This window comes from Misgurnus anguillicaudatus, chromosome 2 (genome assembly GCF_027580225.2).
Source record: "Misgurnus anguillicaudatus chromosome 2, ASM2758022v2, whole genome shotgun sequence".
Taxonomy (NCBI): domain Eukaryota; kingdom Metazoa; phylum Chordata; class Actinopteri; order Cypriniformes; family Cobitidae; genus Misgurnus; species Misgurnus anguillicaudatus.
In genome coordinates, this window is record NC_073338.2 from 47,829,423 (window position 1) to 47,973,601 (window position 144,179).

Genomic DNA, 144,179 nt, shown 5'->3' on the forward strand with positions numbered 1-144,179 from the left:
TGATTCTGCATATAAACATTTTATTTGGATGACATTAACTGTAGTGCACATTATGCAATAGCAAGCTCTGGGTCAGTTACAATTTTTTTTAGGCTTGACGCCCCATTCAGACAGCCAGCAGTTGCATAGCGACACAATCTCATTTATTTCAATGGAAAACGGGCGACTTCTGGCGGCACGAGTGAAAGTGACCGTTGGCGACCATATGGGCATGTCCAGCGATGCGAGAAAGTTAAGAAAAGTTTAACTTTATGCAAATGTCGAGGGAATTTCGAGAGCGACTACCAATGAGAACGAAGCAGTGGAGTTCACGTCATCATTCTCTCATCAGTTACTGATGTGGATTTGTTTATGACAAGCAGATTTAGAAATGCCTCATTGAAAGAGATGGGCGACACACAGCGATAACATCGCTGGCTGTCTGAATGCGGCTTGACTGATAACTTTTAATTTGATAAATGCTGATATACCTAAACATAAATGTTTACGAATTTAGTGACTAGCCTAATAAAAAAATTGATTAAGAAATATCTTAACTGTAGGTGAAACCAGTGTTCAAATTATGTCAAAGATAATAGGGGTCCCCTAGCTAAGCCCCCCTTCAGAAAATAGCATGAGGTGCACTTGAGAGTTACATTTATTTCAGACAGAAATCTTTTGGATTAGATTATTGCGAAATTGCGACAAATAATGGACAGTGTCGCTTTGTGGCAAAGCAGCACGAACATTTTAAATTCATGTAGTATTTTCATTTTAATAAAAACCAGGGGACCCCCTAATTTATATTTTTGTGCTTTATCCACACTATTCCTACGCCCCATGACGCTTTGCGCAAATTATGGGTGCGACTTCCAGCGCGTACTGTCACTGAACCAGAGCCGGCGATTTCACAGATATATTCAATCGTTTCATGTTGTTCCTCGGGGGTCTTCAATGTGCAAATATAAAAGCACAGAGACATGCCGTATCTGTACAGTGAGACAGTCAGTCGAGTGTTTAATACATGGAATATACTGAGACTTCTTGTTTTTAACCTTTTCAGGTGATGGTTATGTCACAACTGTCCCTGGTGTGAGTTTTTTTTAAACGGCAATTTTTAATCGACTTATCGAGTTTTATGGCTACACATCAAGCTTCACGCGATCCGACAGCAGCAGTAACTTATGCTTCTCATTTAACACAATGTAAGTTATTTAAGCAAACCATAATAAACATATTAAACTCCTATACATGTTTTCAGTATTGTTTTCACAGTAAATAAGACATGAGCTTATGAAATTATTTGCTTAAAAAAATCATTTAAAACATAACAAAAGTAACAGTATGCGTAAACACATCACAAACTATTATAAACATTAACTAATAAGCAGTTTATGTCGTAGGCTATATATTATGTAATGTCATTTTTGTAATAATATATAGACCCCTTCAAGGTTTGTAAACATTGAATGATTATCGGGTGCGCGCGCAGCACGGGGTCGAACTGTTCATACCATTTAGGCTTTATAATTTAATCTAACAGTGCTGAAAAATGATGACTTACCTCAAATGAAGTGAGCACTACAAACACAAGCCTCTTTGATCTTTGCATTGTCCCAGTCTGCACGTTAATTGCTTGCAGACGCAGATGTTGTATTTTTTTGTTTTTGAGATTCTGCATGAATCGCGAAAACTTAACGGAAGACCTCGTGCGATTTTCACAGCCCACGACGTAAGTAGGCATTTTTGACGATACCGAATAATACGCAACTCAATCAGCTGTAATGACTTTTCTGACCCCGACATGCGCAGTGGGAACAGCCTGTGACGTGAACCGTGAAGGGGTCTATAGTAGCAGAATAAATAAATCAGCATATTTTATCAGCATAATATGTTGTTTTTGAATAATTGTATTTATTGTTCACTGTCAGTTTCTATGAAAGGTTTTACTGGATGGATGTGTGGATACAGTTAATAGATGCACGTGTGCCACAAACACATTCAGTTCTTGTGTGTGTATTATAGTTAAAACAACCGTTTTGTAGAGATTTACTGCTTTTGTATCATCTATTATGGCAACCCCTAACTGCACAAATTATGCCGGTCTTCCTGGATTTCATAATAAGCATTAAAATGCCAGTCAAAACGGCAGACTCGTATCCCTCACAATAGGACTACTATTAGCTGTAGCGGCTCACCGGAAGTTTTACCCACCTGAGCTCAAGATGGCGTCGCCCGCATTTACGTCAGGAATAGTGTGGATAGGGGGTCTGGGACCACCCCAGCCCCTCCTCAATTCAAACACTGGGTGAAACATTGCTTTCAGTTTTTCTACTGTATAAAGCAATTTAAAAAAAGTAAAATCATCTCTGTCATTGCCTTTGACTTTGTAAATGTTTTGTGTCAATCTGCAGTCTCTTTGCCATCTAGACACTGCATATTATGGTGCAATAATTAAGATTTTTCAACACATTACTGTGATTTTATTTGATATTCTTTTAAAACTTTCTTTTACCTCTTGAGACAAGATTAATTACATTAATGACCTGGTGTCTTATTCAACAAAAATGTAATGAGGAGTATTCACTTCTGTGTGAATTGAATCAGAAACAACCTTGATGTTCTAGTGCAGTGGTTCTCAAACTGGGGTCCGGGGCCCACAGGGGGGCCGCGAGATGGTGCCAGGGGGGGCCCAGTTTTATGACATTTTATAAAATACATTCATTTATCATGAATTCTGTGTAATTAAACCCCCCAAAAAAATAAGGCTACTAACCAACAGCACTACTTTGTATAACTTAATATGTTTTGTTTAATTAAAATGTTACATTTTAGAACAGTTTTTGTCATAAATTTTCTTTAGGGGGGCCGTGAAGGAATGCACCGTACACAACGGGGGCCACACGAGGAAAAAGTTTGAGAACCACTGTTCTAGTAAATAATTGAATTAACTTAAAACATGACTTTAATTGGTAACACCTAAAAAATAAACACTCACTTTAAAGGACAAGTTCGGTGTTTTGCACTTGAGGCCCTGTTTTCAGATTGTTTATGGTGAAATAGAACGGTTTTGGCTGAATTTTCGACATGTGCGGCTGCCCTGAGAGTTTTCGCTTGTTTGCGTTTCGCCTCACAGCTCTACAATGGGTTTAATGGTGCACTGGAACAATCCCTCCCAAAATGCACCAAACCCTCATCCACAAAGACGCGAAACTCAGCGAGTGGTCGGGGGTGTTCGCTGGTGTGCTCACACAGAAATCGCTGCAGAAGATGCTTTCCAACAGCTGTTTTAGCATTCGTTGTTAACTTGTGGACCTATTTTTCCAAACGCCTCACACCCGTATATTCTTCCGCTGAGAGCTTGAATAACAGACACTCCAGCCCAGGTGGTGGCGCTAATCCACCTTTGCCAATTGCAAGAATAGAAACAAAGTTCCCGGCGCGGAGTAATACCGTACCTCACAGCACATCTAATACAAGTCAATGGAGTTGGCAAAAACTATGATAAAACCTGTTGGAAAGCATCTTTTGCAGCGATTTTTGTGTGAGCATATCAGTGAACACCCCTGACCACTCGCTGAGTTTCACGTCTTTGTAAACGAAAGTTTAATGCATTTTAGGAAGGATTGTTCCAGTGCACCATTAAACCCATTGTAAAGGTGGGAGGTGAAACAACAAGCACCCGAAAATTCTCGGGGCAGCCACATATGTCGAAATCTCAGTCAAAACCGTTCTATTTCATCATAAACAATCTGAAAACATGGCTAAGTATAAAATACTGAACTTGTCCTTTAAGGGAAAAATGTAAGTTGAAAAAGCTTATATTTTTTAAGGGTTACCAATTGAAGTAATAGATCCGTTTACTTTTTACAGTTTGGTAGTGCATGTCAGTAGTAATGCGGAGATCATTGGTTCAATTCCTATAAAGCACATGTTCATAACAAAATTTGTACTGTAATGCACTGTATTTACAGGGAAAAAAAAACATTTGCCAAATAAACAAAATTTTTATAATACAGTTCATAAAATGTTTGATGATCAACTTTCACTGAATGTTAGGAATAAAAAAAACATTTAAACAACCATCAAACATATCCCTTAATCAAAATGAATATACAAGTATTTACATGGAAATCTACAAACTTGAGTCGTATTGTATCATAAAATATTAATTTTGGTCTGTGTTCCCAGCACCAACCGAAGGACCCTACAGTTGAGCTGATCTGTAATATTTACTGAATTTAAACTCACAGTTATGAAAAAGCAGATATCACACCATTAGCACGAGGGTCGTAGTGTTCTTGTAAGAAGCGCAAAATGGTTATCAGTTTAATCCCCAGGGGAAAACACATATATATCTTGTAACGAACTGTAAGTTGCTTTGAATGAAAGCCAAATGTGTAAATGTGATGGATTTTAAGATGATCTCGGTTCTTCTTTTAAGGTACTTTTTGTGGCTGAGGAATTATCATGGTGCTGCAATCTGTGGTTGACCAATAGTTTATTAAACTAAGACAACTAGTAAACATAATGTTAATGTGCCTTTCTCATTTGTTTGCACGTTCTGATCCAGTGAGAGAAAAGACGGTGATATTAAAGGAACAGTATGTAAGAAATTTATATCAATTAATCGTAAAATGGCCCTGATATGTCACTAGACATTAAGAAATCATTTTCATTTCAAATACTTATATCACTGACAAGAGTGGTTCGGCCAGGATATTGTCATTTAAAAAGTGGAGTTGCAGCCCTCAACTGATGTTTATGTTGTCATTTTGTCTATTGGCCACCAGTTGTGTGATTGCAGTACCAGTTTTGGCCACAATCCTACATACTGTTCCTTTAAATCATGTCAGAACAACAACATGGCTAGCATTTACACTGTTAATATGATCATGCTTTATATAGCAATCCATCTTGGTCTATATTGATACTTTTAGTGTAATTCTTCACCTGTCTGCCTACATATGCAAAGAGAAGCGAGTGAATCGATGAGTATTTAATGAATATCCAATGCAAAAAACAGTGAATGACTCAATGTAAACGGAAATGTAAAGAGTAACAACCAAACTGATCTAGTTCCTTAAAACCAGTTTGTATATTTTTTATTGGGTGGAAAGAAATGGTATTTTATTTTACAATCCAGTATTATAATGTTTACAATGATCCCAATGTGTTTGATTTTGTTCAAATCTACAGTGCACACAAACCCAGTCACAGTTCCTCCTTTTTAAAAACAGTTATGGTGTCCCCCTATATAGCGGATACGGTTTTGTAATATTTATTTTCTGTTTATTAACAGTGTACATAAATGTGTAGTGTTTGCATGCACGCACAGGTTCATCATTGTCATCTTCAATTGTGGTCAACCTATATGTTTTTTAATGGCCGAGATTAAGAAAGCAGTGTGGCCGATTATATGAGACTGATATAATACAAATGTAATTCAAGTAAATTAGAGAAAATTGTAAAACTAAATAAACGTGTTATGCATAATATTTATAAATATACCCTTTTAAAGTACATAATTAATGTGGATCTGAAATTTTTCAGTACTGTTGAACAACACTTTGCTGCACACTAGAGTGTTGTAGTGTGTAACGCAACATATAACATCGTGTTAAAAAGTGAATAATAATTGGTCCAACTTCACTAGCCTTTAGTATCCGCAGATTTATAGACTGTGAAGAACAATACAGCTAGTTCTAATTAGTTTTTTTTTTTAAATGACCCAATCACTGTAGCACATTTAACACAAGATAATAATTCAATTAATTAAATTGCTACCACGCAAATGATTTTTTACATAGTACTGAAGACATTTCAAATGCAAAGTATTGTAAAATGTTAGACAGCTTGCGCATCATATTTATCGGCTGCTCCACCCACTACAAAGATGGACCGCTGCTCAGGGGTGCGTTTCCCAAAAGCATCTTTAGCTAACTATGGTCGTTCTTACCATTGATCTCTATTGGTAACAACAGATCTTGCGACCATAGTTGCTTTGGAAAATGCACCCCAGATCGGGTCCCATTTCTTTAAAAAAACATTTGGGGGTTGGGACCGGGTGTGCCTCATACATCCTGAAAAGTGAACCGCTGGCTCTTTGATCGCCCCCTGGTGGCTGGCTGCAGTACAAGTCATAAACCCCGCCCACTTCAATGGGACTCTGCTCTAAATAAAAAAAATATTTCCATTAAAATTTTCCGAAAGATGGTTTTTGTTATCACGCTAATGTACAATTGTTCATTTTTGTGATAAGTTTCATTTTAGCTAGTAGCTAATTTGATGCTATAGATACAAAGTGTGTCAGTATGATTGGCATGGTTGAATTGGGCATGCAAGCGTTTGGGAAGAAGTTTGATACCTCGGCTCTGCCTCCACGGACGATTGCTTCTGCGCACGCCCTGGCTCCAAACTGACGTTTTTATGTAACATGGCAGCGCCGCCCATGGTCGGACATTTTTGGCTTCAATTCATTACAATGAAAAAACTAATCTTTTTTTAGTCTATGGTTGAACCAGGGTAGGTTGGTGTGTTACTGATAAAATGCCTGGCTAATCAGCATTCCCAAACTGAAAGGAGAACAAGCCTGAAAGGAGCAGTTTGAACATTTTTAACTCATGGTAATTCAGACGTCTCCAGCTATTGCAGATGAAAGCATTTGCTCTACCCACACACAAACACACTCTCTGTCTTTCACAAATCCCTCTTTTCACTATGCTCCAATTTCAGGAGGAGAATTCCCACTTCCTGAAAAAGCACGTGTGTGTGTGTGTGTGTGTGTGTGTGTGTGTGTGTGTGTGTGTGTGTGTGTGTGTGTGTGTGTGTGTGTGTGTGTGTGTGTGTGTGCCTGCACATCTGTGTCTGGGAGACTCTGTTTGAAGTGTTTTGGTTGAGCATGAGCATCTAAAGCAATTGCATTTGATTAAATGGAGCATGATTGACATTCATTCAGGCGTCAATCAGGCAGTTAACTGTAATGACATGTTTGTGTGTATGTGGCACTGTTTCTCTTCATTGCTGTTCCATTTTTCTGTTGTTGCAAATCTACTGTAGGGCACTTCAAATTATTCAAACTAAATCTAATTATTACCTTGCTGTGTTTATATAAAAACACTTCCGGTCAATCACTGAAATATATTACATATCTGCATATGATGATACAGTAGATATTTCTACCAATCTATTCTGTTTTATGTACCCTGTCACTACTGCTGTAATCACACATTCCATATTTTCTAGACTAGCATGCATTCACGAGATTGTTCTAGAGATTCAGGTTTTAAAGATATTTTGGAGCATCAAAACTCAATCAGTTCTCAACAATATAAAACACAACACGCAAGTACGATTACAGTCACAGTATTTATTGCATGAATTGACCAACAAAACAACAACATTTTAAACGTGTTACAAGCAATTTGTTTTGCAAACCGTGCCAACTGAAGCCATACAATCACTTTATATGAAGAAATCCATGAAAGCAACGCGCACACAGTCAGATCTCATTTAAACGTAAACCGTATCATTAGCATGACACAGTTGTTTACGACAGCCAATAGCACTTCACAATCTTAGCTGGCGTAATGATGCAATTGTTCATGAGACAAAACAATGCTATTTTACAAAGATGAAGTATCATCACTTCTTCTGGCAGCAGTTTTTGAACCAGTGTATCTCTGTATCAGTCATTCATCTGTCATCATTGTATAACTAAAACAAACACTGATCACCATAATGGTGACTTTAAATGGAACGGCCAACATCTAAACCTAAGTTAAGAAAATATCTCTATATTAAAGTAAATTTAAAATGCAATTTTATGTTTCAAACAGAGATGGTGACAAAGGATAAAGTTACAGATTGCAGCTTTTAACTCTGCTTCAGGGTTACTTTTTTAATTCTCTGTATGACTGGGACAATATATACACCCAGCAGTGTTCATTTAACTCTGGGGATTTTGTTGTGTATTTTTGTTGGCTAACCTGGAAGTTAGCAGGATGGTGGTTCCATCCCTATAAAACCCATTCATTTTCCCCCCGTTTAGGATTATCGCAAAAAATAAGGTTTGTGTTTAAAAAGAAATTATGACACTTAAACTTTTGCCCAACAAGTTACTCTACACAGATGAACACAACTTTTATGATTTTTCAAAATTCGGCTTTTTATATTATTAGTAAACACATTTACATTTCATTAGTTGGAGAACGCGTGTAAGTGTCTGTTACTTACAGAGCTTTTTCCCATCAATTTTGGGAAAAATGAATGGGCTTTTTTCAAAGGACCCAATATCCCGCCAACTTCCGTGGTTGGCCTACAAAAATACATCATCCCTGTTGCACTCTATTAATCCTGATGGTTTAAATTGAAAATCCCAATAGCAAAATTATACCCCAATACATAACTTCACACCCCAATATGTTAAGGCACTAATTTAGTAAAAGCATCTGTTGGTTTTATTTGGGGGAATGGACAAACGACCAAAACAATCGTATGGGTTGAAGAATAGGTAACTACCAACTACTTCATCAACACCGACCTATCCATGGGTAAATCCATCTTTGATTGGACTTTTGGATTCATGCAAAAAATAAGCTTTGTTTAAAGTTTATAACATGTTTTGTCCAACAAGTTAATCTTCAGATGAAAACAACTTTTATGATTTTAAGAAGTGTAAATGTGTTTACTATAAAAGACAATGTTTAACTTCAAAATTTATAAAAGTTGTGTTCATCTGTTAAGATTATTTGGGAATACTTTACTCGAAGGAGTGTTCATAAGGCTGACATGAAACCTTATAATCATGACATGACATCTGTCATGAACATAAAGGAGATTTTATGCACATTTATGACAACTGTCATTAAGTAACATTTGTTCAATTATGTCATTGTTAATGCAAAGATGACATTGTTTGAACAACTTGACATAAACCAATACATCATAACTTGTCATAAATCGGTCATAAACATGACATAGCAGAATAATTATCAAACTTAAGAAACTACATAGCTTTATGGGTTAACATTACATTAAAATTTCATTTAAATGACATTTAGGGTTAATACTATGTCAAATAATCTTAAATATTTAAACAATATGTATCAGACACGTCAAATGATTATACTTAACTTTATGTATGTGCACACAATACATAAAAAAACGGTCAACTAACAGAACTTGTTCTTCCTCACACAGATGGTTCTAAAATGTTCTGACTTACAAACAACTAAACATTTAATCAATTTAATTTAATGTTATTAACTTATGGACCCAACGCTGCATGGCTTAACCCATTATTATACTGTTTTCGTTTATGCAATAAAATATAATTTTATGAATTTTAGTTATTAATAATAATATTATTATTATTATTATTGAATGATTGATTTTATTTGTTAAACACATGAAGGAAACTTAAAAAGCATTATTAACTGAAAAATATTGATGATGCTATTATAAAACTATTTGACAGAGTATTAACACTTAATGACATTTTAATGACAAATTGTTTTTGAATCACTGTAGTTGAGGTCAAGAAAAATATTTATGACGCCGTTATAAAACTATGTGACAACATGTTAACACTTAATGACATTTTAAAGGGATAGTTCACCCAAAAATAAAAAATTCTGTCATCATTTACTCACCCTCGTGTTGTTACAAACCTGTTTACATTTCTTTGTTCTAATAAACACAAAGGAAGATATCTTAAGAAATGTTTGTAACAAAATCGTTTGTGGACCCCATTCACTTCCATAGTAGGAAAAAAGAATACTATGGAAGTAAATGGGGTCCATGAATGGTTTGGTTACAAACATTTCTCAAAATATCTTCCTTTGTGTTCATCAAAACAACAAATTTTATACAGGTTTATTACAACATTAGAGTGAGTAAATGATGACAGAATTTTCATTTTTGGGTGAACTATCCCTTTAATGACAAATTGAATTTGTATCACTGGTAAAAAGTGGTCAGTTATGTTGTCTTTGTAATGTCACATTGCCATTACAAGTTATAATGTATTGGTTAATGTCATAACTGTCAGAAATCTCAAACAATGTCATCTTTGCATTAAAAATTACATAATTGAACTAATGACAGTCATAAACGTGCATAAATCTCCTTCATGTTCATATCTCGTGTCATGTCATGATTATGAATGTGTTATGTCAGTTTTATGAACACCCATTGAAAGAAAGTGTTACCTATTATTTTGTTGGACAAAAGTTTTGTTAAACACAGGGATAATTGTTTGTGATAATCTAAAGTGTATGGGAAAAATGAATGGGCTTTTTAGCAAAGGTAAACTTCCGGAATTGGCCTACAAAAATACATCATCCCTGCGGCACTCTATTCCATTCGCAACACTTGATTTTCTCTTTGGGGTGTAATTGAAATGAAAAATATTAATATAATTATAGTTTAGCCAACTGAATGCCACAGAACTTAATTAAATTATTCATTTTTTTCATTTTCATAGAGGTAATTCATCTTCCCTGTTAAATAAAAAAATGAAAATAAAAACAAAATTGCAGTCATATTAGTGTCACCAGTGATGACATGTTTCATTATGAAATCAGAATGTGTTATTCAGAGGGTGATGTTTTAGAAAATGTAATTTCTAGTCTTCAGTATGTATGTATGTCTTCATCACTCTTTCATTTTCTCATCAACTGGTGTGTGTGAATATAGTTTGTGAGTGAACTACATCACTCATGCATACACAGTAAACCACAGTTCAGCAGGATTGTGACACAAAACATGACCTGAATATCAGGACGGTGATATGTAGGTCATGGCATACGGTAAGCTCATGACTATGCAGTGAATCATTATGAATGCAGATCACATAATGTAGAGGCAACTCTCATCAGATATACTCACAATGGCATTGCCTGCTGCTGGTAGGGGCGCTAATTCAGTAAACCCTACGGGTCGTGTTAAGGGAACGACCGATAGTGTCGTATGAGGCGGAGGAGAGGTTCCATAAACCAGTCTGTGTTGTCATGACAACATATTCCTGCTGCTGTGATGGATCACATGAAATTTCCACCTCCACGTCTGGCAAAAACAATATGCGCTTTTATTTTATGGATGCCAAACAAGAAAGGTTGAAGGTTGAACAGTGTTTTTAAATCTATTAGAAAGACTTTAGCATTTGAATGTGCGTAGTGCTTTAACCTCGCACCACTTGCAAATGTGTGAATGATACCGTAACCTTTCAACGCAACGTTTCAAACATGAAGAGGTACTTTAATCTGTCATTAAAACCTGCAGAGAGAAGCTTTAAAGTGTTTAAAGTGTCGCAAATCTACTTATAAAAGCTACGGCAGTGCTTTCAGCTGAAATCCCACAGGATTAACTCCTGTCATCCACTGCATAAAGGTTTGATACTACAGGCCATGACTGTGAGAAGGTGTAACAGGTAAGGACAAGAACAAACTATTATACGCTGTTTACAAGCCCTCAACAGTTTGTTATGTAAGGCTTGTGAAAGGGGGCATTGCATGAAATCACGGTCGGTTGGGTCTTTGAAATGAAGATGCCATTTAACTATTTTAAACAAGGGCGCTCAATGCGAAGTTCGTCACAACATGTATGTAGCCCGTCATGTGTGTGTTTCCTTTTTTTCAAAATATGTGTTCTGCGTGTCTTGTCAAAATAAGTGCCTGCTGCAGACGCTTCTGAAGGGTTTATGATAAAAGAGACGCTCGCGTTTGCCAGATACTCGCATAAACTCATGCGTAATCAAAGTTTAGTGTTAAGGGAGTGTCTTGCGTGTATTTTGTGAACGTGAGCATCTGTTTTATCCAACCCATCCTCACCCCATGTCGTCAATATTTGACGACACTTGACCATTCGTCAATATGTGACGGGGAGGGTATACCTTTCGCGTCATTTTTTGACTTCAATACTATTACGTCCGTTGCATTCTCTTTCCTATTTTCTCACCATTTTCGCGTCAGTTTAGGGTTAGATTTACATAATGACATCCCTACCCAAACCTAACTCTAACCCCAAGGCCAGGTGACAACTGTCGTACCTAACTCTAACCCCAACGCCAGGTGACAACTGTTTAATTTCGCGTACACTGTTTAATTTTGCGTAATCTAACCCTAAACCGACGCGAAAATGGTTTGTTTTGTTTTATTGTTTTATTAGGATCCCCATTAGCGGCCCATTTAATGGCAGCTAATCTTCCTGGGGTCCTCTTTAAAATTATTCACAACATAAAATTACACAAAGCAATAACAACACAAATTACAATCAAAATAGTTCAAACATTGCAATAACGTTCAGGGGAAAAAAAGAAAAAAAGAAAGCATTTGAAAGAACATGACAATTTCCAGCTGGCCCTAGATCATTTGCAGCAATTCCTTGGTTACTGTCCTCTTAAATTTGTATTTGTTATGAATTCTGCGTGATGAGACAGAAAGTCGATTCCAAATAGATATTGCTCGATAAAGTGATGTGCGTTTCAGAAAGTTTGTCCTAGGAAGCGGAAGTTTTATATCACCACCTAGGGCCTGCCTGGTGGCATATAGATGTCCACTTCCTACAAAAACAAGCTGCTCAGAGAGAAACTGTGGCTGTTTCATAAATATAGCATTCCACAATATTAAAATTAATCGTAATTTAATTTTGTTGTCAACTGTGAGCCAAGAAAGGCGTTTATGCATCAGGGCCACGTTAGTCTTAAAAGAGCACTGTAGGACAGTCCTCGCCGCCCTATTTTGTGCCACTTGAAGCTTCCGAAGATTTTTTTGTGATGTAGACGACCATATAATTGGACAGTTTTCTAAATGGCACAAAACAAGGGACTGGACCACCTGTCTTGCAATGGACATAGGAATATATGACATACACTTTCTGGACATTGCAATACCCTTTCCCATTTTAGCTATCATTCCATCAATATGAGCTGACCAAGACAAGTAAGAATCCAAGGTGACACCCAGTAACTTGGCTTGCGTCACTTGTCTTAGCTGCAGCGCATTGACTGACAAGTTCAGAGAGGGCTGGGGAGTTAGTTTTAATCTTTTCCAGAAAAGCAAAGATGTTGATTTGTCTACATTTAAAACTAATTTGTTTTCTTTTACCCACTTGCTTATATTCTGTAAATCATGATTTAATAGATTTGAAACATCATGAGGATTTTTTGCAGAACAGTACAATGTGGAATCATCTGCATACATAACAACAGTTGAATGTTCCATAATAAAAGGTAAATCATTTGTAAAGATCAAGTATAGCAAAGGCCCAAGGCAGCTACCCTGGGGCACACCACAATGTATTGTCTTAGTAGAAGAATATTGACCATTAAAGAACACCCGCTGCTTTCTATTGAATAGGTAACTCCCCATCCATGACAGAGACGAAGGTGTAAAACCATAACATTCTAATTTTTGAAGCAGTATTTTGTGATCTATCAGGTCGAATGCTGCACTGAAGTCTAACATCACTGCTCCTACTAATCTGTTTGCATCAATTTCTTCTAACCAATTGTTGGTCATATGAGTTAAAGCAGTACATGTGGAGTGACCCTCCCGATATGCATGCTGGTACTTAGTGATCAGCCTATTCGAAAAAAAATATTTATAAACTTGTTCAAAAGCAATCTTTTCCATGACTTTGCTGAGTAAAGGTAATATACTGATAGGTCGGCTATTCTGTCCTGTAAATGTAGCTCTTTTATTTTTAGGCAGTGGTATGATTTTAGCCTCCTTCCATTTCTCGGGAAATATGCCCTCCAACAAACTTAAATTGACCAAATGAGCAATAGGAAAGGAGAGAACTTCAGCTGCCACCCTGATAAGCCTGGAGTCCAAGTGGTCCATGCCTGATGCCTTTCCATCAGGAAGAGCTGCAAGAATTTTTCCAACAGAACCTCTGTCAACTTGACTGAATGAGAAAGTGACAGAATGATTCTTCTCACTCATTATCTTACTTAATATTGCATCATAAGATGCTGAGATATTTGGACTCATACCAGATCTAAATTTCTCTACCTTACTAATAAAGTAATTGTTAAAATAATTGGCAATTCCCTCTGGATCTGTAATGAACACTCCATCATTTTCAACATATGAAGCAGTTGAGTGCTTACTCCTGCCCATTATTTGATTTAAAGTGTTCCATAGTTTTTTACCATCATTTTTTGCTTCATTAATCTTTTCTTGAAAGTACTCCTTTTTCTTCTTTCTGTTCATTTTGACTACTTTATTTCTGAGAGTTCTATATTGTTTTTGATCAGCTAGTTCGCAAGAAATATTAGCTTTTATTTTAGCGTTATCTCTAGACCGCATTACATTTTTAAGATTTGTGTCCAACCAAGGGGCACACTTATTTCTTACAGCTCTTTTCCTGAGAGGAGCATGCTTGTCAACTATCTTCATTAGTATGTCCATAAACTTATTAAGGGCTGAGTCAGGGTCACGATCTTCACACACTTCTGACCAGTCCACACCTTGAATTTCACCCACATACTGCTCTTGGTTGAAATATCTGTAGGTTCTTTTATGAATTATTTTACAGCCTCCTTTAGACAATTTAGTTTTCCTTGTGACTCCTATGATATTATGGTCACTACAACCAGTGGGCACAGAGACTGCTTTGGAGCAATGTTCAGAAGCATTTGTAAATATATGATCTATACATGTTGCAGATGACACCAATGTACTGGTAAAAACCCTAGTGGGTTGAGTTTTGAATTAGCGCCCGTCGGATGAGCAGTCATGAGCCGCCACTGGTTGAAAGTGTCAGGTTGTTTATACATTGACCCGCGCATCACTGAAACAGATTACTCCTCTTTTAAACAATTTTTTTTTAATTTACTCACCCCCATGTCATCCAAGATGTTTGTCTTTCTTTGATCAAAAGAAGAAATTAAGTTTTTACAGGAAAACATTCCAGGATTTTCTCCATATTGTGGACTTCAAAGGCTCTGTTGTGGACCTCAACAGTTTACAGTTCAATGCAGCTTCAAAGGCTCTAAATGATCCCAACTGAGGCATAAGGGTCTTATCTAGTGAACAATCATCAATTTTGCCAAAAAAGACTTTTAAACCACAACTTCTCCCAGTGTGATTTGCCAACGTGACATTATGTATTATGTAATCACGTCAAAAGCCCATACATGACTACCGCTCCAGTGTTGACAAGTGTGGAGAAAGAGAAGTGTTCAGACGTTGTTCCCAATATTGGAAATGTTTGCTATGGTTACTGTAGTCAGCTAGATGTTATAGAAAACAGGTAAGGTTTCTTGAAAGTGTTAGCACAGCTTAGATATGGTTATGGTGCTTCAACCGTGGTACTGCCCATGACTTGTGTGCAGACAACCCTGATAGCCATTTGGTTTCTATGGTTACCATAAATCAGTTGGTTTAACATTGACCAAAAGAGATTATTGCTCATATAGGCATGTGCGTATTTGGAGAAAATTACTTCCATGTGAAAAATTTTTACATGGCAATTTAAACATGCTATAATAAATTATTTATATGGTGTTTTGAGCTAAAACTTCACATATGTGCTCTGGGGACACCAAAGATTTATTTGACATCTTAAAAAAGTCTTGTGCCATGGCCCCTTTAAGTGATACAAAATTGTTACTTAAAGGAACAGTATGTAGGATTGTGATCAAAACTGGTACTGCAATCACAAAACTTGTGGCTAAAACTGGTACTGCAATCACACAACTGGTGGCCAATACACAACATGATAACATAAAGATCAGTTGAGGTCTGCAACTCCACTTTTTAAATGACAATTTCCTGTCCGGACCACTGTTGTCAGTGATATAAGTATTTGAAATGAAAATGATTTCTTAATGTCTAGTGACATATCAGGGCCATTTTATGATTCATTGATATACATTTCTTACATACTGTTCCTTTAAGCTACACAATTGTTCCTTATGCTATAATATTGTACCCCAAAAGTTTAAGTTTCAAGTTTATTGATTTATAGAGCACGTTTATATACAAGTGCTGTACCGGAATGCATGAGATAAGAAACATAATAATCGTAATAATAATATTAATAAAATTAAAAGATAAAAGAAACATAAACAAAAAGCCAGAGAGAAAAGGTAGGAATTATAGGTTTTAAAAGCAGTTTAGCATGGAGCTATTTTAATGTGGACCGGCAAGCTGTTCAATAATTTAGGGCCTGCAATGGCAAAGGCTTTGTTCCCTCTGTTTATTAGCTGCGATCTTGGAACCAGAAGAAGATTTTGATCTCCAGATCTCAATGTATGTGATGGGCTATGCGGGTGAAGAAGTTTAGACAAACAAAGAGGTGCTTAGTTATTTGGATTTATATACAAAAAGGAGAATTTTAAAGTTGATGCGGAAATGAACAGGAAGCTAGTGCATGTCATGGGGGGTGACATGATCAAATTTGCACTGTCCTTTGAGGAATTTAGCAGCGGTATTTTGGATTAATTGAAGACGTGCAACTAATTTATTTGAAATGCCACAGTAGAGAGAATTACAGTAATCTAAGCGAGATCCAATAAAAGCATGGATGGCGATCTCCAATGTTTTCTCAGATAGAAATGGCTTGATCTTAGCTAGGAGACGTAGAAGCTAGCGCTTACCTCAACATTGATCAGTTTTCAATTTTTAAGTTACTATCAAGAAACATACCCAAATAATATTGTACCCCAAAAGGTACATTTCAATGTGTTGTATAAATGTACAAATAAATAAATAAATAAATAAAAAATATATATATATATATATATATATATATATATATATATATATATATATATATATGTATATATATTCTGTGTGTGTACTGGGGGTACTGTAACTTATTGTAACAGCTTTTTGGCTGACACGTTTGTGTTTCTTTCCTCAATCCAAAGAATCACATTTTCATACACACTTGACACATTGTTCCATTCTGACATAATTCTTCTGACACACGTCCCCTTGGACATGCCAATGTAGAGGAAAATTGTAAACTGTGACACACTACTGTACCAAGTCTGCCATTTTCAATGTGACCTCTCCATAGACATGTGTTGCGGCTCTGTTGCTGTGACTGGAGAAATGACGTGGAGCATATGTCTGTACTTTCTCTAGGCTCAATACTGTCCTCAATGTAGACTACTATCCATCTAAACTGAGATATACATAAAGAATTGAGGGGATGACTTCAGATGTGTGGTCATCAGAGACGTATATCTCATCCAGTGTGACCCAGCAGCTTTGACATATAAGTGATGTGATCTGGAATAGATGCACACACTTGGTTCCAAATAGTTTAAAGGTCAATTAAAACATGCTGTTTTCTGCTAATCTCATGTTAATCTTGAGTTCCTATAGTACCATTGCATTCTTCGTATCTCCGATGAGTCTTTAGTTTTAGCAGATTTATAAAAGACAGATCAGCTGTAACGCTACTTTCCAAAAAAGTCAAGCTAATGGAGGTGTACCGCGGGCAGAGAGAATCACGAGCAAGTACACAAACATTGATTGATTCACTACAAAACATGTTTGTGTCATTTACATTATATGCATGCACGGACCGATTGCAAGTTTTACTTATACCGCCTGCGACTCATGACCCAATTGGGACCACTCCATTTTCACAAAATCCAGCTTAAAACACACTTGCAAACTATATCCACATCTACCCCTAAAAAAAACTAACTGCATCCACTGTTCCCCTAAAACTGGGTTCTTTGGAAGCTGAACAAGCTTTAAATTTCCCTCACAACAACACACTTCTTTGAAGGCGTTGATTTCATGTCAGCTCTTGGTTGGTGTGTGCATACGTTATTCCAGGTAAAGTTCAAAAACTTGTACAAACCCAGACAAAGTGCATTTGGCACAAAAATATGTCCAAATTGTTATTTGAATCTTTTCCCAGTTTAGCATTAGGAATCCAACTTTTAATGTGTTAATAAATCAGAATCATAGATGGACATAGGTTTCTAAATAGGGCTGGGCAAAAAAAAAATCGATTTTTTGATTAATCGTTTTTTAAAACGTGGTCGATTAAAAATCGATTCTCAAAGAGCAGAATCGATTTTTTTTTCATATTTATTTCCGAAAACATTGAACGGAGAAATGGAAGCATTTTAGATTTCGCAAGCAAGACGTGTTGTGGCTTTTAATTTCTTTTTATTAATTACCCACTTGTAAACTGCTGTTCACTGTTCCTTTTTATTAATATAGTATTTGTATTAAATCTATATCCATTGAGTTGAATCGAGAATCGAGTATAAAAACCTACATGAGAACCGGAATCGAAAATTTAATGGAGAATCGGAATCGAATCGTTTTGATAACTTGTGAATCGAAATTGAATCGATCTGGAATATCTGAATCGATACCCAGCCCTATTTCTAAAGATCGTTTTTGAAGCTTAATGTAGGCGGTGCCTGCTGTCGCCATCTTGGTCGGGCCTCACCGTGCATCACTTACGGATAGGGCTGTGCAAAAAATCGTCTGCGATTCTCATGCGTGTTTCATCAGTAAGGCCGGTTTCGTGATTAGAAGTAAATCGCCATCAGCTGCTTTTAGATGGAGCGGCATTTACTATACAGAGACGTAGTTCACAGAGAAGTTAGGCAAAATCGGTTTCAAAATCGAGGAAAATCGACTAAATATGCGATTTTGCCTGTGAACTACGGGTCTGTGTAGTAAATGCCGCTTCATCTGAAAGCAGCTGATGGCAATTTAATACTAATCACCGAACCAGCTTTACTGATGAAACACGCATGAGAATCGCAGGCGATTTTTTGCACAGCCCTACTTACGGATATATGAAAATGGGTAAAGAGGCAGGAAAACAACTGAAACCACGCCCCCCTAGCTTGACTCGTCACTCCAGTGACCACGCCCTTAATTATGCAGAACTTTAAGGTTAATATAATTTTTTTTAAATCCCCCCCCCCCCTCACAGTAGTCATAAAGGGCAAAATTAAGATGGGGGTCTATGGGAATTGACTTATTTGGAGCCAGCCTCTAGTGGCCTGTAGATGAATGGCAGTTTAAGTCACTTCCGTATTGGCTTCATTAGAGAGATAGGAAGTTTGCCCCTTGGGCAGAATGCATGAACACCCATTGCTATGCAATGAACAATACCATAATGCTTTTCAATGTAGTGCATAAATATATTTAAAATGTTTTTTATGTCCCTTCTTTTGTGACACAATGCATAACCATGATAACATCTTAAGTTTGTGGTTGCAATGCCCTGATGTGAATTGGGGCTTAAGGAGTGATTCTGGCAACAATAGAGAAACAGCATTTTCAAGAAACTCAAGTCAAGGGTCAGTTCCTTTCCATCAGTGACAATTTCACAGTGCAGATGAGGCTGAATAGGCTCTGATCAATCAGATGTGCGACAAAAGAGCCAAAAAGAGGAAATTGCTTTTTTCTTTGTCATTTAGATGCAATTATTACTCAAGTTGACTGAAATGGTCCACGTGGGTCTCAATGAACTTCTCCGGATCTCGTTGGCAAGCGTAGGATTTTATTAAGCTCTCATTAATCATTTGAATTTGCCATCCTTTTAATATCTACACTGGATTTTGTTACTATTCACAATCAAATTGTAATTTAGCTTGTTTTTTTTTGCCAGTTGCTGTCAGGCCTGTAGTGGAGATCTGTTTAATTAAAGTGTTTTGTCGGATAGCTGTACATGTATAGAATAAGACTTCTTAAACTAAATATGGTTTATTATCATTTCAAAAATTATGTTAAAACAGGCACAAATATCTTACATTTTAGACAAAAAATTTTCATATTCACAAAATTAATGACATTAATTACAGGACTAACTATTAAAGAAAAAGTTTGTCTAAAAGAATATTTTTAATAGAAATATATTTTTATATAGAAATTGCTGTCATCATGGTTCATGACGGGAATAAAACAAACATGTAACTTTAAATGAAATAATGATTTAAATATACAAAAAACTAGCAAACATACTCAACTTATTTTGGGAAATGGAGTCTTGAGGGCGATGGCTGGGAAAAACATGAAGAAACAGGCAAGAACAACCTGGTAATGTTACAATATATTTTTTTAAATTAACTATTATTAGCTATTTCTATCAGAATTTTGAGACAACAAGACAAAAAGTATCTCTACCGTCTGGATTATTGCACAATAACCACGTCAGTCATAAAAAAGTAAAATGTGTGAGTGGGTAAAGGGGTGGTGGGTACATTTTAAAATCACATGATGAAAGTAAGAATACCATTGTTATTTATTGTTGTAACTTTTCAATATTTTTGCTAAATTTACTACTACTCCAATTTACTACTACAAGTTATCGTAGCTATAAATGTACCGTAATGGTTGAGACGTACATTCATCCAGCAATTCAATTTCAGAGACGGCTGACTAATCATTGTGCTCTTATTGACCCCACTGATCCCTTTTATTTAAATAACATGCACGATGCCATTAACAAACCATCTAAATGGTTCTTTAAAGCACCTTTAACATATAAGTAACATATAAAAAAAAGGTTCTTCAGATTATAAAAATGTATAAAAGAAATGTATTATTTCAGTAAACAAGACTTAAAATGTTAAGCCACTTTGCATCAAAAATCTATCTCCATTTTAGAGTTCTTAGATATTTATACTTGTTTTAAGTTTATGTTTTGTCTAAAAACTAGACTTATTTTCTTAGATCATTTAGCGAATGAAGAAAATACATCTTGATTTAAGAATTTTAAGACATTTCTACTGAAAACAAGGCAAAATACTAAGTAAGAAATTAATTTTTTGCATTGCTGATTTGAATGTGATCCACTTGATTGCACGGCAAAAAAAACCTTTGTATTTTTGTCTTGTTTTCCAGTAAAAAATCTGTGAGTAAGCTATTTTCTTGACTTTTTCCTGAATTAAGTGTTGTTTTAAGCACAAATGTATTTAAATTGTTCGTTTGTTTGTCTGTCTAAAAACTAGACTTATTTTCTTAGGTAGTTTTGCTCATCAAGAAAATGCTTCTTATTTTAAGAATGTTTAGATATTTGTACTAAAACAAGACAAAAATACTTAGACATTATTTTTTTTATTATTATTTTGCAGTGCAATCAAGTGGATCATATTCAAATCCACAATGCAAAAAATGACTTTCCTACTTAGTATTTTGCCTTGTTTTCAGTACAAATGTCTAAAAATTCTTAAATCAATATGTATTTTCTTAATTCGCTAAATGATCTAAGAAAATAAGTCTAGTTTTTAGACAAAACATATACTTAAAACAAGCAAAAATCTAGGGGTAATCAAATTTTCTTGACTTTTTGCTGAATTAAGTGTTGTTTTAAGCACAAATGTATTTAAATTGTTTGTTTGTTTGTTTAAAAACTAGACTTATTATTATTATTATTATTTTCTTAGGTAGTTTTGCTCATCAAGAAAATGCTTCTTAATTTAAGAATGTTTAGATATTTGTAAAACAAAATAAAAATACTAAGAAAGTCTTTTTTGCAGTGTGCTATTTGTTCAATACAATAACATAATAGCCTATAGTACATAATAATGTGTGTGTTCACAAGTTCACAAGTTAATTATGTGTTCATTTGTTTGCTTACGAGAAAGACAAATTAATAAAAAAGTGGAAAATATAGGAAAAAAAGCAATTGGCCATAAAATCATATTTTTACAACTTCGTCACTAAAAGGTTCACAAATTTGATATTAATAACAGAAAGATATCCATGTCAAATTATATAGACCATTTCAAACAACACGGTCCAGAAGCACTTCCTGTTTCCGTTTTTTAACACTAGATAAACGTTGGGATAAAATAAACCAACAGAACATATAAACCTGAATTAACTGAAGTTAAACAAACATCTTAAAGATAATAATAGGCCTATATGTGAAATAAAAAAATAACTGTCACAAACTGTAACAGGAAGTGTTTCTGGACCAGTACTGTTTACATCATTTGAACTGGTCTATATTGGGTCTTTACTGAGTGGGCATATGATGTATGTAAGAGTGGGCATCTGATTCCCCTTTATTTCACTTAATCCCCTCCCATCCCCCTTCAGTCATCTCCGCATTATCCTCTGTGCATTTGAATCATTTTGTCACGGGGGTCTCTCTCTCTCTCCTCCCGCCCCTCGCCTCAGATTATTCGCCCTGAAAAGAAACATTTCATTTCTGTTTATCGTCTGCTGGTGTCGAGTGTTTGTGGACTCGTGTTGATGCACAGAGGTTGAAACTGAGCAACTTTCACACGCTGACACTTCAGTCTGCAATTCACCTTCACGTGTACTGACTGAGGGGAAATTATGGATTTACCTCTGAATTTGACCATGAACGCCACCGGGACATCGATCATGCTTGGGATAACATTACACTGGAAGTAATATCGATGTATGGCCGTTAACAAGGTGAGTTGCTATGCAACGTGATGTTTGCCGTTACAGGTGCGCGCGATATTAAATATAAAATTCAACCGTTTCTCAGATGACTCATGATTTTACCTCAGATATTGAGTAAGTACATCTGATTTGATTCATTTGTCAGTTACGTTAAAACGAATCATGAGTCATTTGGCCTGGATAATTTTAATCGGATTTCACGGAAAACTCTCGATTTCAACGGTGATTTAATTAAACATAACTGTCACGTTGGGCATCCGATGTGTTGTGAGTTCACTGCCCTCATAGTCTCCAATTTGTATTTCGTTTTCTTTAACATGTTCCACACCACATCGTATTTTAGGAGGAATTAAATGACTTTGCGTTTTTAGTAAGGTTAAGTTGATTAAGATATGTGTAGTTTTAATTTATTCAAAAATTGGAAACGTTATTTTATAGTAAGTAGTGAAACATATGCTGAAGGGTTACCAGCGTTCTGTAGCCTATACGTTTTTTGTTATACGCTTAAACAAATGCGTTGTGTAGATATTCGTATAGAAAACGTTGTAGGAACGTTGTAAATTTCAATCAATAAGACAAAATAAGAAGCGTAGGAGGCCGGTGCTTGCTGGCACCCATATATTTTCATTCATCATATAACCGTGCACTGTATATAATAATTATTCCTGGCGAAAAAAAAACTCAGATGATCATCTGGGATGGCTATAATCTGCATGTCTGGCTATATATGTATTCAACATTCAGCTGGACCCTGGGTTGGGGGTTGGGATGTGGATATCTTGGCTACTATCAGACCCACCTCATGAAAATAAATGAGCTACATCTGAAATTGCATTTTAGAGCATCGGTTCAGCTGAGGCTTATTTAATTAGACCACAATATGCCCATGTGATGCTTTATGCTCATATAACATTAAATAATAAATACAAGTAATAAATTAACTACACTAATTGCAATAACATTTTACATTGCTTATCAAATCAGTTTATAACCATTTAAACATTCAACATCAGGCATTCCTGTATTGCTCAGTGCTAGAGTATTGCACGGACAACACAAAAGGTCATGGGTTTGATCCCAGGGACCACACATGCCACTATAAGTTGCTTTGAACCAATGCAAGTCAAATTAAATAATTTTTATGACAAATTTTATTTAATGATCTAACTCAAAATTGTTTATATAATTGGCTACCCAAGCCCTCATAATGTGCTAACTGTGATGAATGAAAAGATGCAACTGTTTCATTGATTCATTATTATTAAACACTAACTGATTCTGATTAAGTGTTTTAATTATATAGTTGTACTACTGACTGAACTGGGTGTTCAAATCAGGCCATGCAAGTGCATATTAGAATTTATTAAAAGTTATTGAGTGCGTTTACATGCACAGAATAAGCGGATAACTATCAAAAATCAGCTTATTGTAGAAAACTATATGCGTTTATATCCAAATCAATAAACTATGCAGAAAACTGCGTTTACATGGGACTTGGAGATTTCTCAGGTTTCTCGAAGGTAGTGATGTCACTGCCTATACTATAGTAGTCGTTCAAAAAGCCGATGGCATCTGTCTTAACCCTTGTGTGGTGTTCGGGTCTGTGGGACCCGTTTTTAATGTTTACTGAAATAAAAATTATGCAATTAGTTGTTGTTTCAACCTCAGATTCCTTGGCCTTGGCTCATTTTCTATAAAGAACATAAAAATAATCAAATTTGTAATTACTGTACACTGTGTACCCCCCCCTACACATTTATATTACATTTGTGGTGTTCGGGTCCACTGGACCCGGGGTTAAAAAGAGTGTAAAAAATGAATGTGCTATGTATCTTCACTCTGTTTTTCTCCTATATGGGACTCATGTGAGTGCATGAGTGTGTTTGTATATATGTCCTTACATATGTGATGCATGCATGTCAGAGTTTTGTCCTTCTACTCTTGCTGTAATGGCGCAAGAATACAACATGTTATATATCATGCATGAACATTTGTCTGTACCTACTGTCCCAAACACTTTACCTTCTCTCCAACAGGAACCATTCTACATTTTACCATTATCTCCCTTACAAAAAAATCCATAGTTTTATTGTAGTTAAAGTGTAGTAATCATGGTTATTTGGTATATTGGTTACCATTTGTAAAACCATGGGTGTGTACCTGGTATTTATCACGTTGTGGGGATCAAATGTCCCACAAAGATGTGTGTGTGCATGAGTGTGTGAGAGAGAGTGAAAAATAGAGAAAGTAAAATATTATCCATGTATTTTCATCATTCTAAATTGTGGCCAATAGCAACACATTATACTGCAATGTGTGTGGACATAAGATGGACACAATATATGTGTATAAAATGCAAGAAACGCATACGCAACACAACTACGCAGTAAAAATATGCTTCTTATGTGTTGTGTTGGCTGGCACGAACAGGTTATGTGTTCAGTGTGGATAATGTCCTATGATACGGCACCTGTTCAGTTGGGGCCTGTGCTGTGTAGATGGACACAATGTGTACAATCTCATAAAGTTTAAATAATTAAACATCAACAGTGATGAAAAACTTTGTTTCATTTATACTTATTTAAGATAAACATGTTTTTCCCCCTAATATCTGGATCAGAATAGAATTGTCTTCTTTTGTTTCATATTACCACAAAAACGAATGGCACTTTAGTTTATTAATAGTCCTCTTCCAGTGGTAAATGACAAATATTAACCATAAATTCTGTCTATGTTACTTGCAATCAGGCTAAAGTAAACATCTAAAAACAATATTACATAAATTTGTATGACTGCATTGGTTTAAGAGACTAATAATGCTCTGGGTCCAGCAGACCCACAAACATCGTCTAAGTAACAAAAATATGAACACCACACAAGGGTTAAGCTACTATACTGTTGTATCTCTTTTCACAGTCTGCAGAACCTGTAAATATAACATCAGCTTTTATTTTTGCAGTTTCTCTGCCAACTGCTTTAGTAGAGCGGAGACTCGTGCTTTGCGCTTACGGCGCATTCACACGGGGCGTCCGCGTTAAAGCTTCCCATTCACTTTTAATGGGTGACGTCATGTGTTGCCGAACTGAATTGTGGATCCGTCGGCTCTGCGTCAGTGCCGTTGCTCACGGCAGAAGTTAAACATTTCTCAACTTTTCAAGCGGCAACGCGTGCGTCAGCCAATCAGATCGCCTTATGCAAATTACCTAGACAGAGCCAGCCAATTACGTTTATGGAAGAACGGAGCATGTGTAGCGGCCACTGTGATTGGCTGTTGGCCACGCTTCAGACAAGCCTTCCGTTAAGCGTTAACGCTCACGCCCCGTGTGAATACGCCGTTACTTCCATGTGTAGTTTATCTTCACACGCGAAGAAATGTGCGCACATGAAGAAAACTGCGAGAAAGCAGGTTAAGGTGTTTACATGCCACGCGAAATCGAGGGAATGAACAAAAGACTACCTGTGCCGATCGGTTTTTGCTGCCGTTTATGGGCTTTCCTCAATAAAAGAAAACCGTTTTACGCATTTACATGACTCCACATGTTACCAGTTTATTAAGTATAATCGGCAAAAGACTGTGCATGTAAACATACTCAATGTCTTGACAAAGCTAATAAGATTTTGGGTAAGTGATCCATGAATTCAAGGGATAGTTCACCCAGTTCGTGGACCCCATTTACTTCCATAGTATTTTTCCTACTATGGAAGGGTCCATTAACAGTAACAACATGAGAGTTTGTAAATGATGACAGAATTTTCATTTTTGGGTGAACTCTCCCTTTAAGTAAATCCTGAGGAAAGAGTTTGATGTCCTGTTTCCAAGTGTTTATTTGCAATGAAAATGAGTTAGAATGTTGCAGTAAAAGTTTAAATTGGAGGTAAAGTTGGAGTCCAAGTCAGGTCCCATGGAGTTTGAGGAAAAAAGATTAAACAACTTCTCCCATGTAAGATCATGCTGGTTGTACAGAAAGTCTCCTTTCCATCAGGTGAAACTAGTCCCGAGAGCATGTGTAATATATTGTGTTTTATCTGTGTAGGAAGGTTTGGGTTTTGCAGTCAGGTTCAAGTTCAACCCAAAGCAATCAAAATATTGTTTTCCTAGAACTTTTGGATATACTTGTCTAACCTTTTCTTAAACTTGACTATCAGAATGCTTTGTAACAATATCAGTCAAGAAAAGGGAAACATTAAGCTTTTGGGTCATCGTTCTTTTGGTCATGAAATGATTATGTCTCAGAACCTACACTGTAAGACTGTGATGTACATTTACAATGAAATCTGTGTGGCACTACTAGATGCACAGATCGACCAGTCAAAGACCCAAATTGGCCGATTTTATGTGGTTACCGGCCGGTGAGTTTAACGACATTTTGATTCAGAGCAGTATTTGTATTAAATCTATATTCATTGAGTTGAATCGAGAACAGAGTATAAAAAGTAACCAGAGAACCGGAATCGAAAATTGAATCGAGAATCGAAATCAAATCGATTTGATAGCTTGTGAATCGAAATCGAATCGATCTTGAACATCTGAATCGATACCCAGCTCTAATGAGTGAACTTGTGACGCCGCTGTATATTTTGCATCTGACTGACTGTATTTTCGTAAATCATTGCATCCTTTTAAACCATAGTGTCTCAGTGATGTGAGGTGTGTTTACTTGCACAAATCACAGCCAGCATGTATCATGAGTTGACATTTTTAAACATATGGTGACTTGAATTCTAGTGTTTCTTTTGTATGCTAATGCTCTTCCCCCGGGGTGAATTATGAACTTGGCCAGCAACATCTGGCATATATGTGAGGATTTGAGTCAGGATTGGCCTGTTTTCTTCTCTTTCTATCAGTCATTCATTGTCTGTGATGTAAGAACTCAAGAGAGGCTATGCATACCAATGAATTGTTGACCGGCAGGCATTAATGCAGAACTGACTGACTTAAAGTCTTAAAAGAATTGACTGACTTACAATATACTCTGTGGTAGTAAAAAAGTGTCATGCTGAAAATGCAGCACGAACCAAACAAGCTATATAACAATCTAAATGAACAGGAAGTGATAACAATATGCAACCCCCAAATATCACACAGTAAGTTAACATAGGAAGAGTGTTTATTATATTTTCATTTGCGCATCTAACAGAGGAACTCCTGGCACTGCTTTGACCTGGTTAAACATTAAGCTCTTTGCAATTTTTCTGCAGATAAAATTTCATGATATGTGACCCTGGACCACAAAACCAGTCATAAGTCGCATGGGTATATTTGTGTAAAAAGCAAAAAATACATTTCATGGGTCAAAGTTATCGATTTTCTTTTAGGCCAAAAATCATTAGTATATTAGGTAAATATCATGTTCCATGAAGATATTTTAAGTACATTTCCTACCGTAAATATATATATAAAAAAATTGTGAGTGGATACAGCAAAATCGCGATCAAGATTGGCCAGTAACTTGCCTACAAACTTGGGGGATTTCCCCATTCAAGTTTGGTTGATGGAAAGTGTACAATTTTCCCATTAAGTCAACAATGTCATTAGCGAGTAGAGAGCACTAAAACAAATCTTTTTATTAATATGCGTTGCTTTATATGGAATTCATCGGACTGCAATTTTTTCAATATTTCAATATTTTTGCACTCTCTCAAGTTTCAGATATTCAAATCGTTGTATCTTGGCCAAATATTGCCTTATCCTGACAAACCATACATTAATGGAAAGCTTTTCACACAGCATTGTTTTGGATGTTCTGCAAAATACACATCCTAAAAGCTGACCAATCAGGTTGTGACCTTCTCCCTTTATGTTTAGTTCGCTGTTAAAAAAGCCATGTGAACACTTAGCGAAGCAGGAACACTTTTTTATTTTTTTATTTTTTGGTCTGGACCAAGCGTGCCGCACAAGCCCTGAAAAGTGAAGCCAAAGCGTCTCGATCACCCCTCCAGTGAATGGTCCAAGGATAGGTCATAAACTCCGCCTCCCCATGTTATTCAATGGGACTTGAGACCAACTAAACAATTTAATTACACTTCAAATATCTTTTTTCCGAAGCTGGTTTCTGTCTTTTACTGTAGTTTTTATCACGCTGATGTAAATTCAAGTGTTTGTTCTTAAAATAAGTTTGTGTTTAGTTAGTTATTTAATGCTATAAAAATGGTGGTGTCACGTCATGATTGACAGCTGTGATATGCGCATTCTGCGATGGCGGGGCCTTGCTTTCGCGGCTTTACTTCCTTGCCCACTACTGCGCAGGAGTCAGGACTGGTCCCAAAATCGCTACTGCGCAGACTCAAGACCTAAGTTGTCAGTGCCGTATCGGGACACTGACGGCTTCACTTTTCACCAATGGAAGAGAGCGAACGGGCGTCGTCAATCTTTTTTTACAGTCTATGGTCTGGACCAAAAAACCAAGAGATCTGCGCTACAAATGTGTATACTATCAAATGATAAATGACCTTTTGCCCTGATGAAGGCCTAGATGTAGGCCGAAACATGTTGGTTGTATTTTTAAGTTCCATTATGAACTAGCACCTTTATTAAAGCGGTTTTATAATTTAGAAGAGTGCCTTGGTTTCCTTTTGTTATTTTTGAAATTTAGCTTATTTGCCAAAGAGCACCTTCGATTTACATATATTTTTTGACATCTTGTACACTGTTTTGAACGCCGTAGCCCTCCAGCCCCTTCTTTGTGGGTGATTGTTTTTGTGATTCATTTGCAGTTTTACCCTTTAGAAAACTATGGAGTAAGACCAGAATTAAATGAATGTTTGACAGATAAACCAGAGCAACCTGGTTAACTGTATTTTACAAATGATCCAGCTGTGTTCATAGATATGCATCACTAACCACATGACATCTGGTAATAAGGGTTACTTTACTGAAGCCGTGGTCACACTAGACTTTTCGTCCCATTGACTTCCATTCATACGTAAGCGAATGCGTCAGACCGGAAACGCAAGCTTGTGCAATGATATTTTGCAGGTCGCTGCGTAGCAAAGGTCAAGTCTGTTGACCTCTGACCTGCGAAATATCACGTGGAGCATTGTCACAGTACAAAACCGGTATGTCACCCCGTGACTTTTCTCTCTACTGAAAGGCACAAATGGACGAAGCAAAAGATCATTTGATGATCATATTGACTCCCGCAGCAACGTCAGACAAAGTCTAGTGGGTCCGCAGCTTTAGGCTGTTAATAATGACAAAATGCCATTTAATCCTCATGAAAGGTACATCATGTTGTGAATAATGGCTAAAATTGGCTCTCAGTGACTTTAAAATATTATATTAATATTCAATATTCATTATTGAAAGAACATAAATTGCACCAACAAAAGTAATTCTTACAATTATGTTAGTCTACTTATTTAAATGACCCTATGAGTGATTCAGCATCTGAACCGCTATTCCCTCAAGGTTTTTTAATGTGAGTCCTCTGAACCATATAATGTGTTTTTATCGCTCTGCTAGCTATCTTGATACATTAAAGTGGAAAAATACAAGGGAAAATAAGTCACAACAAGATAAGAAATAGTCTGTGTCACTACACTAAATTAGGCTTTATGTGCACTTCGTCACATATATTACATATTTGGTGTTAAGTAAGTATGCTGGCTCAAAGAACTGGGAGATTAGCAGTAGTTGTGGCTATAGCAGCATGACAAGCTGCTAATGGGCGGTTATATTCATTATCAGCTGCCTGTGAAAGAGGAACATATTGAGATATTTCACACTTGCTGTGATTCCAGGATTTAATCACATTATAGCCTCATTATTTTCATGTGGGTCATATTGCATGGTGGAAACATGAATGATCTCTAAAACATTTAGATGCATAGTATGAATAAAAAAAAAAAATTCTAACAGATTTATACTTGAGGACCATAATTACATAATTACAGAGACAACTCATTAATATGAGGTTTCAGTTTTTAAATTATTATTTTTTATTTGGTGCATTGACATGGACAGGAACAAATGGCGCTGTCTGGTTTGCCACACTCAGAAACCCGAAACCCGGCTGCAACATGCGTTTGCAGCATCACTTGCATAGTGCATGCACATATTGAACATCACCAAACTTCTATTACACATTTAGCGAGAAAAATTATATTACATTAATTATTGTTATAGTTTTATTCCCCAGCCCTATGTTGTTACACCAACATAAGCACTTTTTAACATTTACGTTGCCACTTTTTTACAATGTACCAACTGATGCATGGTCACACGGTTATTGTTTTAATCCTGAAGAACCCAAGAACCCTTTTCTTCTTTGGAAAATTATGAATTGTGCATTAAATTACTGCTATAAGTTCACTGAACACTAACATATCCACTTTTTCAATTTTAACCCTTTATTCCCTAATTTAGGATTAGGGCCAAATTTGACGCATTGGGCTTTAAGTGTATCATGTCAAAGAATCACAATAACAAACACTGTCAATGCAAACTATTTAAAATTTAGGAATATAACCAGTCAACCACACATCTACATTTAACAATGTTTTTGCTTTATTTGTTGCATGTTAGAACTGGATTTCAAATGTACAAACACTTTGGACAATGGAAACAAGACTGTCACTGTCTTGGGAAGAAAATTCACCACCATCACTTTCATGCGGTTGAAACAATTCATCAGATCTCTATCGCTGTCCAGTTCAGGGCCAAAGTCACTATAATCAGCTTCAAGTTGCTCCAATATTTGTCTTACAGTGATCTTTCTCGGTTGCTTTCTCTATCCTGAAAAGGGAGCAGCCATAGTCCCTGGAAGATTATTTATTTATTTATTTATGCAAGGACAATGCATATTAACATAACAGCTTAGCTGTAAAATATGCCAGAGAGATATACTATTTTATAAGTCTCTGACCCTGTACTGCTAAGGTAACTTAGTAAAATATATTATACAAATTAATTTATTTCAAGGCTTTAGCCAAATACAGTACTGTCACCATTCTCCATCAAAGTCACTCAAAGAACCAAAGGGTAATTTTTGACCCGACATTTTTTGACCCATACACCCAGAGGGTCATTTTTGGCCCTCAGAGTCGCTAATTTACCTAAAAATAAAATATAAAACATACTTTTAGGCATTTTGCAAGCTAATACTAAATAAATGAACAAAAAATACACGAGTTTACCAACCGCTGGTTTGCTGAGAAGACGGTTTTGTTTGGGTAGGTTTGCAGCTCAACAAAATTCAATATTCAATATTCATCCACTAGTTGTCTCTATGCAGTGGTCAGTAGTGGCACTCTGGGCTTTTCTTCAGCATCACGCTGTTTCCCTACAGGATCTGCTGTTCTTGGGTTCTTCAGGATTAAAACAATAACCGTGTGACCATGCATCAGTTGGTACATTGTAAAAAAGTGGCAACGTAAATGTTAAACTCTTAGAAAGTGCTTATGTTGGTGTAACAACATAGGGCTGGGGAATAAAACTATAGCAATAATTAATGTAATATAATTTGACAATTTTTAATTTTGGGTAGCAGCAATTAACGGTGGCCAAATTTGATCCAAGCAAGTGGTCATGTCATTGGTACTACTGACACTGATAAAAAATTTGTTACAAGATAGAATTACCATACCATTGTATATCAAAAAACATGAAAATTATAGTGTTACTGTTTGTAACAAGTTATTATTGCTCGATTGGTAGATACACTAATTCTGCGTTCCAGACAACTCGGATGTTGGATTTTATCAACCTTAAACTTGGATCAACCCCGAGAGAAGTAATTTGACGTAACAAACAAGTTGGCAGTTACCACTTTACAGCCTTACGTGACCCACAAACAAACTTTAAACTATGTTTACAGCATAATGTTTATGAACATGAATATTAAAATATCCAGTTACTGTTGCTGACATAACTGGCACAAGAGCACGAAGTTCTCACAGCGTCTCATCATGTGGTAAACATATAAATGTTACACGTGATTGACTGGAAGCATTGTCGGATATTTCACGACATAATTTCCTAAATCCGAGTTGTTTGGACGCAGCATAAGGATAAGGGTTCTGTTTCCAGTGCACATGCTCCTCTGATCCTCTTTGTTGTGTTGTTTACCATCTATGGCTGTAAAAAAGGTGTTTTGTGCTTTCTCAAGATACTTATTTCAGTGATATATGTTAGGTAATAGAAATATTTTATGTGCAGTGTTCCAAAACAAAAATGCTAATAGCCGCTTTAAATCATTTTAATTAGATGTGGACAGCAGCGACTTTCAAGTCTGAAACTAACAAGCTCGTTACAAATGAAGAGAATCAGTGTAAACCGAGGCATTATCATATACATATTATGATGACCTATTTCTTCAGGCACTTGCATACATTATGAGTCTGTTATATATTTTTCTGATTTCATGTGAGCTGAAAGGTTTCCTTGTGATCTAAAAATAGATTGATTTATTTCCCATAGATCTTGCACAGAAGAGCACAGACAGATAGGATGTGTAGTGAACAGCAGATCCTGTAGGGAAACAGCGTGATGCTGAAGAAACTGTAAAGCTTGATCTCATTAGTACTGAAGCGCACAGCATTGACTTTGATCCAGAATCTCTTTGCCTGTCTGATACAACATGGAGGAAGGAGCTTTGCATTTAGATGAACTTTTATTTAGAAAATACCAGTAATAATTTTTAGGGATGCACCGATAGGATTTGTTTGGGCCGATACCGATGCCGATTTAAACAGACAATTTCTGGCCGATACCGATGCCGATATTAAACGCTTGTATACAATACAATACAGTTGGCCAATAGCTAGTTTATTTTTGCATCAAATTATTTTTACTGAACATGGATAAGATCTATTTAACATTCAACTGACCAACATAATAAGAGAGGCACAAATTAAGCTAAAACAAATATAATAAGACAGCATGACAACCTTCAAAGGTGGTTTTTGCTATTCAGCATTTATTTGATAAACAACATCAAAGGGACACAAGGCAAGTCTGAGTATTATTTCTCTACTAGCTCCCCCTAGTGTCTGGGAGTAAATGCTTTCTATATCTGAGACCTTACGAGACTGAATGACACCGGGTCGGATACAGCGAACTTGCAAGTGGGGTATTCTTCCTACAGACGGTAGGGGCGGGCGAGAGGGTCTTCATTCGTCATGTAATGAGTCATTTAACCATATACCGACTTACGAAGATGATTTATTAAAGGAACACGCCCACATTTTGGGAATTTAGCTTATTCACCGTATCCCCCAGAGTTAGATAAGTCCATACATACCTCTCTCATCTCCGTGCGTGCTGTAACTCTGTCTGACGCAGCCCCCGCTAGCTTAGCTTAGCACAAAGACTGGAAGTGGGTGGCTTTAGCTAGCATACTGCTCCCAATAAGTGAGAAAATAACGCGATCATTTTCCTATTTATGTGTTGTGATTTGTATAGTCAAACCGTGTACAAATAACAAGGTGATATGAGACACAGCGATCTTTTAACAGTATACATACTGAGAACTATATTCTCTGAAGACGAAGCACTGCCGCATGGGCGGAGTGATTCGCACAATTCTGACCGAACTCTCTGCTCCTCACCAGGGGCTTCTCGTGTGCTGCGAGCAGATCACTCCGCCCATGCGGCAGTGCCTCGCCCCCAGAGAACACAGTTCCCAGCATGTACACTGCCAAAAGATCGCTGTGTCCCACATCACCTTGTTATTTGTACACGGTTTGACTATACAAATCACAACACATAAATAGGAAAATGATCGCGTTATTTTCTCACTTATTGGGAGCAGTATGCTAGCTAAAGCCACCCACCTCCAGCCTCCGTGCCAAGCCAAGCCAGCGGGGGCCGCGCCAGACAGAGTCACAGCACGCACGGAGATGAGAGAGGTATGTATGGACTTATCTAACTCTGGGGGATACGGTGAATAAGCTAAATTCCCAAAATGTGGGCGTGTTCCTTTAACATAAAAATGCTGCCTTGTGTCCCTTTAACTCATTTTTTACATATAATGAATTTCTTTATGCAGTTAATTAATAAACAATCGGTATCGGCCTTTCTTGTGCTATTGCCGATATGCTGATGGTTTCAAATTCATAAAAAATCTGCCGATAAATATCGGTGGCCGATACATCGGTGCATCACTAATAATTTTGCATGACCTAGAATATTAAATTTAGTAAACCCAAGTCAAAAAGAAACACTATGGTCACACGTTGCTTTCTTATGGGAGGTCTTGATTCTCCAGGTTACATTTCTGAATTCTTCCACAGGATTTTTATCAAGACCTCTGTGGATGCGTATGGTGATATTCTTTGATTAAATATTTAGATGTATACAAATATGTGAATTCTATACAGGCTTTCTGGGCTGTTTTATTTATTTTTTAGTAGAAGAGATAAAGCGATGTAACTTTGATGTTATTGACAATGGTGCCATATTTTATTTAACAGCTGCATAATGATTTGTATATGTGAGCTGAGGTGAGAATAAGTAATATATTCTGGTCCTTTACAAGGCTATCATATGATATATTATGCACATATTTTATAAGTCATGTGGGCAACTTCCATGATGTACAGATTTGAAGTAACATAAGGGAGAGTAAATCATTTGTTTGATTTTTATTTTTGGGTGTAATATATGAAGAGTTTGGTTCTAAACCACAATAAATCCATTTTGACTAATTTTGGTAAAAACATTTTTTCTATACCAAGAAAGTGACAAGATAAAAATCACTATTTTCTGTTACAAACTTTCACATAGCATCTTTAGGTTATAATAACATCCATGATTTTCAAAGGTTTATTATTAAAAACGGTTTATTTTATCGCAAAATGCAATAAAACCATAACAAGTTTTTTTCAAAATGCTATAAATCTATTGAATCAATATATACATGTGCATTCATCTTTGCCATGTTATATTCTTTTAGTTGATTAGTGGTATTCACTTATTAAAAAATAAACATTAATGGCATTTATCAAAACACTTTGTTATATTAAGAACACTGTCCTTGCTGCTGTCATCCTTTGGATGTCGTCGCTGAACTTTTTTGACAGCGATCAGCTGTAAAATGTTTTGGTTCTGCTCGATTTTTGTTGACTTTGAGTAAAATATGGAAAGTTTTTCATAAGATCCCCTGGGGTCAATGTGTTAGCATGACAGCAGCTTGATGCTGTCGTGTGAGAACAAGCAACATAGGCTACGCATTGCTCCGTCGCCAGAGTGCCCAAGTGGCTTTCGTTTCTTCTCCGCCACAGAAAACCACCACATGTTTTATCAATGCAATCTAAAGTATTATTTTGTTTTTGTTTGTTTGTTGATCACGAATTACAAAGTAGATGAGGAAAATTAGGATTTTGTGTGTATTCATAGCGCCGCCATTGTTTGTTTACATTGCGTGGAATGGTGCGCTGTGATTTGTTGAGCAGATTTATTGGATTCTGCAGAAAAGGAGGAGTGGCGTTTATCGCGTTTTGGACAAAAGAGAGAAAAGATGACAGGATAACACGGCGGATATCGGATTTTGCGTAAAATTGAGAATTTACTTTTTAATACTGACCTGATACACTGTTAACCCAGATATTGTCTTTACTTAAACAATCAAGTAAACATCACCTAATATTTTCTGTTTTAAAGCCAAAGCTTAAAAAGTTTAGTTGATTTAACCTTTAAGCTTACAAAATCCATTAAACTAAAACATTCAAGTAAAATGAATGAATTTAAAATTATTAATTCATGTTGTGAGGAATACCCATAATCCTTTGCGCCTGAATATTTTAATTATTTTCTGCTTTTTCACAGAATAAAAACTGATAAGAACTTTCACTACTAAAATAGTTGTTAATAAAATGTCATATAGGTTCAAGCTCATATATTATTGATGTTGTTTTGTTGTAAATTACAATTTTGTGAAGTTACCGTTTAGGTGATCAGTGTTTCCATACATGAACCCTGTTCAGAAAATTTTATTATATTTCTCTCCACAGTACTGACAACGTATGTCAAAAACACTGTGTTGTGTGTGTTTCTGTGGAGAATCACGTTTATTCAATGATTGACTTAAAGGCGGAGTCCACGATGTTTGAAATAGTGATGCAAAGTCCGATTCATTTTCGCGAACCGGCTCTTTTCGGACAGTTCGGCTCATTGAACCGGTTTAAAAAGCAGATTCACCGGTTCCTGACGTCATCATGAAATGACATTACTATACGCATTTATTGTATCAATGAAACATTCAAATAAAGTCGTTTGTGTCAACACATTAAAACATTTAGATAAAAAGTTGTTTTTGTGAAGGCATAGCTGATTTATTGCCTTGCATTCACAAGTTAGTAATGTTTGTGGTCACAGTTTAAGTCGCGGATCATAAATAATTAATAAATCGTAAAAAAATTTTGACAAACCTACAACTTGAATAAGATTCCTAAAAGACACTGATGCATAATTACGGATATGTGTAAGTATAAATAATAAATAAACTTGTGTGTTAAACTCATTGGTCTTCCTTAAACAACTACAATATGATTTGCATGCAAAATAAATCATATCATAACTAAAGCTTTCTAATAAAACAAGCATATCAAGAAACTAATAAAACAAAAAACTTCGCACATCAGGCTCGTTCAAATCCTCTGTGATTCACACGCAGTGTCAGCAACTCATCCGTCAGAGTCGTCGGCAATCCTCGCCTCGGCAATCATCGACAAACTTCGTTTGGTTCTTTATGAGTCCGACGTGCAATTTCGGCTGTGCGTCCTGCGTCATCAACCCGGAACCTATGCCCAAAACTAAAGTTCGATTCAGTTCGATTTGCGAACCGGCTCGACCGGTTACTTCCTGAGAACCGGCTCAAAAGAACGATTTGTTCAAGAACCTAACATCACTAGTTTGAAAGCCAATGTTGACAATGACATTTGAAATCACCTTAATAAACACGCCCCTACCCCAATAGAATCTGCAACCCGGCAAGGATGTCGGTTAGTAGACACGCTCCTTACTGCTGATTGGCTGATTACTGCTGATTACTGCTGATTTGCAAAGAGTCGGCCCGTCTCCTTTTCCAAAGCGTTTTTCAAACATCGTGGACTCCGCCTTTAAAGTCAGTCATTAATTTTGTGTTGCTATACCATTTATAACATCAAAAGTAAAACAAAGTGAAAAAATTTAAGTTATATGCAACAGGTTTCCTCACAAATTTCTAGTAATGTCAACTAATCTGGGTTAAGAGTAGCCTGGTGCAACCAGATTCTCGTACATTCATTTAATTTGTACAGACCCACACAGCAAAATGTCCGGAACGGACCCGCGAAACGGACCCATGTCGGCGTCCACTTGCGCGCAGTGACGGATCCGCAATGAAGGCGGATCGCGGACCCGCCGTGGCCTCGCGCTGCATCCGCTCCGCATCCATGGCGCAAATTGATTCATATATTCGCCGCGGACCCGCAACTGACTGATTAAAAGTCTGACTCAAGCTCCGGGACGGATCCGCAAAGGATGCAGACCGGAGCTACTGACTTTGGAGTGGTTCCGTTACGGATCCGCCCCGGAGCTTATTGCTATCAGGACCGGGTCCGTTTTGGACCCGTTTATCTCACTTTCAAATTCAAAATCCATTCTGTTCTTACTGTAGGATAAAATAGGATAAACTAAAATAAAGGATAAAACCAAAACTATCACTAGGCCTGGCTACTGCAGCAATATAGAACCTTAAATCTGCATTGCCTTGTATTTTTAACCTAACAAAATTGTAGGTAGGCCTAACAGAAAAGTTTCACTAAAAGATATCAATGTAATGTACAAAAGTAATTACTACTCAATGGAAATATAAAATTGCCATTTACATTTATGGACAGTTATAGCATATTCTGTTTTTTGTTAAAAAATATTCTTTTTGTGGTCAAAACCTAATTTAGTGATGTATAGGCCCAGGTCAATGCAAACATAAAATACTTGATCTATTAGGCTACAACGTCAATGAAATGCTGCACTATGCACAGCTAAAACATCTGACAATGAATAACTGGAGAAAGACAAGTTGTTCAACAAAAATGTTTTTTTATTATTTAATCAATTCTCCCATTACACGTCTCCTCGCTGCCCGATCTGTTGCCAGGTTGAACACAGCACCTATAATCAAACAGACAGATGTTTATGGTATGTAGCATCCAAAGTCAAGTATGCTTATCATAGTAACGCCACCGAATGAAGTAAAAGTACAGTTTTTTCACTAGAAATGTACTTCAGTAAATGTATCCTTAAAAATCACTTTAAAAGTACTAGTTACCCAAAACTGTAAATGGAATTCGTTACACACCTCTGGTTAAATCACCCTGTTAACAGAGATTATCTTTACCAACCACACAGTCACTCTGACTGACACCTGCATTCATTTAGTCACTGATTAGGTCACATGGCATCTTGCAGTGTGACCGTGAGTCTGAACCGAGTCAAACAATGATTAAATTGCCAAAGATTAATTTTCAGGATCCGCTGTTTGACAGTAGAATTTACGGCGCTGCCGGAGGCTGAGCTGATCCTCTGTGCGGCTCCAAAATGAAATGTGACAGTCACGCGGGTTTGGCGACTTGAACGCGGATCCGCATAGGAGTCTCCTGCTGTGTGGGGAGAGTCTGGCCATGCTCCATTGCAAAGCGTTACTTCCGTTAAGTAGTTTAAAACTATTGGATCTGCCCAGAGTCACTCTAAATCTGCCATAACCAATCGCTGACGTTTGGTCGTGATGTATGTCACTCAGTCTGGCGCACGACCTCAACGTCTGCGTTCTTAGCCACTCCCCGCTGTTCGCTGATTGGACCTGCAGATTTTTGCCGGAGAAAACGAAACTCTACAGAGCAGTCCCAGACGTTGTTCTGAAGCGAAATGAAAATTAAGCGGAAGAACGTAGGAGGGCGGAGCCAGGCTAGGTTAAGAGTGCAGGAATATTGGAAGAAATTAAAGCATTAAGTCTATTCAACTTAAAATTGTTGTTAGAACAACTTATATGTTTAAGTAAACTTTACTTAAAGTTTTTAAGTAATCATTACTTAAATTTTTTTAAGGCAACGGGTTATTTTCATTTTTTTAAGTAAACTCAACTTATCCGGGCTTACAGTGTACAATACTTATTTTGGTAGTAACTCACTTTTTTCAAAATGGCATTTATCGCGTTTTGGAACCAAACTTTTCATATAATCACAACTATAAATACTACAAAAGAACTATAAAAGCCAGCTTGTCTTTTTTTTTGTGGCACTGGTTTCCTGAGACCCAATGTGAACAGTTGTTATCCAATAATAGTGAAAAATTTAAACAGAAATAATATTGCTCTTGGCATAAAGCACAAAAACATAGACCGTAAATATTGTGGTGTAGAGCAGTAATGACTTTCAGTTTTTGCCAAGGATATTTCCAAGTGTAAACAGTGCTTAAATCAGTAGGGATGCACTGAAAGGAAAATTCTTGGCTGAAGCCAAATAAAATGTTAAACTCTGAACCAAATACCGAACAATTTTGGCAATTTTCTCACCATTGCACAAGTTACATTTTCAGAATGTCCTTTTTAGAGAGAAGGCCACGCATGTCAAAGTCTACGTGTAAGCAAGTTTTCAGATATATCTTCTTTTCTGTACTTTAGACTGACAGTTTAGAAAGCAGCACAACAAAGGCTGGTGATATTTTTTAGCTCTGACCCAGATGAGAGGAGATCTTCAGCTCTTTAAACAGAGAGCAGCTTGAGCGGCGTGGTGACCTACTTACCATCGGTTTGAAGAGCAACCATTCATCACGTTAAACCGTTCCTGTGTCTAACACAATGACGTACGGCTGGCACTGTGATAATCACAATCACGTTACTTGACAACACAAACGTTTTCTGTTATGACACATAAATGATGGACATGGAGAATCTGATCAGTCTGAATGTCAGATGATGGGATACAGATGAGGTTTGTCTTTAACTGTCTACAACTTCAGTAATCATCATGAATCATTTGCAAATTAAAGGTTGTTTATTAATGATGTATGACTGCAGGGCATTGGAAGATATAAATGTTCTTCATCTTAGTTTTCAAAGTTGTAGGATGATGTTGTTTAATATAATCTAACGTTGCTCATGCGTGATGGTCAAACCACACTTAATATAATAATAAACCACTTGATGCAAATAATGTTTGTACACTGTCAAAAATAAAGGTACAAAGCTGTCACTGGGGCACTACCCTTTAAAAGAGGTCATAACATGTACCATTTAAGTACAAATATGTATCTTTGAACTACCAATATGTACCTTTGAAGTACTAATATGCACTCTTTGGGTACAAAGGTGTACCTTTTTGAAAGGGTAACTACTTTTGTACCTTTATTTATGAGAGTATATGTTTATAACCAGGGTTTGAAACTTACCAGACACTTACCAGACATTTTTAAGTTACTGGTCATTCAGAATTTCTACTAGCCAAATAAGAAAGAAAATAACCAGATTAATGTCACATCTTTATTTTGTCAACATTTATTAAACATTTTATTATTATTTATTATAAAATCGAACAAAATTTAAACAATTCTGTCATCCTGCCATCTTCTCCCCCTTCGTGTTTCATCCTTGTCTGAGAGATGTTGTTTCTGCGCAATGCTTATAAATACAGTATCAAGCACATTACTGGAGAAGAAGTCATAAAGCTACTTGCAAATTGGCCAGGGATTTAAAGAGCACCAATGGTCCGATTCCTGATTTTACATTTCCTTTGTTGTTACGTTTATTTTTTTAAACATAACACGTAACACCAATTTACGTTTATTTTTTAAATAAATTAAAAGTTTAAATGGCTTGGCTACTAATATGTGTGCATGTATGTAATGTATATGTATTGTTCTTTATTGGTAAATCAATTATTTTTACAGTATGAATCGCTGAAGTACTTATAAGAGCAATACTATCATGTAACTGTGACGTCACCTCACAAAAGGTCTATAGACAAGGCCGAAATTATTATAATTTCTCCCACTTCGGACTTACAGCCTGTAAGTTAACTCCTGTTACAGTAGCATTGCATTGTGAGCGAATCTTTTAAACATGGTAAGGAGCATCACATTTCCTTCTGATGTCAGAGGTATTCAGGCCAATCACAACGTACAGATTAGCTAGCCAATCAGGGACACAGAGCTTTTCAAATCCGTGCATTTCAGAAAGAGAGTAAAATCTAGAGCTACAAAAATGTACGGTATGTGGAAAATAATGTGCTTTTAACCATCAACCACGCGAACCAAAATACCAAAACCACAAAGTAGCGTTGTTTTTAGCAATGAAATGGGTGCTCCTTAACAACGTTAACCGCCACAGCTGATTTTTACCAGCATTTGACGGGTGTTAATTTCAAACCCTGTATCTAACACAATAATAAGTAAAAGTAATCCAATATCTATTAAACCAAGTTACTTAAAGGAATAGTCTACTCATTTTCAATATTAAAATATGTTATTACCTTAACTAAGAATTGTTGATACATCCCTCTATCATCTGTGTGCGTGCACGTAAGCGCTGGAGCGCGCTGCGACGCTTCGATAGCATTTAGCTTAGCCCCATTCATTCAATGGTACCATTTAGAGATAAAGTTAGAAGTGACCGAACACATCAACGTTTTTCCTATTTAAGATGAGTAGTTATACGAGCAAGTTTGGTGGTACAAAATAAAACGTAGCGCTTTTCTGAGTGGATTTAAAAGAGGAGCTACATGTTATGGCGTAATAGCACTTTTGGGAGTACTTCAACTCGGCGCAGTAACACCCTCCCTCTCCCATTATGAGAGTGAGAAGGGGAGCGGACTTTTCAGGCAAGTCGAAGTACTCCAAAAAGTGCTATTACGCCATAAAATATAGTTCCTCTTTTAAATCCGCTAATATAATGTCAATATGATATTAATAAATACCACTTACCATTTATAAGTTAAATGGACTTCGTCGACGACGATGCCTAGCAGGTTGGTCCTATAAAACTCCGTGGCTATCATGCCTTGACATATCCAAACATCCTTCTTGGATATGAAATTGTTTAACGCCAAAAGTTGCTCTTTTTTTAAAATAAACTTGCGTTCAAACTATTTAGAACACTATCTAAGGCTGCGTTGAAAAGTAACTTTGCGTCTGTTGCCGTGTTATAACAAATAACAAAACTGCTTAGGTGCGTTGCATAGACTTCGTCATCGTCTTGCTGCCCCCTCCCCGTTCTGTGATTGGTTCCCTATTTATGGGGCAAAAAAGGGCCATAGTTTCCATGCTAGACTTGCAGCGTGAATAAATTTGCACGCTAGGCAGCATGGGGAAACTCAGGCTTGTATATAACAGCAACATTTGTAAAATCTCTATTAAACATCTTTGCTATTTCTGTCTCTCTTCACAGTGTCACAGCCAAATGGTTTGGATGCAGATTATAAATAACGTGATAATGTGAATGTCATTGGATCAGTTGCGAGAAGTTTCAGAGATCAGCACAAATACAGACAATCCCACCGGCTGGAGCACTTCCTTCTGTTTGTATGCTGGACATAAAGCTCAGATGACTAAAACAATCTGGCATCGTGTTAAATTATCCTCAGAAGATCAGAGGACTTCTCTATGTTAACCATCTCCATGCTATTGAGAAGATTACAGACAGAGGAGAATGTCAACAGAGACAGAACTTCAAACAGATGTCAAACTCAATGTCAAAAAGGAGTCCAAGAGAAGAGGTTAGTCTTTTTCTAAATATGTTAAAATACAGTGGCAGAAAATGTATCCTTGCTTGAAGAAACGTGATTTTTCTTCAGGGTACAGATTTTTAATTGCACGTCACACAGCAAGCGAATCTCTTAAATTTACACTGAAAGTCTGTGCAAAAAATGCAACCAAATGCCACCAGCTACTTTGTCAGTTAAAGGAAACACTGTATATTTGCAAAAATTATGATACTGCCCTTTTTTCCTCAATTTAAGTTATATCACTACATGATCTCACAAATTTCCGTGAAATAGTCACGAAATATTTTGCTAATTTTTGCGTGTCATTGTCACGCATTTCCACCACTTTACGGGCCCGTGCCACATTTTCTTTTTCGTGTCAGTTTCACGTATTGGTTACTCAACTGTTTTTTAAACCATTGTTGCTTCGGTTTGGGGTTAGATTTGTTGTTTCTGTTAGGATGTCACTTTAAGGGCCCTATTTTAACGATCTAAGCGCATTGTCTAAAGCGCCCAGTGTAACGTCTAAATGGGCGTGTCCGAATCCACTTTTGCTAATTTAACGACGAGAAAAATGGTTTTTGCGCCAAGCGCATGGTCGAAAAGGGTTGGTTCCTGTTTTTTTAATTATTAATGGGAGTATTTTGGGCGTAACATGCAATAAACCAATGAGAGTCTCAGCTCTCATTCCCTTTAAAAGCCAGTTGCACTGGCGCTATGTCTAATCCCTATTTAAATGACGGACTTTGTAAACTGAAAAACTAAGTATTGAAATTGTTATTTTTTCATTAAAACCTTTAAAACCCGTTTTCTTTTAATCATGGAAGTAAAAAGCAGGCTTTTAATTGCTTTAAATGTATGGCTATCCAATATCATCAAAAAATAATTTACAAGTATGTAAGAAAAGGTTTGTACTGTAAAAATACTTTATTTGTAACAAACAGGAGATAACGAATTTACAAACGGCTCTCTGCACGTTTTAGCACTTGGACAGCGTCAGTTTTTTTTAAGCATTAATTAAAAATGTTTCTCATCTCACCATATCCACAGGTACAGAGTCATCATATACAATAAATCCATTAGGTAGCATTAAAAAAAAAAAAACATTTAAAAACAGATGCATTTGTTTAAAGCAAAGCATTTATTTACTTACCAGGCTACAGGTGAAGCAGCTCTTTGTGCCTTCTAACGTCTCATAATCGGTCCTCATTTATGTCCAAGAGACTCAATAATAATCTTTTACATTCAATCCTTTAATTTTTAATATTTAAAAGTGTTTTTGTGCTGCTGCGCATTCATGTGTGTGATAAGCAAACCCGCGTTGTCGTCCCGTTTAGGCGCATATTAATAATGCGCTCTTTAAATTACAAAAACATATTGCGCCATTGACTTTAGACTTTAGACCAGGTTTTTGTTGGTCAATGGCGTAGTCTATTTTAGTTGCCTCAAAATAGCAACGCGCCAACAATGCGCCTGAACACACCTCGTTTTCACACCAGAAAGCCCATGGGCGCAAAAGGGGGCGCAAATGCATTTGCTATTTAAACAACGTGGCGCTAAACGTGAAAATTATAATTGCGCAGGGTGGAAACTAGCAAAAGACACTTGTGTCGCGAATTGCGCTGCATTGCGCCGGGTGTAAGATAGAGCCCTAAGTATTAAATACTATTTTTTTGTATGCTTTTTAAACCATTGTCACCTGACGTTAGGGTTAGAGTTGGGTTTGGGTAAGGATGTCATTTCATGTAACAGAAAGTCGTTCTAACCTCAAACCTAAGCGTCAATGGTAAGAAAATAGGAAAAACAGCTGAGTAACCAATACGTGAAACTGACACGAAAAAGAAAGTCGTGGCACGGGCACGTAAAATGGTGGAAATACGTGACAATGACACACAAAAATGGGCAAAATATTGCATGACTATTTCACAGACTTTGTGATATCTGGTTGAATATCACTAAACTAACTAGTTTTTCTTAACACTCTAAAAACCCAAAAAGGGACAAAACTAACTGTTGGGTTAAATTATTCAAGAAAATGTTTATATTTGACCCAGCAATGGGTTAAAACAACCCAGCATAGGTTACTTACAACCACATGGCCAGGTTTGTCAATTTTTTAACCCAAGGCTAGGTTAAATAACCCAGAATTTTTAGATGGGTCGAGCCCAGCTGTAGGTTAAATTAACCCAGAATTTTTTATATTTGACACAGCAGTGGGTTAAAACAACCCAGCATTTTGGGTTGAAACAACCCAGCCTTGGTTAAATTACAACCCAATAGCTGGGTTTGTTCCTTTTGACCCCAATGCTGGGTTTAAAGTCCCGTGAACCTGAAGTCGCGATTAACTTTTTGTGCTTATATGTGAGTGACGAAGCAGAATATTATGCGAGGAAAATTGTGGGCGTGGCTTTTGTTTTTCACTCTGCTTTGATTGGCTATAGAAAAGTTGGTGTTTTATTCAGAAATAAAACTGGCAGCAGACTGACAGTTGAAGGGGGTGGAGTTAACGGATGCTTCCGCCTAGCCTAACTGACGTCATCAGAAGATGATTGCCACAAGTGGGCGAAAGTACATTTTCAGATTTTGATTAAAATTTATGAGGGCACATGAATAAAAAAAATGACTATAATAAGATAATAATGAATAATGACATGGATAAATAATATTACAGAAAAAATAAGAATTGTCAATTTAGATTTTATTGGGACTTTAATAGGGCTGGACCAGAATATTTGATTATGTGAGTATTCGTTCGGTGGGTTGACATTAGATCTTTTATTTTGAGAATCTATTTTTTTAAATTTTTACTGTACATTCACACACAGCGTTAACGCTTCTGATTTACTTTTAATGTGTGATGTCATGCATTGCCGAACTGAATTGTGGATCATTCAACGTTGCGTCACTGCCGTTGCTCGAGGCAGACCTAGAACATTTCTCAACTTTTTCGCCAACACGTGTATCAGCCAATCAGATCACCTTATGCAAATAACCCAGTGCGAGCCAGCTAATTACATTTATGCAAGAGCGGAGCATGTGCTGCGACCACTGTGATTCGCTGTTGGCCACACTTCAGACAAGCCTTTTTTTGTTAGAGAGAAGAATATTTTCAGCCCCTTCCCTCAGAAACTTTGAATATTCAGTGTTGATTACTTAATTGTGCTAGTCCTGTTGTTTCTGTTAATAGTAATTGTAAGATCAGTAATTACAGTAAGACACATCTTTAAACCAGAAAGCTGTGTTCAGTTGTGTTTCAATGAGTTGTGTTTTTATGAAAGATCTGTATACCTAACTTGATGGGTATATTGTTCACTGTCCATGAATGATAAATGAAATCGCCTTATTTTTCCATCACCATAGCAACGACCTCTAACTGATAATAATCCTTGTGAAAACTGAACTGAACACACAGCTGTCACCAAAATACAAAAACACATACACTAATATAAACAAATCTGTTTATACAGTTTATAACTTTGTGAGGGGGCCCTGTTCATAAAAACCTATATTCATTGTTAAATGAAGCTATAAACAAAATGTTAAATAAAAGCATGTTGCATTATCTTTTACTGTAGCTGTATGTTTTTGCCATGTGGACATTACTTTGACACTCATGAGAATACTACTAATTATAATATTGACACGTTTACTGAAAAGCCCTTAATCGGTTACATTTGTATTTAGAAAACAAGGTCTACTGCCAAATATATTCTATAAGAGCTGTAGCACATCAAGGAAACAAATTGAAAATTATAAATAAAATGTAACCAAAATAGCTGTCAGAAAATCTATAACAAACAACTATAACAATCGGCCAGTCGATGAACTGCAGATTAAAGGCGCTCTAAGTGAATCTGTGTGACGTCACTTTTTGTTAATGTTTAAACTGTTTTCAAACAAACGGAGCGTAGCTAACTCCTCCCTTCCGTGCTTTCATGAACGCGCCCAACCCCCACCCCCAAATCCTTCTTGGCGTTTATTGGCTGAAACACTTTGTTTTGTTTCGTGTTTGTAGGTTTGGCCACTGTGTTTTTATTGCAGTTTATGGAGCCTATAGGCTGTCTACAGAGATCACGTTTTTTTACAGTTTGATCAGCGGACAGGCAGCAAGCAGATAGTGAGGAGATGTTTGCTGTATGTAACAAAAAATGTTTTATGGTCTAAAACACGTGAATTCGCTTAGAGCACCTTTAAGTCACTTCCGTATTGGCTTCATCAGAGAGATCGGAAGGTTGTCCCCCGATCAAGAGGCATGTCGATAGGCGTCAACTGCATAGGGCGCTGTACACACTGACTAACTAATAAAATTAAAGTATTGTGAGATCGGAGTGCTTGTTACAATTTGAAATGTCTCTTGCGGCACAGTGATGAAGTATCTTTTTTTTTATGTATTGTCCACATTTAATCCATTTTAACAGCTATAAGTAATTTTGCAACTACTACTCATCTACTAGTTATTAAAGTATTACTGTCTACTTTATATTTATTAACACTTTATTATGATGATCCCTCAACAGACATTTAACTATATAAGTATATATATATATATAAGTAACTACATGTCAACCTATTCTTCTAACTCTAACCTCTTCACTAACCCTACACCTAACAGTCTACTAATACCGGTAGTCTAATAAGAGTTTGTAGTTGCAATGTTACTTATAATTATTTAGTAGAATGTCTAAAGTTCACTATTAAAATAAAGTGTAACCAAACCGGTGGAAAAAAACAGTCTACTAAACAAAACAATTCATAATTAAAATATTTCTGCATTGAATAATGTATTATTTCTGGTTAGTCATCTGTTGGGGGTTCAGAGGTCGGTCAGTTCCTTTATTGAGCCTCAAACAAGTAAACAGCCTTCTGACAGACTGAGGCATCTGGAGAGTCTTTCTCCTCTCCATGTGCGTCCATCTGTCCGGCTCTCACAGGACTGTTTAACGTCTGAAGTTGGCTAACACACATAAAGAGACAGCAGGCTTCTCCAGGAGGTCTTTTCCAGTGCTCTTTTCTTCAAAAAGATCGTTGGTTTTCGTAAGAGAACAGAAATTGTGCAAAGAGTGACAGAGAGAAAAAGAGAGAGCAGAAAAGAGTAGTGTAGTTCAAATCATAGCATGGTCATTTTAAAGCCTTTATACTGGTTTATCAAAAACCCAGACAATTGGAGAATGTGGCTATGACTGAATGATGAATGTAAGGCTACATATGCATTAAAAGATATTTTGATAAAGATGTCTAAAAATGTACATTTCATAGCCTAAACAGACAGTATTGTAAGCTACTGTATTTATTTGAAGCTTAAAAATAGATGTTTAATATGCTTTAGATGTTGCAGGCTTCAGTGGTTTAATGAACTGTACAAAAGTTGGCACTTGCATCATCCTGTGTGTGATTTGAATCTTTGCCATCTTCATTTTTAATGCCAAAAATATGCTAGACTCTTCTGCAGCTGTCCCAAAGTTTAAAGAGACCGATCACTCAAATATCTTTTTACAGGAACAATGTGTTCGTCTTGTTTTACATTAACTTTTTTCCTCCAACACCTTGCATTCACCTTTAACTGCATTGTGAAATGTGATATAAGTTTACAGTGACATACTGTACAGTGTCGTACTGTAATTTGCAATGAAATATGTGCGGTAATAAACCTGTTTTAGTGCACCCGAGTGCACCAAACATGACATCTAAATCCTTATTTACTTGCGTATGTGTGTCAGTATCTGTGTCAGTATCTCCAGACGCGAGTGCTTTCTTTGTTCTTCTGTCAAACATTTCACGCGAGGGGAACGCACATACACTAAAACACGAGTCAGGAAACTCAACGCGCTTTTTGGTATTCTTATAAAATACGCGATTGCAATCCTTTTTTAGTTATTTCCGCATATCTCCGCACAGCAAGTTTATTAAACACAGGATCACTCGCGTGTGCACACATACTGCTTTCATGATCAACACGTGAATTGCGGTGACGGCGGATGTAAACAAACATTGATAAGTTTTTACACGCTTGTCCCTTGTTGTGTTTCTACTTTAATGATTACAAAAACACAAATAAGAGTCCAGACAACGATAGGCAGTTCTTCTTCTGAGCTTTTTTACTGCACAAAAGTAAACCTCTCGCTGGCCAACCAAACAAAAACCCTGTGTTCATTTTTACGATGGCCAAAACAGGACATGGTTGCTATGGTTTTTAAATAAAAAATATTTCTATATATACACACATTATATACAGTATATAAGTTTTTTGTTATAAATTCCCAAGTAAACCTTATTATGGTTTTACTACAGAGAAAGTTACATTTCTATTCCTACAAGGCTCATTATGTGGCTCATTATTCAACTCTTTTGTTCTCCAGCTGTCAATCACTCATTATTCAGGAGCTTTCCCGCCTCTACGCATACGGCCTTTCCCAAGCAAATGTGTCTTAGAAATTGTAAATCAATATATTGGTTTATGTGAATGAGCAGACCGCATAATTTTCAAATCATTTTGAAGAAAAAACTCTAGACTACTAGATCCTGTTTTGAAAAGTCTTGGGAAAACATGTTTAGAATGAGTTTTGTGGACTTGTATCAGTGACTTAAACATTTAGCTTTTTCAAAAACCACGCATAAACATTTTTCTCTCAAAAATACAAACATGTACATACATGTTGATCAGATAATATTGTAGCCCAGTTTGTGCTGAACGCAGTGTTATGAGAATTTTGCCATTTATATGTTTTTAAAGGAGCATTTCACCCGTAGAAACATTAATCTTTATTAAAAGTGTGTCATATTTGTAGTCGAAATGTAACATACATTTAGAATTTGGTGCCTATTTGACAGAGAAAAGGGATGTTTGTAGTCTCACTCTCTCAACAAAGATATTGCACTTCCTTCTTTCAATGATGCAAAATGATGATTTTTACATCATTGAAAGAAGGAAGTGCAACACTGAAGTCTGCATTTCTCCAGTCTCGGCGACAACTGAGAAAATGATGCATGATCATTCAAAAACATGACTGGGGTTCTAACTATAGAAAGCTTAATGCAAATGGGTGAAGTGTCCCTTTAAGCAACTGTCAAAACTTCCCCAGGGCACTAAAAACCCCTTAGACTCCAGAGGGTTAAAATAAAACCTAAACCTGTTTATTTTTATATAAATAAAACCTTTATTAACAGGAATTTACTGTAAACCTTACATGCACTTTACATTTTACTGTAAATTTAGAGTATAAAACCCCATTTTCAAGCTTATGTGCTTTGAGGACAACATTGGCTGGGTTGCAAGCATTGTTCATTTTTCTATAAAGGCCCTGTGCCATTTGCCCACATGACTTTAAATCAGGATTATACTGGACAGTATGCATAAGATCCATTTTTACAGCAAACACTGCTTGGTGTCTACTGTATATGAGTCCATATGATAGAGTGTAAATAGTGACATTGAAGCAGTGTTGCAGTAAATTATCAAGTGATTAATTTACTGATGATTTAGCCTTTTGTTATTGTTTTACTGAAATGTTCATTTAAAGTCATCATTATGGTGATCAGTGTTTACTTGGGCATTCCACACTTAACTTGCATTACTTTAATTATTTTTCATCAATAACAGCAGTGTTTTAGTAGGAACAATTCTGTGTTGAGAAACAAAAAATAGGAATGCTCCGATCAATCGGCCGCAGATCGTATCGGCTGATCACAAAGACAACAAATCAGTACTCGGCATTGGCTGCCAAAATCCTGAACGGAGCATCCCTAACAAAAAGATTTGTTTAGAAAATGGTGTCATTCAGCTTAATGCAACAATGCAAAAATTGTGTTTAAAGTGTGTTTGTAAATATGATTTACAATAGCACTCCTAAAATACTTTACATGGCTAGGAACTCAGTTATCAGTGTTTATTCTGTAAATTATTCAAAATGTATACAGTGAGAAGTCTAACAGTGTGACCTCACATGTAAGCAACAAGAGATCAAACTAAACTATTGCAGTTTTGTTTGTTTTTGCAGTATTGTTTTTGGGATTTAAATTTACATTGATGTATCTGGCAGTCACTTTATTCAAAACCATTTTTTAGAGCATTTAAAATAAACGATTTTATATACATCATGAATTACTTGGGAATTGGACCCATGATCTTGCATTGCTAGCAGTGACCAAGGATATATAAAATCTTATTTTAAAACTGTAGAAATATAATATGACCCTTACACTGAATGGATGTGACTGAGGTAAATTATTTCAATAATTACGCAGAAAAGCAATAAATTATGTCGAACATAACAAGCTTGACATTTTCAAAGCCACATTAAGACAACGTTAAACCACTATAGTTAAACAAGAAAGCATTTAGTCTACACGAGTGCTTTGAATACCAACCACAGAATATTACAAGAGTCTTCTTTAAGTGCTTCACTCTTGGAATTAGGTCATTGTGTAAGCAGTGTTCTGTGTGTCTAATTAATTTATACATAATTATATAATTCCCCTGATGCATTTCCAGTTAAATTGTCCTTTTAAAATGCTATATACAGTCAATATGAATACTTCTGTTATTGTTAGGATTGATATCTTTTATTTGATTTACTTACATGACTTGCATCAGATAAACCATAACTTACGTTTTGGTTGTATCAAATCATCAAGTAGTTTATTACAGATATTTTACAATTTTATGTACAATAAGGATATTAAAGGGATAATTTGGCCAAAAATCTAATTACCCCATGATTTACTCACCTGAGTTGAATATTGATATGGGTTTTCAAGCCCATCCATCCCTCACAAAAGTAATCCACACAGCTCCATTGGGATTAATAAAGGTCTTCTGAGGGTAATCAATGCGACAAATATCCATATTTAAAACTTTGCAAATGAAAATACATAGCTTCTGGCAACGGCGCCATCTAATGCTGCGTTTACACCAACCGCGTTTGTACCGCGCCTAGTTTCCCGCTTGAACAGTTTGAATGCATTCGCACATCTAGAGCAAGCATTTGATGCACGTCAGAGTGACTCAAGTGACTCAAAAGTGAAATGTGTATTACAACTTACCAGGTTGCCCAATGTCCTCACTGACACTCTTCCAAGCGAGGTCATTTTTATTCCTGTCTCTATAGAAATAAGAACGGGTGACTGCTTACAGACAAATATCAAACGTTCCTTCAGGTTGAATGAGTGACTCCGGGCGGGGCTGCCGCCACACCAGCAAGCAGGCTCCTGATTGGCCAACGCGGCGCGAAATTCCGCCAAAGCTCAAACTTTTCAACTCGGGCGTCAGCTGCAAATTCGTGTCAAACGCAAAATGCACAAAAAGCATCATTCGCGCGTACCGCGCCAGGAAATTCAATTCGTGCGAACTAGACATGTGAATAAGGCGGAATCGCGTCTTCCGCGCCGCACCAAACGCATCATTCGTGCCGCATGACCTCCAGACGTGCGTCAACGCGTCTTCACATTTACTTCACATTAAAATCATTCACGCTTCACACCTCTACCGCGGCTGGTGTAAACATAGCTTTAGACTCCTCTGCATTCAGGAAAGAGTATCAGCGTAATGTACGCACCTTTCTTAGTGACGTACACTGTAAAAAAATTCAGTAGAAATTGCAGCTAGGTTGCCGGTAACTTACCGTAGATTTAAATTTATGTTTTTTACTGGCAACATTTTGTTCAAAGTGAAATGAACATTAAACATTTACAAGTCTTTATCTTTACAGAGTAAAACAAACAAAAAAACAGCATCAAGCAAAACATTCTGGGACACAAAATCTGAAGCAAAAAACAGAAAAAGGTTCATGATGATTTCTGATTCCCAGAATGTTTTGCATGAGGCTGTTATTGTATAGTTTTATTCTGTAAAGATCAAGACTTGTTAATATTTAAAATTTATTCAACTTTGAACAAACTCTTGCCAGTAAATAACATAAATTTAAATCTACGGTAAATTACAGGCAACCCAGCTGCAATAACATTGTAATTTCTACTGAATTTTTTTACAGTGTATGAAAAAGTGCGTACACTAAGTGGTGTTGGCTCATGTTTTTAAACACCATCCTCTTTTATCCTTCACTAGCGGTTACACTTTAACTGTTCACATTCTGCTGCTTAACAACTGAAACCGCATCTAAATCCTAAAGTTGTTGTATTTTTACACTGATATTTGCTAAGCTTTAATATGTGTTAATATTTGGGCTACAAAGGATCAGGCAGCATATGGATGTGTGCTTATATAGACGCTGATGATAATGGATAGTGTTTTACTCCTGCCGTTTGATTGGCCGGGTGGTCTCCCTTAATGACCCATCTGTTCAACTTTCTGTTAAATCTGTGATTTATGTTGCTGTTGTGTTAGGGTTGCTGTACGTGGCTTGTTGTTGTTTTGTCTCTTTGTTGTGTTCTTCATCTATGCTAGCAGGGCACCAGAATGCCATCAAATGGTGGCATTTTGCAACCAAAATTTGGGAGTGTGCCACTGAATTTTACATCCAGTCGCACATGTGTGACCAGTAAATTTGACCTTTTTTGTGATGTGACACTGAATTTGAAACAACACATTGTACTTTCTGCATCTATCATCAAAGTATTTATTACTAATACATACAAATACATTTTTGGTTGTGCCCCTAAAATTTTCAGTAAAAAAAGTAAGTCTGAACCCCTGGCTAGGTTGCTGTTGTTTACTTCATGTTCTGGCTGTTTCTTGCCTTTGTTATGTTTATTTTGCCACATACAGTAAATCTGTGAAATACTTTACATTGATTGGTCAGTTTGGAGCACAGACGTTTAGTTTTTCTTTTAAAAAGTATTTTGTGTAAATTGTCATAATGGGAATCCATCCAATATTTAAGTACTGTATAATGAAATAATTTCCTAAACATGCCCCTCGTATGCCATTGGTTGGAACAACAGATGATACCACCCCAAACTCATATTGTCGGCTAAGCCAATGTTGTTATTTCAGCAAGGATTTGACATTGCAGTACATTATGTGTTTACACTTATTTGGGGACACCATGGCTTACTTACAGTTTTAAAAATGTTGCTTCAGATAAAATCATTATAAATGAATGATCGTAATGAAACCCAGTTTGGGGTCTCTACATCTACCCGTATAGGCAGTTTTGCAAATTTTGGAAAAAAGGTTTTATCTTCAAACCTCTAAACCCATAAAAATTGATTCATAGAGCAAGACATAAGATGACCAGGCGGACCGTACATAAATGAAAAAGAGCCTCTGCTAGACTAATATAATTGTCCTCAAAAGTGTCCTTCACTTGGTCCTCATCACAAAAAGCTCTTTCATTATCTGAACATGTTGATGGGGTTTGTCCTCCATTCAAATTCTCTAGATGGATCATCATTTTTAGTTTCAGTTTAATTGTTCAGTGTATCTCATTATTTGAAATGGGAACTCTTTTATTTTTCTCTATATGCATCACATTAAAAATGATTCATTCATGAAATGCTTTCATCCAAAACATGACTGCAGATAGAGCGTATGTACAAAGCAAACAACTGTATGGTGTATTTTCAAATTCATTATTGTCTTTATTGACGGGGAGATTTCGGCAACTGAAATATTACTTATAATTATTAGTTATTATTTATATATTAATATCTTATTTCAATTTAAACCTTAAAAAACTATTTAATTTAAAAAACTATATTGTTAATTGTTTGTTCATAAATGTTTACTAATACAACCTTATTGTATAGTGTTACCGATTTATTATTTCAACGTATGTCGCATTTTAACAACAGTGTTTTATTTAGTAATGCATTTTAAATTCCTAGATAATAAAAACTAGATGTTTAAAAGAGTGGAACAAAATTCCTTTGAAAAAATTACTTTTATACTTCGAAACTGTTTTTGGATTTTAAAGGTGTGTAGATTTTTAGTGGCATCTAGTGGTGAGGCGATGAATTGCAACCAACAGCTCAGTCTACAGCTCACCCATCACTTTCGAAAAGCTACGGTATCCGGCACAGGACAAACATGTCATCATCTGAGCAATGCTATCTCACGAGAATTCGTACATATTTTACAAGTTGGATAATTTGCATTAATTTATATGACCACATTCATAAATGTTTGTATGATTTGCCTTGACCCTTGTGAAGTTGGTTAGGGGTTAGGTTTTGTTGTTTTTCATGAGAATCGTACAATTTTGCATGATTAACTTCGAATTAAGACAAATTAGCCAACTTGTAAAATATGTACATTTCCTCATGAGATCAGGCTGGTCTGAGACAACGTTGTGACAAAACGTGCTCAGATCAGTTTGTCCATTTAGGGCTACTGTAAAAACATGATGACGACTTCCATGTTAAGGGACTCGTGGTGTATGAAGATAAAAAGTTCATTCTGGTTATAAAACAATACAGTTGATTATGTAAAGCCTTTTGTACACCACTGATAATATAGTTATGTACATTATATAGTATTTCTGTTAAGAGATCCTCCTATGGGTTCACTGTAAAATATTTGCTGTAATTATGCAGCTGGTTGCCAGTAACTTACTGTAGAAGATAAAGACTGAAAATGTTTCATGTTCATTTAACTTTGAACGAACTGTTGCCAGTAAATAACATAAATGTAAAATCTACAGTAAGTTACTGGCAGCTAGTTGCCAGTAATACCAAGTAATGCCGTAATTTCTACAGAAATTTTTTACAGTGTTGCATTACAGTCAGATTTATTAAAATTCAAGGTTCTCGACAATAAAAATTATCGGCTTTATCAAAATAAATCGTTACTGAAATAATTTCAATAATTTTATTATACAAATGAAATTGCTCTGACGTGGTTCCCAGTAACAGATTCAAATAACTTGCACATAACCTCTGAACACATAAGCAACAGCACACCATCTTATGAGCTTCATCACTGCATGATCATGTCTTAATGAATCATAGTCAGCCTTCATCTATCTGTGTTCCTTTCACAGGTCAGGACCGCAGCGAGCAGGCACTGATTCAACGCTTCAGGGGAGATGGCATCAGTTACAAGGCCAAGCTGATTGGCATTGATGATGTGACAGCCGCACGTGGAGACAAACTGTGCCAGGACTCCATGATCAAACTGAAGGTAAAACCTCTTACAGCAAGTAGTAGTAGTAGTAACAGTAACAAATGATCGGATTTGCTCACCTCTAAAATCTGAGAGGGATGATAAACCCTTGATAAAATCACAAGGTCGCATAGGCATATTTCTCTGCAGTGTTACATGTTTGCATCTCCACCTGGTGTGTGGATTTCACTACAGGAGGGCTAAAATAACAATAATCATAAAATTGCAGTTTTGCTTTATGACTCTGTTGACCCTCTTAGAGCTCCATGCTGTGTGTCCTTGATAAAACAACCTTTAAACACCAAAGCCTTGTGTGATGCTGAAATACTGTAGGACATAGTACGACATTCATTCTGTGTCCAAATCTGGTCAGCAACGTTTAGCGCCACGTTGTTTAAATGGCAAATGCATTTGCGCCCACTTTTGCGCCCATGGGCGTTCTGGTCTGAAAACGAGGTGTGTTCAGGCGCATTGTTGGCGCGTTGCTATTTTGAGGCAACTAAATATATGACGCAATATGTTTTTTGTTATTTAAAGAATGCAGTAAATTCTGCGCCTATAAACGGGACGACAACACGGGTTTGCTTATCACATACATGAATGCACAGCAGCACAAAAACGCTTTTAACTCTTTCACCGCCAGCATTTTTTAAAAAAGTTGCCAGCCAGCGCCAGCGTTTTTCATGATTTTTTTTTTCAAGTTGAATGCCTTCCAGAAAATGTTCTTCTTCAAATATATAAACATACAATATACCAAATGAAAGAACAGACCCTCTGCTTTCAAACAAAAAAAAACGTTTCATCCTACCTTTAGTAGTTCTTTTGTAATCAGCTTTTGAATATGGGTAGGTTTCTGCAAAAACACCACATTTTGAGCAAAAAGCAGAGATAACTCCATTTTTGTGACAGACTTTTCATAGAGATCCCATTCAGAGTGATCTTTAAAACAGACACGGACATGCAGCAGCTTGCCATAGGGCAATACTTCCAGTTTTAAAAAGTTGCCACCTAGTGGATAATAGCAGTATTGCGGAAAGACGGAAATACTCGTCATTGGCGGGGAAGCGTTTTCTCTTGATTGACGAGATATCTCGTCAATGGCGGGGAAAGAGTTAAATATAAAAAAATTAAAGGATTGAATGTAAAAGATTATTATTGAGTCTCTTGGACATAAGGACCGATTATGAGACGTTACAAGGCGTAAAGAGCTGCTTCACCCGTAGCCTTGCAAGTAAATAAATGCTTTGCTTTAAAGGGGCAATCAGTGGGATCTACCCCCATCTAGTGGTGGAATTGTATTTTGCATTCAAACGAACAGTACTTACTATAGCTCTCTGCTATTATAGTTTATCAGTACGGCGGAACGACATAGAAGCCTCCTTGGACTTACACGTTCAATGTAAGTAAAGGGAAGAAATTCTAAGCTTACAAAGAAAAGTCAGATCACTGGCAGAGGTCATTTGACACCAACGAGGACATATTTATGTTTAAAGACATTGATTTTGATTAATAAAACACTTAAAATCCTACTTACTGCCCCTTTAAACAAATGCATCGGTTTTTTAATGTTTTTAAATGCTACCTTACGGATTTATTGAATATGATGACTCTGTGTTTGTAATTTCTTTATCTATTGTTTGTATTTTTAGAGTACAAACCTTTTCTTGCATATTTGCAAATTATTTTATGAGATTACAATGATTATGTAGGATATCAGTACATTTACAGCAATTAAAAGTCTGCCATTACTTCTCTGAGTGAAAGAAAACGTCTTTTAAAGGTTTTAATCCAAAAAAATGAAAACAACACTTTTTTTACATTATTCTTTTTCTTCCTCCGCTTAGTTTTTCAGTTTACAAAGTCCGTCATCTAAATTTGGATTAGACATAGCGTCAGCGCAACTGGCTTCTAAAGGGGATGAGAGATAAGACTCTCATTGGTTTATTGCACGTTACGCCTAAAACACACCCATTACTCATTAGGAAAATATGAACAAGCCTTTTTGACCGTGCGCTCGGCGCACAAAACATTTTTACCGTCGTTAAATTAGCAAAAGTGGTATCGGACACGGCCATTTAGACCGTGCATCGTGCTCTTTGGACAATGTGCTTAGATCGTTAAAATAGGGCCCATAATGTGTTATGTCTTAAGTGAAGGTTTGGTAACTATTAGGGAAAAATATATGATGTGTAACATTATATAAAATCCTTGCTTTACAGTAGATCTTAAAGCTGTTTGTCTTATTTTCAAACAATAAAAGAAAGAAAAAAGATTTTCTAAAATTCCTGTGTGTGCTGAATCTATTATTTTTACCTGTGATTTTAAGGTATTGATGCAGTGATTTTACTTTTGAATCTTCAAAAACCTTTAACTAGATTTTTCTCAAAATTGACTTTGCTGACTCAATAAAACTTTAAACAGGTGTAGCTCTGTCATTTTTTGTCAGATTCCAACAAATCATCGTTTTGATAAGTTTTTTTTTCAATAGAGGATGTCAATATATATATAACTCATTTTTGAAAATGTGCTCATGCCGACTCAATTTGCCAGCACTGGTCACAAATAGAGAGCTTAGGGATGATGTATTTTTGTAGACCAACCCAGATGTTAGCTATACATGGGTTTCCTTGACAAAAAGTAAACAGAGGTTCTAGTCTGATGGCTGCAGGTTGTGACTGAGGTGCCCTTGAGAAAGGCATTTTACCCCGGTTGCTCCGCGGGCGCTGCAGTGATAGCAGCCCACTGCTCCGGGTGTGCATGTATTCACTACTCACTGGGATGGGTTAAATGCAGAGGTCACATTTCAAGTATGGTTTACCATACATTGGCCTTCATGTCTCTTTCACTTAATCGCAAAGAATAAACTCTGCAACCAAGGTTGTAATACTTACACATTTTGTCTATTGAGATAATCTTTACATTTACATGCCCAGGGTTTTTTTTCTCCTAGGGTTTTTTTTAACCTGGGGAGGCAGCCATCTGGGGCTTAACTTAGCTTCCTCTTCCAGACGTTACATTAGGAATACGCTCGCTTATAATTTTAAGTCATAGATGCAGCAAATTTAACTGCTTATGCTATCGTGTATTATGTTGTGCTATCTGTCGTTTCTCTATGCTTTTCACTGCTTCTGTTAATGTAAAGCTGCTTTGAAACGATTAACTATTGTGAAAAGCGCTATATAAATAAAATTGAATTGAATTGAATTAAATGTCTTAAAGACCACCTATTGTCCGATTCACGATTTTACATTTCCCTTGGTGTGTAAGTGTGTGTATTAGCTAGTGCTGTGTTCAAAATATCGATTCAACGATACATCGTCATGGACGCCTGACGATGCGCGCATCGATACCGCATCTTCCGTATCGATTCGGATGCACTTTTTAAAGTAACGTGACCAATCGCTGCTGATGCGTGATCTATATGGAAAGGACGCATGTGTCCCGTGGAGTACGTAGAGTTAAAGGTAGCGGGGTATACTTTCACTTTACGTGTCTGTCTCGCTGGCGCACGTTCTCTCTCTCTCTCTCTCTCCCTCTCTCTCTCTCTCACACGTATTTAAAATCAATGAGTTCACTATGAAAGCGCAGATATCTTAGCCTATACTTATTAGTCGCTCTCTTATAAAACAGTACTAACGCATTAGAGAAGAAACACGACAAAGATTTGCATGTGAAAAGTGTACAACTAGAGAAGAGATACAGAGCTACTTCAAACTATAGCTGTCACATTATAATCTGATTTCTATTAAATAGTATTAAGTCTGACTGCATGTTTACACACACAACATACAGATAATGTGTGTTTTCAGTGTTTCCCACAGGATTTTGAGGAGACTGTGGTGGTGATGACATCACCCGCTAATTAGCATATATGTGATGTCATCATGTTGTGTTTGCATTTGATCTAGTGTTGGCACCTGAAATATGTTTCACTTCTACTCTTTGATCTGCATCTGTATTTGATCTGTATTATATATCAAATTATATGTTAAGCCGAATTAAGCTGTTTTAAATAGTGAAATATAAATGTAAATGGGAATCATGAAAATTCTATTTGTGGGGGCCAGTGTTGATTCTGTGGTGGGCCACCACAAATAAATCAATGTATGGGAAACACTGGTTTTTAACCATAAACCACGCAAACACATTGTATTATACCAAATACACAAAAAAAATTGTTTTTTAGCAATGAAATAGGTGCTTTTTAACATATAGATGGTTTCAGCAGTAACAACATAAACAAGCGGTTTTCGTGGTCAACACGTAACTTCCGGTAAACCCCGCTAAGAATAAATAACCACAAAATCCTTTTAAATAAATTAATTATAAAACAAGCAAAATAAACAACACATAGATTACCTAGGAAATCAAAACATTTGTTATTTTCGACGAGGTTTTTGTTTAAAAGTACAGTTTAGCAACTATACAGACCATTATACAAACAGATACTGGAAGTAAAGTTTCGACCAGAAGCGCAATCACGTCACCGCACGCACGAAACGGTCTATACACTAAACACCATGTTCATGAATGTGGTAGTCATACTAGAAATTTAAAGAACTAACATTAAAAGTTAGTAAAGCGAACCACACTTTACTCTCACCAACATCATCAACATCAAGTTTTTTAACAACTCTTTCAAACATTATCAAATTTTGTTTTAATATTTTAAAACATGTTCCCTGATAAGGAAATGTGGATGAAGCTTTTTGGGGATTTGTACCGTCATTGTTTTTTAGATTTTCATTCGTGACAAAGTCCCCAACAATGTCCGTTGTCCCATGTAGCAACTTTGAAAGACACATAAAAAGTCCTGGCAAGCTGACAAGCTAGGCAATATCGCATTCATAATCGCAGGTGAACTACGGCTTTGTGTAGTAACCCTTACGAAAATTAACCATGTTTTTTTTTTTGGTGTATTGATTACTATAAGCAAAACCATCTGTTTACTACACTAACCATGGTTTAACTATGGTTTGGAATTTTTTTATTTTAGTAATGCTGCTCCACCTGAAAGCAGGTGATGCCGATTTACCAGTAATCAAGGAAACGCCTTTACTGACGAGACGCGGTACAACGGTATCTTGGAGCCCTACCATTGACTTTGAGGCCACATTTACACATAGCCGGGTATTTAGAGAAATGAATATTTCCCCGCCTCTGTTTTAAATAATAACATCGTGCACACGTATAGTTTTCAAAAAAGTTGTCATTTTCATCAACCCTCATGAATACCTCGTTAACTGTTTCACCGCCAGTGTTTTTTAGAAAAGTTGCCAGCCAGCGCCAGCGTTTTTCATGATTTTCACCAAAGTGTAATGCCTTCCAGAAAATGTTCTTCTTTAAATATATAAACATGCAATATACCAAATGAAAGAACAGACCCTCTGCTTTTAAACAAAAAAAAACGTTTCATCCTACCTTCAGTGGTTCTTAATAAGCTGTAATAAGCTTTTGAATATGGGTAGGTTTCTGCAAAAACACCACATTTTGAGCAAAAAGCAGAGATAATTCCATTTTTGTGACGGACTTTTCATAGAGATCCCATTCGGTGCGATCTTTAAAACAGACACGGACATGCAGCTGCTTGCCATAGGGCAATACTTCCGGTTTTAAAAAGTTGCGGAAGGGTGGATAATAGCGGTATTGCGGAAAGACGGAAAATCTCGTCATTGGCGGGGAAGCGTTTTCTCTTAATTGACGAGATATCTCGTCAATGGCGGTGAAAGAGTTAAGTGCCATAATAACTATGCCAAACCTAGGCAGTGTAGGGAGAGGAATAAAGCCATGCAAGCCAATCAAAATGCTCAGAATCGACACCAACGAATAACACGAGCGACTTCCTGTTTCTTTCATAGGGCGCTCACATGACTTTAAGCATTTTGTGGCGCATAATGTGCAGTTTCTCCCAGTTGACACAGCAACACATAACCGGGTTATCAGAAATCTCCACTTTGGCCGGAGGTTTTAGAAAATATCGGTTTCTGTGATAAAAACAGGCTTTTCGTGTAAATGAAAGGCCAAACCGCAGGGAAATATCTGTGTTTTTCCTTTGTGTAAACGGGGCATGCGACCACAGAACTAAATGTGCTAAAATGCTAGCGCAATTATGGGTTTGCATACAAAAATACATCATCCCTTCAGCTCTCTATATTGGTTCAGTAATATGCTTTTAAAAGAATGGCTCTTTGTGTGAAATCTTGGATAGACTTTGCACTTAGCTTGCCGTGATGGATACTGTGATTGCTTCATACCTTCTATGGGCATTGCCATTTATTGCATTATACTGTGATTGTCTTGATAAAGCCATTTGGATCTCATTTTTCCAGACATTTTTCCAGTTTCTACAGCATCATATTATCTGGGTTAGATCAAAGAGCAATAGATTTCCAATAACATTCCCAGAAAGCCATAGATTACTAATCTGCTGAATGAGCTGGCAGCTAACCGATCCACCACCATCTCTATTTGTTCTTGGGTCAGTCTTGAAACATTTGACAGCTCATTAACGGACAATGTGTAGTTTTTTAAGTATTTTATTAGTCAAAATCAATGTCTTTATTCATAAATATGTCCTCATTGGTGTCAAACGACCTCTGCCAATAATTTGACTTTTCTTTGTAAGCTTACAATTTCTTCTCTTTATTTACATTGAACGGGTAAGTCCAAGAAGGCTTCCATGTCGTTCCGCCATATTGAAAAAGTATAATAGCAGAGAGGGACAAAAAGCACTAGCTTACCACAACGCGTTTTCGTTCAGAACACGTGAACCAGCTGAAACGGACAAGGAGGTCAGTGAGAACATGAGAACATAACGGCTGTCGTAGTTGCAACACGCATTTGGAAAAGCGAGGCGCTAGAGAGCACTATTCGTTTGAATGTAAAATACAATTTCACCACTAGATGGGGGAAAATCCTACTTACTGTCCCTTTAAGGGAAAGCATAGTCCACAGGCATCCATAGCTTTGAAAGTGTGCATTATAGTTAAGCTGTTAAGCGTTGAATCAAGATACTGTAGACATCAAGTGATCAAACCTGCTCGAAGTGACCACGTGTAAGAATTGCTTTTTAACTACACAAGACCAAGAAAATAAGGAAGCCAACTTTAAAAGCTTCAGTCAGCACAATTTTTGTCTTTCTACACACACACAGAAGTCTCAGATCAGTAGCATTCAGGGATTTGGACACATCTCCATTGACTCTTTTATAGTGCTGACCACAAAGGAACAAAAGCAACCTTAGAAAATGATGACAGATGACAGTCGGACAGATGAGGTGTCATTTATGTGACCTTCCATGCAGCTATTCAAAGTGTGCTGATCATCATATCTTGTTCAAGGAGGTGGGAATAAACCTTCACTGCAGATATATTCACTACTATCCTCTTTCTCATTTTATTGCTACAGGGAATCGCTGCCTCGGCACGGTCAAAAGGGAACCATAAACAGAGAATTTTCTTGACTGTGTCCTTCGGTGGAATCAAGATTTATGATGAGAGATCAGGGGTGAGTGGAGCAACCAATTCGTCCAATTGCTTTACACATGTACTTTGAATGTACTTTTATAACATTTAACTGTATTTTTTGTTATTGAAGTCCGATTATAGTGCTTATAGTCATGATTTCGCACACATTTGTCATCATCTCTTCAACCCTATACAATAAAATTGCTACCATACCTTTAAGACGTCTATATGTAAATGTCTTTGTTATGAGTCCATTCTACATACTGTAGTTTATAGTACCATTGCATGAAAATAGCATTAGCAATGACTATGTTTAGAGGTGAGTTGGAACTAGAGGTCTTCTCAGGTCCAAAGAAATGTACCCGACACGAAATGACCCGAATCACTTTTTACCTAAACCCGACATGCAAAAGTTTTACTTTATTTGAAAAAAGACCCAACCTGAGACAAACCCAAGAAAATGAAACTCAAATTCGACCCAAACCAGTGGAATTTTTTTATCCTGACAGTACCCGGATTTAAACTTCACCACACACCAGTGCCCACTGCTCCATTTATTTTCATTGTTCATCGTTTGTTCCTTTGGTGTCATTTGCCAATGACACCAACGTAACCGCTTAAATGTGCATTTAAAATTGATTGACATATCTGTCTCAATGAAAATTAACCTACCGCCAGCCATAAAATGTCACAAGCGCTCTTTGCAAACAGAAGGGGGGTTGGAAAAGGACTCGATGCACGCACGAGAGATAGTTTGTGTCGTCTCGGGTCCGTTTGGCAAAAACAAATTCGTTTAAATAACTCCATGCCGCTAATATTATACTAGACTTGTGTCTGAGGTGAAACTGAGCAGGGCTCAGGTCGAACATCAGGTTTTTGGATCTAGAGGACCTTTATTTGGAAACTTGACTCAATAATGCTTTTAAGTTTGTTACCAAGATAAATTTACCTTAAAATAGTGCCTTTGCGTCCCATGAAGCTCAGTAAAACAAAATCAAATATAGGCACAACATTTGGCACCTATTATGCAGAATCCACTTTTAAAAGGTGTTTGGACATAAATGTGTGTTTGCAGTGTGTGAACTCAACAACCCATGATAAAAAATTCACCCTCTGCTACTATTTTAATCTCTATTAAACTAAAGCAGTCTCATTGGACATGCTGTTTTGATTCTCTTGTTATTGTGATGTGACAATGATAAAACCCCGCCCACAACCACTGACTGACTGGTTAATTTTACCCAAAAGTTTTCTAAATGTGTTTATTATCACATTGTAGCACTAATGCGGCTAAATTTACTATTGTCCCAGACTGTATTCACAGGAATCAGACCTATTTTAACCAAAAGCGCTCACTGTCTGTTGATGTAGTAAGGAGCTGTAGCTCATTTGCATTTAAAGGTACATGCACAAAAATAGTGCATTTTGGACATCCTATAAAAATTATTTAGTTATATCATATATAGTTATTTTGAGTTAAACTTCACAGACACATTCTAGGCACACATGAGACTTAATATTACATCTTGTAAAAATGAGCATAATATGCGCCCTTTAAAACAAACTGGTTATTTGAATATTGACCTAGACAACAGGCCACATTCACCCTATGCGATGAAGTTATAACACTATCAATCTACAGGTCTTACAACACCACCACACTGTCCACGAGATCTCCTACATTGCCAAAGACACAAGAGACCATCGCGCCTTTGGCTATGTGTGCGGAAAGAAGGGCAACCACAAGTTTGTGGCAGTCAAGACGAGCCATTCGGTTAGTGCTTTTTGTTTGTTTACTAACATTATAGTCTTAAGGGTTAAAAGCTGTTATACTCATTTGCCTTTTTATTGTAGGCAGAGCCAGTTATATTAGACCTGCGTGACCTGTTCACCCTGGTCTATGACATCAAACAAAGGGAGGAGTCACAAAAGAAATCTCAGAAAGATCAGAAACACTGTGAGCATGCCATCTATCAGGTAGGACCTAATAACAAAATCTAATGTCAACACAGACACTTGTCACTTCAAAGCATAAAATGAGTTAAATTGCAGTACAATTGTAGTGCACAATACATCTGCGCCAAAGCCTGTTAAACTCAGTAATGTAATTTGCATTTTATTCATCCTTAAATTGTTAAATATAGTTTATTTATTTCAGCATGTCAAAATCATTTCATTATCTTTATACACGCATGCTGTAACCACTAACTTTACGTAGGGCTGTCACAATGAATAATAATCGTCTCACACCACAATGATTGCACATCTCTTTTAAAAACACAAGGGGGAGCTGCAGCGCCTGTATAAACGAGACAGTATAAGATAGCGCTCCTTAACTGACAGTGTAACGCAATTGGTATGGTATAACGCATTTTAATGGTTTTGCCTCATAACCCAGCAAGCAATTTTGGGTTTAAAAGACGTCTAATAGTTATCCAAACACATATCCGTCCAAATGGATGTTTGTGAAAATCTAACTGTACGTTCACACCGCTGCTGGTGAGAGCGTCAAAAAATGCTCTGGCTGCCCTTCCAAACGACGCTATCCACCTTTTTCTCCAACGCAGAAGTAAGTGATGTGACGTATTTCCTTTCCAGTCCAAGACTTCCGGTTCAATAGCCAGCCGGTAGAAAACAGTGTAGTGGGAGCATGTATAAAACATAATTTACACAGTTAATATTTACTACATCTGCCATGTATGAACCACTGTGAGGATGAAATTAAGAAGTGGCTTGATATATGAAGATATATTCAATTAGTTTGTGTTGTTGATCAGAGATGACAGGTCTTCAATGCACAAATATAAAAGCACAAAGACATACCAGTATCTTTACAATAAGAAAGTCAGATGAGTAGTTTGTACATGGAATATACAGAGACTTTTTGTTTTTAACCTTTTCACCGGATGGTTTAAAATGTCACAACTGTCCCTCTGGTGTGAGTTTTTTTAAACAGTCATTTTTAATGGACTTGTTTATGGCAACACGTCGAGCTTCACGCGGTCCGACACAGTCAGCAGTTTCATTCAACACATTGATCAAACCATAATAAACATATTAAACTACTCCATGTATTGAGTATTGTTTTTATTTATGAAAATATTATTACATCGCTTCTTACGCACTAGTTGGAGACATGAGCTTATGTAATGATTTGCTTACTTTATAAAGTATTTGCTTTTTCATTTAAAAATAACAGGTAACACTTTACAATAAGGTTCATTAGTTAACAACATTAATTATTAACTAATAATGAACTGCACTTATACAGCATTTATTAATCTTTGTTGATGTTAATTTCAACAATTACTAATACTTTAATAAAACCTTGTTAACATTAGTTAATGCACTGTGAACTAACTTGAACAATCAATTAAACCTTTCTTTCTATTAACTAACATTAACAAAGATGAATAAATACTGTAACAAATGCATTGCTCATGGTTTGTTCATGTTAGTTAATACATTAACTTATGTTAACTAATGAACCTTATTGTAAAGTGTTACCAAATAACAAAAGTATTTTGTATTGTAAAAGGCAAACACATTACAAACTATTATAAACATTACCTAAGCAGATTATGTTGTATAGATTCTGTGCTGTAATCGTATTTTTGTAATAATATTTAGTAGCAGAATAAATAAATCGGCTAAATTAGCATATTTTTATAAGCTTAAAGGTGCTCTAAGCAAATCTGTGTGACATTACTTTTTGTTGATGTTTGAACTGTTTTCAAACAAACGGCGCGTAGCTAACTCCTTCCCCTCCCTTCCGTGCTTTCATGAACATGCCTAACCCCCACCCCCAAATCCTTCGTGTCGTTTATTGGCTGTAACACTTTGTTATCGTTTCTGATGGTAGGTTTGGCCACTTTGTTGTTTGTGCAGTTTGTGGAGCCTATAGGCTGCCTACAGAGATCGCGTTTTTTACAGTTTTATCAGCGGACAGGCAGCAAGCAGATAGTGAGGAGATGTTTGCTGTATGTAACAAAAAAATTTTATGGTCTAAAACGCATGAATTCGCTTAGAGCACCTTAAATATTAATTGTTTTTAAACAATTATTGTATTTATTGCAGTTTCTATGAAAGGTTTTTCTGGATGGATTTATCATGATGGCATGGACGCCACATTCACATTCAGTTCTTGTGCATGGATTATTGTTAAAACAAATGTTTTGTAGAGACTTTCTGTGTTTGTTTTAGCAATTATGGAAACCACTCAATGCACAAATTATGTCGGTCTTCCTGGATTTCATAATAAACATTAAACAGCCAGTCAAAACGGCACACTTTAGTGGCTCACCGGAAGTCATAAACTGGAAAGCTCACAGATAGCGCCGCCCACATTTACGTCAAGAAACAGGTGGATAGAAAAGGAGTAGCAGCCAGACACTCTAACGCTCGAATGCATTCTCTGGAATCCTCTTAAGTGGAGGTTTCTGCGTTCCGACTGGTTGCCGCCGAACCGCGTCATAGCTTATTACCATAAAGTTGAGCTGATTTCAACTCTCCTCGACACTCACACCGTCCAAGACACGTCACACCGCTGCCAGCCGGGGCTCACCGCCGGCTCTCATTAAAAATGAATGAATTCCGGCCACTTTGACGCTCTCACCGGTGTTGAACAATAAACAAATATTATTGTTTTTTTAAGAACCCTCCCTCCTCCATTTGTTTAGTATTATTGCTTTTAGTTTTTGCCTTTTAATTCACAGAATTTCCACAAAGTAAGTTGTTTCCAAAAACTTGGGTGCTTTTTTTTCCCATCCATAACATATATGTATCCCTCATCTAAAATAGAAAACATGAGTATAGACTGATATTATTCTGATGTCTTGACTCTTATTCTCCAGAGTTTAAGAAACAGATGGTTCAATATATTAGTAATAAATGTATTCTTTGAGAAATTATATTACCAGTTTTGACTGCAAATGTCACGTTCATAACCCTGGAATTGCTCTTCTGATATTTCAAATTTCTTTACCACCATACTGTATATTTTTGCTTGTTTATCTCCATGGCTGACACAGACCATTCTGGAAGATGAGATTGATGATCCTGTTTATCAGGTGAGAGAGATTCACACTTTAAAAGCATCAGCAGTTACTCTGTACTCTGTATGTTGCTTTTATAAAGAATAGACATATTCTGCTTGATATGATTATCATTTAACCCCTTCATTTCAGTGTTTTTGATATTGTCATTGCTAGTGTATTGATATGCAGTCATGTTGTGTTGTTTTGTGTGTGTTTTAATCATACGCAGTCACAATGGATGTACTCTGATCTTTAAAACCCTGTGCTCACACTGAAAACAGACAAACATAACTGTTTTTTTTACTTTCATACCTCTCACCAGCCCGCTAAAGATAGAAACTCAGTTTAGTTTAGCTGTAAAGCTTTTGCATCAATTTGCAATAGAAATCCAGTGTTTTTATCTATTTTGTACTATGTACCTATTACAATTTATTTATTTGATAAACGGGAAAATGAAATAATATATTGCATTTCGTCGCTGCCCGATGAAACTCACGTATGTCCAAAACGGTTACTTTTCAGGAAGTGAAAAAACAGCGTATTTCAAAAGCAGTTGAATGTAGCGTTGTCATACTTGGTACGGTATGTTTACATGTAACCATATTCTTGCAAGTGTAATGATATAATCCACATTTGACCAAATTGAGTTTAAATGGACATACGTGCATATTTTATAGTAACGGTGGTCGATACGCGTTCTTCGAATCATTAATTAGAATGGCCAAGTCGCATTTCATATTGACAGATGAATACACTCGTTTATTAAATAGCCTACGTCTTAGTTTATTAAATATGCTTAGTTTATTTAATATTAATTATACATTTATTAAATGTCTCTTGTAAACTATGAAGGGACAATGAATCAATACACTGACATGGTAATGCTACACAGATACTTTGTTTGCACAGTCCTACCGTAATTTTGTCACTCCTAGACGTACGTCTGGCGTCAGGGGGGAAATGTTTACCTCGATGAAGGAAAATCATTGTCTCACCAGGCTATATTTATTCGGCTATCCAGTGCTGAGCTTCGATGAAACTTCACGAGACCGGCGAGATGCTTCCACAGGACGGGAGATACACGCGGCGTGATTGACAGCTTTGACACCAAATGGATATACGTGAAAATCAGATGACATGAACTTTTCATTGGCCATTTAGATATGTGAAGCATATTGTATACGGAAATGAACCTGGACATTCAATCTGTCGAAAAATCTCAAAATCGGCAAAATGGACATACGTGGTTTTCAGCGGACAGCGACGATTTGATCAATCTGTTCAACATTTTTTGAATCCTAAATGAAATAAAGATGGATTCACTTAATTTTTATATTTATTTATATTTATTTAGGTAGTGCTGAATGTTGTTGTCTATGTTTGATTGGTTCCCTATGGGGCCTCTCTCATTTTCTTTCTTAACTCCTCATAGTACATTGTGTTTGAAGCCGGACACGAACCCCTCCGTGGCCACCAATCAGAAGAGAGCGTTTACCAGGTACTTTGTTACACCCCTCTCTTCTCTACTGATATAAAAAAAGATTTCGAGATTGTTTCCTCTAAATTTGAAGAAAAAAAATCATTCTATAACATTATTTCCTCGATGAAAGAACATGAACTGTGGATTAGTCGGTCAGATAAAAAGTGTTTTATTAAATCCCTACAAAAGACAAGATACAAATCGCATACAGTAACAGTATACAACCCAAAAAAATTTTATATTTGTTAATGATATTGTCATAAACTGTGTACTTATTATAATAAAATTAAATAATCTAATTATCATCAATATGTGACCCATGCATGCAAAATGAGTCGGACTGCACACCATTTAATTTTGAGCTACAGGCAAAAGTAAGTAAAAATGTCGATTTTGATCAAATTTGAAGTTTTTGTCAAAATTAGCACATTAAGTCTATAGATTCCAAAGCTTTAAATTGTCATTAAACATATAAAATAATCTTTGTACACTCTAAAAAATGCTGGGTTGTTTTTAACTCTGGGCTGGGTCACTATTGGACACTGCTGGTTTAAAATGACCCAACAGCTGGGTTGTTATAACCCAACTGCTGGGTTGTTTCAACATGGTTGATTAACAATAACCCAACAGTTGGGTTAAAACAAACCAGCAGTTGGGTCATTTTAACCCAGCAGTGTGTTCTGTCCAATAGTGACCCAGCCCTGGGTTAAAAAACTACCCAGCATTTTTTTGAGTGTATGTTTTCTGAGAGGTGTACAGTCCTAAATGCTAAATCTAATACAAACAGGGTTCCCACGGGTTCTTAAAATCCTTGTTAGTTTGTGAATTCCGGGGGGGGGGGGGGGATTCAAGGCCCTGGGAAGCTTTTGATAATATACATACATAGATATAGGTCATTGAAAGTGCTTGAATCAATTTTATTAAGTTATTATTATTTATTATTTAAGTTATAATTATTTAAGTTTTTTTTTTTCTGGAAAAATCCATTCCCTGTGTAGTTTAGGATAATATCATAAAAATTCAAATTTGTGTGCTAAACTGTTCGCTTTAAATGCTTATATCTTCTGTATGCGAATGTTGAGTCATACCAAAATGCTTTTTTGCGTAGTTGTGTTTGACACATGAAAACGTCTCGGGTTACGTATGTAACTGTTGTTCCCTGAGAAGGGAACGAGACGCTGCGTCTCCCTTGCCATACTTCTTGCGTCTCTGTAACGCCGTCTTTGGCAATATTTCAGATAGTGATATACTTCCTGGCTCACCCTGTCTTTGTCGTTAAGCCTCATCATTGTTTGAATTTGATATAAACATTCAGACGCACTTACCCCTGGAAGCGTCCCCAAAGTGTCACTTGCCCTTGAAAGGTAACTGTAACAATGTATCTTAAAAGGTAACACGATGTAACCTTGCTCTCACTTGAAATGTGTCCTCACATTTAGTCCTTGAATTTGAGGGTATTGGACCTGGAAAGTCCTTTAAAGGTCCTTAAATCTGAAGTTAAATAAGGTGTGGGAACCCTGTACAAAGATGCGTGTCCATCTACATGCGTGTGACATTTTGTTTTCGGTTTAAAAACATGCAGGAATTAGAAAATAAAGTGCAGGACTTGCTCAATGTTAAAAGAGTTATTAAGAGAGATAAGACATGAAAACGATCTTCCTCGCGCTGACTGACAGATACGAAGCATGCACAGACGTGCGGGCGCGTAACCCTGATATATAGTCTACACAGAAATACAGTTTTAAAAATATCTGTTTTAACAGTTTATAATCTGTTATGTCTTAAGTGAATTTTGCTTATGAACCCTCAAAAATGTTTAACTAGATTTTTCTCAAAACTGATGTTGCTGACTTTGACAACTTTAAACTGTTTAGCGTCGCCGTCCCGAATACGGGACACCTAAGTTTGCAATAATATTCTTGATGTAAATTTTAATCTATCACTACAAACTATATATCGTTGGAAAGGTCTAAGCCTCCAGAATAGACATTTCAGCAGTGTTTTATAAAATAAATTATGTAGGGAGAGTAATTGATTCATTTATGAAGAGAGTGTGCCTCAAAACATTTATTTTCTGCTAAATGTCACTGTCCCACCAGCAGGACGACTACATTTACTTCAGTGTTTGCATATGAATTCTTACCTAATCATGACAAACTGTATATTGTTTGAAAGGTCCAAGAGTGTAGATTTAACTCAATAGGGTGGGGTGACGCTTAAAAGGTTAAACAGGTGTAGCTCTGTCATTTTTTTTTCAGATTTCAACAAATCATACATCATTTTGAAGTTGTTTTAATAGTAAAAATGTAAAAATATAAATAACACATTTCTGACTCATTATGCCAACATTGGACACACATAGTAATTAAAGGGGCCATGGCACAATACTTTTTTAAGATGTCAAATAAATCTTTTGTGTCTCCAGAGCACATATGTGAAGTTTTAGCTCAAAATACCATATAAATAATTTATTATAGCATGTTAAAATTGCCACATTGTAGGTGTGCGCAAAAATATGCCTATTTTGGGTGTGTCCTTTAAAATGCAAATGAGCTGATGAAATTCAAACAATGATCACAATGATGGTGGTTTGTCAATTGTGCTTTTCTCTGCACTAAATGGCAGTGCTGTGATTGGATAGTGCAGATTAAGGGTGGTATTATTGTAATAAGAGCTCCTTATGACATCATAAGGAGAGCCAAATTTCAACGACCTATTTTTTCATGTGCTTGTAGAGAATGGTTTACCAAAATTAAGTTACTGGGTTGTTTTATTTTTCAAATTTTCTGGGTTGATAGAAGCACTGGGGACCGAATCATAGCACTTAAACATGGAAAAAGTCAGATTTTCATGCCATGGCCCCTTTAAAATTAAAATTAGTAAAGGTAATTCAATAATTTATTAGTTTATTTTGAGCTTAGATTTTAAATACATTGTATATGTAAATATTTGTGTAGCGCAGTAAGTTTTTTTATGTTTTTATAATTTATTATAATTTTTAGGTCCCCACAAGTCAACAGAAAGAAGGGATCTATGACGTTCCGAAACGCCATTTTAAGACTGTAGGTGTTCCTGAACATTCACCCAACCTTCCCCTCCTCATTCCTCCCTTAAACAAACCTCTCAGTCTTCTTCTCCTTCCGTATTTAAAAACTTTCCTGAATCCCATAAGAAGAAAAGTTATTAATTCGCAAATTGTCCTCGGTTCAAATCTCATAGCACAAACTTTATGAAAGAGAAATGGGTGAGGGGATAACAAACAGTGGCGCTTGTGAGAGGTTTGTTTATGGGCTTCATCTCTTATGTACGGCATTTTTGAACAAAGAGATTTTTTTAATGAAAGCTGTAAGAAATCAAATTCATGATTGGTGGTTACAAAAGTACTTTCATGATTGCATGGAAAGTCATCATAAAGAGGAAACTCATGTCATTTTCACCATCAGTGTAAAGTTTATTTTTTGTATAACCATTAAGCTTTAAAGGGAAATAAAGAAGCAGGCATTTATTGTAAAATCCCAACCAGAGATTTGCTTTCAGTAAAACGAATCCATGATGAACTGTTGCTATCAGTCCATTTCACAAAGTGTTATTGCTTGTCTGTTCATTCAGTTGGAGCCTATCGAGTGCCCGGAGACGTCTTTACATAAATCTCCAGCGCTCAATGTTTGCTCACAAATGCCAAACATTGATCCTTCTTGATGTATGAGCACTCAAGCCATCTGCTGTGATGTGAAAAAGTCTGCATTAGGTTTTTTTTTCTGACCATGACCGTTGTGTTAATTTATTTTTTGCACGTGTATTGGGTTCTGACTGCATGAACACTAATATTAGTTCTTATCCATCTGATCATTCACACTGTTTGTGTTTAAATGTGTCACCTGATTGCCATTGTGGTGTATCTAAAGCTGCTTGTAATGTTGAATGGCCACACACCTCAATGTAAAGCAGTGCCCACGGGTTAAACTAATCTTCAAGTCCATCTCTGACTGTGTTTCAGAATATAAACCAGTTCGATCTCTTCGGTGACATGGCCACTCCTCCAGATATTCTTTCAGTAAGTAAACCTCAGGAGATCCATTCACAGTCATTTGTTCAGTCTTAAAATAAGACAAGAGATATGTGTCTTTAATTTTCTGAATAATGAAAATTTGCTGTTAAAGGTGCACTGTGTAAATTTTAGCGACATCTAGTGGGGGATGTTCCTCCCTTTCCTTGCACATAGAGAAGCTACGGTAGCCACCACTGGACAAACATTCTGTCATCTCGGATGACATTTGCTGCATCCCAAATCATCTAATTACATACTATATAGTAGGCGAAAAGCAATAGGCAAGGCGAATATTATGTTTGAATTCATAGTATTCGAAAAACAGTAGGCGAAAAGACGACCTTCTACTTGCGGCAAAATCCTGACATTTTCATCCCGGGAGAGGAGTTGCCCAACGAAGAAGAAGATGGAGATGCGTTGTTTTATTCAAAAATGTCCGAAAATGGTAACGCGGCTCTATTCAAATGCAAATATATATATTATGTTGCAAACTGTAACTGCTCACTGGATGACACAAATAGCTAGTTGTCCGCACAGTGAAAACAAAACTAAATCCACTTTATCCATTAGTGGCTAATGACTCAATGAACTAAGCTAGGTTATGTAAGCAAATGACATCACATATTGCCTAAAAATAATCCAAAACAGTCACTCAACAATTGACAGATATAGCAAATAATCTAAGAGGCTGTTTACACTTTGCATTAAAGGAATATTCCATTTTCTTAAAAGAAAAATCCAGATAATTTACTCACCACCATGTCATCCAAAATTGATGTCTTTCTTTGTTCAGTCGAGAAGAAATTATGTTTTTTGAGAAAAACATTGCAGGATTTTTCTCATTTTAATGGACTTTAATAGAGCCCAACATTTAATACTTAACTCAACACTTAACAGTTTTTTTCAACGAAGTTTCAAAGGACTATAAACGATCCCAAACAAGGCATAAGGGTCTTATCTAGCAAAACGATTGTCATTTTTGATAAGAAAAATAAAAAATATCCACTTTTAAACTTCTCGTCTAGATCCGGTCGTGATGCGCCAGCGTGACCCCACGCAATACATCATGACGTCAAGAGGTCACAGAAGACGAATGTGAAACTCCGCCCCAGTGTTTACAAATGTGTTGAAAGAGGACCGTTCTGACGTTGTTGTATGTAAAATTATACTAATTAATGTCTTTGTGTCAGTTTATTGTTTACAATGGTCCGCAAATGTGCGTTTTATATATATAACACGTGACCTCCCTACGTCACCACGCATTTACGTTAGGTCGCGCTGGACCGGACCTAGACGAAAAGTTGTGGTTTAAAAGACCATATTTTTAATTTTTTTTGTCAAAAATGACAATCGTTCCGCTAGATAAGACCCTTATGCCTCGTTTGGGATTGTTTATAGTCCTTTGAAACTCCGTTGAAAAAAACTGTTAAGTGTTGAATTAAGTTTTAAATGTTGGGCTCTATTAAAGTCCATTAAAATGAGAAACATCCTGCAATGTTTTCCTCAAAAAACATAATTTCTTCTTGCTGAACAAAGAAAGACATCAACATTTTGGATGACATGGTGGTGAGTAAATTATCTGGATTTTTCTTTTAAGAAAATGGAATATTCCTTTAACATGCGTTTTCGTCGATCGGATCACAAGTGGACGACGTTAATGCCAGGTGTAAAAGGCATTCAAAACGTTTTGAGCTCGTCCACTTTTGACCACTTTCAACCACATTCAGAGGTAGTTGAAAACCCTTTCGATCGGATTGAATGTGTTCGAACAGCCACACGCGACTGCCTTCTCTCCGCCCATTTATCTAATATGAGGTACTGAACACAATGTTTTGCATCTTTCTTGACTTCTGGCACGAACACACTGTGTACATCTGTTTTTAGTCTTTCATTGATAAAACTAAAGCGGCTGATCTCCACATAGTTTCATAGTTTCAAGTGTGTGAAAGTTGCGTGATCTTATTTCATCAATTACGCTAAAATATCAGAGAAAGCTTTAACATATACATGTACAAAACACTGTGCAGCATGTTTACTTGCAACAAAAGCAGTGGACTCCGACATAATATTAGTTCACGTCCATATGATCTTATCATTACTCCCGCTAGCCCATTGTCTCGACAAACCACCTCCTCACAGTATTCAGGACGGAAGCTGTCAAAAGTGGACAAAAGAGACGGATTTAAATACCAGGTGTAAACGTGACGTGTCTCTCTCGTCCACTTGTGATCCGATCGATGAAAAGACATCTTAATACCAAGTGTAAACAGCCCCTTAGTCACCTTATTCCGTCCCTCACACTTTAAATTTTTCGCTCTTCTGCATTTTGTCATCCAACTTTGACACAGCATATCCGTGTAGTTAGGAGATTGTTTATAGTTCACTATAACTTTAGCGAAGTGACAAATAACGGTAATGCTGTAAATGTTTTAAATTAAGAGCTCGGAGAAAACTTCATACCATGCTTGGATGGTCTCATATTGTCCCATCCATCATCATTGTTAACGTAGGTAGACCATATGAAGAAGTGGCCACGGACGCTAACCTCTTGGGACCATGTGTATACTGCATGATGTTACAACCAGATATCAAAAGTAAATGTATTATTATAATTATCCTCTGATCTGATTGTTGTCACAGATGCCCGCATCACCTGCTAACACTCTGGATCCCGGAAGAAGACGACGCCGTCATCCTCCAGAATTCTTCACCCATTTTAGTCCACCAGCGGTGCCCTCAGGTACAGTACTGTTGCTATAGCAACTGCCATCTCCTGTTTCCTAAGTTACACAGATATTTTGAAAAACATATCATTCATTAAAGGTCGGTCACCTTTAAAGGGAACCTATTATGTAAAATCCACTTTTACAAGGACATAAATGTGAGTTGGCAGTGTGTGAACACAACTAGCCTACAGTGAAATAAAATTGTTTTTAATCCTCATTAAACCAAAGCAGTCTCATAAGACATGCTGTTTTGATTCTCGTGTTAATGTGATGTCACACAAAGTCCTGCCCACAGCCAATTTAATTTTACTGAAAAGCTTTCCTGAATCTGTTTATTAGCACATTGTAGCGCTAATGCAGCTGAATATGCTATTATCTCAGACTGTATTTACAAGGATAAGATCTTTTTTTACATAAAGCACTCACTGTCTGTTGGTAAGGAATGAGGAGCTGTAGCTCATTTGCATCTAAAGGTACACACATGAAAACAGCACGTTAAAATAGTGGCATTTTGGATATGATATAATAAATGATCCGTGGGGTGTTTATGAGCTGATACTTCACAGATTCATTCTGGGCACACCTGACACTTATAAAACATCTTTAAAATAAATGCAATTCTTCTGGATTGTATCACAGGGTATATGACCATGGGTGCTATCCAGGCAGCCCATTGGGCTCAACAGTCCTTTGCTGCTCAGGCTGCACCGATGGCCTTCGGGGTCCAGGCGCCGTTGCAGATGGCTCAGATGATTCCAGGAGGTCAGCCGGTGATCTGGGGTCAGGCCAATCTCTTTCACTCCCCAGCCACTGGCCAGCAGCAGTGGGCCTTCGTGCCAGCTCAGACGGTGGGTATGGGGCCTCATCAGATTCCCGCCGCTGTGCTTCAGGGCCTGGTGCCCATAGCTGCCATGCGGCCGCACTCCTGTGAACCCCCCGACACGTCGTCAGCCGTTACGAGCCCTCAGCACTTTGTGGACTCTGCTCTGCGGCACGGCAGATCTAAAGACACCCTACACGAAGATCCTCAGGAAGAGGCCATAACGGGTCACGTTAATGCAGAAACAATTTTAGGTTCTGCACAGGCTGCTGGGAAACAGGACGTGGATGAGCTGGATCTTACACAGATGAGTTTGACTTCAGTATCATCTATGTCACCGTCCACGAATGCTTCTTGTGAGTTATAAACATTACTTTACCTTAGGGATGCACCGAATCCAGATTTTTTAGGTTCGACCAAATCCCGAATCCACCGTTTAAGATTCGGCCGAATCCGAAACCGAATACCGAATCCTACTCGCATCCTTATTCCATTAACACAGTAAAACACATTAATGAATTATACAACGTCCACCGCAGTGTATTTTTCATTTTATTTAAATTTAACTGTACATTATGCCAGGATGACAAGTTGGAAAACTATTTTGACAATTGCCATAAGCCTATGCATAATGAAAGCGATGCGTTGCGACACGCTCGTTTTTCCAATAGGCAAGCAGCTCCGCGCTGAAAACTATATTTAACTTTGAGTGAGAAGCTCCGCTCGTCAATGTCAGTTTTCACAAGGCCGTCTAATTACAGTGGAGGAGGGGCGGGATATTACCACAGCAACCAACCGGCTCACAGCTGAAGCGTCACAGCTACCAAGCGCTCGGCTAAAAAACAGCTGGCATTTGGCGTCCTCAAGGCGTTTTCAGCCGTGTTTAAAAGTTTTGGTGTGTCTAGCCCCTAAGGCTCACCGAAAGAAAAAGCTCATCTCCACGTCAGCACCCGATGTGTGTAATCAACGGCCGCGTGACGTCGACCAGCATAGCGCAAGCCTAGGGTTCGGTTCGGTTCGGTGAAAAAAAAATCTAGGATTCGGCCGAACCCGAACCCCGTCAAAAAGCCCAGTATTCGGCCGAATCCGAATTCGGTGCATCCCTACTTTACCTCACAGTAACTGTTGGAGATAAATGACCATAAATTGATGACCACATTTGGGATTTAAAATCTAATTCAATCAAAAGTTAGGATGAATATTTAAGGTCATAAATAAAATGTTACCATTTCTGTCATACTCATCATATCAGCTATTTGTTTGAAAATGTGTTCAAGCTCAGGTGCATTCGGCCATTAAAACAAAAGATATTTTAGATTTTTGACCCCGCTGTATGTTGTTTGTTTTCGCTCATCTGTTCTGTAGGTCCTGAGCAGGAGTCCACATGTGTAGCAGATGTTCCCTCGACAGCACCTTCACTCCTAAACACAAATGACAGCTCAGGTCATCTAACAGAAGAAGAAGCGGTATTGAACCTGTTTCTTTCATTAAAGATTTATTTGAGTTTTTTAGTGGTCTTGTGTGAATGTGATCCATTTTTGTTAAAACTCATTCACACCGCACTTCCCAGAATATTTCTGTAAAATTGGCAGAGAGGCTACTGTGTGAACACAAATGCATCCCGTAAATGTTCTGGGATCGCTTCCGTAAAGAGGACCTAGTAAAATTGTCGTAACATTACGGTTGGGTATCGTAAGAAATTTTCCGGTTCCGATTCCAGTTCCAGTTCTGCCTAACAATTCCCATATAATAAAAAAAGGAACATTACTTAAACAATTCCATTTGTCACTATATCGTTTATTCCTGTTGAAATGGACATGTTAGGAGCAGTAGTTCACAAACATATGATTTGAGATTTATGCTGAAGCAAGTGTTTTGTCATATATCCTGCAAAAGCTGCTGTACAAGTAATAATTTTTGTATGTGCATGCGTGCATTAATGCATATAGGCTTATATTTAATGCAAACATATATGTTGAAATATAAAAATGTAAACGAGGATCAGATATACATTTCTTAACAAACGTGCATGTTCATAGGCGGCGATTTCTTTTCCGCAGGTGGCTGCATTCTGTGTAAAGAATGCATGTTTCATCTCAACAAAAGTTATGGTTCAGCTCTTTAACACAGGGATTTAAACATAGATCAACATTCACGACATGAAATGACGGCAAACTGAATTGAAGCAGAGATCAGGGAGCTCATCACTATCAACGCTGAAGCTGAGATCATTAAACAACATGGCAGAACAGTGCATCTCGCGCTCCATATGATCTTGTCATAAACAAACATGCGTGTGCATTTCTCTCAAGAAATCACGGATAATTACCAAACTTCAGACGCTGTGAAAAAATACATCACTCGTCTTTAGGGGATCTTTACGGCATGTGTATGAATGCACGCACAGATTTCGGAAAATCATTGACAGTGTGAACAAACCGAAAATCAAACGATATAGCCTGGAAATATCCTGGACACATTTTCCGTGTATTTTCCGTAATCTCTGACTTTAGACTCTTATGCTCTGTACACACCAAAAGCGAAGCGTCATGTTCCCTTACTTTATATTACCTGCGGGATTTACCTTTGCTTCATGTTAAATATTTTGCGCAATAGAAATGTTTGCGGCTAATAGTGCGTGTTCATGGCAATCACACCACCCAATTCACGTCATTCGCATTGCCACATGCAAATGTGCGTCTTTGCATTGACTTTGTGTGCAATCTACTTATGCAAAAAGTTACATTCGTTTCCGGCAAATAGTTAAATTAGTGCAGGTCATGTGACTAGAACCATCAGATCGTCCTTTAGGTATAAACATTGTGTCATGTAAACATTGTATCAGTCTGTTAAATTCAAGATGGAGGAACAGCTGATCATAGCTGTACAGGAATACACAGAACGAACGAACCGTCAAGCGGCTATTATTTTGACACAACGAGAAGAAACAATGCATGGAGTTGCCTCAAACGCGTCTTCTGCACAAGTTGAAAATATTCAATTCAAGCAGAAAATAAAGCGAGGAACACAATGCTTCATAATGACACAGAATCTTCATAATGTGTTTGCATACTAAATGGATTGAGAGTGGTGCATACAGTATATTTGGTGACAGCACAACCTGCTGGTCAAAAATGACATGAAAATAATAATCACCTTTGAGCTAAATATACTAAACTAGTGTCCTGATTCCTGCTTACATCACAAAGGAGAGACAGACAGGCAGACAGAAAGACAGATTTGATTCTCTCTGTCTTACAGGTCTCTTCTCAAGCTGTCAGCGATGATGCTCAGCCACCAGATGTTCAGACAAACATGACAGACTCATCACAGGCTGATGTTTAAAGACAGATGACTTCTGGGTAGGTTTTCTTTGTTTCATCTCTTCACTGTTTATTAAGGTTCTGCAGTGACCCATTGGTGGTGCATTCTGACATCAATGTACAATGATTTACTTCATGCTGTCAGACCTGCCTTTACACATTATTGCTCAGAGGTTTCTTTTTCACAGCCCAAAAGACTTTATGAGCTTCTCTGGTATGATTCAGTTAGGTGATTCGACCTCCCTTACACTGGGAAATTACAGTATTAATGGGTATTACTGTCACTGTAAAAAATTGCTGTAATTATGCAGCTGGTTGCCAGTAATTTACTGTAGAAGATAAAGACTGAAAATGTTTCATGTTTATTTAACGTTGAACAAACTGTTGCCAGTAAATAACATACATGTAAAATCTACAGTAAGTTACTGGAAGCTAGTTGCCAGTAATACTGTAATTTCTACTGAATTTTTTTACAGTGTGGCAACTAGTTACCAGTAACTTACTGTAGATTTTACATGTAGGTTATTTACTGGCAACAGTTTGTTCAACGTTAAATAAACATGAAACATTTTCAGTCTTTATCTTCTACAGTAAGTTACTGGGAACCAGCTGCATAATTACGGCAAATTTTTTACAGTGTAGTTGTTTCTCCTAAATGTCCTTATAAAAAATAAAATAACAATTTTATAATATGATCTTGGAGGATTTTATGAGAAATGTTTAATCTTAATCTTTTTACAGACATTGCTACTATCACAAGTTTAAGGCTTGTTTTACACTGCAAATATTGATGCCCAATTCCGATTTGTTATCTATATCCAATTTTTTTGATGACTCGCTTACATCATCTTTTAAAAGCGACTCGTATCTGATATCTGCATTTACACTAAACAATTGGCAAAACAATTCAGGTTGGCATACTGACCCAGAACAGCTTAAACCACAGAGGAAGTAAAATAATTTTTTATTTAATTTTTAAAATATTTATTTCTGCAACAAGACATAAAACTTTAACATTAAACTCCATTTCATTATTAACTCTTCCCTGCCAGTGTTTTTTTTTTTTTTTTTTTTTTTGCAAGCCAGCTCCAGCATTTTTTATGATTTTCACAAAAGTTTAATGCCTTCCAGAAAATGATCTTCTTTAAATGAAGAGTTTCGTTGCAAAACGAGATAACCACCGCTTTTTTAATTGTTCAGAAATCTAGTTTTTTGGTTGTGCGTTCCAATTAATTTAAATTCAACGGCAGTTGGTTTGTTTTGATTTAAACCTTCATAACTTAAAAAATACAGCTAAGTAACACCATAAAACAAAATAATAACATAATAATAAACATGTTTTGAGAAAAATGTTAAAAAATGGATTTATCTCGTTTTGCAACGAAACTCTTCAAATATATAAACACACAATATAGTAAATGAAAGAGTAGATGTTTCATCCTACCTTCATTTGTTCTCTTTTTATCACCTCTCAAATATGGGTAAGTTTCTTTATAAATAACAAATTTTGAGCAAAAAGCTGAGATAATTGCGTTTTTGTGAAGGACTTTTGATAGAAATCAGATTCAGAGCGATGATCAAAACATACACAGAGTTTTTACTGTTTGACCTAAGAAGATACTTCCCGGTTTATAAGTTGGGTAAGAGCACCACCTGGTGGATACCAGCAGGAATACAGTTTGTCGTAAAAACTCGTCATTGATAGGGAAGTGTTTTATTAATGGCGGGGAAAGAGTTAAGAAGAGTCATGTGATCGCGGGTGGTGTCCACCTTAAGGTGGTAGCACACCGGATGCGCAGCTCAGCGCCGCAGCGTTCTAAAAAAATCTAACACATTGTTTTCTATGAGTATATGCACACTGGCGCCAACAGGTGGCGCCTGTCCGCGCCACCCAGCTACGACTCAGGAAGTTGCTCAAATCCCTGTTGCGTCACTCACATAGTTTAACATTAAATAACATCATATATGTCCCAAATCATTAATGATTAACATTGGTTGCTAACATATATTTTGCATTTTGAAGTAGACGCTATCTGACGAAGCTCGCGCTTCCGGTTTACGATGCTTTCAAGTTGTCCTAGACGCGGCGCTGAGCTGCGCGTCTGGTGTGCGACCCCCTTTAGTTGACGTCATTTGCCAGCGCTGAATTTTCAATGATGCACGACACATCTTGAGATGGAAGAAATATCTGATATGTCCGCTTACGCTTATAATATAGATATAAATGAGGCCTGAAACAGAGAATATTGGAATCTATGTTTTTTTTTCTGGCTTTTATGCATCATATTCGATCTGTGCCACATGAGGGGAAAAAAATCGGAATTGAGTCACTTCAAACATGCAATATAACGTGGGCTAAATCACAGTTACAGACATTATTGAGCTCTTCTGCAATATAGAGGAGACACATGTGCAGATACCGGGGTCTTTTTCTCAGGAGACAAAACTGAAAAGCAAAAGACTTGAGCTGCATGTGCTCTCATTTTAAAATGTTGACGCTTTTGTTGAGTCTTTCAAAGTGTTCGGACACTTTTACCACTATTTCTGCCCTGCCACGCTCTCAGAAAAAAAGTAGAAACGTTTGTCACTGTGACTTCACCTTTTAAAAATTACTAATATGTTCCATTTTGGTACAGATATGTGCCTTTGAGGTACCAATAGGCACCTTTTATGTACAAAATTGTACATACTGGTGACGACTTTTACCTTCTTGTACCTTTTTTCTGAGAATGCAGATTTGAAACCGTATGCTCTGTCAATCCCACAATCCTTTGCACAAGCATGTCACAGCATAGATTGGATGCAATGTAAGGGGCATGAAGATCTGTTAAGGGGGTCGCACACCGGATGCGCAGCTCAGCGCCGCGTCGAGTCGCGTCTAGGACAACTCGGAGGTATCATAAACATTAAATAGCGCAAACATAGTCAGATAGCGTCTACTTCAAAATGCAAAATATGCATTGGCAACCAATGTTAATCGTTAATGATTTGGGACAAATATGATGTTATTAAATGTTAAACTATGTGAGTGGCACGACAGGGATTTGAGCAAATTCCTGAGTCACAGCTGGGCGCCGCGGACAGGCGCCACCTATCTGTGCCAATGTGCGTATACTCATAGAAAACAATGCGTTCGTTTTTTTAGAACGACGCGACGCTGTGCGGCACTGCCCGTCCGGTGTGTGACCCCCTATAGAACTGTACTGTATGTGTCCTGTATTATAACATCTAAAGCTATATTTGTATTTTTATACTTAGGAAGAGCCATTCTGGACATGCAGAAGATTGCTGAGAGATCAAGACTAGCTGTGTACTGAGCTCACAAACTTTAAATTATGTAATTAAAGGTGCATTTTATAACAACATATATGACTAACAGAGGAAGCAAAATCTATTTTTAATAAATAATGTGCACCTTTATTTCAAAATGGACTTTAATATTGTCTGTCCACCAGTAGTTGCCAACCATCCAAAAGACATTAGAAATGAAATATTTTTTGTCTTAAAGGGCACATATTATGCCCATTCTTACAAGATGTAACATAAATCTCAGGTTTGTCTGGAATGTGTCTGTGAAGTTTCAGCTAAAAAAAAACCAAGAGATCATTTGTTATATCATGTCCAAAATGCCCCTTTTTGGTTTGGAGCAGAAACACACTGTTGTTGTGTCTGTACCTTTAAATGCAAATGAGCTTTAGCCCCTCACTCCCTTACCACCAGACAGAGATTGCTTTTGGTATTCTTGTGAATACAGTCTAAGATAATAGTACCTTTAGCCACATTAGCGCTCCAGCGTGCTAACAAACACGTTTAGATAGAAGGTGGGTGGGGCTTAATCAGTGTGACATCACATTAACAACAGAATCAAAACTGCATGTCTAATGAGACTGCTCTTTAAATGATACGTAACTGTCATCTTTTTGAAAATTGGATCGGTGAGATATAACTGTGACTGTATTAAAAATTATTCATTTAGAGAACTGCAACACATTTGTAATGCTTTAGAGATTTAATGCATTTCAGTTATGATTGCCTTGAACAGAAACGATTTTCACTTTATTTAATTTAATTTCTTTTATAAAGCAGCTTCACATGAAAAACGTTAACTGTGAAACTGTACATTTGAAATACAGTAAGATGCCAAAAACTTTAGTTTAAAACATGTTACTTTTCTTTTTTATGAAGAAATTGTATGTTGATGTATTTGTCATCAAAACAAAGACTCATTTCTTAAATGGGCCATCTGTTAAAAGCAACTTGATGATTTTTTTAGCTTTTATACAATAACACAATGTTTAAAAAAATGACTTTATAGCTTCTCAGTACTGCGGATCTTATGTATGTTTTTCAATGACAAATGTATTCGTCTGAGCTTTTGCACCATGATGTTTGCTCTTTTTATTGTTGCAAGCTCAGTGTGGTTTATAACAGCAATACTGTGTGTGAATATATATCTGTACCCTCTCAGGGTCCATGTTTAAATTACTAGCAAACCTTTTCATTGTGCATTCGCCTCCTGTATCAATCTGTATGAAAGTATAGAGGACCCACAGTAAGGGGGTCATGTACACCAAGGCGTTTTCACCTGTGGCCGGCGTATGTTTTCAATTGTTTCCAATGTAAGCGCTGCACTTTTCAAAAATGCCAGCGGCTCCTTTTCTGAGTGCCCAGAGTTGAAATATTTATTTTTTTCTTTAGGTGAAATGCTCAGTTTGTTAAAGGCGGGGTGCACAATTTTTGAAAAACACTTTGGAAAAGGAAGTCGGGCCAACTACCAAAACATACTTGTAACCAATCAGCAGTAAGGGGCGTGTCTACCAACCCGACATTGTTGCCTGGGTTGCGTATGTATGCAGTGGGTATATCAAATGAAGGTCCAGATTCTATTCGGGTAGAGGCGTGTTTATTTAGGTGATTTCAAATATCAACATTGGCTTTCAGAGATCGTGCACCCCGCCTTTAATGTCACTTTTAACTCGGCTGTCCAATTAGAAAGTAGAGGAGGGGCGGGACAGATATAACAACAACCAACCGGCACATCGTTCAACAATGATAAACAAAACATAACTATCACAGCAAGCAAAGCGATTTGCCGAAAAAAGCTGGCAAGCCCCACAGTTGCCATCAGCCTGGCGTTTTCAGACACTTTTTGTGTACATGCTCCCTAACACTGATTCAAGAAAAAGGCTGTAGTTATTGTCATCCATAAATATTTGGTTATCAGACAAAATAATGTGTGTTTATGTTTCTCAAAATCTGTTTTTATTCATCCAGTTATGTTGTTGTTGTATAGCAGTAATCTTGGCAAATGACGCGTTGGTTAATAAAAATTATAAGCAAAATGAAGTGCCATGTTAATAAGTCCTCCACTGAGCTGACTTTCTGGCTTTTTACTTTGCATTTTGTCAAAAAAAAAAAGAAAGAAAATAATGTCTGTTAATATTTGAGATTTATACAAGATGGGTTCAATTAAACTTTTTCAAGTTAAAGGCATCACTGGGATATCCAAAAGACTTACAGAGATAACCGATGTCAGGAGCTCATCTTACTGAAATAAAAATGTAAAATTCTTTGCTTTATGTCATTGCATATGTTTGCATTATGGGTTTGATGTTTTTGCCCATGATTGTATACTGGTCCGCTGTATAAACAGCTGACTATAAAGGATAGTTCACCCAAAAATAAAAAAAATTGTCATCATCTCATGTTGTTACAGACCTGTATGAATTCTTTTTTCTGTTGAACATGAGGATGTTTTGAGGAGTGTTTGTGACCAGATCGATCGGAGGCCCTATTGACTTCCATAGTATTCTTTTATCCTACTGTGGAGGTCAATAGGGCTTCTGATCGGTTTGGTTGCAAACGTTCCTCAGGGTATCTTCATGTCCATTAGAAAGAAGAAATGTAACGGGTTCATAACAACATGAGATGTACATGATGACAGAAATTACATTTTGGGGTGAACTATCACTTAAAACTCACAGAATCTGTCAAGATCACGTCCTGTCCATGTTTACATAGAAATCAAGAAAAAATATGTTTTTTTTTTTGCCACAAATAAAATGTAATTTAACCTATGCTGGGTTGTTTCAACCCATAACATTTCTGTAGAATTTACAGTATTAAACTGTAGATTTTACATTTATGTTATTTACTGGCAACAGTTTGTTAAAAGTTAAATGAACATAAAACATTTTCAGTCCTTGTCTTCTACAGTAAGTTACTGGTAACCAGCTGCATAATACCAGCTAATTTTTTAGAGTGTTTGTTTGTTTTTACCCAAATATAAATGTTTTCTGGGTTAATTTAAACCAACTGCTGGGTGTAGCATCATCAGAGGTCCAGCAGAGAGCAGCAGATTCATGTATTTTCATTTATAATGAGGAACTGTATTTTACTGTATTATTTTATTTTTACTTTTAACTTGAACTTTATAAATGTTGCTGTTGAAGTAAATAGACACTTCTCTTTAAATACTGTTTCTTAATTTAGAAATAGGCAGTATACTAGTTTAATAATAAAACTAATATATACTGTATGTTAAAGTAAATTAAATAAAAAGATAATATGAGTATTTTAAGAGGTATAATAAGAGGAATTTTAATCAAATTAAAAAGCCACAAATAATAAAAATAAGACTACTGTAGAGTTCAGTTGAAAGTCCAATGGTTACTTTAAATGCAGTTCAAACAAACAAACATTTGTCTATTGATTCTCTCTGTTGAGTTTGAGGTGATGCAACTCATTTACCAGACATGAACACTTCAAATAACAAATCCTGGAAAAACCCAAATCCTTTCAGGTTTCTACATTTGTTCTTCCCATTTAAGATGTCAAACAAAATACATATTGTAATGCAAAATATTAAACAGCATTGATACAACAAGTCTGCCAATTTAGAGTTCCTCAAACTTTTCATATGTAGCCATTAGACAAAAAAGACTTTTAATGGAAAATGTCATTCAGTGTTTTGTTGTTGACGTTGCAACTTTATTTGAAACTTTTCCCGGGATGCCCTCTCTACTACAGGACTTTGTTGAATGTTTTAGATGATATCATGTGATCTGGTTTAGTGTTGTCCTGTACAGTGTTTGTTTAGATGAGAGGAGGGGCTCATGGGAAAGTTTAGGGTTTGTGGTCCGTCACTGCGCTCCCTACTGAAGTCTATCAAGGTGTCTTTATTACAATGTTTTGCTTTCTGACAGCAAACTCAGCGTACAGCAAAGCAACACTTTGTCTTGCCATAATAGGGTAGGCTTTGTTTTTGTTAATCCTTGCAATCTTTAAAATGGTTAACTTTACTATGGTTAATTTACCAGTGCTGTTCTAAAACCTGCATAGTCTTTAAATGTTTTTGATTTTGGGTTCATTGACTGTACAGCATGTCTGTTACACAGTAAAAATGTAAAAGATTATTTCATTTGGTAACACCTTTTTTTCCAACTTAAAATTTCACTTTGGTTTTACGTATTGTAAGTTGAAAAAACGTACATAATTGTTTAAGTTAACCTAACCTTTCACTTCTTACAATATATGCTTTAGTGTTAATAAAAACTAAAAAACATATTTGAATCAAATATTTACTCTGTATCAAAGAAAATAGAATAACAATTATATTTATTATTTTTTTATTGGAAGATGGTGTCCTAGATCAGTAACAGTCAATAACAGTTGTTCTGCATACTACACTATAAAAAATACAGCAATTTAAACACAAATGCAAAACTCATCCAAACATTGTCGTGTGTGGCTCGTCACATCAAAATCTGTATTTTGTGCATCATGTGAACCTATGTGCTGCACGTCATGTCAAAATACGTGTCTGCTACAGATGCTTCGTAAGGGTTTATGATAAAAGAGCTTGATACTCGCGACATGTGAGCATCTCTTTTATCATAAACCCTTTCGACGCGTATGCAGCAGGCACTTATTTTGACATAATGCACATACAGTGGGGAAAATAAGTATTTGTATTGGAAAGTATTGGAAAATATATTTATTATGACTCAACTTGTATACTTAAATGTTCTGATTTCTTTGTATGAATTCAATATTTGGCTTGATGGCTACATCTGGTGGAAATTATGTGTCAATAGCCCACTCTAGAAATCCCCTTACTGATAAAAATGCTGATGTGTCAAATACTCATTTTCCCTGCTGTAGGTTCTCATGATTTACCAAACACATATTTTGACAGGACGAGCCACAAACATGACACATATTTTTTTGCCTCCTCGGAAGACTGATAAAAATATATGTTTTTTTACAGTGTATAGATGACCTTAGAAACGTGCTTGTGTTTTTTACTGTACCTTGTGTTTTTCCCTTGTTGATATATTTAAAAAGCATCAATCTTCCTTTACCAGTGCTATTATAGTTTGTAGTTCAGGAGACCCTGTGGACTGTTCATTGTCTGAATGGTCTTCTTGGACACGCTGTGACCCCTGCCTGAAGCAGAGAGTGAGTACTGTACAAACGGTGTTAACATTCTCACATGATTTGTTTGTATTTAAATAGTGACCCTTGTTGAATTGAATCACTCTCTTTATTCTTAGTATCGATACGCCACATTGACACAGCCGTCTGAGTTTGGAGGAGAGCCGTGTCATGATCACGGCCGAGAGGAGGAGCCCTGCACTCCTCCGTCACGATACTCCTGTCAGAAACCTGCTCCTCCATGCCAGGGTTTCCGTTGTACAACAACAGGTCACCAAAAAAATCACCACTTCACAAAACAACATCGAGATTAAAGTCAATGTTGCTCATTATAAAGGATACAAATAGAAAGCGTCCTTAGACAAAATACGTAATGTATATACTGCCCTACAAAGCGAAAGCGCAGTAACTACGCATTTGGTCAAAATTGAGTTAAGGGTTAAAATGGGCTTTGTGAGATCTGTTGTGTCTTGTGACAAAGTCTCCTGGTTAAATTTTGTCCCATTTCAGAGAAATGTGTGTGCCAAAATTGCAGTAACATGTTTGACTGGCTGGTGTAAAAAACTTTAAAGCCATTTTTCTCAGTTTCAGTGTTTGCGTAGATACTGCACTTAGCCTTTGGAGGGCAGTATAGTTCCAGCGCTATCTCATGGCAATTCGTACGTATTTTAAAAGTTGATTTTATTTGTACGACCACATTTGTACATTGTTGTACAATTTTCCTTGACCCCTGTGACGTTGGGGTTAGGGGTGGGGTTAAATTTTTTTTAGGGTTGTCAAAAGATTGATACAAAACAAAAGTTGTGTGCACTGTGTGTAATTATTTTGTGTATATAAATACACATGTATGTATTTAAGAAACATTTACATTTGTATATATTGGACTTGGACTGCTCATCCAAGGGGTTTGTTGCGTCATGTGAACCATGTGCATCACTCGTCAAAACCGTTTAAAAGACACGCTCAAGTTCACAAATATGGAGTACCACAAGAGTCATGCAAAATGCAATAAAAAATGTATATATAAAATTATTATTATATATTATTATTATATAAAAAAATTAATAACTACCTGGGCAATAAAAATAGCAATTAATACATTTGTTTAAATATTCATTCATTAATCTATGAATAAATAGACAAAGTTACAAAAAATCATTATGTAACATTTTATTAGGCAATAAAAAGTGAGATTATAAAAATAACGTAGAAATGAAATTAAAAAGAGTCACGGAAAAGCTAAAAAGAGAGGCTAAAACGAAAAGCAAATCGAATAGAAAAGAATAAGAAGAACCATCGGGAAATGAAAACAGAAATGTTAATCGGAAATGCCCTTTTAAATGCCTAATTTAAACCTGTATTTGTAGTTCAATTTATAAATCCAGTTATTTATTTCTCTTTTTAAATCGCTTTTTGAAATACATTTTGAAATTCCATTATTTAATAAAGAATTTGTAAATACAATTTAAAATTATGAACTTATTGGGTGTTTTATGTTGTTTTTGTAAATTGTTATATTACTTTGAACTATTTATTAATGGATTAATATTTCATTTCTACGTAATTTTTATAATTATAAAATGTTACATAATTATTTTTTGTATCTTTGTCTATTTATTTATAGATTAATTTTAAAATTAATGAATTTTTAAGCAAATGTATTAATTGCTATTTTTATTGTCCAGGTAGTTACTAAATATTGAATTTCTTTATTACATTTTGCATGACTCTTGTGGTCCTCCATACACAAAATACACACTAGACACTCCCTTAACAGTAAACTTTGATAACGCATGAGATTTTGCGAGTATCTGGCAAACGCGAGTGTCTCTTTTATCATAAACCCTTTAGACGCGTCTGCAGCAGGCACTTATTTTGACAAGACACGTGATGCACACAGGATCACTCGACGCGCAGAACACATATTTTGAAATTACGAACCACACACATGACACACAACTACATACATGTTGTGACAAACTTTGCATCGAGCGTCCTCGAAAAAAGAAGTCACTGGCCACCACTGATATATATATATATACATAACATTTTTCTTAAAACTATGTATGTGTGTATTTATATATTTACATAATAATTACGCACAATACACACACAAATATATTATGCCCAAAACACATTTTATAATCACAATTAATCTTTTGACAGCCCATTTTTTTATGATAATTGTAAATTTTTGCATGATTAACTTTGTACGATTTAATACGACTTAGCCAACTCGTAAAATATGTATGAAGTCTTATGAGATCAGGCTAACAGTACAGTATAATGTACAGTAAGTGTCATTGATCTGAGAGGTTTGTGAGGTTTAAAATGATAAACAATTGAGAGTACTATTGAGTGTACTATGGACTGTATTGGGAAAAGGAATTAAACATCTTTCAAATATAAACCTTAAGAAAATGAAGCAAAATCCCATCAAAACACATGGTTACCACTAGATATTACTGTAGTAAAATGTACTTTATTTTTTTGTAGTAAAACTAGGGTTATCAATAATGGTAATCAATAAGCCATAAAAACATCACTACACTTTTACTATGATAAAATCATGGTTATTTTTGTCTTTAACAAAGAAAAGTACCAGGATGAAAGTTAATGAGGCTGTAATAGTTGAAGAAAGGTCTTACGTTTGAATGATTTGTATGTCTTGTAACAGGACGCTGTGTGTTTGAGGCTCTTCGCTGTAATGGTGATGATGACTGTGGGGACGGCTCTGATGAACAGGGCTGTAATAAAGTCCACAAAGCCTGTAGTGAACCCACTGAGGAATACTATGGAATCGAGAACCTTGCCAGAGGGTTTGATTAGATTTTATACTTTGCACTTTCAAATTACAGCTCATATTTCCATCTTATGCATCAGTGTTGCATGCATCTACACTGTAAAAAATGTTTGTAGAAATTACAGTATTACTGGCAACTTGCTGCCAGTAACTTACTGTAGATTTTACATTTATGTTATTTACTAGCAACAGTTTGTTCAAAATTAAATGAACATGAAACATTTTCTGTCTTTATCTTCTACAGTAAGTTACTGGCAACCAGCTGCATAATTACAGCTAATTTTTTACTGTGTATACTTTATATTTTATATACTTTATATCACCTCTGGATCTACAGCCAAAATCGTATTAAATCTTGCTGGATGAGCGCTGTTTTCATTTAGGTCGTAATTACTATAGGTCGTAGCTGTATCCCATCTAGCCAAAAACGCTGTTTTCATCCTAATCCTACCCCCAAACCTAACCCTAAACCCAATATCTTGCTGGATTTCGGCGTTTGCTCTATCCCTTCCAGCCAAAACTGGTTCTGACTAGAGGAGATACTGCCATGGCCACATGATGGGTTTAGGGTTAGGTTTAAGGGTAGGATTAGGGTAAAAACAGCGCTCATTTCACAAGATTTTGGTCGTAGCTTTATCCCTTCTAACGGGCACTCCCATAGTCGTTTCCATTACTAAGCAACCAATGCCATGCGCGAAAAACGCACCCCGTGAAAAAAGAAATCGGCACTTTCATGTGACATTGTACTAATTTGTGTTACCAATATGTACATTTGAGGTGCAAATATGGACTTTTTTGCCCCAGGCAGCTTTTTTAGCTACCATTTTTTGATAGTGTACAGTAATCAGAGTGCTAATATCACGTGCTTATAGATGGTTTCATTGGATGCACGCAGTTACGACAACCTGCACCTGAACTTCCCGGTCGGTATGTATTTATCGGGCTAGCTAGTGGCTAAACTGATCTCTGAAACTGCTTTAGATATGATACCTATCAGTGATGTGCGGGTCAATGTATAAACAACCCGCACCCAACCGACGTTTTCAACTAGCCCGCCTGCAACTTGGACCGCAAAAAATAAAAAATAAACAGTGTACCCGACCCACTCCCTGGCCCGCATTTTTTAAAAGTAGTAATTGTTTAACTCTTTCCCCGCCAGCATTTTTAAAAAAAGTTGCCAGCCAGCGCCAGCGTTTTTCATGATTTTCACAAAAGTTTAATGCCTTCCAGAAAATGTTCTTCTTTAAATATATAAACACACAATATATCAGATGAAAGAACAGACCCTCTGCTTTCAAACAAAAAACCCGTTTCATCCTACCTTCATTAGTTCTCTTGTAATTACCTCTCGAACATGGGTAGGTTTCTTCAAAAACACCCAATTTTGAGCAAAAAGCAGAGATAATTCCATTTTTGCGAAGGACTTTTGATAGAGATCAGATGCAGAGCGATCTTTAAAACATACACGGAGTTCTTTCTCTTTCACGTGAGGCGCTACTTCCGGGTTGGATAAGTTGCGGAAGTGCGCCGCCTGGTGGTTAATAGCGGTATTGCGGAAAGATGGACAATCTTGTCATTGGCGGGGAAGCGTTTTCTCTTAATTGACGAGATATCTCGTCAATGGCGGCGAAAGAGTTAAAATAGTTAACTGGCATCTTTATTAGGGCTGGGCAAAAAATTTTATTTTTCGATTAATCGTTTTTTTTTACGTGGTCGATTCAAAATCGATTCTCAAAGAGCAGAATCGACTTTTTCTTCCGTATTTATTTCCGCAAACATTGAACGAATAAAAAGTCAGAGGTATGGAAGCATTTTAGATTTCGCAAGCAAGACGACGACGATAGTGTTGTGGCTTTTAATTTCTTTTTATTAATTACCCACTTGTAAACTGCTGTTCACTGTTCTTTTTTATTAATATAGTATTTGTATAAAACTATATTCATTGAGTTGAATCGAGAATCGACTATAAAAACCAACCCGACAACCGGAATCGAAAATTGAATCGAAACCGAATCGATCAGATAGCTTGCGAATCGAAATCGAATCGATCTGGAACATCTGAATCAATACCCAGCCCTAATCTTTATATTAAACGACCCAACATCATTTATTTCCCTTGTTATCAGAAATAAACAACTGTTAACTCTTTTCCCGCCATTGACAAGTTTTAAAGTCAATACATATTTCTGCTATTATCCACTAGGTGGCGCTCTTACCCAACTTATAAAACACGAAAGCATCCACTGATCCAAATACACTAAAAACTCTGTGTATGTTTTGATCGTCGATAATCAAAAAAGTCATTTACAAACATGCAATTTTCTCAGCTTTTTGGTCAAAATTTTGTATTTTTAAAGAAAATTTCTGGAAGGGACTAAACTTCTGTGAAAATCATAAAAAATGCTGCCACTGGCTGGCAACTTTTAAAAAAAATATGTTGGTGGGGAAAGAGTTAAATAACTCTGATGTTATTTATTCTGTGTGGAAGTCTACCGGAAGCTGCGTTTAGTCTATAAAACCATTTGTTTATGTGATTGTTGCTAAAACTGTCTATAGACGTCTCATTGGACGCATGTGCGCTGACGCGATACACGTCTGGATCCGAACTTTACTTCCGGTTTCATTTTTTTAATGTTCTGACTACTAGTTGCTAAACTGATCTCTTGAACAAATGCCTCGTCGAAAATAACACATGTTTTGGTTTCCTATGTAATCTATGTGTTGTTTTTTGCTTGTTATTTAAATAAACTACGTTTAAAGAACTTTGTTGTTATTTATTCTTAGCGGTGTTTACCGGAAGTTACGTGTTGACCACTACAGCAGCTTGTTTATGTTGTTACTGCTGAAACCGTCTATAGTTCGATTACGTTACATCAAATTATATTTTATGATCACTTTTATGAATTTTTATGGCATCTTCCTCAAAACTAATAACTATTCAAGCCCTGAAAGAATTCATTACAATGTAGTTCTGCCAAAGATCTTTATTTTGTCATGTATAAATCAAACACATACAGTGAGATCATCTTCATTTCTAGAGTCAACATCATGAACGGGAAACTAGAAGCAGTGGTGCTTGATAACCGCTACTATGCTGGTGGATGTTTGCCTCATTTTATCCAGGATATTCGGTTCAGGAAACCATATAATCTCCAACAGTACACAACAGAGGCAGGTTCACTTTCTGAATCGCATTACTGCAAAACTAGTTGGGTGATTCTCACGAAAACTTGGTTTTAAAAATGTCAAGCATGAAAATGTAAAAATTGCTTAAATTTACTTTTTTCCCCACCAGACATTGAAAACAAAGTCTGGAGTAAATGGGAACATTAATTTAAAAACTTTTACTTATTATTTAACACTTTTTGTAACATAATTTAAAAAGTTAGTCCTAAAAAATCTCATTACCGCAACAGTCAGAAAACATCAACACTGACATATTTTCAAAATGACATGACAAACCTGAAAGAACATAATTTGGAGATTCTGCACATGTATTTAAAATCAAAGTATTATGCTTCTATTAATTAAATTAACATTTAATAAGCATCTGTTGCGGTAATGATAATCAAAATGTTGTGTAAGCATTCTGACAAGACAATATTTCAAATTAACTTAAAAAAAAATGATCTTACCTGGTAGCCATCTTGAAGTAACTGGTCCATGTGCTTGGTCACTCAAAATCAAACTTTATTACAATTCTGTATGTGTGCTTAAACTGTTCTCAAAAAGTGTTGCGGAGGATGAGAACATCAGGCATGGACACATCATTTTCCTAATTTTTCTTCATTATTATTATACATGAATATTCAGTAAATATTTTTTCTGTCATCTAAAGTAGTCTAGCAAAACATCCATTTATTTTTTTCTTAATATTTTTGTGTTAATTTGATTAAATTACAACATAACGCATGTTCAAACACAGCCGGACACATTGCGGTAATGAGAATTTCAGCAGAAAATGAGATAAAATGTACAATTATAAATTCTTATGTTGAAATCACACATTGTGCAAGATAGAACACAGTATTGTGTTAATTCTGATGCTTTTTAATGTTACTATATTACACATTTTAAAGCTAAAATCATAAGTGCAGTGGTGTTTCAATGGTTTCGTGAGAATCACCCAGTTGCATGATTTAAAAGTATGTCTTTTACAGTATTTTGAAATACACGTTTTCTTTGTTGTCCCCAGACAAAAGGCTCATTTGATTTTAAAATGGAGGCATTTGAATCATTCAGTGGCTACTCCATGAGTGAAACCAAAATGACTCTGTCGAAGACCAGTGTCTCTTTTGGAATAGGCATTCCCGCTGTTTTTGAATTCAGTTTTAAGTATAACGACCACAGGTACAAGAAATCAGTCAAGAAGATGCGCAATTTTTCTGGAACGGTAAGATGTGCAATTTTATTATGTTTTTTCTTCATTGATTTATAAAGATCAAATCAGAAAATTGTCTTTAAACTAGGGGTGAACATATCCTACATTTTTACATTTAAGATTATTTTTCCCAGCCCCTGTGACAGATGAGATGTTGAGGAAAGAACACTGAAATAATATCGACCTACATTTTTGTATCTAAGTCATCCATTATTTAATTTTCTGTATTCTCATCAGAATAAGAAATTCATCCATGCACACTCTGAGCTTGTGATGGCGCGTTATGCGCTGAAGCCCTCAAACTTGATGTTACACCCAGAGTTTCTGTCTCGTCTCAATGCCCTTCCCCTTGAATACACATACGGAGAATACCGCCAGCTCTACAGTGACTACGGGACACATTTTGTTAAAGAGGCAACGCTCGGTGGAGACTTTGACTATACCATCGTCCTCAATAATGAGAAACTTGAAAATGCTGGCTACATTAAGAAGTTCAACTAAGAAGGTTTATTGAAAATAAATTGTTTGAGTTTCTACTGAAAACTGGTGTTGTCTTGATTTAAAGGCTACACGCTCAATGATGCCAAAACCTGTGTGGATGTTGCTATGAAAGTCGGTGCGAACATTCAGGGAGTGTATGTGAGTGCAGGAGTCTCGGCTGGTGGCTGTAGTGGCCTACTGAAAGAGTTGGGAGGTAAGCCGAAATCACACTTTTACGTGTTCAATTGTTTTTGCATAAATTTCCCTGAAGGAATTTAATGAAGGTGGCCAATGATGTAAATCATACAAAAATTTACGTTTACCGAAAAAAAATTAAGCCCCAACCCCAGCATCACAGGGATGAGAGCAAATCGTATAAATGAGCAGTGTTGGGGGTAATGCATTACAAGTAACGTGCATTACGTAATAATATTACTTTTCTGAAGTAACAAGTAAAGTAACGCACTACTTTATAAATGTAATTTTTGTGACATCTAGTGGTGAGGTTGCGCATTGCAACTAATGGCTTAGTCCACTGCTCACCCCTCACTTTTGAAACACATAGAGAAGCTACGGTAGCCGCCACGGGACAAACATTTCATTGTCGGAGATAACTTAATAAAAAAGTTTGTCCGTTAAGGGCTTCTGTAGAAACATGGCAGCACAAAATGGCGACTTCCATGTAAGGGGACCCTCGGTGTATGTAGATAAAAACAGCTTATTTTAAGGTAATAAAAACATAACGGTTTATAAAGAAAGGTCTTTATACACCCCTGATCCTATAGTTTTGTATATTATTTTGCATTTCTGTAAAGAGATTCTTCTAAAAAATTACACACTGCACCTTTAATATTTGAGTTACTTTTTTTAGAAAAGTAATGCGAGTTACTTTTCAGTTTAATTAATTCAATTTAAAGGAATAGTCTACCCTTTTGCCATATTAAACTATGTAATTACCTCAACTTAGACGAATTAATACATATCTATCTTTTTTCAATGCGTGCACTGTACAGCGCGTCGTGAATGTGTTAGCATTTAGCCTAGCCCCATTCATTCCTATGGTACCAAAAAAGTTTTTTTTTTTGCACAATAACTCCTCATGTAACAGTCTTTAAATAGGGAAAACACAGAATTGTTTGGTGGCTTCCCTGTTTGGTACCATAGGAATGAATGGGTCTAGGCTAAATGCTAACACATTCACGACGCGCTGTACAGTGCACGCATTGAAAAAAGATAGATATGTATTAATTCGTCTAAGTTGAGGTAATTACATAGTTTAAAATGGCAAAAGGGTAGACTATTCCTTTAAAAATAAAACAATGTACTGAATTAAACTGAACATGAATTACGCACTCTGTGCACCCGAGCGGGAACAGTTTGAGTCAGAAACGGCGATGGCAGGCCAGAGCTTGACATTTTTGCGATCATAAAAACACCTGCAAGGCCTGAAAGAGATCAAGCCTCCGTCAAGTAACACAAAAGTAACTTAAAAGTAACGTAAGCATTACTTTCCATGAAAAGTAACTAAGTAACGCAATTAGTTACTTTTTTGGCACAGTAACTTAATATTGTAATGCATTACTTTTAAAAGTAACTTTCCCCAACACGTTAAATGAGATCATACAAATCCATACGAATTGGTCGAATTGTTCAAATTACTACAGTATTAGATTGTGTTACCATTATTCATTTTGGAATGACATGACTGACCAATCAGAATCAAGGCTTATGGAGTGCCATGTAATACTTATAAATAATTCATTCATATGTTTACTTGTGGCATTTCCAAAACATAAAAATAGAAATATTGCATGGCATGGCATTGTGTGGCATTGCTTGGCATGGCATGGCATGGCATGAACCACACCTACCAAGCTAAACCAATGACAATGGGAAACATGGGGGCATTTATACACAAGACAATCAAGGATATAGACATACCTGGAAATAATTAGGGTGACTACAATCACCATGCTTATGAACTACAAGGGAAATGACATAAGAAATTAACCAAGATTTAAAATACAAAGCACAACAAATATGTTTGGGATTTTCTTATACAGTAGTAGTTTTTAACAAAAGTTTAACTCTTGATAGGTTTACTCTTAATGTTACTCGTGTAAATTTTCTGTTCAGTTTGATAAACATACTGCTTCTCGCTGTGCTGTTTTAGATTCCACTAAAACCAGTAAAATGGTGGAAGATGTTATAATTGTGGTGAGAGGAGGGGACAGTGAGACAGTCTCACGTCTGGCTGCCAAACAACTGCCAACACCAGACGACATGCAGCTGTGGGGCGATGCCGTCTTCTACAGTCCTGATTTTATCAATCGGAAGGTAAACTTAACTTACTATGATTATTTATAAAATGATTAATTTGAATGTTTATTGAAACGATATCCTGCTCACTATGGGTTAGTGTAACGACACAATAAAGTGGAGGAAGCAAGCGCAGGCGATCAACACAGATTTATTGTAAATGATGGTAAAGACAGATAAACAATAGAACATGTGACAGAGTCCAGGATGTTGGCGATGGTGAACGAAGGTCTACGGTGGCTGAAGAGTGATGAAGCGTGAAGTCGGTGAAGAGTGTGATGATGGCCAATGGACGAAACCAGGAACGGACCCAACACTCACACGGAGACGACAAACACGAACAATGATCACTGCACACGAAGACGGGAGACGATAATCCAAAAGGTACTGCTGGAACATGAAATGTGGATCTGACAACAGGAAGAGAACTGAGTGAGTATATGTAGCTGATGGGTAATGAGGACCAGCTGGAGCGAGGCAATCATACACAGGTGACAACACTTAATCAAACGAGCACATGGCAGAGGTGAGTGAACAAACAAACACATGACACGGAGGAAACAGAGGATTTCCTACCGTGACAGTACCCCCTCCCCTAGGAACGCCCCTTGGCGTTCCCAGCCTGCTTTACCTGAAGATTGTAATCATCAATAAGGCGGTGATCCAGTATGTCCCGAGCAGGAACCCACCTTCTCTCCTCCGGACCGTAACCTTCCCAATCCACCAAGTACTGAAAACTGCGTCCCCTCCGTCTAGAGTCCAGAATACGATTAACCGAATATGTGGTTTCCCCATTAACGATACGAGGCGGTGGGGGAACCGGGGCAGGCGGATTAAGACGGGAAAAAAATCACCGGTTTAATTTTGGACACATGAAAGACGGGATGCACCCTCCTGTACGCCGGTGGAAGGCTAAGACGCACTGTTACCGGATTAATGATTTTGGTAACAGAAAACGGGCCAATAAATTTGGGAGCCAACTTATTCGAAACGGAACGCATCGGAATGTTCTGGGTTGAAAGCCACACTCTTTGACCGACGACGTATCGGGGAGGCTTCGACCGGTGGCGATCGCCTTAGCCTTGGTGCGCGACCTTGCCTGGAGCAGAGCTCTACGAGCTCTGGTCCAGGTGCGGTGACACCTCTGGACTAGTGCGTTTGCAGAGGGGACCGACACCTCGGATTCAATACTGACAAAATTAGGTGGTTGGTACCCTAAACTACACTTAAATGGAGACATGCCCGTAGATGACACTGGCAGAGAATTGTGTGCGTACTCCACAATTGAGAGTTGTTGACACCAGGACGAAGGATTGTTGGAAGCCAAACATCGCAAAGCCCTTTCGACATCCTGATTGGCTCGCTCGGTTTGACCATTGCTCTGGGGATGGAACCCGGACGAAAGACTAACAGTCGCCCCTAACAATTTACAAAATTCTCGCCAAAATTTGGACACAAATTGGGGACCCCTGTCAGAAACCACGTCTGTCGGAAGGCCATGTATACGGAAGACGTGGTCAATGACAGTTACCGCTGTTTCCTTGGCTGATGGCAATTTGGGCAAGGGAATGAAATGAGCCGCCTTCTTTGGAATAGACAAGGAATATAACTTGCCCTTAGGCGGAGAGGTACCTGGCAATAACTCTATCGCACAGTCATAGGGACGATGAGGAGGAAGAGAATCAGCTCGCGACTTACTGAACACCTCCTTCAGGTCGTGGTACTCCGCGGGCACGTTAGTCAAATCCACTGCTTCCCCCTGAAACACAGACTCAGAAACATTAACACCAGCAGACAAAAGACAAGACAAATGACACTCCTCGCTCCAGCTAACCACAGATCCGAGACGCCAATCAATCCTGGGGTTGTGTTGATGGAGCCAAGTGTGACCGAGAACAATGGGAGTCTGAGGTGAGTCTGTGATGAGGAATGAAATGTTCTCCGTATGATTACCAGATGTGATGAGTGAAACAGGAATGGTGGTCTGAGTGATGACTGGAAGCTTGTGTCCATCAAGTGCAAAAGGTGCAATGGGGTGTTTGAGGGAGGTGAGAGGAATCTTGATCTTGCGTGCGAAGTTGAAATCCATGAAACTACCCTCGGCCCCAGAATCCACCAAAGCGTGCTGATCCAGTGTATGTGTGGACCACCGTAGTCTCACCGGAAGGAGTGTTGATGTTGATGAGGTCTTCCTGGCAGAGATCCCACCCGATAGTAGCCTCAGATTTACTATCGGGCTTGATCTTTTACTGGGCAGCGCTGGATGTGATGTTCTGGGCTGCCACAGTAAAAACACAGTCCAAGGGATCTCCGCCTGATCCTCTCCTCCCGGGAGAGCCGAGCTCGCCCCACCTGCATGGGTTCCAGATCTCCAGGTGGGCTGACCGCAACCTCTGGCCGTCGATGCTGAACCTCTGGACTGGTGGTGCGAGTGGTCTTCCCCCTCCGTCTGGCTGCTTGATCTAGCCGGTTGTCAATCCGGATAGTGAGATCGATTAAACCGTTGAGTGAAGAGGGAAGTTCCACGGCTCGAATCTCCTGTTGGATGCGGTCAGCCAACCCATGCAGGAAATGATCCCACTGCGCCTCTTCGTTCCACTTACACTCCGCCGCCAGGGTGCGGAACTCTATGGAATAATCAGATACGGACCTATCCTCCTGCCGTAGGTCCGCTAGAAGCCTGGCCGCCTCCCTCCCGGCGACGGAGCGATCGAAGACCCGTCTCATCTCCTCCGAAAGGGTGTGGAACGAAGCACAGCAGCGATCTTGGTTCTCCCACACCGCCGTCCCCCAGAGGGCAGCCCTCCCCGTGAGTAGGGAGAGAACGAACGCCACCTTCATCTCCTCGGTGGTGAATGTACGGGGCTGCAAGGCGAAGTGCAGAGAACAATGAGAAAGAAATGATCGACAAAACTTTGGCTCACCCGCATACTTCTCAGGAATGGGGAGGCGTGGCTCGAACTGGGGAGAACCCCCAGTGGTGACCGGCGGTGTGGTAGGCGTGGAGGGCGCAGTGGGCGGCGATGGATGATGTTGTTGAGCCTGGAGGGCGAGCTCGGAAACCTTCGTCACCATCGCTTGGAAAGCTCGACCCATCTCATCTATTGCTTTCTCTTGACGATCCATACGACCCACTGTGCGTTGTAAAAATTCCTCCAGATAAGATGGGGAGCGATCGCCTGCTGCTTCCATGATGGTCAGATCCAACTGTAACGACACAATAAAGTGGAGGAAGCAAGCGCAGGCGATCAACACAGATTTATTGTAAATGATGGTAAAGACAGATAAACAATAGAACATGTGACAGAGTCCAGGATGTTGGCGATGGTGAACGAAGGTCTACGGTGGCTGAAGAGTGATGAAGCGTGAAGTCGGTGAAGAGTGTGATGATGGCCAATGGACGAAACCAGGAACGGACCCAACACTCACACGGAGACGACAAACACGAACAATGATCACTGCACACGAAGACGGGAGACGATAATCCAAAAGGTACTGCTGGAACATGAAATGTGGATCTGACAACAGGAAGAGAACTGAGTGAGTATATGTAGCTGATGGGTAATGAGGACCAGCTGGAGCGAGGCAATCATACACAGGTGACAACACTTAATCAAACGAGCACATGGCAGAGGTGAGTGAACAAACAAACACATGACACGGAGGAAACAGAGGATTTCCTACCGTGACAGTACCCCCTCCCCTAGGAACGCCCCTTGGCATTCCCAGCCTGCTTTACCTGAAGATTGTAATCATCAATAAGGCGGTGATCCAGTATATCCCGAGCAGGAACCCACCTTCTCTCCTCCGGACCGTAACCTTCCCAATCCACCAAGTACTGAAAACTGCGTCCCCTCCGTCTAGAGTCCAGAATACGATTAACCAAATATGTGGTTTCCCCATTAACGATACGAGGCGGTGGGGGAACCGGGGCAGGCGGATTAAGACGGGAAAAAAATCACCGGTTTAATTTTGGACACATGAAAGACGGGATGCACCCTCCTGTACGCCGGTGGAAGGCTAAGACGCACTGTTACCGGATTAATGATTTTGGTAACAGAAAACGGGCCAATAAATTTGGGAGCCAACTTATTCGAAACGGAACGCATCGGAATGTTCTGGGTTGAAAGCCACACTCTTTGACCGACGACGTATCGGGGAGGCTTCGACCGGTGGCGATCGGCCTTAGCCTTGGTGCGCGACCTTGCCTGGAGCAGAGCTCTACGAGCTCTGGTCCAGGTGCGGTGACACCTCTGGACTAGTGCGTTTGCAGAGGGGACCGACACCTCGGATTCAATACTGACAAAATTAGGTGGTTGGTACCCTAAACTACACTTAAATGGAGACATGCCCGTAGATGACACTGGCAGAGAATTGTGTGCGTACTCCACAATTGAGAGTTGTTGACACCAGGACGAAGGATTGTTGGAAGCCAAACATCGCAAAGCCCTTTCGACATCCTGATTGGCTCGCTCGGTTTGACCATTGCTCTGGGGATGGAACCCGGACGAAAGACTAACAGTCGCCCCTAACAATTTACAAAATTCTCGCCAAAATTTGGACACAAATTGGGGACCCCTGTCAGAAACCACGTCTGTCGGAAGGCCATGTATACGGAAGACGTGGTCAATGACAGTTACCGCTGTTTCCTTGGCTGATGGCAATTTGGGCAAGGGAATGAAATGAGCCGCCTTCTTTGGAATAGACAAGGAATATAACTTGCCCTTAGGCGGAGAGGTACCTGGCAATAACTCTATCGCACAGTCATAGGGACGATGAGGAGGAAGAGAATCAGCTCGCGACTTACTGAACACCTCCTTCAGGTCGTGGTACTCCGCGGGCACGTTAGTCAAATCCACTGCTTCCCCCTGAAACACAGACTCAGAAACATTAACACCAGCAGACAAAAGACAAGACAAATGACACTCCTCGCTCCAGCTAACCACAGATCCGAGACGCCAATCAATCCTGGGGTTGTGTTGATGGAGCCAAGTGTGACCGAGAACAATGGGAGTCTGAGGTGAGTCTGTGATGAGGAATGAAATGTTCTCCGTATGATTACCAGATGTGATGAGTGAAACAGGAATGGTGGTCTGAGTGATGACTGGAAGCTTGTGTCCATCAAGTGCAAAAGGTGCAATGGGGTGTTTGAGGGAGGTGAGAGGAATCTTGATCTTGCGTGCGAAGTTGAAATCCATGAAACTACCCTCGGCCCCAGAATCCACCAAAGCGTGCTGATCCAGGGTATGTGTGGACCACCGTAGTCTCACCGGACGGAGTGTTGATGTTGATGAGGTCTTCCTGGCAGAGATCCCACCCGATAGTAGCCTCAGATTTACTATCGGGCTTGATCTTTTACTGGGCAGCGCTGGATGTGATGTTCTGGGCTGCCACAGTAAAAACACAGTCCAAGGGATCTCCGCCTGATCCTCTCCTCCCGGGAGAGCCGAGCTCGCCCCACCTGCATGGGTTCCAGATCTCCAGGTGGGCTGACCGCAACCTCTGGCCGTCGATGCTGAACCTCTGGACTGGTGGTGCGAGTGGTCTTCCCCCTCCGTCTGGCTGCTTGATCTAGCCGGTTGTCAATCCGGATAGTGAGATCGATTAAACCGTTGAGTGAAGAGGGAAGGTCCACGGCTCGAATCTCCTGTTGGATGCGGTCAGCCAACCCATGCAGGAAATGATCCCACTGCGCCTCTTCGTTCCACTTACACTCCGCCGCCAGGGTGCGGAACTCTATGGAATAATCAGATACGGACCTATCCTCCTGCCGTAGGTCCGCTAGAAGCCTGGCCGCCTCCCTCCCGGCGACGGAGCGATCGAAGACCCGTCTCATCTCCTCCGAAAGGGTGTGGAACGAAGCACAGCAGCGATCTTGGTTCTCCCACACCGCCGTCCCCCAGAGGGCAGCCCTCCCCGTGAGTAGGGAGAGAACGAACGCCACCTTCATCTCCTCGGTGGTGAATGTACGGGGCTGCAAGGCGAAGTGCAGAGAACAATGAGAAAGAAATGATCGACAAAACTTTGGCTCACCCGCATACTTCTCAGGAATGGGGAGGCGTGGCTCGAACTGGGGAGAACCCCCAGTGGTGACCGGCGGTGTGGTAGGCGTGGAGGGCGCAGTGGGCGGCGATGGATGATGTTGTTGAGCCTGGAGGGCGAGCTCGGAAACCTTCGTCACCATCGCTTGGAAAGCTCGACCCATCTCATCTATTGCTTTCTCTTGACGATCCATACGACCCACTGTGCGTTGTAAAAATTCCTCCAGATAAGATGGGGAGCGATCGCCTGCTGCTTCCATGATGGTCAGATCCAACTGTAACGACACAATAAAGTGGAGGAAGCAAGCGCAGGCGATCAACACAGATTTATTGTAAATGATGGTAAAGACAGATAAACAATAGAACATGTGACAGAGTCCAGGATGTTGGCGATGGTGATCGAAGGTCTACGGTGGCTGAACAGTGATGAAGCGTGAAGTCGATGAAGAGTGTGATGATGGCCAATGGACGAAACCAGGAACGGACCCAACACTCACACGGAGACGACAAACACGAACAATGATCACTGCACACGAAGACGGGAGACGATAATCCAAAAGGTACTGCTGGAACATGAAATGTGGATCTGACAACAGGAAGAGAACTGAGTGAGTATATGTAGCTGATGGGTAATGAGGACCAGCTGGAGCAAGGCAATCATACACAGGTGACAACACTTAATCAAACGAGCACATGGCAGAGGTGAGTGAACAAACAAACACACACACACATGACACGGAGGAAACAGAGGATTTCCTACCGTGACAGTTAGTTACTTAAACAGTGACGTATTTAAGACTGTAGTTGGACCATTACAAGAAAAGTTACATAAACAAAATGAATTTGAGGTTGCTTAAAGGATTGCCTTAATAATAATTGGTGTTATAAACTGAAGTGTCAAATATGCACAATATGTAAAGTACAGTAGTTGATACCTCTTGTGCACTACATTGTAAAAATTGAAAGCTGTCCCTTCTTCAAAAACTTACTTCAATTCATAACCCAAAATGGATTTTTATAAACTTAAATTTTCTCACTTCAATTGGAAAACCTAAAATATTTAAATATTTTCAACTAAAATTATTCACTTAAAGGAATAGTCCATTATTAAATCCAGATAATTTACTCACCACCATGTCATCCAAAATGTTGATGTCATTCTTTGTTCAATCGAGAATATATATATATATATTTTTTTAGGAAAACATTCCAGGATTTTTCTCATTTTAATGGACTTTAATAGAGCCCAACACTTAATACTTAACTCAACACTTAACAGTTTTTTTCAACGGAGTTTCAAAGGACTATAAACAATCCCAAATGAGGCATAAGGGTCTTGTCTAGCGAAACCATTTTCATTTTTGGCAATAAAAAATAAAAAATATGCACTTTTGAACCACAACTTCTCATGTTCCTCCGGTCCTGTGACGAGCCAGCGTGACCTCACATAATACCTTATCACGTCAAGAGGTCACAGATGACGAACACGAAACTCCGCCCCAGTGTTTACAAGTGTGTTGAAAGAGGACCGTTCCTACGTTGTTGTATGTCAACTGATACTAATTAATGTCTTTGTGTCAGTTTATTTTTTTAAATGGTCCGCAAATGTGCATTTCATATATGTAACACGTGACCTCCCTACGTCACTACGCATTTACGTTAGGTCGCGCTGGACCGGACCTAGATGAAAAGTTGTGGTTTAAAAGTGCATATTTTTCATTTTTATTGTCAAAAATGACAATCGAGTGCATATTTTTTATTTTTATTGTCAAAAATGACAATCATTTCACTAGATAAGACCCTTATGCCTTGTTTGGGATTGTTTATAGTCCTTTGAAACTCAAGTTTGATTACAATCAGCTGTGTGCTTACCATCATTTATCAAAATATCTTTTTTTGTTCAACAAAATAAAAAACCTCATACAGGTTTAGAGCAATGTAATTGTAATTGAAACTAATAAAACATTTAAATATCAGGTGTAACCAAATGAAGTCATTTTTTTAGTTTATTCAACTTTGATTTTTTTACAATATATATACCTAGTCCTCTGAAGCATTGTCTTGGGTAAAGAACAGACTGAAATTATTAACATTTTCTAAGTTTGCAAACTGATAAAATGCAGTAATGATATTATGTTCTAACAATATTGAACAGCTGGAACCGCTGTACGAGCTGGTGTCGGCGCGAGACTTCTCGAGCGCTAACATTCTGAAGAAGAACTTGAGAAGAGCTTTAGATGAGTACATGAGAGAAATCAGCTCCTGCCGCTGCTCGCCCTGTCTCAATAACGGCATTGCCGTCCTCAAAGGTAAAATCAGTCAGATGATCACACTCTCAGTGAAACATTATTGTTTTATATTTTCAAAGAATACGTTTTTTTAGTCACCACATTGTAAAACAACTTATTTACGGACTGAATGTACAGTATGTTACTCTTCAATTCTGCCTAAATCTAAGTCAAGTACGATAACTTTTTTGTTTAAAATTGTATTTTGTCATTAGGCACAAGGTGTGTGTGTATTTGTCCACCTGGTTTCAAAGGAGTAAGGTGTGAGATTACCCAGAGAACAGGTATGACCGATAGCAATATTACTGTTGTTTTACTAGCTTTCATATGTCTATGAAATTCATATGGTTAATAAGGGTCCCCCTCACTATGCATCGACACCTTATGCATATTTTTCAAGTTGGTGTCAAATAAGTTGCTCTTGGATTTGATGTTTCTGATCTTGAATCCAATATAATGTTGCTCTTTCTAAGTTATGGGCATTTTGCTTGTTTTATTACACATCCAGCATCAGTAATCGATGGCAGTTGGAGTTGCTGGTCTTCATGGTCCACCTGTACAGGTAAAACTCAGAGCCGGAGCCGCCAGTGTAGCAATCCGACCCCGCAGAATGGTGGGATGACGTGTCAAGGACCTCAAGACGAATCTGCCGATTGCATCTGAAGGACCAGTTTCTCAACCAATGGACTTTGTTTTAATAAGACATTAGTTAAATAAAATCAGACAGTTATACATTATTAAATACTCTTTATTGTGGATCTTTTATATTGTTCAATACAATAAAACATGTGAAACATAATTAAAAAACACACAAATTTGGCATATTGCATTTTCTATTGTACATATCCCAGTCCCCAACCAAAACCATCACAAAAACCTGTTAGCAGTCTTTAAAGGACAAGTTCAGTATTTTACACTTAAAGCCCTGTTTTCAGATTGTTTATGATGAAATAGAACGGTTTTGACTGAAATTTCGACATATGCGGCTGCCCCGAGAATTTTCTGGTGTTTGTGTATCACCTCACACCTCTACAATGGGTTTAATGGTGCACTGGAACAATCCTTCCTAAAATGCATTAAACTTTCGTTTTCAAAGACGTGAAACTCGCCGAGTGGTCAGGGATGTTCACTGATATGCTCACATAAAAATCGCTGCAAAATTCGCATTCCAACAGGTTTTATCGTAGTTTTTGCCAACTCCATTGACTTGTATTAGTTGTGCTGTGAGGTACGGTATTACTCTGCCGCCGGGAACTTTGTTTCTATTCTTGCAATTGGCAATGGCGGATTAGCGCCACCACCTGGGCTGGAGTGTCTCTTATTCAAGCTCTAAGCGGAAGAATATACGGGTGTGAGGCGTTTGGAAAAATAGGTCCACAAGTTAACAACGAACGCTAAAACACCTGTTGGAATGCGTATTTTGCAGCGATTTTTGTGTGAGCATATCAGTGAACACCCCTGACCACTCGGTGAGTTTCACGTCTTTGAAAACAAAAGTTTAATGCATTTTAGGAAGGATTGTTCCAGTGCACCATTAAACCCATTGTAGAGGTGTGAGGTGAAACACAAACACCAGAAAATTCTCGGGGCAGCCGCATATGACGAAATTTCAGTCAAAACCGTTCTATTTCATCATAAACAATCCGAAAACAGGGCCCCAAGTGCAAAATACCGAACTTGTCCTTTAATCTATGATAAAATAACATTTATTAGGTTTTTAAAGATTTTTAGTTTACAGAGACACTTCCTATGTCCCTGTGAACCTTGTTTATAGCACAATAAACATGTCATTATACACTATTCACCCCCGTAAACCATATATACCAACCCACATACACACAAACACAGAGCTCCAGTAATGTCTTTAATTCGGCATTTTGTATGTTGTCTATCATGAAAATCTGACTTTTTCCATGTTTATGTGCTATAATTGGGTCCCCAGTGCTTCTATCATCCTAGAAAATGTGAAAAGGTCAACTTAGTAACAAATATGTGAAAAAATAGCTCATTTGAATTTGGCTCCCCTTGTGATGTCACGTAAAACAAAATGATACCCAATCAGAAAGTGAGCTGATGAAAGACAAAACCATAACAACCGCAGTCATGGTGCAGCAGGCACCATCCAAAGTGAGAAAAAAAGTGAGTCTAAAGTGAGATGGACATCAGCGACGTAAAAGCAGTCCACAGTATTAATGACGTTTCTTTATAGCCGTCATGTTTGTTTAATGTGAAGTCATGTCTGACCAAGAGAGACATCGCAAGATTTCCTGTGTTCTCCGTCAAGACTTGCGTTGTTGATGGAGGGAATTTAAAGGTTTATGGTATACTGTAATGACCACCTAGTGCTAGCGGCAATGCACACACTAACAAAACTGGTTAATCGTAGAATAGGAGAGACATCGCAAAATTTCCTGTGTTCTCCGTCGAGACTTGCGTTGTTGATGGAGGGAATTTAAAGATTTGTGGTGTGCTGTAATGACCACCTAGCGCTAGCGGCAATGCACACACTAACAAAACTGGTTAATCGTAGATTTTGTTCATCATGTTTGTGGTCTCTTACATTTTGAAAGTCTTATCAGATTCAAGAATCTTTTGGTGTGGACCTAGCTTTAGTTAACCCTCAGATGATATTGGCTCTCTGATGATTGTAATTATGTTATAATATTGTAGCCTTAAATACTATTCGCATGGGATTAGTATTATCTGGGGAACTCGTGTGATTAGAAATTAACTCCTTACATCTTGAGTTTTTTGTGGCCGGTTCGCACGGGATAAGCAAAGCCTGTGATTTTATTTCAATTTACTGAATTATCTCCTAGATATGATGTTGAGGCTTTGTGTTATGTTGCGTTCACACCAAACACGAACAGTGCGTCTGGCGCGAATGTTAAGTCAATGTAAACATGCGTTTACGTGCGTCTGGAAGTCTCGCGACATGAATAATGCAAATTTGCGCCTGATGCCCGAGTTGAAAAATTTGAACTTTGGCATCAATTCTTGCTGCATTGACCAATCAGGAGCCTTCTTGCTGCTGTGGCAGCAGGCCTGCCCAGAGTCGCTCCTTGCCCCTCCCACAAAAAGCGGATTTCGTCTCAGTCGCGCGTCAATTTTGCTTCAAACACTTGCTTTTTACGCACGAATGCATTCAAAATGTTCAAGCGGCAAACTAGATGCGCTAGACAAGCAACACAGTTTTTGTCCTAATCAGCCGCGTTGCAAAGCCGTTGCTTCGAGCTTCAGTGGATTCTATTTTAGAAACGGTTCTGCGATGGTGCAGCTCCGCCCAAACTTCTCAAATAATGACAGTTCTGCACATTTTTCATATTAATCATCAAACATGGATGAGGAGAGAGACGTTTAGACTTTTAAAATCAAAAATATAATAATAAAGCCCTCAAGTTTCTCAATGAAAGCCATAAAAAGTAGAGGAATGTGTCTCTCTCTATGTGTGCTTCTCAGCTGCAGTGCAAAAGAAACACAGAAAAACTAAATAATAAAGGAGCACAGGTAACAAAAGCCTTGAAAAATTAGATACGACCCCACCAAATCCTGGCCAAATCACAGAGATGCTGGACCTCGGTGTTTGGCAACATACATGGCGTCACATACATTGCAGATTCGCACGGGACTGTGATCACAGACAATCTCTGCAATTATTGTCACTAGTTTACTGATCTTAGGGGCGATTAACATTTCACGTATTTTGCGCGCTCAGGTTCGTTATTTCAAATGTAGGCGCGCTGTATGCACCCTCATAATGGAAGCGCAAGCACATGGTCGCGACGCGCACGCAGTGCAAAGCTCTTGTTTTTTCCAGCTGCGTCCGCACCGCATCGAGTTAAAAACATTTCAACTTTCTAGAAGGCCGCAAGCGCACCGCAGGTCATGTGACAAGATGCAACAGACGTTCACGTTTTCCGCGCGGATTTAGACGCAAAATGTGAACCGCCTTGATCTTATTCAGTATTTAGTGTCTGTTTATATATAGGTGATGTTTTACTGTGTTTTTTTTTTATACTACAGCTTGGAATTCAGCATTGTTGTGGAAATCAGATATTCTGAAACATTTTTACGCACATAAATAAAAAAAACACTCAGAAGTCACTGGGATGGTACCTTTAAAAAAAGTCCTAATATGAAACATTTGGGTATTTAAGGTACCAATATGTACCTCCAAGGTATCAATGTTCACTTTTGAGGTACCAACAGTCACCTTTTATGCTGCTTTCACTTCACACCAGCCGCTGAGGCATCAAGCATGAGTGATTTCAATGTTAAGTCAATGTAAAGACGCGTTGGCGTGCGTCTGGAGGTCTCGCGGCGCGAATAAGGTGTTTTACCAAGGCACGGTAGACGCGATTCCATCCCATTCGCACATATAGTAGTTGCCGCAGGAAAAGCGCAAGTTGAAAAATCTGAATTTTGGCGCAAAAACACACCGCGTTAACCAATCAGGAGCTTGCTCTAGTAGGAACGTGATTACAGGAAGCGAGTGGAGTCGCAGAAGCCCCTCCCATGACGTGAATTTCCGCGTGAATGTCTCAATAACTAGAATTTAACACGCGGCTTTCACGCGGAATGAAGCGAGTACACTCAAAATGTTCGCTTGTCCAACTACTGGCGGTAGACGTGAATTTGATGCCTCAAACGCGTCTGGTGTGAACCCACAGTTAGGCTGAAAACTGCACTTTTTGAAAAGGTACCATCCCAGTGACAACTTTTATACCTTTGTACCTAAGAACGTAATTAAAATACACAGACATTAAGAATCAACATATTGACACTCAAATGACAAGCTTCATGTCGCAGTGCATGCTGGGTATTAGCATAGTACAAAACTCATCCAACTCATCCCAGCATGCACTGCAGCATGAATAAATTATGCAGATAAACAATTTTGGATGGATGACCGTTATTTCTCGCAATAGTAAACTTTTGACACCCTGTGCTGACATGAGTTTCACCTTTATTACTGCACATACATTCTTAAATGCGCACTTATTAACATTTGTGTGTAAAACAAAATGAACAACGTCAATAGTCAATATTTATGCAGACAGAATTATAGTGTAAAGTAAGAAAAGATGCTGTATGGCACTTAGCAACTCTTTATCTGAACCTTGTTTCCTTGACAAGGTAAACCACCGTTTGGTGCAGGGTTGTTACATTCCCGCTTCCGCGTCTTTTTTCCAGATGTGCAGGAAGACCAGCTGCTCCAGCAGCTCCAGGATCCATCTGTAGGACCTGCCAGAAGGAAAAAAATGATCGTTTCCAAAGTCCTATTTAAAGATTGTATTGACAAGCATCTCAAATATATGTCCACTTATTACATCCTTTGAATGTTGATAAAAGACGTAAAGTTAGTATACTATCGCTCCCAAAATTAACTTTGACTACTTCTAAATGTGGTACATGTTCTAGTTTGTAAAGTAGAAAACCTTCTCTTTGAGTCACTTCGCAAGCATCTCCACTGTATCCACTTTTACATAAACAGCTGCAGTCCGCCCTGGTGAGCACAGGAACTCCATTGTACATGCAAGGGGCACAGTGACACGTGTTGAATATCTGCATGTACTCTTCCCATGCCATCTTAAGATGGGGCATCTTTGGACGCAGCTGCTCAGCTGCCGTGCTAAAGCGCACCAACTCGTATATTGGGAGAATCTACGACAAAACCATAATGATCATTAAACAATTTAGGGCAGTGGTTATCAAACTGGGCCCCCAGTTTTATGACATTTTATAAAATACATTTTTTACATTAAAACTAACTGCACTACATTGTATAATTTGATATGTTTTGCTTAATTCAAATTTTAAGTATTTGAGTGTTTTATGTCATAAATTTTCTTTGGGGTGCCAAGAAGTGATGTACCATACACAAATGGGGCCACACGCCGAAAAAGTTTGAGAACCACTGATTTGAGGGATATTTTAATTACATTCTTTAAAGGCGGGGTGCATGATCTCTGAAAGCCAATGTTTATATTTGAAATCACCTTAAACAAACACGCCCCTACCCCAATAGAATCTAGACCTTCTTTTGATAGACCCGCCCCACACATACGCAACCCAGGTAATGATGTTGGTTAGTAGACACCCCCCTTACTGCTGATTGGCTGCAAGTGTGTTTCGATACTCGACCCGACTTCCTTTTTCCAAAGTGTTTTTCAAAAATCATGCACCCCGCCTTTAAGATTTTTAATGATGGCATAGAAAAAACACTTTCCTGTAAGAACCTTTAACCTTCCTATTTCACAAGAGGTTCTTTGTAAACGAAAGAGGCAATGAAATGTTAAAAAAAAAGGTTTGTTGGGAAAACCACATTTTTTCTTTTATGGTATCACTGTTAAGAAACTTTTTAGCACCTTCATTCTTTAGAATTTGTACTATACCATCAGCAACACTGCTTTAAAAGCTGACTCCAGGGGTGTGCAAAGTAGGGGTGCTGGGGTGCTGCAGCCCCCCCAATTTTGCTTCTTTTATATTTAGCCTATTCATTCGGAGTGTCTTGTCGAGTGCCACATCCCTTGTTGGCAAACGCTATTTATCCCAGATCTGCCCATTGAGTAGCTTAACACTTTCCCCGCCAGCGTTTTTTAAAAAAAAGTTGTCAGCCAGCGCCAGCATTTTTCATTATTTTCACAAAAATGTAATGCCTTCCAGAAAATGTTGTTCTTTAAATATATAAACAAACAATATATCAAATGAAAGAACAGACCCTCTGCTTTCAAACAAAAAAAATGTTCATCCTACCTTCATTAGTTTCCTTTTATCACCTCTTAAATATGGGTAGGTTTCTTCAAAAACACCAAATTTTGAGCAAAAAACTGAGATAATTCCTTTTTGTGACGGACTTTTGATAGAGATCAGATGCAGATCGATCTTTAAAACATACACGAAGTTCTTTCTCTTTCACGTGAGGCGCTACTTCCGGGTTGTATAAGTTGTGGAAGTGCGCCACCCGGTGGATAATAGCGGTATTGTGGAAAGCCGGAAATTCTCGTCATTGGCAGGTAAGCGTTTTCTCTTAATTGACGAGTTATCTCGTCAATGGTGGCGAAAGAGTTAATGCTGCGTTTACACCAGCCGCAGTAGAGGCGGCAAGCGCGGGTGATTTACATGTTAAGTCAATGCAAAGACGGGATTACACGCGAATTATTATCCTGTGGCACGGTTCATGCGGTAAGTTGCAGAAGCCCCTCCCATGATGCAAATTTCCGCGTGAATTTCTCAAATGACTAGAATTTCACGTTGAATGAAGCGAGTGAACTCAAATGTTCAAGCGTCCAATTACGCGCAAATATCGCGTTTTTGCCGCCTCTACCGCAGCTGGTGTAAACGCAACATGACAGGCAGAATTCTTTAGTGGCGCATGTGGTTCATACAATTGGCTTTCGACATGATATCCCTGTTTTGAATTGACTCATTTCCCGTTTTTATCACAAATCAAAAAGCTTTTTCATTAAAAAGGAAGAAGAATATAAAAATTCTGTGGTGCAAATAGTATCTACCATATAAAGTATAGTTGCCGAGGCTGCACCCATGCCCTCACTAAAACTCTTTCTTTTGCAGCGATCCAAAAGTACAAGTTAATTATTATGAAAGACTTTTAGCTTAATTTGAAGAGGATATTAAAGATTTAAAGTGGTCCGGACCTGGGCGACAGCATAGCCAGTTACGGCCATACACACAGCACCCCAACTTAAAACATCTCCCGTGCACCTGGTTGATTCTGTTAATAGTACAAGACATGTAAAATACAGTAACAATATGAAATGACTACATGAATGACGATAAGGCACCTCAAAATCAATCAATGCCGGGTTGTATTTAAGACTCTTTCCCCAATTCTTGTAACTTTTGCCATCCCTGATGACCAAGTTTGCACTGCTGGGGCCCGTATGTCCTCCTTTCACAAAGCTAATGACATCCTCAATAACTTTGTCGGATTTCCTATTAACTGTTAAAAAAGGTTAAAGTTTAAAGAAGTGTAAAATCAGTAAAAGACAGATAAAACATATCAACCACCAAAGGACTATACATACATTCATTCACTTCTCCGTCTTTTTTACAATGTCTTCCTTTCACTGTCAATTTGGCACTGATCTCCTCAGTCACAGACAAGCCCAAAGAGCCACCAATGCAGATACCAAACTCTTTCCCTGTTAATTCTGACAGTGAACAAAATGTGATAAAAGAAACATACGTATTAATAAACAGACGCAACAACAGTCATCAAGCTGAAGCTGAATATTAGAAATTTGAAGATATTGTGGACCTAAAGTGTTGTGGTCACTTTCGACTCACTTTCAATTTGTGCGTTTTAAGTCTCCGTCTGAAAGGTGTACTAACCTCTTTCTCTCATGGTATCCTTGTTTACAATCACAACATAATCCAGGACTCCACCCATGGTTCCCTCTGTGACGTAGTGTGTGCCGTATTCATTAAAGAATTGGGAATAAGCGGAGAAGTGGTACTCGTCAGGAAGTTCGGTCAGAGCCCACAGCATCTCTTCATCCAGCATCAGGTCTTTGCTCCTCATCTTAAACTGTGCTGTCTGCACTCTTGACAACAACCGGATGAAACCCACCTCCTAAAGATGCAACATGCAGATTAAGACCTGAAGATTAACTTGGAGGACATTTATTTTATTATGCATTTCTTGTCATATTGGCACTGGATAGAAGAAAGCTGCCAAGTTAAAAAATAAAACGAGAGTCAGCCAAAAATGTGGTCATTAATTATATTATCATCCATAACATGCTTTCTTCTTAGATTTCTGATATTGTAATGCAGTGTAAGTCACTTTAAAGAAACAAAATGCATAAATTTAAAAAGTAAAAAATGCAAAAGACACATCAAGTTATTCATTGCATGAACATACATTAGTCATAACGTATTACTTTACCTTATTGTTGTATTGTGATATGTTTTTTAAAAAAGTTTGTTCGTGGCCCATATTAACACCAGCTTCCACATGATAGATTCCAACTGAAACTCCAACGTTCGAAGATGATTCTGTCCTAATTGCTTTGAGAAAACTAACAGCATCCTCGTAATAATCTGTACTTTCCTCAGTAGATGCTTGTGCCTAGCAAGAACAGAACCACACGGTAAATCTGATGCAAAACCAAACTGGATCATATGTTTTTAGTAATGTGTAAAATAAAACATGAGGTTTTCATAGGAAATGTTCATTTTCTAAAATCATCACTGTAAGGGTCATTTTTTTTAACCTAATTGCTGAATAAATAAGCTTTCCATTGATGTATGGTTTGTTATGATATTTGGTGAGATACAACTATTTGAAAATCTGCAATCTGAGTGTGCAAAAAAAATCTAAATATTGAAAAAAAATATGTACAAATGATGTCCTTAGCAACACATATTACCGACAAGTCATACAATTTTGATATATTTACGGTAGGAAATTTCTTCATGGATCTTTACTTAATATCCTAATGATTTTTGGCATAAAATTTTTTGACAAAACAATGTATTGTTGGCTATTGCTACACATCGTGCAACTCATGACTGGTTTTGTTGTCCAGGGTCACATATAGACTAAACATAACCCACCATAAACTGATAGGAGAGGAAGTTGTAAGGTTTCCGGTAATACTTTTCATCATCATCATAACCGAGGTGTTCACAGAAGGGATCGTAGGTAAGTTTGCGCCACTCTCCGTTATAGATGTATTCACAAATGCCTCCATAGTATTTGGGGTCAAGAACGGGATTCATAAAAGTATCCGATAAGGCATTATATCTGTTGAGATTAAAGAAAGTGTTTGGGGTTGATAACACATACTGTACTTTAGTTTTGGTTATAATTTTCTAATGAAACACAGCAGTCACCAAAAGTAATCTTCCAAGCCATTTTTGCAATTAGTTTTAACCTATCACCCAGTACATATTTGTGATCCAGTCTGTGAAATCCAAGGGGCAATCCGATCTCTCTGGTGAAGCATACAGAAGTGACTTAAACTGCAAATTACCGACTGGCCACTAGAGACAGCCCATGTTAAAATGCCCAACTTTACATCAGAAATAATGTTTTTTTTACATTTCTGAGTTTAAGATTATTTGGGGCAGGGCTAAAACCGCCCCTAACACAATCACGAGCATTCGTATAGGTTGTATCGGTATAAGAAAGTTGAGAGAGACTGCAGATTTTTCACAAAGTGGGCGTGGTTTTAGCGCCAACAATGGACACGCCCCCAGCATTTAAGAGCAGAGAATCCTTTTCTACCAACTCATTTTATTTACTTTGACGTTTTTTCATCATTCAAATTTTTTGTGGTGTGACAAACTAAGAACACATTTAATTTTGGACTTTACATGGACTTTTTCCATATTTAAATGCTATAATTGGATCCCCAGTGCTTCTATCAATCTATAAAATGTGAAAAAGATCAACTCAGTTACTTCGTTTTGGTAAACCATTCTCTGCAAGAAAAAATAGATAATTAAATTTCGGCTACTCTTGTGATGTCAAAAGGGGATCTTATTATAATAATATCGCCCCTTAATCTGCACTATCCCATCCCGGCACTGCATTTAGTACAGAGAGAGAGAGAGAGAGAAAGAGAAAACTGAGTTTCAATTTCAACAAACCACCATTATGGCGATCAGTGTTTGCATTTCTTGAGCTCATTAGCATTTAAAGGGACAAATCCAAAAACGGCATATTTTTGCTCACACCTATAAAGTGGCAATTTTAACATGCTATAATAAATTATATACACTCTGGGGACACCAAACATATCTTAAACACATCTCATAAAATTTCCCTTTTTCTTGCTGGGGTCGTTGTACCCTCACCTAAAGGATTATTAGGAACAGTCCTGTGGGCGAAAATGCCTTGTTGATGCTAGAAGTCAGAGGAGAATGGACCGACTGATTCAAGCTGATAGAAGAGCAACTTTAACTGAAATAACCACTCGTTACAACCGAGGTATGCAGCAAAGCATTTGTGAAGCCACAACACGCACAACCTTGAGGCGAATGGGCTACAACAGCAGAAGACCTCACCGGGTACCACTCATCTCCACTACAAATAGGAAAAAGAGGCTACAATTTGCATGAGCTCACCAAAATTGGACAGTTAAAGACTGGAAAATGTTGCCTGGTCTGATGAGTCTCGATTTCTGTTGAGACATTCAGATGGTAGAGTCAGAATTTGGCGTAAACAGAATAAGAACATTGTGCAGGCTGGTGGTGGTGCGTAATGGTGTGGGGGATGTTTTCTTGGCACACTTTAGGCCCCTTAGTGCCAATTGCGCATTGTTTAAATGCCATGGCCTATCTGAGCATTGTTTCTGACCACGTCCATCCCTTTATGACCACTATGTACTCATCCTCTGATGGCTACTTCCAGCAGGATAATGCACCATGTCACAAAACTCGAAACATTTCAAATTGGTTTCTTGAACATGACAATGAGTTCACTGTACTAAAATGGCCCCCACAGTCACCAGATCTCAACCCAATAGAGCATCTTTTAGATGTGGTGGAATGGGAGCTTCGTGCCCTGGATGTTCATCCCACAAATCTCCACAAATCCGACATGTTTCAGCACCTTGTTGAATCAATGCCATGTAGAATTAAAACAGCTTTGAAGGCGAAAGGTGGTCAAACAGTATTAGTATGGTGTTCCTAATAATCCTTTAGGTGAGTGTATATCTCCAATAAACCAGTTCTATGACTTAAAGAAATATATGACGTGTATTTTTTTAGTTATCATCATACCCTTGAGTGCCTTTCTCAGCTCCTGGTATGAGCATCATGTCGGTTTCTTTACATTTGGTTTCTCTTGTATTGATGACAGTACAGTCAGATTCATCTTCCTCTGATAGACATTCAGTCTCACCATTACAGCGAAGCTGCTGTCCAATACAACGTCCTATGAGAACACACGCACACCCCATTTAAAATATGATAAGGAAAACATAGATGCAAAGGCAGGCAAAAATGTTTACCACTGGGCCCACAAGCGAACATTTCTCCACAGTGGTCCTGAGGTTGACAGTCTCCCTCTTCTGGACATTTCCTCTTATCCCACTGACTGTGAACACACTGCTGACCCCCAAACTGAGAGGGACGCTCCAAGTACTGGAAACGAAACTACAAAATACTTTTAACTAAGATATTATTATTAAATAATTGCATAGAAATTAAATGTCTAGGATGTAAAAAAAAGTTAAAGTTTTGAACATTAAGTATTGTAGCCCTATCAGAATGACATTTAAGGCATAAAAGGTGAAAAATACATCGCCTGAGTTCTATAATTAAAATGTTTACCATCCTCTCTGTACAAGAGTTACATGGTGACCATGCTGACCAGCTCTTGAGTTTACAGTCAATAGGAGCCGGTCTTCCAACACTTCTCATATGTCTTGAAGAATTAGCCCTTAATAGATCAAATATTGATGTATTAACTGAAATGTAAAACACGAGAAGACCAATGGAGTAAATTTCCTGTTACCTGTTGTGTAGTACGTCATCTGTAAATCTGCCTGAAACACAATGACTTAAACATAAAATAAAACCTCCAAATGTACAGAGAGAAAACACAAATCCACACATAGCTGAAATAACTGTTTCTAGCTTTGAGATTTATCTGATAGGTAAGTCCACAAAGCAAAAGCTGTCTGTTTTGTAAATGATCAACAGGGTTAGGAGATGAGGGGGAGTACTTACGAAATAGGCTACTTGTCACCATACAGCAAAAAAAAAAAATCTGGCCAAAAATATATTTTAAAATTATGCTACATTTTGTAGAATTAGTGCTCAATTGAATATATTTTTTACATTTGGAAATATATTTCGTTTTTTAAACTTTTTTTTTTAAGTTTTTTTTTGTTTTTTTAAACTTTATATTAACATATATTTCAAAATGTATTTCAAGGGAAGGCAAATACATATTGAATTTTACATTTCATATGGCAAACGTGTATTTTTTGCCTAAATATATTTTAAATATATGCTAAATACAAGTTAATTTTATAAAGTATATTTTTGAAGTTGAAAATATATTTAATTTGAACCTTTATAAAAGGCTTGTAACATAAACAAAGTTTTTCTTCCAATACGACGTGAATATATTTCCTCGCATTGAAATATATGGAGGGCTAATTTTTAACGCTTTAAAATGTATTTACTTTTAAAATAAATTTAAAAATATAAAAATGGCCAAATGTTAAATTCCAATTCTCAGTTCCCTTATTTTTATTCACTCCATAGCTTACGTTTATTTTTATTGAACTTTTGAAATTTAGAATTATACAAATGGACAAGTCCACATAACGTCAAAGATTTTAGGCTACTTACGTTTTACGTTTTATTATTGCGTTTGAATTCGATTCATGTAAAGAGTAACTAAACCCTAAACCAACTTATTTTAGTTAAAGATCTGTAAGAATGATGCTTTATTAGTGCTGTTCATTCATTTTAGTAATTTTTTTGACATTTGTATATAAAGTGTTTCAATACTACAATATATGGTGTAAAAACGTCTGAGTGCAGCCCTCTTCAGGTTGAACGGTGGCCACTGCAGTTGAATTTTCCTATTGGATGTTGGGTCCAAAAAGTAACTCGTGACGTAAGCAGATTCAAGCTCACCACGCCCTTAGGCTTGTTTGAGATGAGCAAATTCTGCGCAGAATCGATCACCGGTGATCTGCGCAAGATGCATGTCGGTTAGAAAAGTGTCCGACTTACGTCCGACTTGCTCTGATGTCACGCTGACGTGTGCAAAATAACTCTCGCGATGGAGAGGCGGGCTCGTCGGATTCTACAGCCGAGCGCAGTTGCTCTCCACCGACTGCGTTGACGAAAAGCACGACGGGAAAAGACTTGCTGACGACACAGCTTAATGCTCATTGGCCAGGTTATGTCAGCTGATGACTTGTTAATTCTAAAAACTCTAATTCCTGTAGTAGTTTTTATATTAATTCAATTGTTCTTTACTATGACATTTATATTTTCCTGTAAACTTATGTATTGGTGTTGATTTATTTGTACTGTGAGCTGTTTATATTTCACACAACAGAAACGAATTTGTATTACCACTAGATTTATTCATCCCAACATTTACTAAGTAACCTTTTCCAGTAACGAACAGTTCACCTTCGTTGATTCTCCTTATAAACATCTTTATGTTAATGAATTTATTGGTATTTAAGTTGCTTCTATTTAATCCGCGATAAAATACGCGAACGTGATCTCTGCCTATGCTGACGTTTGTAGTCGACTGGACTGCGAGATTGGTGAAGTGTCTGACTTAAAAGCTCTTTTTTCACTCCTCCCCTTACTGCAGCCGTCTGCTCTCGTCTGAATTTCAGGCAAGGCAAGCTGCATCTCAAACAAGCCTCTTGTTACATAGATATGTATATAAAGGCTAGATGGCTCAAGGCGGAGTCCCTAACGCCATCACCTGGCGGCCATCTTACGACAGGGCGCTCGCTCACTCGTAGTATTGAGTTTAATGGTGCAGGTACTTTTAAATGACCATAACTTGCTCAATTTTCTACCGATTTTCAAACGGTTTGGGTTTTTACAAACGTTATTAACGTGGCTATAATTCTGGATGCTTTAACATGTTTCATAAATTTATTTTTTTATTTTTAGTATAGGAATGCAGTGCCATAGGTACATCTTTGACGTTTATAACAAACCAAACCGTTTGAAAATCGGTAAAAAATTAAGCAAGTTATGGTCATTTAAAAGTACCTGCATCATTAAAACTCAATGCTACGAGTGAGCGAGCGCCCTGTCGTAAGATGGCCGCCAAAATGCGGACGTTGCACTCAATTGGCCAGCAGCGCGGACGAGCCATCTAGCCTTTATATACATATCTATGCTTGTTACGATCTCACTACACACTTAAGTTCTTCCCCTCTATCTCTGTTAGGATCTGCCCACTTTTCCTGCATTTTTCAAATATTGCCAGTGGGTGGAGTCAGGCTCTGACCAGGGGTTTAGTTACGCTTTAAAGTTTGGTTGATCTCTTTGCTATTCACTGCAGTTTTGCATTCGTCTTGTGTGGTTGCGCAAACCGATCGGCGTTTAAAAGTACCGCGAGAAGGATTCTGAGCAGTCCGCTCTCGCGCTACTTTGATGTCATATTTCGATGGATCTGCGCAGTTCCGCTTTAAGACAAACACATCTCTTATGCTGGGAGCATAATTAATATTAAGTATCAAGCGTTTCGTCAACAATCATTTGCTATCTTATTTACCAACTTCTCTTTCGACCAATCAAGTTGAACAGCCGCTTACCAACTTCTGTCTTTCAGCCAATCCAGGGCGATTAGCGGCGTGGGCCTATTAAATATTCATGAACCAAGGCTTCAATAGAGCGCCGGGTTCAAACGTGAAAGCGTGTGTTGTTTCGTCTGAATGAGTTGTGTGAGTTTTTGGATTAGTTTATATTATGTGAGGTTCATGGAGTCCGTGTTCAGCCAAGAAGGAGATAAAACAAAAATGGAGCAGGTAATGAGGTTATTAGCAGTGAGATAACAATCTATCTAATATTTTAAAGGATAAACACGTCATGTTTTACCAAACGAATGTGTGTCTGTGTATGGATGAACGTTTATGTCACAAACACTGAATTATTTAACCAATTATTTACTAAATATTGTCCGAAGCGTATGAAAATGAACCATGGTTATAATCTAAATCTAAATTTTTGGTAATTAATTTGCTAAAAATATGGTAAGTACACTTGTGCTATATTAAAAACATGCTTAATTTTCCTAGGGGTACACTGCTTTCTTAATATTTTTTTATATTTTGGTTTGTTTACATGTATTGATAAATACATTGCTGTCAGTAGTCTGATCATTTTATATTGATTATAGGAAATCTCCAGTTTCAAATCCATCAGGGCAAAGTTTCAGGAAGAGATCATGGCAAAAAACAGACCTCTGTTTCCTGAGAAACCCAAACGTCTCTCAACTTTAGGCCGCTCTGGTTTTATAAACATAACCTCAGGTTCAACAGTGGAGACGAAACCACCCGGTCTACCTCGAGTCATTTTTAGAGAAGACAGGAACGTTCCTTCAGGAAAATGGCCTGTATCTTTCTCAAGCTTTTCTCACACAACACCTGAAGACAATCGGTGTGAAGATGGTGGGAACAGACCGTCATATCAAGTCCGCCATTTGCCCCTCGTGCTGCCACTTTCGAGCGAGCCAATGCCTGATTCTGCTGCTCCTTTATCAAAGGGAATCACATCACCTCTCAGATGTATCAAGAAACCAATGCCTGCACCATACAAGCCAGCCAAAATTTCCTTATCCGGTAAAGACATAGGAAAATTTGGTCACACAGAAGAGCACACCGCTAAAGGTTTGAATCCAGGACCTGTTGAGGTCCACCAGGCTACGGTGTCAAACCCTGGCTCGCAGTGTCCCAGTCCAGATCATCCGTCTACATCTTCGCCAAGCGAATCGCTGACGGGTTCGTCTCCTAGTAGTGTTTCTCAGTTCTTCGACCAGCACGTCATCAGCACGCTCGAGAAAGCCAAAAGGAAGCTCTCGCATAAAAACCTGCTAGTGTGTGGCAGACCAAAGGGCTTTTACTTAAATAAAAGTACAGCGTCCACTGATAGTCCTCCATCCCCGACGGAATCTGAGAGCTCTCACCCTGAGACTGTGCTCCCTGCACGGGGAAGATGTCCATTTAATGGCGTCTCTGTTTATGCCTCCACGTCTCCATTGAAGGTCAATAAAACATCACACAGTAAGTCACTAAACGTTTAATGGATGTTTATTTAAATGTAAGTTTTTATCTTGCATAATAATGACTGCTTATAATGGAAAGTTACCTCTATTGCTGATATTCATGTACCATCCCCTGTATTTTAGGTACCATCACTTATATGAAGTTGAATGGAGTCACACGACCGGAAAAGGATCATTCTCCAGTACGCAAGCCTTTACCTGACCTGAAATCCCTGGGCCTTGTGCCCTTAAAGCCACCTAGACCTCCAAATGTGAATCTCGGCAGATATACAACTCAAGGCCACTTCACTGATTCAAGTGAGACGCACACCACTGGTAGGTGGCTGTTTGTACCCTGTTTTCTGAGTTATTACTTGATTCATTCAAGATTCAGATTTTCACTTCTGTACCTCTGTCCTGAGGGTAGGCGTGTGAACGGTCCGTGTTGGGGGTCTTTTAGTAATGGTTTCAAGTAGGGATGCCCCGATCGATCGGCCGCAGATCGGTATTGGCCGATAACGGCATTAAATGACTCGATCGGTCCTCGTTAAATTTGCCGATTTCGTGAACCGATCTTTCTGTTTACGTTTATCTTTCATGATATGGCTCCTCAATGCGGCTGCACGTAGAGACCATTTTTACGCAGTGAGAGCATTTTTATAACCCGTGGCTGATGAGCGACGTGTAGATTTGCATTTCTCTCTTTGCCTTTACAGAGATATGTGTATTTTCTATGAGGACGCGGTCTGGTCCTAACATCTTCCCGTCTTCACATCTCCATCAAACAGCGTATACAACACATATCTATCGCGGACAATTGCATCCTCATGTCAAAAGTTTATTATTTGCATGCGTTTTAAAGTTTTGAGCGTTTAAACTTTAATTTTCCTCACAGCTGCTCTCGACTGCATACACCCGCCACGCGCACACACAGCAGCCTGTCATCAGTGCACGTGAACAGAGCGATCTCTGTCAAGTCTTAAAGCTACAGTAACCTAATTCATCTCTCAATAAAATCACTCTCTGCTCTTCACTAAAGAACTGTTGTACTTCATACGAATGCGTGTATATTTAATTCATACAGTAAAGACTGTTAACTGTTTTATTTTCATTAGTTTTTACAGACATAAACCTTTTTAAAGGCATATTAAATTTCTCTTTGCAGAATAAATATTTGTTGTGCTAATTTATTTGATTCTCTATTAAAACAATAATATACCTAATTACTGCAAGTAATATAACAAAGGCAACATCTGTGGTTTTACTTTATCTAGAAATTTCTTCAAAAGTTACAGTGATCAAAGAGCTTGCGTATCAGCTTGAAAAATCGGTATCGGCATTGGTATCGGCCGATCACGAAGACAACAAATCGGTGATCGGTATCGGCCTGCAAAAATCCTGATCGGAGCATCCCTAGTTTCAAGCTCTTCTGTGGACTCTGCGTTTGTAAACTGCCTGCAGAGAGGGCATTGTAGTCCTGATGATCTGTGATAACATGTAATTTCATTTTGTTTGGGTAGTTTATCTGCAATCGCAACTGTTACTTATTTATTTAAAGAGCCCATATCAGGGTTTTTTAATTTTTGTAAATTTTGTGAACCTCCTTGACCTAAATTATTTACTTGAAGTACCTGCTGGGATTTTAAAGAGCACCTATTTCATTGCTAAAAACAATGTTATTTTGTGTATTTGGTATAGTACAATGTGTTCGCGTGGTTTATGGTTTAAAAACACATTACTTTCCACATACATTTGTGTAGCTCCAGATTTCACTCCCTTTCTGAAATGCATGGATTTTGAAGAAAATACATCAATTTGAAAAGCGTTATGTCTCTGATTGGCCAGATAATCTGTATTAGGGATGTTCACATTGACCGTTTAACCGTTAACCGAAGGTAAGAATTTATGAGCGATTAACGTTATCAGTTAAAAGAAAAAAATATTTGTTAATACATGGTGCATGTCGTCATGAGCCGACAGACATTTCGCCACTTTTCTATCTTTAATTTGTGAATTTCCTGTAAATGTTATTGCTGCCCTGACGGTCTGATAATGTAATCATTTGTATGAGAAATCATTTGTATAGAGACAGAGCGCAGCGCGTCACAACCTGAAAACCACGCCCACCGGGGGGGAAAGCAATCCAACAGTCTCCATTGACTTTGTATTGCAAAAGGCCGCCTCCTTGTCATTTCTGGCTTATAACAAAAAACTGAATAATGCCTAAAAGCTGCTTTGGGACAATATGTACAGCTAACAAGCCAAAGAACACAGAAATAAGTTTTTATAAGCTGTCGAGCCGTAAAACCCAGTCTTTAAGGAGAATAAAGTGGATCGCCGATTACGTTTCCCCCTATTGGACGCAGTTTTACTAATAGGAGTACTATGAAAAGTTGCCTGTTTCCATTTCTGTGTCTAAGTGCTCGTTTTTTGAAGTCGACAGCTTATAAAAAATTATTTATTTATTTTTTTGGCGTGTTAGATGTACACCTTGTCACACAGCAGCTTTTAGGTATTATTCTGTTTTTAAGTTTAATCTGTAAATAAGTTTTTATAAGCTGTCGACCCCAAAAAACGAGCGTTTAAAGACACAAAAATGGATACAGGCAACTTTTCATAGTACTTCTATTAGTAGAACTGCGTCCACTAGGGGGAAACGTAGTCGGCGATCCACTTTATTCTCCTTAAAGGCTGGGTTTTACGGCTCGACAGCTTATTTCTCGAAAACTTATTTCTGGGTTCTTTGGCTTGTTAGCTGTACATATTGTCACACAGCAGCTTTTAGGCATTATTCAGTTTTTTGTTATAAGCCAGAAATGACAAGGAGGCGGCTTCTCGCAATACAAACTCAATGGAGACGGTTGGATTGATTTCCCCCCCGGTGGGCGTGGTTTTCAAATTTGCATAACGGCGCTCTGTCTCTATGCGTGTTTGGAAGCTGAACGGAGACGCGCGCGTGTCCGCGCAAGATGATGCGGTCCGTCTCGGTCTCGCGCACATCCGGACAGACATTCGCTGATTGCCTCTGACCCTGAACATAAACATCTCTCTTATTGCATAAACTGAGAAACACGACGCAAAAGCAAAACTTTCTGAAAAGCGTCCGGCTTTATGACCACAGTGGTAGATGAAACAGAGACAATCTGCCCTCTTTGGATATTAATGCTCTGGACTTATCGCTTGCTTTTTAATAAGGTAATGTTGCGTGAATATCTGATAACGTATGAATCCTGGTTCGGTTGTTGATCTATCTCTGCTGTTTGCACGTTCAAATTAAATGTTTTGTTTTTACTAGTTCAGACAACCGTCAACTGTATTTTTATTCAATGACAATTTCATATTAAAATCTTATAAGTTAACGGTTAATGTTCGGTTCAGAGAAGCTACGGTTGTCGGTCGGGAAAATTAACTGATATGAGCATCCCTAATCTGTATGTTGTGATTGGTCTGAATACCGCTGACGTGAGCAGGAAATGTGACGCTTCTTACCATGTTTGAAAGATTCGCTCACAATGCAAGGCTAACAGGAGGAATTATGATAATGTCGGTCTTTACTACATCACCAATCCCAAGAATTAAACTGTTGCCTACAATCCGTGTGTGTTGTAGTCCAAGAAAAGAGATGGTTGGAGTAAACTCGCGTCATCGTTTATTTTGGGGTTTGTACCTTTTGAAAATCTTTAAAACATACTAATAAACACTTACACACCAAAGGAAATGTAAAAAACGTGAATCTGACAATAGTTGCCCTTTAAGTAAATGTTAGTTTTAACAATCTAATAGTACAGCATGTTTAACTTTAAAAACCTTTATTTTTCATCTGTTTTTTTTTAAGTTTATATTGATAGTATTTTATGTATTGTTGTTGTTATTATTATTATTATGTTTTTGGATATTTTTGTTAGAAATAAAAACATTAATTTCTTTTTTATGATTTATTTACATTTTATGATTTAATTCTAATTAAGTGTTTTTGTATCAACTCATTAACCCCCTGCGAACCTCCAGGGGTTTGTGAATCCTTGCCCCATATAATACTCAAAACGTTTATTTATTGTTTTGGTCTGCTCAAATATATTTATTTGATATAGGGGCTGTTTTCCGGACAGGGATTAGACTAGTCCTATACTAAAATAAATGTAAGAGCTGTCCAAACTAAAAACAACTTGCACTGACGTATCTTAAAATACATCTTCAAAATGCACACAAGTAATGTTTTTAGTAAGGCATGTTTGTTAAAACTAGTTATTCCCAAATTAAATTAAGGCCTAGTCCTGGCTTAAGCCAATAATCCCTCTCCGGGAAACCACCCCATAAAGTTCATTGAGTTCCAAATATTTATTTTTGCTAAATAATGACTGATTGTGTTGTTTCAGAACGTAAACCTGAATCTGAGTTTCTGGCCACCAGAAATGCGACGCTCGAAAACCCAACTCCACCACCCCCTGAATTTCCAGATTTTGATACTTGTGCTCCAGATACCAATGACAGTAACCCAATAAATATAGCAGCCCTTGAATTAGAAGCGACAGAATGTCTCCACAGAGTTTCTGATTCATTGCCTCCACCAACCCTGCCGGATGAGGACGACGGTTTGCGCGTTCGGGCTACGCTGGTCCAAGTTAGTGCAGGTCATGTTGGTCCAAAGAACACGTGGTCAGGAGAGCTTCACAGTGGATCAGTAGACGAAGAGTCGAGAAGTGTCGAGGCCCTGCCATATCTAGAGTCGGTTCCTCCTCCAGAAACGGTGACTGCAGATCTCGGAGAAAATGGATCGCATGCGGCATTTAACCTGAGCAGTGAACAGCAACTTACATCAGAACCAAAGTAAGTATTTAAGCTATCAGAAGTTGAGCTGCTGTAATGTGGATATATGGTCACAGCTGAATGACAATAGTTGCCTGCATCTGAAAAATGTACAACCAAGAGAGAAATAGATTTTCAAAAAATGTCTTTCTATTTGAAGATCTAGTCATGTTTCCATCTACCCATTTGTATGCTCATTTTGAAATATCGCATAATAAATGCTGGATTGTAATGCAAAGATGCACATAAATTCTAAATATGCGCATAAAAACGTATGCACTCAATTGAATCCGATACATTTTATTATCCGATGAGAAAACATGCCCATGAACTACGATGGAAACACTGAATCTCTAGATGTGCATCAAAAAACATGCCCATGAACTACGATGGAAACACTTTAACCAAATGAATCTCTAGATATGCATCAAAAAAGTCATGTGACTTTGCATATTGGACCACATAACTGGGTGATTCTCACGAAATACAGAATTAGAAGGTGTCCAGCATCAGAATTTTTAAAAGGCCCTTAAGGCCATTTTTTTTGCACATAAGGTCTGAACTTACTATAACCATTATTTTTTAGAGGATTTAAAAAAACATTTCCTATAGAATTATTTACAATTTTTAGATGATCATTATCAAAAATTATCATTACCGCAACATGATATTACATTAAATATGCATTTACAAACTCATGTTTCTGTAATGAGTACTAAAAAGTTACTATTAAAGGTACTATTACAAACAAATTTTCAACTTTTATCGGAGAGAAAAAATAAGAACTGCTTACCTGGCAGCCATCTTGAGTGCCACAGTCCATTATGTCTCTAAGATTTTTTTCTTCCAAAAAAAGAATGTTGGAAGTTCATGAAGGCTTAAACAATGATTGAAAATTGTTGCGGAGGATGAGAAAATTGGTATTGGACACATTTATATTCCTTATTATTGTCTCTACATTTACCAATGATCACCAAATATGTTTCTTTACTGTAAATGTTTATAGTATAACATGCACTGAAGATTTTTATTTTTTAGGTTCTTAAATTATAAATATTTATATGTCAAAGAACCCAAATCCAGTCATGGACACGTTGCCGTAAAATTTTCCCCTTAAATGTGAAAAAAAATTGGATTGTATGATGTCATTTGAAATCATGTGCAAAATAGTACATAAAGAGAAGTTTGTAACTGTATGCTTCTTAATTTGATAGCATTTTCTTTTTTAAGTCTAATTTCGAGAATCACCCGACTGGACCAAACAGCCAGCCATGTCGTGCGTCACTGAAAATGTGACGCTGGCAAATTCATCAATTTGTCCGTGTCCTTTGCATGCATATTCCGACTTTTGCGAGATTTTACTTCCTCTGTGGTTTAAGCTGTTCTGGGTCAGTATGTCTACTTTGAATTATTTCACCAAGTGTTAAGTGTAAATGCTGATATCGAATACTAGTTGACTTTAAAAGATGATGTAAGCGGGTCGTCAATATAATCGGATGTAGGCAACGAATCTGGATTGGGCATCAAGATTTACAGTGTACAGTGTATCGTCCGTGTAATGAAATATTGTTTTTTATCACCCAGTACGATTATTGGTCAATATATCGGTTCATCTCTACTATGTAACGTGTAAATGTTAACACACTGTGGTTGTGCAAAATAAAAAGCTACAAGTATTGCATAGATATCATATTAAAGGGGACATATCATGAAAATCTGACTCTTTTCGTGTTTTAGTGCTATATTTGGGTCCCCAGTATTCAGTAGTTTAGTTTTGGTAAAACATTCTCCACAAGCATGTGAAAAAATAGGTCATTGAAATTCGGCTCGCCTTGTGACGTCAGAAGGGGATCATCTTATAATAATACCGCCCCTTAATCTGCACTATCCAACCACGGCACTGCTATTTAGTGCAGAGAATCGGCTCATTTGCATTTTAAAGGACACACCCAAAACGGCACATTTTTGCACACACCTACAAAGTGTCAATATTAACATGAAAATAAATTATCTATATGATATTTTGAGTTAAAACTTCACATCTGGGGACACCAAAGATTTATTTGACATCTTCAAGTCTTGTGAAATGTCCCCTTTAACATCTATAGATCAAAACTATCCAAAATTTGACATTGCAATTTTAACTTTGCCTATAATAGTCCGGTGTATCTTTTAATGCAATACAATGTTGTAGATTTGTTTTATAATTTGGCTTTTATAGAAAAAACTTTTTTCAACAAGCCTATCCAGTCTTATCTTTATTTGTTCTGTATTTCTTGTGATTTTCTGGCTCAGTTCTTCTCTTCAAGAGCATTTCCATGAAACCTGTGAAAATGTCTATGAGGACGTTGAGGCGGCCCCCAAATTCCCATTTTCTCAAAACTCCAAGAAACGTAAAGGAGCTCCAAAAAGTGAGTTTTGGCATTCGTACAGTTAAAAGAAAGTTTTCACTGATTTATGGAAATTGTGATTTTATGTTTGTTTTGCAGATCCATATGCTGATAATGGCCACGTGGTGAGTAACCTGTTGCAGACCTAAATGATTTTAAATTCTTGTTTTATTTCAGTTCTGTTTGTTGTTATGACCAAATCACTGTGAAGGATATAGACAAAACAATCAATTGACAAATAAAATGATTTTAAAATGATCCTAGATCAAACATAACTTCACTAAATGCACTAGTATCATCTGTGTAGCAAAACCTAAAGCTGTAGCTTTGATTTAGACAAAGTTTATGTGTTTTAAAGCAGTGGTTCTCAAACTGGGGTCCGGGGGCCGCGAGATGGTGCCAGGGGGGCCCCAGTTTTATGACATTTTATAAAATACATTCATTAATCATGAATTCTGTGTAATTAAACCTAAAAATAAATAAGGTTACTAACCAACAACACTACTTTGTATAACTTAATGTTTTGTTTAATTAAAATGTAAACTTTAGAACAGTTTTTGTCATAAATTTTCTTGGGGGGGCCGCAAAGGAGTGCACCGTACACAAGGGGGGCCGCACGCGGAAAAAGTTTGAGAACCACTGTTTTAAAGCACTGGTTTGTGTGATGGTATTGCATGATAATGATGAAATCTAAACCTTGCATTTTCCAACTAGGTTATTTTTTTATCTTTCTTTATGTCTCTGAAGCCAGCGGTAATAAAATGGAAATATCTCTATATTAATGTCAAATTTTAATTTCTCTAACAGAAAGTGGAAGGGCGGAGGAGTATGTGGCTTGTCACTCCATGGTTGGTTTACATTTATATTATATCATCATTTTGTAACAACATTAATGTTTTCGCATGCAGCAGCACACTACAGTATTTCAAACAGGTTGCACAAAAATAATTTTTGATCTTATAATCTGAAGGTCTAGTTCTGAAGATCAAAATGGCCAGACACAACACGACAGGTATTAATTGAATTTATATATTTTTATATATCTGATTGAGATACAGCTATAGACTTAAAGGAGCTGTATGTAAGTTTTTGACTGTACTAAATCAAGAAAAATACTGAAATATATTTGTAGATATTTAGGAAACATACTAAGTTTGCATATGTTTCTCTGAAAAACTGTGTAGCCCGTTATTTTCTTTTTGAAATGGTATTTACTGGTCAGAATGTCTGTTTTTATTTTGGTCTGTGTGATCCTGTCACTGCCAATTTAGCCAATAGTGTATTTCCACAGCTCGGTTGCCAGTTATCAAAGTTGCTTAGATAAGACTGCAATGGACAATAAATCTGACCTCCGACGGACACTACCTCCGAAATGAGACGCGGCTGTTATCCTTGGGGCGTCATCTTTGGACATTTTTGACAGCGATCAATCGTAAAATGTTTTAGTCCTGCTTAATTTTCATTGAATTCAAGTAAAATAATGGAACGTTTTTCATAAGATCCCCTGGGGTCAATGTGTTAGCATGACAGAAACTTGATGCTGTCATTTGAGAACAAGCAACAGCCGGCATTTTTCCTTCACCCGAATGCCTCTCATGTAAATGATTAGATTATTAGAAAACTAGGATTCTGTCTGTATTCAAAGCGCCGCCGTTGTTGTTTACAATGCGTGGAATGGTGCGCTGTGATTGGTTGAGTGGATTTATTGCATTCTGCAGAGGAGGAGGACTGGCATTTGTCGCGGTTTGGGAATAAGGGAGACAAGATGACAGAATAACACGGCGGATATTGTATTTTGCATAAAATTAGGAATTTACTTTTTAATATTGACTGATTTAGTTGTTAACTAATTTTTTTTATGACGTTTATTGTTTTGTAACCAAACTCTTCAAATATCCACACGAGCGGGTTTGTAATTTCAAACTGTAACCAAAACATTGCAAACATAAAATTTAGCAGGTAAACGTACACTTTCCATCATTAGTTCACTCCTGCATGTGTCTGACAACCCGAGCGGGAGGCGTATAATAAACCATCTCCAATATTTTGAATTTAGACTGCGGTACTAAGTTCAGCCGCTAGAGGTCAATGTTACATACAGCTCCTTTAATTTTATTAAGTGTAAAATATGTTAAAATGTAAACGTACGTAATAATACACTGCAAAAAATTATTTTTAAGAAAAAAATTTGATCTTTTTATTGAAAACAAGACAAAAATACGAAATATTCTTAATTTCTTGGGTCGTTTTGCTCATCAAGAGAAACATCTTAATTTAAGTCTAGTTTTTAGACCAAAAATTTTTTTGTGCATAAAACAAGCAAAAAAATCTGACAATGGGGTAAGCAAATTTTTATTGAATTTTACTTGAATTTAGTGTTTAAGAAAAATGTTCAAGATTTTTTTGCTTACCCCATTGGCAGATTTTTGGAACAAAATCACTTAAATTTGATACTTTTGGTCTAAAAACTAGACTTTTTTTCTTGGGTCATTTTGCTCATTAGGAAGGGACATCTTGATTGAGGAATTTTTAGATATTTTTACTGAAAACAAGACAAAAAATACTAAGAATTTTTTTTGAAAATCATTTTTTGCAGTGTACTTAGCATTTTTGTCTTCTTTTCAGTATGGGCAAAATGACCTAAGGAAGTCTAGTTTTTAGACAAAAAACATACAATTTAAGTGAATTGAAAAAATATCTGCCAATGGGGTGAGAAAAAAATCTTGAAATAAGTTTCCTTTTTTGTGAAACACTTAATTCAAGCTAAATTTTCTTACCCCATTGGCAGATATATTTGCTTGTTTTAAGCACAAATTCACTTAAATTGTATATTTTTGTCTAAAAACTAGACATATTTTCTTATGGCATTTTGCTCCTCAAGAAAATACATCTTGATTTAAGAACTTTTAGATATTTCTACTGAAAACAAGACAAAAATACTAAGTAAGAAAGTCATTTTTGCAGTGTACTTTGAGTGTAATTTGACATACATGTTTTTTTGTTTTCAAGTCTTCCCATTATAAAATGTCTTTTATTATATTCTGCACAATAATCTTCATCCCACACTTGCAGTAAACATACAGTGCACTTACAGTACAGTTTCCTTTGACTCACGCAGAAAGGACCAACCAAGCCCTGAACACCACGATGAAAAGGAGCAGAAGAAGAAAGAGAAGCAGCGTCTGGAAAGGGAGAAGAAAGAACAGAAAGAGAAGGAGAAGAAGAGGAATGAGATGCACAAGAAATTTAAAGTTAGTCAATACCACCTACATCTGTACATGTACGCACAGCTTGAGTCCTGAGGTGCTTCCCGTGTGTTTCCATAGATCACTGGACAGGAGGAGCCCATGTATCAGGCCAAAGTTCTCGTGGCCAGCAAACTGCGCAAACACGACCTGCCAGTCAAGAGCGGAGACGTCATCAGCATCATCCGAACCATCAACTGCCCCAAAGGCAAATGGCTGGCCAGAGACGCCAACAACAAATGTGAGAGATGCTTGAAAATCATTTGTGGGAATGAGTGATGAACGGCTGGTGTCTCAATATCATAGTCAACTATGCAAATGCAGTATTTTCACCTAAATATACATATCTTGTCTTTTTTAAGATGGCTACATATCAGTGATGAATGTGGAGTTAAACATTAAAGAGATGTTGGAGCTCGGGAAAAGGGCATCACAGGCTGCTGGGCGAGGGCAAACAGATGGCGATAACATCAGCTTCAGCAGCAGGTAGACAAATTCATCCATATCACTCCAACCATTTACACTTAAAATGCAACATAGGAAGTGTCACATTTCTTTGTAATTGCAGTTAGAGCTGCACGATTAATCGTTAAAAGATCGTGATCTCGATTCGACCCCCCCCCCCCCCAAACGATCTTAATTCAGCATTTCGACGATTCAGGTAATTGTATTTTAAAGGAGGAAAGACGCAGTTTCCTCAGTTCTCTCAACAACACGCAATCACATCGGCCGCGATTTCTTTATTATTAGGCAAGCCAGATGTGCTCGTGTTCGCTCCACTGGTACAGTGGATGCTTTCGCCGAGAAGTTAGACAGAAAGAAACGCAAACTAAAGAGAATGATTGAGGCAGAGCAATGCGCAGGTACGTCCGACAAGAACCTTGATGTTGTTTTAGTACAAAAAGGGGATCTTATCCCTTCCAAAAGGGTTTTTAGCACAGAGGGAAACATTGGCTGCGTCCGTCCAAATAACCACACTTGCTGTCTTTGCACTTGATTGCTTATATTATGTTTTCTTGTATTTGGCCCAAGTGTAGTGGGCATGAAGATTAAAGGAATAGTCTACTCATTTTTAATATTAAAATATGTTATTACCTTAACTAAGAATTGTTGATACATCCCTCTGTCATCTGTGTGCGTGCACGTAAGCGCTGGAGCGCGCTGTGACGCTTCGATAGCATTTAGCTTAGCCCCATTCATTCAATGGTACCATTTAGAGATAAAGTTAGAAGTGAACAAACACATCAACGTTTTTCCTATTTAAGACGAGTAGTTATACGAGCAAGTTTGGTGGTACAAAATAAAACGTAGCGCTTTTCTAAGCGGATTTAAAAGAGGAACTATATTTTATGGCGTAACGGCACTTTTGGGAGTACTCCGACTCGCCTGAAAAATCCGCTCCCCTTCTCACTCTCATAATGGGAGAGGGAGGGTGTTACTGCGTCGAGTCGAAGTACTCCCAAAAGTGCTATTAGGCCATAAAATATAGTTCCTCTTTTAAATCCGCTTAGAAAAGCGCTACGTTTTATTTTGTACCACCAAACTTGCTCGTATAACTACTCGTCTTAAATAGGAAAAACATTGATGTGTTTGGTCACTTCTAACTCTATCTCTAAATGGCACCATTGAATGAATGGGGCCAAGCCAAATCCTATCGAAGCGTCGCAGTGCGCTCCAGCGCCTACGTGCACGCACACAGATGATAGAGGGATGTATCAACAATTCTTGGTTAAGGCAATAACATATTTTAATATTGAAAATGAGTAGACTATTCCTTTAAGTGTGCATGTAGATTTATTCACACGATGGACGTTCACGCTGCCAGCGAGAGCATCAAAAAACGCTCGAATGCATTCTCTGGAAATCTCTCAAGCGGAGGTTTCCACCTTCCGATTGGTTGGTGCCGAACTTTTCTGCCTTGCGATTGGTTGGCGTCGAACCGCATCATAGCTCATTACCATAAAGTAATGTTAATCCATGTCTACTTAAAATGTATATTTTCATTTTTTTCTTTAAATAAAATGAATACATAACAACTCTACAATTAACATTAACTGAATTTAAAGATTATGTACACTTATCTGAAACTTTCAGAAGCATAAATCTTTGCACCTGTAAAAACTAATGTTCAGGGGTAGTACATCTTTAAAATTAACAAAGTTCTTGAGAATCGTGATTTTTATTTTATACAGAATCGTGCAGCTCTAATTGCAGTATCACCACCCCGTTTGTGTTTGTTATATTAACTCTTTACCCCGAGTTATTTTGTCAATTAAGAGGAAACATTTGCATAAAAAACGTGTTTCTGAAGATTTTTGTGTTAATCTGCAATACCACAATTATCCACTGACTAGATTATCGCACTTACCCAATTTATGACAAAACTGAGCCAAAACATTATTTACTAATTTTAGAATCTGATCTCTAACAAAATTCAAAAAGTCACAAAAATGCAATTATTTCCGCATTTTGCTAAAAAGTTAAAGATACCCATATTTAGTTTATAAGAGGAGAAAAAAATGTAGGTAGTATAAAACGTTTTTTTCCCCCTGTTTGTTTGTTAGAAAGCAGAGGGTCTGTTCTTTCATTTAATATATATGTTTATATACTTTTAGAAGAAAATAAAATTAAGTTAAATGCGATATGGTTATGTTTAGTTTACTAATATTAAAAAGCAGTATATTTAAAGAACATATTATGCAAAATCCATTTTTACAAATTTTTTGGACATAAATGTGTGCGGTCTCATTAGCCATGCTGTTTTGATTCTCTTGTTAATGTGATGTCACACAAATAAAGCCCTGCCCACAGCCACTGACTGACTGGGTAATTTTACCCAAACGCTTTTCTAAATGCATTTGCTAGCACATTGTAGCACTAATTCGACTAAATATACTATTGTCCCAGACTATATTCACAGAAATTAGATCTATAAATGCTCTGAAACTTCAGACACATTGTGGGCACACCTGAGTCTTAAAGACGGTTTCAGCAGTAACAACATAAACAAGCGGCTTTCGTGGAAAACACGTAACTTTCGGTAAACTCCGCTAAGAATAAATATCAACAAAGTCGTTTTAAAGTAGTTTATTTATATAACAAGCAAAATAAACAACACATAGATTACATAGGAAACCAAAACATTTGTTATTTTCGAGTTATTTGTTCAAGAGTTCAGATTAGCAGCTAGTCAGACCATTAAAAAAAACTGAAACCGGAAGGAAAGTTCAAACCAATTGCGTCACCGCACATGCGTCCGATGAAATAAATGAGCATAACATGTGTCCTATAAACATCAGTTTATTTTTCTAGTCCTGTGATTGGACGAATGATGTTGAATGAGTATTGATGTTTAGTATAAAAGTGCTGGGATGTTTTTCTGTTTGAGTCTCTTTCCTTGTCCAAAGTACAAATGTGTAGTAGAAATGTTGCAGGAATCATAGTTGTTGAAATTTACTAGAAATGCGATGCTTGGTGACACGCATAGTTTGATGTTTTGGCTTCAATTTTGGTTGAAGGTGAAAATATTTAACTTACTGTCTGTACTTTATATTTAAACTTAGTGTCCGTACTTTCTGTACTTCAGTCTTGTTTATAGAGCTGTTGGACAAAAGCAATATTACGATAACAATTCTACAGTTGCACTCCTGCACTATGGATACAAAAAAAATCCATACCAAAGTTCATCTTGTGACAGTGTTTACACTTGTGTGTGTTAAGATATCTGACCCTGATTTATACTGCAATGACACGCTAATTGACCTCTTTAAAATGTTTGACTTTTATAGGTCTTCTCAACACAATCCAGTGCTCACAAGCAGCTGTAAGTTCCTCTAGTTTGTGTTATTTTCTGTTGTGTTTCAGTGTATTATCAATAAAGTGTTGTGTATTTAATGTTGCTCTCAGTCACTGATGACAGTGAAGAATGGACCTGTGATGAAGAAACACTGTCGCCATCTGCTGAAAATTTGTGAGTATTGCATTGGATTCTGTTTACAAGGGTTTGACTGGATTTAACTGCATGAAGGACAGTATGACTAAATGTACTTTTTAAAGCCTTTTATAAATCATTTAAAGCAGGGGTCTTCAACGTTTTTTGGGTCGGGGACCCCTTAGATGAGAGAGGCATGGAGCAGGGACCCCCTGATACTAAATGTGTAAAACTGATATATTTAAGTAATCAGTAAGCTACGAGAGGCTGTCTTTTCGTATTAGGCACAACGCAAAGTGGAGTAAAGTACAACTATTGACCAATCAGAATCAAGGACTGGAACTGTTTTATAAATAGAAACAAACCATATTGTCACACAGCCATACTATATTAAGACAGTACATTGGCACTATTATGCTGTTGTTGTACATGCATAATTTTTTTGTTAAAGTAGATTTAGTTTTTATATGAATATAATAATAATAATATGAATATGAATATAATAAAAATAATATAATATTATTTTAAGGTATTTGCAGTGTAATAGATTTTCATTTTACTGTGAATTTACCTGAACCTGGGCTTTCAGTTTATAAAGATGACTGATCATGGTGAATGGCACATAGACTCTCTATTCTGGTGGGGATAGAGGTTGTGCTACTTTATAATTCAGAGGTTTGTTGCCTTTCTCGTGTATCATCGTCACGAGTTTGAGTAACGCAAGTTTATTTTCTGCATAGCTTCATATAAGACTCAGGAGAAAATATGCATTGAGTCCGCGCGCATCTCTTTGGGGCAACTTTTTTTTTATAGAGGCGGATTTCAACCTGACTGTGAATCTTGCACAAAGCACCATCACTGTGCACGTTTCATAATTTTTAGATGCGGGCGATAGTTTTGTCAAAGTTTATAATGCAGACGCGGTCTGACGTCATTTGCCTTTTGAGTTAGCGCTTTAAATCTGAACCGCGTGAAACAGCTGTCCAAGTTCAGAAATATAACTTAGATGAGACAATGTCGCACTGATCCTAAAATAACTTTCTGAAAGAAAGACACACATGCCTATAAGATTTACCTGTTTTATGATGCCTTTTCTGTCGCTACTGCTGCTTCCTGAGTGTACATTTATAGTCTTCAGATATTTTATTTTGGTCCGCTTGTTAAACTGAACGCGCGCCTTCGCGGCCACGCACGTGCACAACTTAAAGGGGACATGTAACTTTTTTTGTACATATATTTTACGTTTTTAGCAAAATATAGCTTGTGGTCAAACATCATTTGGCGGACCCCCTGCAGTTCCGTCGCGGACCCCCTGGGGGCCGCGGACCCCCGGTTGAAGACCCATGATTTAAAGTGTTATTTGGTAATTTAAAACGTGAAGTTAATGGAGACTCTGATCTGTGAGTTTGTATAACTGTATGAAGACATGTTTGACCAATAGATGAACATCTTGGAGACTCTTCCCAGCTAGCAAAAAAGGATAAGAAAATACACTCGCCTAAAGGATTATTAGAAACACCTGTTCAATTTCTCATTAATGCAATTATCTATTCAACCAATCACATGGCAGTTGCTTCAATGCGTGGTCCTGGTCAAGACAATCTCCTGAACTCCAAACTGAATGTCAGAATGGGAAAGAAAGGTGATTTAAGCAATTTTGAGCGTGGCATGGTTGTTGGTGCCAGACAGGCCGGTCTGAGTATTTAACAAATCTGCTCAGTTACTGGGATTTTCATGCACAACCATTTCTAGGGTTTACAAAGAATGGTGTGAAAAGTGATAAACATCCAGTATGCCTCAGTCCTGTGGGCGAAAATGCCTTATTGATGCTAGAGGTCAGAGGAGAATGGGCCGACTGATTCAAGCTGATAAAAGAGCAACTTTGACTGATATAACCACTTGTTACAACCGAGGTATGCAACAAAGCATTTGTGAAGCCACAACATGTACAACCTTGAGGTAGATGGGCTACAACAGCAGAAGACCCCACCAGGTACCACTCATCTCCACTACAAATAGAAAAAAGAGGCTACAGTTTGCACAAGCTCACCAAAATTGGACAGTTGAAGACTGGAAAAATGTTGCCTGGTCTGATGAGTCTCGATTTCTGTTGAGACATTCAGATGGTAGAGTCAGAATTTGGCGTAAACAGAATGAGAACATGGATCCATCATGCCTTGTTACCACTGTGCAGGCTGGTGGTGGTGGTGTAATGGTGTGGGGGATGTTTTCTTGGCACACTTTATGCCCCTTAGTGCCAATTGGGCATTGTTTAAATGCCATGACCTAGCTGAGCATTGTTTCTGACCATGTCCATCTCTTTATGACCACCATGTACCTCTGATGGCTACTTCCAGCAGGATAATGCACCATGTCACAAAGCTCGAATCATTTCAAATTGGTTTCTTGAACAAAGAGTTCACTGTACTAAAATGGCCCCCACAGTCACCAGATCTCAACCCAATAGAGCATCTTTGGGATGTGGTGGAGCGGGAGCTTCGTGCCCTGGATGTGCATCCCACAAAACTCCATCAACTGCAAGATGCTATCCTATCAATATGGGCCAACATTTCTAAAGAATGCTTTCAGCACCTTGTTGAATCAATGCCACGTAGAATAAAGTGTTATTAATCACTTAAAATGAGAAACTCTAGAGTATCACATCATATCCTGTTGCAGGTAATCATCTGTAATCATTTTGTGATACTGTATGTATGTGACCCTGGACCAAAAACAAAACAGTCCTAAGGGTAATTTTTCTTTAAATGATCTGAAAGTTGAATAAATAAGTTTTCCAGTGATGTATGGTTTGTTAGCATATCTGGAATCTGAGGGTACAAAAAAATCACAAGATTGATAAAATCACCCTTAAAGTTGTCCAAGTCCTTAACAACACACATTACTAATGATAAATACATTTTGATATGTTTACTGTAGGAAATTTACAAAATATCCCTTGCATAATATCCTAATGATTTTTGGCATAAAAGAATAATCTATAATTTTGACCCATACAATGTATTTTTGGCTTTTGCTAGAAATATACCCATGATACTTAAAACTTAAGGTTTTGTGGTCCAGGGTCAAATTTAAGTCTAGATTGGAGAGCCTCTCAGGGTTGATTTTGGTACAAGGTAGGGCTGTCACAATTATTAAATAATTGTCTTATTGTAATCGTTTGACCTCATTGCAATGATTTCAGATCACTGCAATGATTGCATATCTCTTTACAAAACACAAGGGGGAGCTGCAGCGCCTGTATAAACAGTGTAACGTGATGCATTACAAATGCATTTTCAGACACTTAATTGTGTTTATTTCTTATAAAGAATTTTCAGTTTTTGAAAGATATACTCATGAAATAATTACTTTTAAATATTAATTGTAGCTTCTGCTAAACCTTGTAGTTTGCTGTAGTGCTGTCACTGGATAACACCATCGACCGAATGTGTTATGGTTTTAAGGATGTGTTTTATTATGTTTGGTTACCTGTTGTTATATTTTTTATTTTTATATTTCTCATTATCCAGGAGTCAGAACAGAGCTGTATCTATGCCTGACATGTGTAAGTACAGGTGTTAGTTTCTCAGAATTAAGCACTTTTCAGGTATTTTATACATTTTATCACTTTTCCCCCTCTCAGTTTACAGTAACTTTTCTACTCATCATACCGTGAGCGATGGCAGCATGGAGGACATCCACCCACAGTGAGTTACAGTCAGACACAGCAAACACGACTGTTTATGTCAAGTAATTTCACAGTATTGTTTCTAAACACATTATAAATGCATTGCTAAAACGCATTGTGAAGTTACACGATTAAACAGTTTTCCATATTTCTGTGTTCAGGGTTATTTGGGCGGGGCTAAAATGGTAGCTCGATGATGCACTGGAGCCACTGCGCATGGCCCCGCCCCTAACACAATCTCGAGCATCTATTCAGGTTGTAGCTGTATTAGAAATTTGTAGGAATGCACCGAAATGAAAATTCTTGGCCGAAATCCGAAAAAGAGGAAACCAAAGCCGAAAAACCGAAACGCTGAAATAAATTATTATGCCAATTATTAGTACAAATGCATTTATGGCTATCACTGTGTACTAACTTTACTAGGGGTGTGTGACGGATCACAAAACTCACGGTTCGGATCACATTACAGTTTTTGAGGCACGAATCGGATTATTTTTCAGATCAGCAAAAAGGGGGTGGGGAAAATCTAATAACAAAAAAGAAACAAAGTTGCACATTAATAAGGCCTAACATTAGCATTAGGTACAGAAATCGAATTAAATGAGTCATAAGACTTTCTTTGTATAAATTAAATATATTATTATTTTTAGAGCTACAGAAGTTATTTTCTCTTTGTCTTGGGTTGTTTGATTTACATTGACACAGACTTAAGTAGGTTAATTGAGGTTACTGTCTCTTTAAATAAGCAGAGACTGGTTTCTGACTGTAATCTATACATACACTTAAGACATAAACAAATGTTTTTATTAGAAAAAGAATACTTTGGAGATAATTTTGTTTATGTGTCCTGTCAATAATAGAAAGATTTTACGTTCGCTTGTTTGCGTCTCACTCGTGTGTGCACTATTGAGGGCACTTAAACGCGCGCACAGAGACCGAGGGCGAATCCCAAACAGCTCAGCATAAAAACGTTACATTGTTTTTCATTGCTTTATTCGGCCAATGTATGTTAATGGACTACACTGTAGTCACTACAGTATGAGACACATTTGCGCGACTCTCTCTTAAGTTTACACATCAAGACTTCTGATCTTTGAAGGGTGTACTCACTGTGATGATCACGTCTGGACCGGACACATTCAACCGCATGTGCCTCTGTGCGTACAGACAACTGCTCACTTTAGCACCTTTTTGCAGTTAAATACAACCACACCGCATACATGTTGCTTCAGACAAGCACGTGCAGGTCGCGGTTTCTGTTTACGTCATCACAACATTTCGTCCGTATTTTTTCGGTGATAAATGTCTTTCGGCCGAAAACCGAAAATGCTCTTTTGGGCCATTTTCGGACGAAAATTTTCAGTGGCCAACTATTCTGTGCATCCCTAGAAATTTGAATGGCAGCTTTTCCGTGAATGGCCGTGTTTTCAGCTTCCATTTTTTAGCTTTGATAGTTTATTTGAACTATTTATCATTTAAATTTGGCTGGGTGGTTAATATCGACTTTACACAGACTTTTAGAGATCTGTTAGTAGTTGGATCGTTTTAATCAAGGCTGTCAAGTATTCAGCAGATGTGACATTGAAAAAAAAAATCTCTCAGCCTTGTTTACACCTCTACCACGCCTAAAAATCTAAACTATTATTAGG

General features: G+C 37.6%; 2 protein-coding genes and 1 pseudogene across 3 annotated transcripts in view; 2 read left to right on the plus strand and 1 right to left on the minus strand.

Moving 5' to 3' along the window:
* The first annotated feature begins 22,192 nt into the window (after positions 1-22,192).
* LOC141350994 (uncharacterized) lies at positions 22,193-108,553 on the plus strand (annotated as a pseudogene).
* Positions 108,554-112,687: 4,134 nt separating this feature from the next.
* Positions 112,688-120,407, minus strand: LOC129443138 (complement component C8 alpha chain). 2 transcript variants are annotated; one of them, XM_073856919.1, is made up of 12 exons: positions 120,229-120,407; positions 120,045-120,153; positions 119,723-119,867; positions 119,493-119,646; positions 117,321-117,510; positions 116,650-116,832; positions 116,094-116,334; positions 115,787-115,912; positions 115,544-115,701; positions 113,177-113,402; positions 112,835-112,982; positions 112,688-112,761 (listed from the first exon to the last, which is right to left on the minus strand). In XM_073856919.1, the coding sequence occupies exons 1-11, from the start codon at positions 120,327-120,329 to the stop codon at positions 112,837-112,839; spliced, it is 1,779 nt and encodes a 592-aa protein (XP_073713020.1). In that variant the 5' UTR covers positions 120,330-120,407; the 3' UTR covers positions 112,688-112,761; positions 112,835-112,836. The 2 variants fall into 2 exon arrangements, with proteins under 2 accessions (XP_073713020.1, XP_055059541.2); XM_055203566.2 differs by having other exon boundaries at positions 112,688-112,982.
* Positions 120,408-122,935: 2,528 nt separating this feature from the next.
* LOC129443141 (uncharacterized) overlaps positions 122,936-144,179 on the plus strand; it is a 28,932-nt gene continuing 7,688 nt past the window's right edge. Inside the window, exons 1-15 of the mRNA XM_055203568.2 lie at positions 122,936-123,235; positions 123,607-124,489; positions 124,615-124,806; positions 128,847-129,297; positions 131,572-131,687; positions 131,766-131,791; positions 132,474-132,514; positions 132,637-132,678; positions 134,785-134,917; positions 134,993-135,152; positions 135,274-135,397; positions 138,700-138,734; positions 138,818-138,881; positions 142,373-142,407; positions 142,486-142,549. Coding sequence (XP_055059543.2) covers positions 123,143-123,235; positions 123,607-124,489; positions 124,615-124,806; positions 128,847-129,297; positions 131,572-131,687; positions 131,766-131,791; positions 132,474-132,514; positions 132,637-132,678; positions 134,785-134,917; positions 134,993-135,152; positions 135,274-135,397; positions 138,700-138,734; positions 138,818-138,881; positions 142,373-142,407; positions 142,486-142,549 — 2,459 coding nt within the window. The 5' untranslated portion in view covers positions 122,936-123,142. The remainder of the gene's footprint in view (positions 123,236-123,606; positions 124,490-124,614; positions 124,807-128,846; positions 129,298-131,571; positions 131,688-131,765; positions 131,792-132,473; positions 132,515-132,636; positions 132,679-134,784; positions 134,918-134,992; positions 135,153-135,273; positions 135,398-138,699; positions 138,735-138,817; positions 138,882-142,372; positions 142,408-142,485; positions 142,550-144,179) is intronic.

Coding starts and splice junctions, on each gene's coding strand:
- LOC129443138 (XM_073856919.1), bottom strand. CDS start 120,329: ATGTGTGGATTTGTGTTTTCTCTCTGTACATTTGGAGGTTTTATTTTA. Junction 120,154..120,228: donor GATGACGTACTACACAACAG/GTAACAGGAAAT, acceptor TGATCTATTAAG/GGCTAATTCTTCAAGACATA. Junction 117,511..119,492: donor GCTGAGAAAGGCACTCAAGG/GTATGATGATAA, acceptor TAATCTCAACAG/ATATAATGCCTTATCGGATA.